General features: G+C 43.6%; 1 protein-coding gene across 6 annotated transcripts; it reads left to right on the top strand.

Moving 5' to 3' along the window:
- Window positions 1-37,314: 37,314 nt before the first annotated feature.
- Window positions 37,315-133,237, top strand: POMGNT2 (protein O-linked mannose N-acetylglucosaminyltransferase 2 (beta 1,4-)). Of its 6 annotated transcripts, XR_010922330.1 has the most exons (3): window positions 37,315-37,507; window positions 83,182-83,341; window positions 86,077-86,292. XR_010922330.1 is itself a non-coding variant. In XM_067561822.1 (2 exons), exon 2 carries the CDS (start codon window positions 131,001-131,003, stop codon window positions 132,735-132,737), a length of 1,737 nt encoding a protein of 578 aa, XP_067417923.1. In that variant the 5' UTR covers window positions 37,315-37,507; window positions 130,909-131,000; the 3' UTR covers window positions 132,738-133,237. The 6 variants fall into 6 exon arrangements, 3 of the variants coding, with proteins under 3 accessions (XP_067417923.1, XP_067417925.1, XP_067417924.1); XM_067561822.1 differs by lacking the exons at window positions 83,182-83,341; window positions 86,077-86,292 and adding an exon at window positions 130,909-133,237; XR_010922331.1 differs by lacking the exons at window positions 37,315-37,507; window positions 83,182-83,341; window positions 86,077-86,292 and adding exons at window positions 89,226-89,537; window positions 106,017-106,616.
- The last annotated feature ends 7,590 nt before the right edge of the window (window positions 133,238-140,827 follow it).

The raw sequence follows: 140,827 nt of genomic DNA, 5'->3' as shown, positions 1-140,827 counted from the left end.
CCTTCCACTGATCTCCTGGTAACCTGAACCTGCCTGCCTCCTGACACTTAACTCTCAGTTTGCCCTCTGGCCTGTCTTGGACTCTTACTTCCCAGTATCTGACCCAGCCTGACTCCTGCTTTAACCACTAGGTCAGACGGCCCACATCCCGGTAGTGAAACCAGGTGATTGTGACAGTTTCTTTTGGATGCAGACCTTGTTACTGCAATACATGCATTTTGTCACTTCAAGATTAGATTACTATAACATGCTCTACATTGGACTACACCTTAAATCATCGCAGAAACTGTAGCTAGTGCAAAATGCAGCAGCCCTCATTAAATTGTGTATCTTACCAGGAGTATATGACAGCCATGTTACATTGTTGGAACCTGCCTACACAAGAGATTACCTCTTTTCTCATATAGTGCCATACCGACAAACCATGGAGGTGCCTGGTCTAGAGCCCTCTTGGTACAAAATTGGCAGAGCATTTTCTGTGAGCAGCTCTCAACTTTGGAATTTGCCTACCTTTTGGTCTGAAGAGCACAAATTTGTTGACCTCAGGGTATGCTACAAAGCTCCTCTGTCTACACCCCCCATGCCCAGGCTCTGAGGGAGGATGGACTTTGGATCAGAAGCATACCCCAGGCCCTTGATGTTTGGAAAGGTGTAATGAGGCTCTCCCATCTCAATCACATATACATTTTAAAACCTTAAACTGTTAAAATATTTTCTTTTAGTGCCAGAAGAAGGTAAAACTACTCCCTTGTAAAAATACCAAAATACCTCATCACCAACTTAGTGAGGGGTTAAAAGTCTGATCAATGGAAAATTTTCTTTTGACCCACTGAAAAGATGGTCTGCTATTCCATGCACCAAACTGACTGTTACCTCTTTAACTTATTAAATTCCACATTGAGTTCTAGGAATTGCTTAAACACCCACTACTACTAGGTCTCATCAGAAATTTTCCCTCCAACTGCTTCTTGATAGAAAATTGGATTTGGACTAAGTGACATTTTTTTCATGAAAAAATGTCTGCTTTCCTTTGGACCCGCTTTTGTTGGTGAGAGAGACAAGCTTTTGAGCTTACACAGAGTTTTTCTTCTTGAGACCTGAAGAAGAGCTCTATGTACGCTTGAAAGCTTGTCTCTCTCACCAACAGAAGTTGATCCAATAAAAGATATTACCTCACCCATCTCGCCTATCTAATATCCTAGAATCAATATGGATACAAGAACACAGCTTTCCACTGAAAATTTTGAGTAGCTGTCAAAAACTTTGCAGCCAATTTTTTAGAATTTTCACCTGAAAATTTTCAGTTTTTCACTATAATGTCAACATTTTCCATGGTGGGAAAAAAACAATTTTCTGACCAGTTCTAAATACTACCTAACTGGACCAAGAGGAAATCTATTCCTCACTCAAATAAAATAACTAGCACGTATTTATTATGATTTTGTAGCATAAATTTCATACCCTTGGCACATTACAAAAATTAAAAATATTCAATACAACATTTTACCATTAATTTATTAGTTGAACTGCTACACAGATCCCACAATTCACATTCCTTCATCCCGTTATCCAGCCCATCAACCCACCTTCTCACCAGATGTCCACTAAAAAAAAGTGGGCTTTGCTCAGAGGGTTCACAAACTGGGCTCTGGTCAATCCAGGGAGAGGCAAGTTTCAAAGTCAAGGATTTTTTCCACAGATACTGTCCAACTAGGAGCCTCCTCCTTTTTAAACTGAGTGGAGACCAGACCAGGAACTTCTGCTGCTCACAATTGTGGAGGCAAATGAGGTTTCCTAAGTAATTAGCTCCCAAACCATTTAGGGTTTTATGTAGGGAAGCCAATGCTTATTTAAAGTACCTATAAGACCCCCATTAGCTGAGCATCTTACAATCTTAGTTTAGAGAATTTATCTTCACAACACCACTGTGAGTGAGGAAAGTACTGTTATTTCCATTTTACAGATGGGGAGGTGGGGCCTAGAGAAACCAAGTAACTTGCTGATAGTTACAAGGACATAGGTGGTAGAGCAGGGAATTGAACACCCAGTTCTTGTAAATGCCAAGCTATCCCCCCCTGCACCATGGGACTATACTTCCAACGTTAAGCCTTTCCCTGAACACCCAGTGCAGAGTATGGACTAATGGTGTAACATGCCATTTGTGTGATGCACTACTTAAGAAATGAGCAGCCCATTTCTTAACCTAAATCTATGTCCCCTAATTCAGGTCTGCCTAGTTGTCTCAAATAGATTATCAAGTTGAATTTTATAACCTTCAGCTAATTTAAATACGTCAGTCATTTCACCTCCTCCTTTTCTTCTCTGAAGACTAAATCTCAGTTTTGTTAGTCTCTTGTCATATATAAACCTTTCCATTACATTCATCTTACAGTACTTTATCCAATTTTATCTTTTTTTTTAAAAAAATATGGTGACCAAAACTGGACAAGTGCTTTACATCCTATTCGCTTTCTTTACTGCTGCTATAACTGAACACAAAATTAAATGTTAGATTTATCAATACCATCAGAGTCTTTTCATCTACCATAGTAAAAAATTTAGTGTCATTCGAACTTGCTTAGCTAATGCAATAATTCTACTCAAGTACATCACACATGCCTAAGAATTTTTACACATGCCTGAGAATTATTTTACACAATTACACATGCCTAAGAATTTTTTTTTTTTTGTGGGGGGTGGAGGTTGGTTGGTTGGTTGTTTAATTTATCAGTTCCTGACTTTACCTTATTTCTTTTGTGCTGTTTTAGGTGATTTGAAAGAAGTCATAAAACATGATGTATATTTCAATAATACTAACCTTGAGTACATTAGACTTTCAACAAAACAAAACAAAAAAGGGTAATAGCAAAATTAAAGAACTGGAGTGTCAGGTACTACTAAATCCCTCCAAGTTGATAAAGGTCTTATATTGACAATGAATTGTAAATAGTTTTAAAGTAAATTTTCCCATTTAATCTTAAATATGCACTGTTCTTCACAGATCCTGCAAGAAGTAGTAATTAGGCTGATTATACATTGTGCAAACAAATTTGCTATCAGTTTGTTTTGGTAAATGGGTTCCCCCGCCCACAGCCAGTTTATTTCAGGTGCAAAATTTAATGGACCAAAGAAAAGCTTTCAAATGGCAATAAAAGTGTATTTTAAACATTTCATTGTTACTGGTGTGCAACCAGATTGCCTAGGAATTTTTCTTTTGTAACTGTTATTACTGAACACTTGTTTTTAAAACCATTGTCCTTATTAGTCAGTAGCTGCAAGTAATTTCCATAATACAATTTTGGAATTGGCTCCAGCAGATAGCATTTTCAATTTAGAGAAAAAAAAAACTTCATCAACGCTATGCTAAGTAGTAAAAGTGCTAATTTGTGTATTCTGATTTTATTTTCCAAGTTAAGGTATTTTACCTCCTTTTGATTCAGGAAGAAGTATTGTAGAGAAGGCCGTGTCTTGATTTTTTATTGTTTGAAATTGTATAGGAACACTAACCTATAAATGAACATTGAAATCAATGGGGATTTTGTCTGAATAAAGACTTCAGGATTTGACCCAGACAAATTAGGCTTGAAATAATTTCATTCTCTCTCTCCCTAGAATTTTTGGTGCCAGGAACAGGGCTAATCATCTCCTTTGGGGAAACACCATTTTATAAAAAGGGAATATACTCACACAGGAAGAAGCTATGATATATCTTGGGATTAGTGAATGCCTCTTAATTGAGATTTAGTAAAAGGCAGCAGTTCTGGCATTATTTTTATTCAGCTAGTGGAAAATTATTGGAGCATATTTCATATAATTAGGATCAGGGATGGATTTGGCATCATGTACAGCAAATGCCCCTGAACATTAATCTGGTTTAGCTGGCAGGATTGCTAACACTTGTCTTGTGGGGAGTATAATGGCAACAATTACCCTGGCAAGACAGAACAGAAATAGGAGGTAACAAAACCGTGTTGTCTTGTATCCAAATACAGAGTGAGTAGTGACCTCATGCAATGATACAGTACAACTGCCTGAAAACTAATTCATTATATTTAGCTTTCCTGGGAGTTGGGTCTTTCCTTGATGGGCCCTAAATATTCCTCATTTTTTCCCACCACACTTGAAACCCCACATTTCTTCTGCTATCCAAGAAGGACTGAAGCTTTCTGTTTCCTTTATCCTTTGGTTATGGAATATGGCAATGGAAATATGTTAATGAGATATATAGGCTTGGCACAGTGAAGATTAATTCATCTGCACAGTCGGTGTCCTAAATCATTTGTAAATAATAGGAAAATAACTTCCTATAGTGTTTCCTTATATACAAACATTCATTTGCAAAGAAAGGATTAGGCCAAAAATTTCAAAAGTGGACACTAATTTGTGGTGCACAACTTCAGACTTTTAGGTAGGTGCTGAATGTCTGCAATTCCAGTTAAAGTCAACAGGAGCTTCATGTACTCAGCATGTCTGAAAATCAGGCCCAAGCTGTCTTAGGCTCGGCACTCAAGATCAATAACAACCCTTGAAAAATGTCAGCCCATATGAACACACATTGTATAATTTAGCTGAAAGCTTAGATCAAAGTTCCTGTTAGTTTTTTTAATGTTGATTACAATTTTTTAACCTGATGGAAACCAAACAAAAACAGAGGGATGCAGCTAGAATACAAGATAATATTGATAAATTGCATGGATGGACTCAGAAGTAGAATATGCCTACTGACTGGATAATATACTACTTTTGGATTTAAAGAAAATATATATACACACGCCTCTCTTACCACATATGCTGATTTCTAATTATACATAATATATATCCCATAATAATCTTCCCTCACATGCCTTTCAGAATGTGGCTAAGCAGATGACGTACGCTAGTTTGCACCCATTCAAGCTAACATGCTCAAACAAGCGACTGTTTTTCTTGGCAACACTCCAGAAATGATATTTGTTAGTGGTTATTTATCATGGGTATGAGCAGGAGCTTCTTGAGACTCAGCCTGGAGATCATTCCTTTAAATCTAACATCACCCATCCCTTATAACAATACTGTAGTATTCAAGGGGGTGCACAGGAATAAAAATTTGGCCACTTTTGGAGGGGCGCTTTTTGTGCCCCCTGTGGCCAGAGCAGGTGGTTCTTCCCCTCACTGCAGCCCTACAGCCAGAGGAGCTCGCTCTCTCCCCTGGCAGCCAAAGGAGCTGGCTCTCCCCATGTGGCACCTGGGCCAGAGGAACTGTCATCTCCTGCCCTGCTCTGGCCCCAGAGGAGTTCTGTGCCCCTGCTTTTCCCGCTTTGTGTACGCCCCGGTAGTATTTTTACAGTAATGATCAAACTTGCTACAGTATGTGATAGGTTATTAATGTTTTTTTTTTTACTTTTTCTGTTGAATAGAATTATCTATTTTGTTCCAGTAACAATCTAAACTCTGAGATAACACTACTACAATCTAAAAATCTTATTTTCTAATTTTGGCTGTAGTATATTTTACTGTTTGTCTGCACATGAAAATTAATCTGGAATATGGCAGGGTGTGAATTTAAAGTAGATTAAATATTCCTGATTAACTCCATGAATGGATGCTTATTCTGAAATAAGAGTGCTTTATTCTGAATTAGCTTAATCAGTGAACTAATTTGGAACAAGGCACTCATTGCAGAATAAGAGAGTCCACACATGGAATTAATAGCTATTTCAGATTAACTCTCCATGTAGACAAGCCCTCAGTGTAATGGATGGATTATAAAAACTTCCCCCAACCTCCATTAAAAATGTTTAATATTATAAGGAACTTCAGGTAAAAGTTCCTATCAAATCCTTCCCTCATTTACTACGAGACAATTCTATTAGGGTGCACAAGTGCACGGGAGCACAAGTTTTGGCCCCCCATCACCAAGAAAACAGATGAGAGCTGCCCCTTATAATTCAGGTGGAATCTGGATTTCAGTCCCATTGTTTACTTTCCCTTCCTATAAATGCATCTATTAGAGACGATCAAATCTGTTCAGTTTAAATCAACACTAACCTGAACATTCACCCACAACTTGAACCAAACTGAATTATTTTGAAGATTTATAAAAGTTTCCCGATGGAAATGGAAGAGCCAAAATACAGTGAAAGAGAATGTTCTCATGTTATTTCCAGCCTAATTTCCAGAACCAGGAGTACAAGCATCTGAACTTTTTTCTGCTCATCTGAATTGAATCTTTTGGACCGTTTTAAGTTCTCCTGGCCCTACATTTACAGTCTGGGCTCAATCTTGCACCCCTTGAAATCAATGGGAGATTTACTTTTGCCTTAATAAGAACAGTAAAAGGCCCTACATTTGTTTATTGAAATATGGACTCCATTGAAGTGCATGCATAGATTACATCAAAATATATGGAAAGCTCTGAAAAAGGCAAGAGCAAGAACTGCTTTTGGAAACAGGTTAGTTCCAGTCAAACAGCAAACTTCAGCAAGGATGTGTTCAGTGATAAGCATTTATCATGCGTTGAATCTTGCGCCCAGTCAACATTCCATTTATTGACTGAACAGCTATTACTGGGATTGCCAAAACACACACATAGTAAAAGGCAGTGTCAATAGACTGTGCAATGATAATGATAGAGGTGGCCAAGCAGCATTGTTTTGTGCACCCATGAATCGCAAGATATGGCTTGCCCACACTGACTATGTCTCCTGCAGGCTATGCTGGAATCAGAGCAGGAGAATTTATGCAGGAATGAACTGAAGTATTTGCAATAAACACACTTTCCATTTGCGTTAATGCACAAGATTAACAAAGCTCTAAAATTACCTGTAATCATGTGGGAGATCTTTGTGTTTCCAGTGCCAGACAGCAACATTTTTGTCACTGATAATGAGTGAATATGTCAATTAATTACCATCTTTCAATTAATTGTAACTGTGACTTACCTTTCCCTAAAGAAATTATTGTGCAATATAAACAGCAGTACAAGAGAACTAAATTTGTTACTTGCTTAGGGTTTTTGCTATCAAACAGATGTCCTACTTTTCTTCAGATAATGGACAGAAGCACCTAATAGGTAATTCAAGACAGAAATCTCTACTCTAGGATCTCATTGACTAACACTCAGAGTTGTTCTTATCTTGTCAAATTAGCTCAGTGTGATATTGATGATTATGTTAACTGATAGTCTCAATGGACATGGAAAGAACATATGTGTTTTCAAGAGGCTGCATATATTCAGTGCGATGGCAACTAACAGAGGATAACTTTTAAAAGGCTTCCTATTATAGTGTGCACTCACCATGACAGCACATGAACTCTTCCTCTAGTACCTTCTCATGTCCTGGTTCCACATTGGTCTGCCACCTCCATGGCCTCACTTTCCAGCTAGATCATCTCTCAGTCCAGACTTCTTCCAGGGTTAGCAGAAGACAAATTGAACCTCAACTCAAAATAGCCACCGGGGTGTTAAAGTCCATAATATAAACTCTAGCCCGTCATAGAAACCCAAGATCAATGTTATCAAGGTTAACATTGCCCTGCCTTGCCCTATCTTGGCTTCACCCAGAACTGGCTCCTAGTAAAAGCAGCCAGACCTTTTTATCTCACCTGTTGGGCTCTGATTGGCCTCTGCCTGCTCTTGGCCCTTCTATGTGCCAGAGGACCAACTCTCGCTAGTTCTGCGTGCAGCTGATCATGGGAGGCCTCTTTAGGCAACCCCTGGAGGTCTGAATTCATTGCTTTTCCCTTCCATCAGGGCACCTTTTTAGGGCATGCTGTGGCAAGGTGGTAGGGTCTCTGGCAGGGGGCAGACTATGGCTGGTCCATAGTCACTTGTCTTGGTTAAAACCAAGCTGATGACCAGCTATTTACAAAATATTCTTCCCTGCTCATTAGAGAATAGAACTGTCAAGAATTGCGCACTTTTGATAGCTTTATAACTGAAATGGCTAAAAGTGCATTGTAACTACTGAAGAATTCATTTTCATACCCAGAATGAAAGCCTTGGAAGCATCAGATCTGATGCTATATCCTGTAAGGCTTTTTTTGCAAACACACTTGTCCTATTATACCATTGGGCTTATCAATTTAATCTTCATTAACTTTATATTGTATAGGGCTCTGAGGTCCCAGAGGACTGTAGAGAGCAAACATTGCACCTATCTTTAAAAAGAGGAACAAAGAGGACCTGTGGAATTTGAGTCAGTCTAACCTCAACACCTGGAAAGATACTGGAACAAAGTATTAAACAATCAATTTGTAAACTGCTAGAGGATAATAGGGTTATAAATTATAGCCATTGGGGATTTATCAAGAACAAATCATCCCAAACCACTCTAATTTCCTTCTTTGACAGGGTTACTGGCCCAGTTTTGGGGGGAAGCAGCAGATATAACAGATCTTGATTTCAGTAAGGCTTTTGACACAATCCCACATGACATTGTCAGAAGCAAATTAGAGAAATGTGATCTAGAGGAAATTACTATAAGGTGGGTACACAATTGGTTGAAAGACTGTACTCAAAAAGTAGTTATCAATGGTTTGCTGTCAAACTGGGAAGACGTATCTAGTGGGGTCCCACAGGGGTCAGTCCAGGGTCCAGTACTATTCAATATTTTCATTTATGACCTGGTAATGGAGTGGAGAGTCTGATTATAAAATTTGTACATGACACGAGCCTGGGAAGAGATGCAGGCACTTTGGAGGACAAGATTAGAATTCAAAATGACCTGGACCAATTGGAGAATTGGTCTGAAATCAACAGGATGAAATTCAATAAAGATCAGGGCAAAGTACTACATTTAGGATGGAAAAATCAAATGCACAACTATAAAATAGGGAATAATTGTCTAGATGGTAGTACTGCTGAAAAACATGTGATGTTATAGTGGATCACAAACTGAACGTGAGTCTGCAATGTGATATAATTGTGGGAAGGGCCAATATTATTCTGAGGTGTATTAACTGGAGTATTGTATGTAAGAAATGGGAGGTAATTGTCCCATTCTACCTGGCACTGGGGAAGCCTCAGCTGGAGTACTATGTCCTTGCTTTAGAAAGATGTAAACAAATTGGAGGAAGTCCAGAGGATATCTACAAAATATGATGAACAGTTTAGAAAGCCTGACCTATGAGGATAGGTTAAAAAAACTGGGCATGTTTAGTCTTGAGAAAAGAAGACTGAGGGGGGACCTGATAACAGTCTTCAAATATGTTAAGGGCTGTTTCAGAGATGATGGTGATCAATTGTTCTCCATATCCACTGGAGGTAGGACAAGTGGTAGTGGGCTTAATATACAGCAAGACAGATCTAGGTTAGTTGTTAGGAAAAGCTTTCTAACTGTAAGGGGAGTTAAGCTCTGGAATAGGCTTCCAAGGGAGGTTGTAGCATCCCCATCATTGGAGGTTTTTAAGAAAAGGTTACACAAACACTTGTCAGGGATGGTCTAGGTTTATCTGGTCCACCTCAGCACAGGATGCTGGACTGGATCACTTTTTGAGGTCCCTTCCAGCCCTATATTTCTATGATTCTGTGAAAAGGGGTCTCCGCAGATTGTTTACCCAGATTTTCAAACATCATCTGTGAAATGTGAACATGAAATGTGGTGTGTGTGACTCATACAAACCCTGTAATTGTGCTTCCAACCACTCTATCAGGATGTGAAAATGGTCATTGCATAGGCAAGGTTTTGGAGGATAGTTAGAGAGTTTGGCACTTAAATGTTTCTAAATCAGAATGCATTCAGTAGGTCAAATTCTCCTCTCACCAATACACGTGCAGCCCCACTCATGCTAACACAATTTAGCTCCATAAACCTTACCCCACTTAGCCAGGCATCCTTCTAAACAGTGGGAGCTCAGGTTGAAACTCCCTGGTAGAAATAACGTTTCCCTCTACATTTCTTTCTAATAAGCAGTCAAACTTTGCTGGAAAGAAATTAAAGCCTGCACCATTCTGTGGTGATTGCCTTCTCAGTGCTTCATGTATTGACTTTTGATTTCAAGAGACTTTTATTTGTTACTTTTTTAAACTATTTTCAAATCTCTGCTAACTGTGAAAGACTTTTTAAAGGAAGGATTCTGTGAATAGGGACATCAATTTCACCTGAACAATTGAGGGAAAAGAAGGCAGGTAATTAGATGAAATATTTCCTTAGATCTAGGTTTTACAATCTGTGTCCCTGCCTGCAGCAGCAATTTCAGTAGCAACAGCATCTGTTATATACATCCTACAGCATATTTCCATAACAGAACAAAACAAGGGGGCAAAGTTAAATCTGAGGGGATAGTGTATGCGAGCAATGTATGACAGGGGTGACTGGATCTTTTAGCTCTTCATGGCCAGACATTCTAAGTTTTTTGTTTTTGTTTGTTTTTAAAGGTGTAAATTTTTTAGAGCAGGTGTAATTTGCTTTTGGGTATTAGATGGAGCACACTTTCAACCTTAACTCTTTTTTAACCAAGTTCGTTTGTTTGCAAGTCTGTCTTTATTGTGAAAACAGATCTGTAACCTTTCTGTCTCCATGGATTGGGAACTGTATAAGCAGATCTATTACCTGAATGCTAGTGTTCTAATTAATGTCACTGCACAACTGTGGATGAAATAAAAAGCCAGTATATAAAAAGAAAAGAATGAAGATGGAAGAGTGATTTGTTTGTCATCTCTTGCACTGCTTGGACCATGAGATGCCATAGTCTGATTTATTTTCTGTGCAACATACCATTAAACATTTTTTCTGAACCAAGAGAGAATCCTGAACTTCATGGTTCACAAAAAGGGCTAGCTGGGATCTTGTTTATTGTATGATATCGGGATCTCTTGAAATATTACTTAACACCAACATACTATATACATAAGGCTTGTAAAACGCAGGGTTGGGTGAATGGTTGGCCTTTTCAGTTGATGTAAGCACGTTCGACTAGTGTCTTACTTACTCTAAACATTATGGCAGGCTAATTTTTCCTTGGTATATACCAACCATTGTTTAAAAAATTAACATTGACATTTTTTAAAAAGTAGGGTATATAATAAATGTTCATGTGTATTTACTATGCACGTAAGCTTTGTTCCATTTTGTAGCTGTTTTCCAAAATGTATAGATTGATCAGTTAACAGACAGTGTCCAGTCTGTAAAAGACAAAATAGGGGGCAACTTCCCTATATCCATTTTTTCTTTGATCATTCCATGGGTATTGCCACCTATGTATTTCTTTTGTTTTGTCAAAGAACCTTGTTGAAGTTCTAGAAATCCAATATTATTAATTTTCTAGCAGGCAGGAACCACATTTAGGAGCACGTTTTCTATTTACATGGCTTCTTTGGTTTTCTTGGCCTGAGAATTGTTTTGTTTTTAAAAAAAAAAAAAAAAAAAAAAGTCTTTGCTCAAGGTTGCCACCACACTGTATAACATACCTAAGATTCACAGGTGGGATGAACTAATACTTTATAAACTCTTTATTTTCATTTCAGATCTAAAGAAAAATTGCCTAAAATGTATCTTACCTGAGCAGTAAGTTAATTGCTCTTAATCCAATATATATAGATTGAATTGTTTTTTACTGTAAAATGAATAAATTAATATATTTTAAGGCCAGAAAGGACCACTATAACCATTTAGTCTGATCTCTTGCTTAACACGGGCCACGGAATTTCACCCAATAATTCCTGCAGTGGAAATAAATTACTCTTTGCTATGTAATATTGTCTATCAAATCCAGAATTCTGTTTGGTCCATTTGTAGTCCTTATTTAATAAGGCCCCTGCCATTCCTTATTAGATAGATAAAGAACCAGTATGGAATTTCTTATCACTTAAATGAAACACCATGTTTAGCAAAGCTGTTAAATGATAGCTGAAAGCGGACATCTAGATGAATAAATCAATGTTCATGAATAAATAATATACATGAGTGATAAAATGGTAGTTTCGTTTTTATGTTATTTCCATCTTAGACCAACAAATGAGCCAGTTAGTGTCAATTGTAATTATGGTTATTGTGATGTGGACACTTTGGGTGAGATCCACAAAGTGATCGAGGCATTGTAACACTATCAGAGTGCCTAAGTTTTAGGCACATAGAAATTCACAGGAACAACACTGGGATCCACAAAGACTGAATGAGGAATCTAGGTGCCCTATGCTATGAATGGGGAGAGACAGGCACCTAAGAATGTGATCCACAAAAATCATTATGCTTGGAGGCTCCTCACCTAAGTTAGCCAATGGGAGGTGCTGAAAACAAGCCTCTCGTGGAGCTAGGTACCGAAGTCTGGGCTGCAGGGAGGCACCTAGCTGTGCTTAGTGATCCACAGACAGGCACTCACCACATGGAGTCAGGCGGCTTAGGGGCCTAAGCTGTTGTTTGAGGGAACGAGTTAGGTGCTTTCCTAGCTGCACACAAAATGGAGATGGGGGAGCCCAACTTACAACTTTTAGTTCAATTGTCAGAGCACTAGCCTGGGATGTGGAAGACTCTCATTCAATTCCCCTCACTGGCAGAGGGGGAAAAGGATTTGAACAACAGGTCTCCCAACTCTCAGGAGAGCTCACTAACTACTGGGCTAATCTGACATTGGGCTTCCTCTGTGGAAGCTGTTTCACTGTGGATAAATAATAAAAGGGTGATTGGAGCAGAGGGATTGGATTCGACTCAGGGTCTCCCACTTCCCAAGTGGGTGCCCTAAGCACTACAGAGTCCTTATCTCTCTCACTTTTTCTGGCCCAATGCCTATTTAAGTATTTATTCACATTAGAACAGTCATGGGGCAAGAGTGACAGACACTGTAGTCCAGTGGTTAGGGAACCCTCTGCCAGGTAGAAGACCCTGGGGCCAGTCCCTCTGCTCCAATGATTCTTTCATTAGTTAGCCAAAGTATAGCTGCAATAGGAGAGACTGAGGGATCCTCACAACAGACTATCCTATAGCTCAGTGATTAGAGCATGCTCCTGAGAGATAGGGAGACCCCTGTTCAAATCCGCACCCCAAATAGAAGGGGGGCCTGAATCCTAGTCTCCCAGACAAATGCTCTAACTGCTGGGCTAAAAGCTGTAAGTTGGGCACCACCACCTTCTCCTTGACCTGATTTGGTAGGGCAGCCTGTGAGTATACCTACCTGAGTAGCCCCTGAATGTGAATTAGGTGATCAAACACCTAGCTTTCCTTGGACGCCTAGAGTGGGACAGCAGTGCGCGTGCTCAGAAGCTCAAATGTAGGCATGTAGGGAACTTCTACTTCGAAAACTTGGGTGCCAAGTGAGTTTAGTCCCCTACAGTGTTCAGGAGGGATTTTGTGGATTGCAGTAGAGTCAATACTGGGACTTAGGTGGCGGTGCCTAAGTCTGGGGTGCCTTTGTGGACAGGGCCCAAGCATAAATTTTTCAAGCCCACTACAAACTTTTAACACGGGCCCCCTCCTGTAATGGGGATAATGAGGGTTGCAGCCTGGGCCAGGCCCCGGTAAAGTGTACCCTTTCTCCCCCTCCCCCATGTGGGGGCCCTGTTTGTGGATCTGGGCCTTAACCTAAAGATGCAGATAGGTGTCTAGTGGGATACAAATGGTTAGGTGCCTAACTTCCTTTGATATCAATGGCCTTTACCTTTTAGGACCTGGAATGAGCCCTAGTAACATGTTTCATATAGGACATCAGAGGGTGCCCTGCAATCAGTGCTGCTCTGGACCGTATTCAAACTGTGATCTAGAAGTGAAGGGCTCAGGGTTCTATTATCAATCCCTTAACGAGCCAATCCTCACACCTGTAGTTCTACCAGATACCAACTTTCATCAGCCAATCAATTCCTAGTGAAAATTATTTCTCACTTTACGTTAGGAACTTTAAATAAATGATCAATCTCATATATTTTCGCACAAAAGTAAATGAAGTTTATTGAAAACCATCAATATTCTTACAAAGTCTCAGCCATTCTGGGGGAAGAAGAAGTATTGATTTCTAATACTAATCTCTTACAAAATTATCCGTTGGGAAGAAATCTTTTGCTCTTGCCCTAAGGCTGCAAGGTGGTCATATGAGTTGCTCATGCATGCTATCTTATTTTCTTAAATATATAAATACTTGTGACTGTAGGAAAATGCCAGTTCTAAAATTGGCCAGTTTTCTTTAATAATGTAAGTGGTTTTCAGGTGCCTTGGTAAGGATAAGCAGCTGTTACAAGAGCCAAAAAGTAGTTATTCACTTATGTAAATATTTACTTACTTACTCTTAAGAAGTGTAGTTAGACACTAGGCTCAGACCCTCAGAGCTATTTAGCCGCCCAGCTCCTATTGATTTAAGTCAGTTAGATGCCTAAATTCCTTTGAGGATCTGTGCCTTACAGCCCACTTGTGGCTTACAGCTACAGCAAGTGGCAGAGTTTGGTGTCACAAATGACCCCAAGAATCAAACGATGCAATTTGCAGCTGTGCAAAGCTCTAGCACAAGGCCGATGTGCTACTCAAGGTCTCAAAATAAGGCTTACATGGGACTGATGTGGTGCTGAGGGTTTATTTTAGCTGGCTGTCCACACAGAGTGAAATTCACCCCTAAGGCCTTGTCTACACTAGAAAAATAAGTCAGCAGAAGATATGTCGACTTTCAGCCACCGCTATAATTACAGCAGTAGCTGATGTCCACACGACTCCCCTTGGGTCGGTGGAGTGCCTACTCTCCAGGAGCACTTCCACCGACCTAAGGGGCAGTATGGGAGGGAGCTCAGCTTCCTGCTGGGACTCCGCAGGCTCCCAGGCTCCGTGTAGGCTACCCCTCAACTTCCCGGTGCCAGCCAGAAGCACGGCTGCAGCTACCACGTCCCGCTGGTCTCGGCTCACCAGCACACCAGGTTTGTAGCAGCTGGTCGCCCTGCTCCCAGCCGGGAGTGGGAACCAGCCACCCTGCTTTAGCGGTGAAATTTACAAGAATGACTGCCCCTCCACTGCTCTAAGGGGACACAATGTCTACACTGACACTGTCGCCCTAGCTCTGCCAACAAAAGTCCGACACCTCTTGTCAAGGTGGTTTTATTTTGTCGAAAAAACAGTAGTCTTGTCGGCGGGAGGGGCAACTGTAGTGTGTACACCAGCACTGTTTTGTTGACAAAAGCTGACTTTTGTCGACAAAACTCTCCAGTGTAGACCAGGTCTTAGTTAGCTTAACTCGGTGCTTTGATTCACATAGGGTGAAATTCACCCTGTGCAAAGGGCCAGCACAAGGCCTAATGTGTCACTTTTTAAACCAGAATGTGAAGTTTGCAATTTTAAAAAATCATGAGAGAACCCACTGCCCTAATTATGATACCCTGGCAATTATAGTGTTTAGCCGTCCTCAGGAATTATTTTAGGGAAATTCTATGCCCTGTGTTACCCAGAAGGTCAGACTACATAATCACAGTGGACCTTTGTGGTCTTTGCATCTATGAATTTCACCTCCAGTGATGAGACTAATATTAACTGGAAAAAGGCACAGAAAATGTCAGATGTTGGGGTTAGTTGCTTTGAATTTACTGAGAGAAGAATTTGGCCTGGTGCCGTTCCCCTGAGTATGTGTGTAAGTGGAGCTCTTTGGTTCTGGAATGCATGAAAATGAATGTTTTAAAAATCAGTGTTTTATAAAGTTAGCATAGGGGAAAGGGTGAGATGGTGTCTTGTGAAAAGTCTTGTATGTGTCAGCTCTTGAGACACATGGGCTACATCCTGAGCTCATGTAAATCAGCATAGCTCCATTACAGTCTATGGACATAACCTGGCTCGTCCCAATTTCACAGGCTCAGCTGGCCATTGACTTCATGAGGTTACTAAAACTGTGACTAAATACTGAGTTTTGTAAAACCATCAAACATCTTAGGATAGACATTCCTGGAATTCAGAGGCACATGGTCTCCTTGAGCATCTGCTAAGTCAGACTTCCCATGTGTATAAAAATAGGGTGTAATACACCACCTTCCCCATCACATCATACATGTAAAAGTATAAACAAATCTCAGGGCTGTGGGGGAAGGAGGAGAAGATAGTTATGAGGGAACCTCTAAAAGTTCAGAGTGGCATCTAGAAGTCTGACTATTTATCAGAAGAATTATTCAGACCTATGGAAGCCCCCCCTCCAAACTCCATGGCCTTCTATTATCACACACTTCCTTTCTTCTCTGCAGCAGATCCTTCCCTGACAACTCCCTAATCCCGCACCACATGTTATTATCTTCTCTCAGATGGCCATCTTTGTCTTTGATAGACTGCAAACTTCCATCTTCCTCTGGCATGTTTTCTGGTCAGACATCCTTGTATGTGAAGTGAACAAGTCAAAACAGATCATAGCTCCTACTGCCCCTCATGAGTATAGGGGATAGTCTTAACTAATACATGATCTTCAAGAGATACTTTGGGCCAAAGTGGCCCATCAGTTGGAGAGGGGAGACCCAGGAGACTGGTTGGTGCAAAGGTAAATGGGTAATTGATATTAATTTCCTTTACTTCTAAGGGAAATATGAAAGTAGAAACTAATGGCAATGTATACTCTGCAGGGTTAGTTTTTCCTTTCCTCCATCCTGACAGGATTACCTTGGGTGAAGCTGTATAGGCAACAGTAGTCTCCTGAAGCTAAAGGAGACCAGAGTGTTTGCCACTAGCTGGGAGACTTCATTTTGAATCAAGTAGAGGTAGTTAAAATTGGTCAAAGCCTACTAAGGGATGGGCTAAGGCACTATAAAGCCTGCTCCAGGCTTGAAAGATTCAGTTAGCTTAGGAGGCTTGCTCCAGCTTTGGAAATCTTAGGGCTTGTCTACACTCACAGTTATACTGGCAAAACTTTGTCACTCAGGGGTGTAGAAGATATAAAACTATAAATATAGAATTCCAAGGATTTGACTGGAGTAAGTGACAGATGTATAGCTTGACTCTGAGATCTGTTGGGGTAGTGTTTTCCAAAAGTAAACCAAAACAAAAATCAGCTGTGTCAAAGTTATCAAATGCTTAGATATTTTTCAGTTTGTACAGCAAAAAATAGCTTAGCAGGAGATCAGTTTCAAATTAATCATAATAATTGTATATTAAGATTTTAAATCTGAGGTTGCTACCTTTGCAGTTATACAATTCCATCAGTCAGTTATACCTATTGTGCAAAGTACTATAGTAGTTTCACCGAGTGGAATAGAGGATCCATAGCCCCTATATCAAAATTGTGTTCTTATTTTCATGTGGCAAATCTTGTTTTGGATAATATGCTGTCCCTAAGGACCTGATCCAAAACCCATTGAAATCAATAGAAAGTCTCTCATTGACTTCAGTGGCTTTGAATCTGATCTTAAATGCATTGATTCATTCCATTGACATCAGGCAGTCAATTAGAGGCAAGATGTGCTGTGTGTTTCTGAAAGCAGTATTTGCCCTTGGGGATCGGTGGAGACTCATGTTTCAATCTGATTAATATTTTGAGGACAAAGTTATATTGGTTTTTCCCTGCATTCATCTTTACCATTGGTTTAGGGTGTTAGCTAGACTCCTCTGAAATACACTTTCAACTTTAACTCTTGGTTGACAAAGTCTTTTGTTTCTGATTACATCAGTGAGTAAGGAAATGTGTGTTCAGAGGGACGTTTTCTGCAACTCAAGCTCTACACAGTACAAGCCATGAGTCAAGAAGCACGATGCTGTTGTTTAATGATTATCAGTGGGAGTTGGAATAGAGTGGAATTGTTCATTTTTCACGTAAATGTTTTAATATAATGAACTGGGGAGGCAGTCAGTTTGGCAGACTGGCTTACACACAGGACTAGAAACTCATTCATTCAAATCCCAGCTCTGCAATGACTTGCGGGAAGGCCTTGGGTACATCATGTGGCCTTTCTTGCTCTCAGTTTTCCCGTCTCTCAAAAGGGCATAATAAAACTGGTACTCACCCCTAATGGATGCTGCAAGGTTTAATTGATTAGTTAATGGGCAAGATTCTTGACTACCTCTCTTCAAGCCCATTGATTTCAGCATAGCTGCATAGTTGTTAATAAGATTAGTCTTTGGGCCACTGAACGTAAACTGTTCTGGAGGTGAAAAGTGCTGTGTAAATGCCAAGCATTAACTGATTAAATTATGGTGGCTGACACAGCTTTGCAAACCTAGTTCTGAGTGTTTTTTGACAAACATTGTAAAGTGAATGCCTCCCTAAAGATACTGAGTCAAATTCTCTCCCCTGAACCAGCTCTTTTCTGCTACTCTAGAAGCACAAAGGAGCTGGAATCTGGCCAGCCGAGAATTATTCTGACAGCAGGGAGCTCTCAGCTGACAGCATTCTGGCAATTCAGAGCTGGAGGATGGTCCCTCAGGGGCTGTTGCCAGATGGCTTAGATTAGAGCAATGGTTTTCAACCTTTTTAATTTGAGAACCCCTAAACATTTTCAAATGGAGATATGGACCCCTTTGGAAATCTTAGGCATAGTCTGTGGACCCCCAAGGGTCCACAGATCAAGGGTTGAAAACCACTGTTCTATAATGATAACCTTTCACAGACCCCTTAGACATAGTCTGCAGACCCCCAGGGCTCTGTAGACTACAAATTGAAAACCACTGAATTAGAGCATCCCCGGGGCTGTTCTAATCTATGCTAAAGCTGGAGTTGAAGCTGAAGCCATGCACAGCAAAGTTAGTCCCTTATCTCTACTTAGCTAAGCAGATGTCAAGGCAGGAGAGAATCTGGTCCATTATACTTATTATTCATATGGTTGCAGGTCAGTGCTCCATTTGTGCCAAGGCTTGCCAGGGCTGTGCCCCAGCACCTCTAGACTTGGCAGTTCATAGTCCCAGCATCTCTGATTTGCTGCATCATTTACGAATGTAAGAAAACTGTCTGAGCCCCAGCACCTCTTTCATTACAAATTAAGCACTGCTCCAGGTTATGCTGATATAAAGACATTGTTGGTTGGTCACTTCACAGAGTAGATAGGGAATAGTTCAACTTTTTCTGTAAAAATGCTACTAAGTGAATTGTAAATTTGTACTATTTTGTGTGCAAATATTACTTTTGGCATAGATAAAATAATCAGTTCTGTAGCATACCACTGATTAAATAAACCTTTAAAATAATTGTAGTTGCATTTACTAACCCCCACCATAAATTTAGGGGTGAACAGCTGAAAAGATACACTGGAATATCTTCTCACCAATATGCCCTATACTGCTAACACCCCCAATTTTAAACACAATTTTAACAATATTCTTTAGAAAATGGTCAAAACACATGCTGGCCTCGTGCTTTGTCTGTAGAGAATGTTTGATGCATCTTTCTCTTGCTTCACTTCAAAAAGGATGTTAGAGAGACAAGGTGAGTGAAATAATATTTTTTATTGGACCAACTTCTGTTGGTGACAGAGATGAGCTTTTGAGCCACCTAGAGCTCTTCTTCAGCTCTGGGAAAGGAACTCTTAGCGTCACAGCTAAATACAAGGTGGAACAGATTGTTTAGCATAAGTAGTTATTACATATGGTAAGGGACTATTTCGAATGAACTCACCCAAGAAAATGATAAAAGACAAAAACACCCTCTTGCTTATGGGTGAACACTTTTCACAAAGTGATCACTCTATATTTGACCTTTCAGTCCTCATTCTTAAAGGAAACCTGCATAGCACTTTCAAAAGATGAGCCTGGGAGCATAAACTCATTACTCTGTTAGACACCAAAAGTCATGCACTGAACAGAGACACTGAATTTATGACTTATTATAACAATCTGTAACCTACTAGCCCCCTTTTTTTAATCCTATAACTGTAGAGCTATTAACGGGCCACTCTACTTAAATGGTCCCTTACGATACATGCTAACTATTTATACTAAACAATCTGTTCCACCTTGCATTTAGCTGTGATGCTGGGAATTCCTTTCTGTAGGCCGGTGATCCTTTCCGGCCTAGTCGTTGCGGCTCTTCCTTGGGCCCAGGCTCTGAGGAAGGCCACTGCACCTTCCTACAAGGGGAAGGTGGTAGCGTCTGTGTCCGAGCCTTAGCCCTGGCCCTCAGGCAGGGCACGGCAGATAAGCAGTCTAGGGGGCTCCAACCCTCAGGCAGGGTGAGGCAGATAAGCAATCTAGATCTCCAACCCCCAGGAGGGGTAAGACCAGTGTGCAGTGGATCCGCTGTCTGTAGCGGCAGGGAAGAGCACGTTCTCCCAGGGTGGCTAGGGAAAGGGGGAGGGGAGAGGGACGCAGGCCCACTCGTCTCCACTGCGTCCCAGCCCAGGGCCCCAGCAGTGGCAAGGACGTTTGCCACTGAGTCGGCGGGGCTCCCGCCGCAACACGCTGACAGGGTCTTGCCCCTGACTCAGCCACTAGCTATGGCTGTCCCTGGGCCACTTCCTCCCCTTGTTCCCAGGTATCTGTATCCTCTGTGTCCTCAGGGTCGCTGGGGTACACAGCACATGGCAAGCTCACCAGTCCCTCCTCATCCACCGGTGGCAAGGCAGGTAACTCCTCTGTGGAGGGCAGCTCCTCCTGGTCGGAGGGTTCCTGGGGTTCCTCGGCTGAGGGCAACTCCTCCAGGTCACAGGGCTCTGCGGGCTCAGTGTCTGGCAGCTCCTCTAGGTCAGGGCCAGCCTCCGAGGGTATCTCCCACCCCTGAGTTTCAGGGGGCTCGGTCCAGTCACTGGGGCCCGGAGGCCTTAGCCAATCCTTGGGGCTTGGTGGCCCGGTCCAGTCACTGGGGCCCAGAGGCCCTATCCAGTCCCTGGGGCCTGGTAGGTTGGACCATTCCCAGCGCCTCTGCTCTGGGAGGCGCCCCTTTGGGGCGGCTGTCTGGCTGGGGTCAGGCCTACGCTGTAGCCGGTGGGACGGCTTGTCTGCCTCTAGTGGCAGGCTGGGCCTCAGTGAGCTGCGGGGCCTGCCTTTTATAGCTCCCACCCTGGTGGCAGCTCCACCCCTCTGTTGCCAGATTGGCTGGTCGGCCGGACCTATCCCCATCCGACGTCCTGGTTGCCGGACAGACTGGGTGGCCGGCCCTATCACTGTCTGTCTTTGTGGTCGCGGCCCTTCCTCGGGCCCAGGCTCTGAGGAAGGCCACTGCACCTTCCTACACTTTCCCAGACCTGAAGAAGAGCTCTGTGTGGCTCAAAAGTTCATCTCTCTCACCAACAGAAGTTGGTCCAATAAAAGATATTACTTCACACACCTTGTCTCTCTAATATCCTGGGACCAACACGGCTACAACTCCACTGCATAATTCAAAAAGGGTGATATTTTCTTCTGTGCAGAAAGCCAGCACAAGGCTTTAGTGGCACTTCAGTGGTGTGTAGACCTTGTGATGTCCTTCTGCCCAGATGTGACTTTCTCCTTGAAGGTAAAATTTCATTGTCAGATTTGTACGATGAATCTCAGCTTTGAAGTTCTGCTCTCCCTATGTGCATAGATCTCCCATTGAGAGTGAAGAATATCTGAGCTAAAATCCACTGTTCAAAAGCGAGACCAAAATTTACTCCATTTACTATTTTTATTTATTTGATACTGACAGTGCATTGTACACAACATATAGCAAAAATGGTTCCTGTCACAAGATGCTTACAGTCTAACTAGCTAAACAATACAGTTCTGACACATGACACTTGGTGGGCAGAAGAGGAGGTCTGGTCTTGTGATTAAGGCACTGGATGGGAAATCAGATGTGGATCTCTGTCTTTCACAGACTTCCTGTCTGACCTTTAGCATTCTGCTTAATCTCTCTGGGCCTCAGTTCCCCATCTGTAAAATGGGTGTTGTAAGAATAAATTAATTAATGATTGTGAGGTGCTCAACTATTCTGTTGCTGGGGACTATTTAAGTATCTACACATAGAGGGATTTATCACAAAGCAGTGTGAGATTTTTTTCGCTGGCTTTTTGTAAATAATATTATTTAAAAGTTAAATAATTAAAGTTGCTTCACTGCGGAAGTGTGTTTAAGAAGAGATTTGGAAGAGGAGGTTATGGACACCTAGCACACCAAGGAAGGAAAAGGATTCCTGGCAGTATGAAGAAGGTACAAAAAGAAGAGTCTGAGGAATAAAATGAGATGGTTAGGCAAGAAACCTGAGTATGAGAGGTTGGGAGGAAGACCAGGAGGGTTTGTGTAATGTTGCTACAATTTATTAAACAGTGGACATGTTTAAACCCAGAGGTGGCTGTATTTCAATGGTGGGTTATGATGTTGTGTGTAGTTTGTACATCAGTTTATAAAGTCCTTTCAAATACTCAGGAAAAATAAGTGCTGTATAAATGTAAGATCATTACACATGCAGCATGTCACCTGCTTCCATTTCTTTGAAGACTGGATATATATTGCCATATCGTTATCCTACACCAAGTGCTGTTCATTTTTAATTATAGCTCACTGAAAATACAGAACTTCACAATGTGTCATCTCCACTGTTCAAACATAGACACATACATCTTACGGAGAAAAAATTAATGCCACTGCGTACTGTACTTATATAGCATTTGGAAAAATTGTGTGCACATATTCCTACATCCAGCAGAAAAGTAAAGCAAGGGGAAATAGAGAAATTTATTCTACAAATATATATATTAGCTGACATGAAGCCAATGAGAATTATCTTTGTATATCACTCATGCATCCATATATAAATTGACACTCTGAGGGTGGTGTTCATGAATAAAAGAAAGGATAGTATTAACCAGTTTATTTCCCCTTTCTCCCCAAATCAATATTTCTGAATTTGGAAAAGCCGTTTATAGATAATTGGGAGCCAGAAAAATGAAATAGTCATGAGTTCTCTCCATAAAGAGATTGACATCACCATGCTGCTTGCTGTGAGAACTCTGGAAATTGTAATGTTGTCATTGTAGGATTTGCAGGTAGCATTCTTCCGCTTGCCTGGGGGAAACAATCCTCTTGATTTAATTATTCATTTTTCAGTTATTTATTGTGGTACTCTGGGCTAATGGCAAAGCTTTTGGTTGGCTTTCAAATTACTGCCATCTCAGATAGTATAGTATTAGAATCTGGTTTCCAGAGACAGAGGGACCTATTGTCACTTAATCTGTGTTTTCATTATGAGAGATATTGAAGCTCCTTTCTGTGAGATATCCTTTGGGATATCTCCTTTTGTCTGCCATTTACCCTGAACAACCCACACATGTCCCATAACGTGGCAACCCTCTTTCTAGGGGCTTTATCCTATTTCCATTGAAGTCAATTGCTCCAGATCAGGAGAGGTAAATGTGGCATCATCTGGAGTCTGTCAGTGATCTTCTTTTTGTCAGTCAAAGGGGCTCATTACAGAGCAACACCTGGAGAAGGCTGCTTGTGCAATGCTTTAACCCTTTTCAGGCTGGGGATGGGATGAGGAAGCAAAGCCAGGTCCTACATGGCAGCATATATCACATTGTGCTGCTCTAGTTCACCAGACCAACCTTTGCTGCAATAGCTTCTAGAATTATTAGGGCCTTCCACTGAAAGTGATCTCCCCTTATGAGATGTATTATGGCTAATTCTTGATCAATTTTGGCTCTGCATTAGTGGGCAGTAACATAATTCCAACAGTGTTCTAAGATCATTGTGTACAATAAAAACATTCTTACACTACATATGAATTAAGGTATACGAGTTTGATTCTGCTTTCATTTTCATTGTTTTTTTTTTTTATTGGCCTAACTACGGTGACTGCAGTGGAGCTGCTCCTGATTTACACTGGTATAAGTGAAAGCAGAATCCAACCCTGACAGACATCTTCTTAATTTAGAATTAAAATGGTTTTTTATTTTAAAATTAAAAAATAAAACCCTTCTTTAATTTGCAGTGTGTTACTCAGCTATTTGTCATTGTATAATGAGCTACAAAAAAGAAACTGATGCTACAGTATAATTGTATTGCCTCTTACTACTCAATGTGGAAAACAAAAAACAAAAACAAACAAACAAACAAACAAACAAAGGGGATTTCTTGATAGTATGAGGACATAAACACAAGTGTCATGCTTTAAGCAGCAACTACACTGCTCCCTAAACAGGAACTTCCTACATTTACTCAGCTTTCTACTGCAACGCATTCAGGTCCTCTCAGAGAGCTGTGGAGACCATGAACTCTATAACCATACCACCTCTCCCTTCATTTATAATAAAAGCTTAAAACTTAAATTATAAACCAATGTATATACACACAATGATTCAAAATAAACTTCAAATTCCTTAAAGCTATTTACAATACTATGTCCCCTTATCAATTGCATTTAAATAGCCCTGAATAGCAGTCTTTTTTAGATCAAGTCTTGGAGGGGGTCTGATCAGTCTTCCAGACTGTATTCTCACTTCTGTTGCGTTTGTGTGTGTAGTTTTTTGTGAAGACTCACTTTCTGACAGAGTACCTGCAGGTCCCAGCTTCTTAGTGTTGGGAAATAGTGAATATGAACCCAATTCCTCCAGAGAAATCCTTTTGGAGTCTTCATTAAGTAGGATCTGGGAGCTTCTGCCAAGTTCCTAACAATTGCAAATATCTGGGAGTTTTTCAGCCAAACCTTGTTCCCAGGTCTCAGTTTGCATAGTGCTTTTGTGCTTTGATAAACAGTGAAGTTTTGTTGCTGCTGAATTTTTATTTCAGCATCCTGTTTCTGAAATTGCATCAGGCTGAACCATTTAGGATTAAGCTGTACCAGTGCCACAGATAAAAGTGTCCGTAGCTGTCTTTCATTCAGAAGTTCTGCTGGAGATAGTCCAGGTGCAAGCGGTGTTGACCAATATGACAGAAATGCTTTGTGTAGGTCCACTGATATTTACAAAAGTCTTTTAAAAGGCTGCTCTGCTCTCTCCACCTCCCTATTGCTCTCTGTCAACACAATTAGGCACAAACTAGTGCACCAAAATATATGCATTAGTGTCTTATTTCAGTCATTATGTATTAATATACATTTATATATTCAGTTTAGTGATGCCATTTTAAGGAGATTATGTTCTTTATTCAGTTTAAACAGCGATTGTTTCTTACAATAGTAAAAAAGAGAAAAATATAAAACAACATAAGGATACCTCATATGTAGAGACAGAGAGGAATTAGTACATTCTATGTATATCATAAGTGTACATAATTGTACCTCTACTGTATTGAATATGTAGCTTTTGCTGTATATTTTATATATTCTGTGACCTTTAGTTTATTTTTGTTAAAGTCATTTTTCTCTGGATTGGAGAACTGAGCGGAGAAGTTCAGGCCTCTCTCTCCGTGAAAAGGCATCCGCTATAACATTGGCACCCCCCGATCTGGTCCCATCCCTCTTTTAACCCAGTTCATGTCCCAACTGACTGTCCACGAACTCATCAGCCAGCTTGCCTGAACTCCGCAGATCCTTAGGCTTCTTGTCCATCAACCACAGCTTCAGGTCAGGGAGGCAGATACCGTACAGTTGTTCCAGACCCATCAGTTCAAATACATTCTCCCTGCTAACAGCCCCAGTTCCAATGCCCCATTTGCAGATGTAATCTCTCATCAGGGTGGTGGTTTCCAGGTAGGTCACCTCCGGGGTCTTTTGCACAGCCCAAAATCTCTTCTGCTATGCGTCGGGGGTCAGTTCAAACCTGAGCAGCAGAGCCTCCTTGAACTGCTCATAGTCCCTCGTCTTCATCCCATCTGTCTGTTTGAACACCCCTATGGCTTCTGGCCCCAGGAGGGTGTCAGATACCGCAGCTGATCCGTGGGGTCCACCTGGTGCAAGTTACAAATCTTCTCAAAGGCAGTGAAGTCAGCATCTATATCCCCTCCCTCCTTGAACGGGATCAGCATGTTAGTATCTAGATGTCCTGTGAAGAGGGTACCCCGGGGTCTGCCCCCACTCCTCACAGAGGGCTCCATCCTGCCCCTCCACTCAACCAACTCCAGTTCATGCCTGCTCTGTTTTTTTTTCTCCTTGCTGTCAAATTGCCTCTGTTTCTTCTTTTCCTCTCTCTCAGATTGTCTTTAAAGTGACAGAGCTGGTGCATATCAATTTATTTGATATATTGATAAACATAAGCTTGCAGAGTCCAGTGGGCAGCACTGAACTCTGTAAAACGGCAGTTCCTAGGGTTGCATCTGGGACTGGGGGTGTTTGCTGGGTCATTCTATTGCATAATCCCCTGAGTGGCTGGCCAGAAGTGCTCATTCACTAAGTCTGGGATGGATTGCTTGCTTGCAGGAGGCTATGAATGGGCTGACCCAGGAGTGGGGGGGTTCACATAGCGGGGGCAAGTGCAAGACGGTGCCCAGGAGTGAGGGATTGGGGTGACACAGCTATACACCAGTCCAGATTGCAGAGGGGAAAGTCACAGGTTGTACAGTGTTATATGGCAGAAAAACAGTTAGCAGGCACAGCACTTGTTCAGGTGGCACTTGCCCAACTACATCCAGTGGACATTGTACTGGGATATGGTCTGATCCTGCTCTCATTGAAGTCAGTAGCAAAACTTACATTAGCTTTGATTAGGACCATTGGTTCCAATTCATCCCTGTGACAGTGCAGAAATGAAAGGGAGTTGACTTGTTCCTGCCCAGTCTTGAGGCTTCCAGAGGCTGATTTGGCTCCCAGTGAAGGCTGGCACAGTTCTGAGCGGTTGTGCCCATGATTTTGCACCCCTCTTACAATGGACCTTATGGAATACTCCAGGGGATCAGAGTCAATGGAGCACAGGAAATCTGCTTCCCCTTTTCCTGGCCTACCTCTGCTCCAGAATGCCCCCTGTGCAGGGGTCAGTGCAGAGGTGGCACAGCTGTCGAAGTCAGTTCTGTGCCTGGTGGGGGCCTCTGCTATGACAGGGAAATTCATCTGGGGGCCACGTGGATGTGACATGAGGCTGAATTTCCCTCTAATCATTTTATCAGACTCTCCTCAAAACATTGGCAGTTTGGAATAAATCTAGTTATGAAACTCCCTTCGATTGAGCTGGCTTTTGTTTAGCCAAATGAAAATACTGCCTTGAGCCTTCTCTAGTAGATTCCACCAATCAAACATGTGACTCTAGTAGTTATATCATTATAAAGATTTAGAATTGCTTCCCAGTGTTTCCCTTGTCTTGTCATTCTGTCTAGCTGGGAATGAGTCTTTAATCACATCCCTACTGTCAACTGATTTCTGGGACCAAAATATAGAGTGGCCAAAAGTCACAACATGCCTATTGTAAGCTAAACTTCCTTATAAATCAGGCACATGTTCTTCATAAAAGTTCCTCAAAAGATGACAGTCCTACAGCATTGATTAACAAGGTATTAGTAAGACCTTTGTTTGACAACTTTTTTTTTCAATTTAATGTTCTTCCAGTAAAACAAGATATAATAAGAAAGCAATTTGGTAGAGAATATCTGACTACAGACTGTTGATGATCAATGGATAGGATTCATGCATTATTCAGCTTCAGGAATGGAAAACTGGTGCAGACTGCTGAAGTTTAATAATGAATCAAATGCTGCAGTCTTTACTCAGTTCTTACTCAGGGAAAATTCCCAAAGACGGCAATTGAGTTTTGCCTGAATAAGGACTGCAGGGTTTGTGGCCTAAGCTCCTAAAGAGTCTCCCCTCCACCCCTTTCTTTCAAAAATAGGTATCTTGTTTAAGCATATATTGCCTATCAACTATAAATTATATCTCAGTAAATCAGTGGTTCTTAAACTATGGTCTGTGACACCAGGCCCTTCCAGAACAACATATGCAAAGCTTGTAGACACATCTCCACTGCTAAGATGATCAACACACAACACACCTTTCAAGATCCATGGGTCCTACACATGCCTACCACAACATGTGGTGTACCTCATCCAGTGCAATAAATGCCCCAACAACAACTGTGAGGTGAAACAAGACAATCACTATGCTCTTGAATGAACTCTCAGAAAAATGACAAAAACACCCTATCACTCATGTGTGAATGCTTTTCAGAAAGTGATCAGCCCATATCTGACCTCTCAGTCCTCATCATCAAAGGAAACCTTAACTATACTTTCTGAAGACAAGCCTGGGAGCTTAAATTCATAACTTTGCTAGAGACTAGAAATCATGGACACAACAGAGACACTGGATTTATGGCTTATTACAACAGTCTATAACCCACTTAGCTGTGCTTTAGGAAAAAAAAAAAAAAAGTTTTTTTTCCTCTTTCCCCCATGTGACTAGAGGCGTGTTAACAGATCACTTCACCTTAAATGGTCCCTTGAAATGTGTTAACTACTTATGCTAAACAGCCTGTTCCACCTTGCATTTAGCTGTGACACTCTGAGTACATTTCCCAGATCTGAAGAACAGCTCTGTGTAAGCTTGGAAGCTTGTCTCTCACATCAGCAGAAGTTGGTCCAAAAAAAGATATTACCTCACCCATCTTGTCTCTCTAATATTCTGGGATCAACACAGCTACAACACCACTGCATATCACCTCTGTGAGGTAAGAAAGTATTATCCTCACTTTACAGAAGCAGAGCTGAGACCCAGAAATATTAAAATCAACAGTATCCACTAATTTTGGGTGCCAAAATTGAAATACTTAGGACCTGATTTTTCAAAATATGCAGCATTATGCAGCACTTTATATGTTCAAAACAGAGCTCCGACTGACTTCAATTGCCGCTGTATGTGCTCAGAATTTCTGCAAGACAGACCCCAGGATCTTAAGTCAGGCACCCTGAAAATGAGTAACCTACAATTACTGAGCACCTGTGAAAAGTTTATTTTAACTTGCCTGACATCACATGGGAACTGTGTGGCAGAAGCAGGGATAGAATCCAGTTCTCCAGGCAGCATTCAACTGCCTTTGTCATCCTCCCTCTTCCTGCAATCACCTGTCTCATTCACTACAACGCTTCAACTCTGCAACAAATGAAGCAGGAGTCTATACTCAACAGTCACCTTCTCTACACAGCTGTGATACGTCCCCAGAGCATGTCAATCCTGTGCACAGAATGAGACAGGAGGTCCTAGTTTTTTTTAAAAAAAGCAAACTGAAAAAACCAGAAATTCCATCCACGTGGTTGGTTCATCAGCAGGGTTGAAACCTTTAGCTCTACCACACAGACCTCTACCACTTGAGCTAATGGAGTAACTGATATCAGGAGTAAATTGCCATCCTCTGTGTCAGCGGTTCTCTAACTTTTTTTGCTGGGACCCCCTTTGAAAATATTTCAGGCTGTGACAACCCACCGCCCCAAAAAGTAACGACTCCCCATGCCATGCCACCCTCCCTCATGTCATGCCACCCTTACTTCTGCACTGCTGCTGTGGGTGGCACTGCCTTCAGAGCACCTGGCCAGCAACCGTTGTTCTCTGGCCATCAAGCTCTGAAGGGCTCTGGCTGTCTGCCATGCACAGGGCTGTCAGCCACAGCCCTGGCATGTGCAGGGCCTGACAGCTCGTGACCCACCCATAATAACCTCACGACTCTTGAGGGGTCCCAGTCCCCAGTTTGAGAACCCCTGCTATGTAGATCAGTATCAGAAGGGAATAAGACACACACTTTGACAGAGGGTTTCACAGATATTTGCTGACAGCAGAGGAATGATGAGACTCAGGGAGCTTGGGTTCCATTTCAGACTCTGATGGTGTATGCTCTAGTGGGCACAGACTGTTCTGTTTTTTTCCCCCTTCTACCCACTCCTCTCCAATCTGTCCCAGTCCCAATCCTATGTCTTCCTCACCCTTGTCTTTTCATTCCAGATGCAGTACCCTTGCCCAGCCAGTCCTACTTCTCTTCCCATACCTTGGCTCCTCAGCAGATCTGTCTCCACTCCTTCCACTGATTCCCAATCTCCTTACCCAGCCATTGCCAACATCACTCCCAGCTCCTCATCCAATCTCAGTCTCTCCCCTACCACTGGCTGTGAGCCCCCACCCCATGCTTGTTTCCCTCTATGGCTCCCGGTCCCAGTCTCCTTCTCCAACTAGTCCCGGTTTGCAAAAAATTTTAGCCTAAGACAGACACCCAGCTTGGAAACTTTCAGCCCAAACAATTACAATTTGTCTAAATTATAAGCAGCTGAAATCAGGTTGACAATGGGATGTGTGGTGCAGCCTTAATAACAAGCATTGTTACCAGCCCTGCCTATAATAAGAATAATAAATAACAATAATAATAAGAGCAATGCTGATTCTAAAAAGACACTTTCTGCTACATCTGTAAGCAAGCCAATTAAAGTGTGTTCCTGTAGATTCTCTGTAATATTGGTCAGGGGCTCACTCTTCCTAATATAACCTGAGGGGTATATTCTGTCTATATAGTGTGGCCTCAGAGGCTTCCCTAGAGATGGATGGGACAGGGGCTGGATGTGAGAAGGGTAAGGGTAAAGACTCCATTGTTATGTGGATCCTCCTGCCCGCCATTCCCCTTATGGAAGGAGCACATAACAGTCAGAAGGGTTACTGTAGCCTCAGGGCTGTTATAATTGCTACGGAGTAGCTTTACAAATGGGTTGAGAGAAGATTGCTCCAACTTGTCACCTCCACAATGGAGCTACCATTATTCTCAGGCTGTGCGTTGCATGGGTGGATTTGTGCTTAATAGAACACTTAATCTCTGGAACCTGAGGTTTTAGCTGTTTGTCATAATAAACAACATTTTAAAGAGTGATGGATGATATTTGAGCATCATCATTTGTCTGCAGCGATCACTACAAATATGGCGTGATTACTCTCTGTCACCTTAATGACCTACTGCATTTTTATGAGTCATATAACATTCAAAAAGACATAAAAGATGGCACAGGAGTACGCCACTATAAAACTGTAATGATTTATTTTGCAACATTTGAAGGTAGCATATTTTGTGCCTGAACCTGTGCTCTTTACACACCCCCAGCTTCTCCTTGAATACAGTGGGCAACTTGGGTGTGCAAAGACAGCAGGACCATGCTCTTTGATCCTATGGACAGAGTCAACTAGCTGGTCTCTAGCAGAAAGTCTGCTGGGGAAAAAGTACTGAATTAGAAAATGGCTGCAATCTTCTTTCTATGGGGTAAAACTCGGGAGTAATCAGCACAGCACAAAATGTGAGTGGCATTGGGTAGAGAGGCTACATAGCCCAGTTTTTAAACTGTCTGTAGAGTATAGGAACTGGGTAATATCCCTTTAAATAATTTATGAGCCCTCTAGTGGCCCTCACTATGTTTTCAGAAGCCACCAGAACCATGGCAGAGCTCCGGTGCCTGCATAGAAAGGTAGGCCTTGCATTTGTATGTTAAACATGCTTAGTAAACACGGTTATTGGATTCCACTGTTTCTGGGAGGTTCCTTCACATTACATATATTATGTAAAGAGCAAAAGACAACTGTTTCCAAAACTGTTTCCTAGCACAATGCTTCTGTAGTGTAGACAAAGTCATATGGAAACTCCTCAGTTTCTGTCCCCACTAATTTGAAAAAACAAATGCTGAATTCTTTAAGGTTCCTGTGATCATGTAACTGACCTCAATCTAAGAGAGGACTGAGTCATATATCTCTCCGTTTATTACTTTGAATCTTAATCTTATTCTACAATACCATACCTAAGTAGATAATTCCATAGTGGTGTCTCTTATTAACAGAACTGTGCAGGAAGTGGAATTTTCATTTAGTGGGTAATTTTGTGATTTCTAAATTTGTTTTGTTTCGAATTCTAAATTTACCTCTTCCACTGCAGAAGTGAACAGAGAATTCAGTCCCAGTAGCACTGCATTTGATTAGTGAAACGCTAACTACCTGTTCCTCTTGACAGTTTTACATTCAGCTTTTCTGTAAAGTTATGCTTCTTTATTTTGGGACTTGTCCTGAGAGGTGCTGAGCCCCTCAATTCCCATTGACCTTGAAGGGAATAGTGGTTGCTCAACACCTTTCAGAATCACATGCCTTGAATGTAGTGTAGTCTGCATTTTTTTTAGGGCTTCTGTGCTACTATTGCTGCTACAGCTCCTACAGCAGAGCAAAATATTCTATTTTAATACTTACTTTTTAAAGGTATTTATAGCACATCTCTCTATCTGGCAATGTATTTTGCAGCAGAATGCTAAGTCTACTGTCCTTATCATGAAAATTAGGACCTCCAGATAAGAAAATAAGCTATGTATGTTGTGAAACATTTCAGATTTCTTTTTCTTAAGAGATGCAGTGATTTAATAGAAGGTTTATCAAAATATCCGTTAGTCTGAATAATTTATCTCCTTTGACAACAGACAAGATCTAATATGGAATATCCCATTGTCACCACATGCAGGAGTCCCTCCTAGTAACTAGCAGTCTGTAGAGATTAGTCCAGATGAGGAGATCAGAAGGCTATCAGGACAACATCTGGCAAACTAGGGAAGCAACCCATAGGCACAACATCTCCACTCACACTGTCTGAATACATCTGAAAAATCTATGAACCAGAACAAAATTAAGTTTCCTGCTTTTCATCAATATAAAATTCATTGAAATGAAATAATTAATGTAGAGGATTAAAGAAAATGAAAGATTATACATTATACATAAGATAAGCAATTAATTTCTAACATTATTACATTTCAGACCTGAATATTAGTTCCAAAGGTGACTGAAAAGATGTTTGCTTTTCAAGATATATAAGTGATTACAATCTTTCACTCTGCTTTAATAATATACTTAATTGCTTCACGGCCACACCTCATGCTGGTCAAATTCGCTTCACAGGGAGAAAATTATTTTCTGTTCTCCTTTAGCAAATAAATTGTCTACCATCCTTAATCTGGGTAATAAAACAGGCTGCATCAGTCTGCTACTACTGCAGGTCTGCATATTTCATCGGCTCCAGTACAAAGTATTAATGACAGCTATTTTCTTTGTGCCATCAGGAGCAAATTGGGTGCATAATGTGAAATGTAAAGCCAATAGATTTGTTGAAGTTGTTTTCATTGTCTTCCATTACTGCTTTTGTGACAAAAACTAAATTATCTGCCTATGACATTTGTATTGCACACTAAATCTGGGAGGGATGCTATTTTATAATTTGCTATTCAGTATAGGAGATAATAAATACATAGCAGTCCTCCATGTCTCTCTCTCTCTCTCACTCACTCACTCACACACTGCTGTTTTAGGTCAGTAGGCTCCTCCAAAGATACAACTGAACATAAATTGGGCTGGAAAAATCATAGAATGCTTAAAAGAATAGAAAAGTCCAATGTTCAAATCAAATTTTCCATCTGAGAAAAATTTAGAACTATTTCCTAATGTGATATTTTTCTTTAGAGCAGAGGACTGGGAGGTAGGATTTATGGGGCCCAATAAAACCCTGCACTGTGGCCTATTTACACAGGCAGTGTTGCAGTAAAAGGGGCTACAGTCCTGTGGATCCAGTCATCGGGCACTATCAAGAGCATGGAGTGAACTTGGATACTCTAACCTGCATTGGGGGCTGACGCTGTCTCCCAGTCAGCCCTGCATAGGGAAGAGGTAAAGGTGGTGTAAAACACAGCTCTATTGCAGGGATTAATTTGGTTCATGGGTTCTGTTCCTGGTTTTTGTCAACAGCTTGCTGTGTTATCTGGAGGAAGTCATTTAGATTTATACAAGACCTATAACAATATCTACAACAAAGGCGATAGTGAGAGTTCTCATAGAGTCATAGACTTTAAGATCAGAAGGGATCATTATGATCATCTAGTCTGACCTCCTGCACAATGCAGGCCACAGAACCTCACCCACCCACTTGTGTAATAGACTCCTAACCTATGACTGAGTTACTGAAGTCCTCAAATAATGGTTTAAAGACTTCAAGAAACAGACAATCCATAAGAGAATCCACCAGCAAGTGATCCATAACCCATACAGCAGAGAAAGGCAAAAAAACCCCAGGGTCTCTGCCAATCTGCCTTGAGGGAAAATTCTTTCCCGACCCCAAATATTGCAGTCAGCTAAACCCTGACTCACCAGCCAAACACCCAGAAAGAATTCTCTGTAGTAACTCAGAACCCACCCCATCTAACATCTCATCAAAGGCCATTAGGCATATTTATCACTATTAGTCAAAGATCAGTTAATTTCTTAGAGTCTGAGGCTTTTACACAGTCCTTTCTTAGGCAATAGTCCCATTGACTTCAGTGGGAGTTTTACCTGAGTAAGGTCTGAGAAAGACCAGGGTATCTGACCCCTTCATATGTATGTAAAATCTCTTGAGATCCTCACATGAAAGGAGTAGTGTGAGGCCCTGATTCAGGAAAACATCCCTATTCAGGATAGCACTTAAGCATGTGCTTAAATGCCACTGAAGCCACTAATGTACATGAAACTTAAGCAGAAGTTTAAAATTAAGGATGTGCTCAACTGCCTTCCTGAATCAATACTCAGGACTGAGCATTCAGTATTATTGTAATTGGAAATTGCTGACACAAAATTTAAATCAACATGCATTTATGTTGTTTTAAAGACCTGGAAGAAGATTTTGTCAGTTACATGGGAACAACTTTTTGTGTTTTGTTTTTCTATTACAAGACAGCAAGCCAGTGAGCCTCCTTTAGGTTGGAGTGTAATCAGACCAACTGGCACCACAGAACAGTGAGATACACAACCAGAATTGGCTAATGCAGTGATACTGAGACTGTGGCTCTCAAGCCACAAGTGGCTCTTTAAGGAGTCTCCTGTGGCTCTTTGCAGCACAAGATATTAAAACACAGTGTGATTTAATTATTAACCAATCTATGTTATTAACCGATCAGCATGGGCACAGCGTGAGGGCTGCCTTTGGGCACACTGGTCGAGGAGGGCACCAGCCCTCCCCCTGTGGCCCTCACCAAGGCCCCGCCCATGCTCCACCCCTGGCCTCCACATGCTGCCGTGAGAGGAGTTGGTCAGGTCTGCCCTGGCAGTCGCTTCTGCTGCACGTGGCAGACCCAAGCTGGGATAATCCTGGCACCACAGCTACTATCCTCCAGCACGGCAGATAGCGCAGCGCAGTGTGGGACCCTGCCTCGTGGCATGGAGCCCAGCCAGCGCCTGCGGACCCCTCTTTGCCCTCTCCCCCGAGAGGTTAAAGTGGCAAGTGGGGGGAGGGGGCAAAGAGGCGCAAGTGGCAGGCAGGGGAGCAGGCCAAACAGGAACAGGACCTGCCTGGACCCCTCACGGTAGCTGGGTTCCATGCCAGCAGGCAGGGAGGGCAGGTGCCCTTTGCTTTCCCAGGGCGCCTGCAGCCTGCACAGGGCCCCACGTTACGTTCCCTGTGGCACTGGAGGACAGAGGCTGTAGCACCGGGCCATCCCGGCCTGGATCTGCCACGCGCAGAAGTGACTGCTGGGTGCCAGGCTAACTCTGCAGCAACTGACAGAGAGGAGAACACTGTGCGGCAGCACTGAGCTTTTATGCGCGCCATGCAGGTTCCCGGGTGGCTGAGGAGGCAGCATCTATTACTCAGCCTCCCGGGTTCATCAGTAATCTTCCTGGGGTGTCCAGGGGACCCAGGAAGCCGAGTAGCAGATACCGTCTCCTCAGCCACCGGGGAACCTTCATGGAGCATAAAATAAGCAAAACCTTCCACCCTCTCAAGAGGCAGGGCCACCACGGCCCAGGCATCCAGCAGTGGGGTGGCAGCGGCTCCACCAGGAAAGGCCTTCCCTGGCCTTTGATACCTGTTGCCTATGCCAGTCAGGGTGCTTTCACTATATTATTAACCAATTAACTTATCAACTCACTCTAAGTTAATTTATTTGCTGTGAGAATAATATATAAACTAAATATTTCCCCTGTCATTCACCCTGTTGTGGCTCTTTTTGGCAATGTTGATCACTAATTTGGCTCCTGAACCACTGAGGTCTGAGTATCACTGGTGAAGCAGGGTCTGAATGAGCACTTCCATGACATCTAGTAATGAGCTTTGGAAGAGACCTTCAGGAGATTACCTTGTTTGCAAGGACACACCCACCATGCTGGGTGCTTGGCATCATGGGGCTGTTTTACCCAAATGATCACTTTTGACTGGTGTTGGATCACAGGTCACTTGTTGTTGGGGGCAGGGCTACTAAAGGGTTGTTATCCTTGTTGCGTGAATCAAGGGCAACAGAACTGTGCTTGGCATACTCTGATTGAGGGACTCACCCTCAACTAAACTGCACTCGCTAGGCAGATATGGGTGCCAGAGGCCAGTGGAGTTGAGAGGGTAAAGACAGGTATTTGTACCTGTTGGTGTGTGCCCTGCCCAAGGATCCTAGACACCATTTGACCCTTCTTCTCTCCACTGTATACTCACAGAGCTGATTAAGACTCAATTGAAGGTCTTGTTACATACCACAGAGCTGAAATCTCTGATAACCAGATCTAAGCATTAGACCTGCTTGGGGACAGTGCCTCTGATGCAAGAGACTGTACAGTGTGCAATGGCAGTGAGGCTCCCCCACCAACACGTAAGCGGGGCAATGGTCCTGCTATTGTGGGGAACTTTCCTGGTTTATACACTACCCTGGTGGAATTGGTTAGTAACAGGATATGAGTCCTTGCTCCCACTCCCTTTACTCAGAGGCCTGGCTGACCTCACAGACTCCCCTTCCATTCTCCTGTGTGGTAAAGTCCTTGTAACCCTAACAAGGCTGGGCCCAGGATTCCCGAAGGCTCAACCCCCCCATCTTGTCATGGTGTCCCCCCTCTGGGATAATCTCTCTTCACTGGACACTTCTTTGACCCACTGATCATTGCATATAGTTCAAAGCGAATACAATTTATTAAAAAGTAATCAATTAAAAAAATAAGGAAAAAATGGAAAAGGTTAAAGGAAAACGCCTACCGCTGCCTTGTGGGCACTGGGACATCACACACAGCGTCTCTGGGGTGGAAAGGAAGTTCACAGTCTGTTTCTCATGTGTCCCAGACCTCATGCCCAGGCCCTGGCTGTGCTGCAGGTCAGACACTTGCTCTGGCAGTGGCCACACCCACAGGCGTTAGGTGGCAGGACCCTTCTTCCCAGCATCACCCCCCCAGCGAGGTCACAATCCCCCTCCAAGTCTGGCCTGCAAGACCTCCTGGCTGATGGCATCTCCCTGCGCTGGGCCCTCTGCCCAGGGTCCCCCTCGCTCTCTGCAGCTGCTCACCGCACTCAGCTCCAGCTCCTCTGCCTCAGTGCGGCCACTGCTCTGCCTCCAACTCAACTCAACTCAACTCAGCTCAGCTCAGCTCAGCTCAGCTCCCTGGGTTGCTCCTCTGGCTCCAGCTGCTGTGGCTGTAGGTGCAGCTCTCTCCTTAGCTGGGCCCTGCTCTACCCAGGCAGCTGCAGCTCACAGGGAGGACGGGACTTCTGGCCATCTGGCTCCCTCATTGGCCTGTCTGCCCTGTCAATCAGGCTGACCTGGAGCCTTGGCCTCTCTCCAGTGGCTCTAGAGAGTGTCCGTCACAGGGTCCTTATTTCACATTGACCTTTCCCTTTCCCTTTCGTACTGAGAGATGCCGACCAAAAAACCCCACTAAGTTTCAGTAAGGGGCCAACAGTCCCCTGACAAACAGCTGACATCACTGAGAGCTGTATTAAGTCTCAAGAAATCCTGGAGCAGTGAGTGGCCAGCAGAGCGGAACAGCCGGCGGGGCAGAGCGAGCAAGGTGCATTCCCTTCCCTGCCACACCAAGCTAGGGAAGGAGGAGAACTCTGCATTGACCCAGGACAACAACTGTGAGTGGGGTGCGGTGAAGGGAGGGGCACATGAGAGGAACTTTTGGTTGCTGGATTTAAGAACCTGAGGCAAAGGGACACTGCCCCATGTTTTGCTCATGGTTTTATGCCTGAGAAATCTGCTTGTGGCATTTTCCCAGGTTAATGCTGGGTTACTTTCCCCCTTTTATTAAAAGTCTCTTTTCTACACTTAGACTCTGTACTTGCAAGAGGGGACGTATTGCCTCTGGAGGTGTGGTGTTGTCCCAGATTACTGGGTGGGGGCTCAAGCTGGTTTTCTGTTGTATTGTTGAAAAGGAACCCCTAGATCAGCGGTTCCCAACCTGTGGTCCGCGGATACCTGGTGGTCCGCGAGGCTACTACAGGGGGTCTTGCAGAAAAGAAAAATACTAACATTGCAGGGAGGGACGATGGGGGGGGGGGGGCTGGGACTCACACATGTGCAAAGGGACAGGGGAGAGTCCCGCCGGCCGCGCCAGTTGAGTAGGCAGGAGAGTGAGGCAGTGGCTGGGAGGCGCCCAGGTGACGGGTCTGGGGGGTTGGGCGGGCACAGGGAGTGTCCCCAGTCCTGGGGTGGGACCAGGAGCGCAGCGGCGGGGCAGATGGGCTCAGGGGGTGGGCAGGGCATGGAGGTGCTTTATTGCCCCCTCCTGCAGGCTGGGGGGCGGTGGGCCCCATGGGCCTGAGGTGAAGACTGGGAAGCCAGAGCGGAGGCACCTCCTCGCTTCAGCCAGTGCTGTTGAGGTCCCATCCCCCCCTGCACCCGGTGCCAGACAAAGCCCACCCCAGCTGCTGCAGTGTGGCCCGGGCAGGGCAGAGACACACACACCCACACCCCGGTGTATATCTTGCTGCGCTGGCTGAATAGCCCCTCCACTCCCCAACACAGCCAGCTTCCCCCGGGAAGAGCTCCATGGCAGAGAAGCCGCAGCCACGCACTTTGGGGACCCCCACGCACTCCCCCACTTGCCCAGGTGGGGCAGCTGCCACAGCGCATGCTCAGCAGAGGGGATGCCAGTGTCCTCCTTCCACACTGCACCAGTAGCATGTGGTGGTCCGCAAAATGTTTGGGGGTTGAAAACACTCAAAAAGATTGGGAACCGCTGCCCTAGATATTGAATCTGGAACCTTGTTGCTGCCAACTCCAATGGGCAGAAGGGTTACATTTTTAGGCTAAAGTCACACAAAGAATGGGAAAATTTAGTAGTATTGCACACAAAATGCATATTCAAATTTTTAAAATAATCAAAAGAGGGGAAGTTGCTGAAGATGCCTTAATGTGTTCCTTTGATTGCGTGCTTCACATTTGTGCTTAAACTTGCTAAGGCATCTATTCTGTTATTCATGAACCTAAAGGAGTCAATGTAGAAATATAATGCACCTAAAGTTTCCAGGCACATTTGTTTGGGAAGGAGAAGGGGGAGGACATGACCTTTTTCTATAAACATCAGACACATTTTACATCTGAGTTATCAGGAAATAAGGATAATGCCAGAAAATGTCTGTGCAAATTTTGCTGTAGTCCCTGGGACAGACTGACTATCTTGTAATATCCTGAACAAACCTTACGTAATTAAGATAAGCTTTATTGATTTAAGTTAAATCCTATTGAATGAGGGTTAACACCTTTGGGATACATTGTATTAAAAATGCAATTGTGTATGAGTTATTGTATGTACATACAAGGCATTGTATGTACCTTCTCCAGTAGGAGATGATGTTAATGTACTTCCTCTATCATCAGCCTTTGAAACCATCCCCTGGAGATAAATGCATATACTAGTTCAACCTGGGTTCTTCAGAGACCAACAGACAAAGAAAATACTTTTGGATAAAAGCCTGGAATTTAACTTGACTCAGGGTTTTCTTCCTGATCCAGCAAACAAACAGGACCTCTGTCTAGGGAAGGCCCCAATCCTTTGGGAAGGGTTGAAAGGGTTTGGGCCTACTGAAGCCAGTTAAGACTGGATGATTGCTCTGAGCGGAAGCGCTAATCAACTTGTAACCAGAAAGAAACCCTGAGGGTGGGGTAATGCCTGGAAAGCTTATTATCATGGGTATAGGTTCTTTTATTGCTTTTAATATATTTTCTCTGTAGTGCTTTTTACCTTAAGAATAAAGTAGGCTTGCTTAGAAAACAGTGTGGTAACTTTATATCTGTAGCAATCACTCTATTATCAGTCTCTGAAGAGAAAGTAAGCAGGTCTGTTTAAGCAGACTGTCTTTGCTGGGAAATACACAGTGAAGGCAGGGAACTGTACAGCCTGGAAATACCCCGGTCAGAAGGGAGAGAGATGCGTGTCTCCACCCAAGGAAGATAACGCTGGGGAGCAAGAAGTCTGAGAATGGGTGTCCTTGTTGGACCACTGAGGGTATGTCTACACAGGGATAAAAGACCCACAGCACACTTCAGGTTGGCATGAGTCAGCTGAGTTGGCCTTGCAGGGTTAAAATCACTGAGTCGATGTTTGGGCTTGGGCAGGATCCCAGAGCTCAGACTGTAGCCCGAGCCCAAACATCGACACAGCGATTTTTCAATGCCAGAGCCCTGGGAACCTGAGTCAGCTGACCCAGACCAGCTGCAGATTTCTTATCCTTATTCTTATCCTTATTCTTAGATGTACCCTGAGGGGAAATACAGGTGCAGTTGCCCTGAACTGTGACAGACACTTTTTGTCAGTTTGGTGCAGCTCCTTGTCAATTTAATGCAAAGAAATGACATGAAATAACAAGAGGCAGGGAAAGTGTAGAGACTGGAATGCAGAAATGGTAAAAAGATTGATTCATGACATGAAAAAATTCAGAAGATTTTATGATGGGTGGGGGGGGGGGGAATTTTGACTGGAATACTGAAAGCCTTCAATGTTTCACTCTTGTTCACAGCTGGTCCACATTTTAAATCAGCAGGCATTAAAACATGTGGGATATGCTGGCCTGCCTGGTATAAAATTGGGTAATATCTCATTCCTAGCCCAAGCAGTGGGTGCTGGGATTTCCCCAGGGGCAGTGATGAAAGTAGATTGAAAAAGGATGGTGAGCTCTAACTGCAACAGCCAAGAAAGAGGAGGAGCTTCTGTGAGAGGAGTGGGGAGCTCTTCTGATTTCTCTTATTTTAACTCCTGGCTTAAGATTTCTTCTAGGCTACAGAATGACAGTGCCCTGGTCCACAGGACATGACGGCTGGTGGATCTATAAACACACCAGCCCCTCACCTGCTCTTGGTCTTGGTTTGTCCCTTTAGCCCTCTGCATAACAGCACACATTTTGGAAGCTGGAGACCATTCAGTACTGGGGCATGCACCTCCTTGACATTCTTCCCATCTCCGGCTCTTCCTTGCTCAATGAAATGGCATTGGTTCTGTTACAAGTGCGTCCACCACACCTTCAGACAAAAGGGGTCAAATTCTGCCCTTAATTGCAGCTTGATTACTGGAGTGCAAAAGGTGTACTGAAACTGTGTAGCAGTATGGGTAATAAACTGGGTAGCCTCAGCAGTGGTGGGAACTATTTGAATCTAACTTGAAAAAGAAATGTCAAAGTAATTTTTTTTTTGTTTTTGTTTTTTCTTTTTTTTTTTCCTGTTGAGCACCAGGCTTAGATTATTGCCTTTCTTTCTGTCAGAAAAACAGCCTTAAATGGTGCTGGCTTCTGAGAAACTTATGTCTCATTTTGCTTTCTGTTAGAGTTGGGCTCAAACCAAAATTCTGGATCTGAGCACAGCTGAGCCTGAAATATGAATCCAAATCCAAATTTCACAAATGACCCCTATCTTTGTCATGGGTGGAACCAAAATCCTGCATCCAGACATCAGTGAGCTTGGGAGTGTTTGAGGCTGGGAGCTTCATAAAAATTTTGCATCTCAGGCCTCTTCTACTAAATTTGTTTCTAATGAGAGCTGGAGTTTGTGTGTGTAGAGATCACTCTGATTGTTATGTTGTTGCTACAGCACCATACGTTTGTGTGGTGCGTTGTAGGTATAAAAATACTCTTTCCATAAGTGTTTGCATGTATATGTCAATGCTATATGTGAGCTTGATTCTGTAAGTACTCTGCACATGGAAATCCTGCTGAAGTCAACTAACCATGACTCCAGCCCTGGCCCTGGATGGCCCTGGCCACAGCTGCTGATGGTTCTGGCCACTGCCAGCTCCAGCTCCAGCCCCACTACTGACCGCTCCAGCCTTGGCTGCAGCTGAAGAAGTCACAGAATCCATGATCTATGTGACTAAATCATATCCTTACATACAGGCTGTAGTCAAGTCACTCCTTAACCTTCTCTCTGTTACACTGCAGGAGTTTACTCTATTTAGTGTAACACTATAAAACATGTTTTTTAATCCTTTTGTCATTCTCGTGAATCTTTCTAAACCTTCTCCAATTTATCGACATTCTTCTTGTCTGGGGGTATCAGAACTAGACACCGTATTCCAGCAGTGATCACACCAGTGCCAAACACAGAGGTGAAATAACCTCTCTGCTCCTATCTGAGATTCCCATTTATGCAAATTGAAATTCCAGATAAAGTGAGCATCTTCTACTATAGCCCAAGCCCAAACTCTTCCTGAGGCCAAACTCCCATTGCCTTCCATGAAACGGTTCTGTGACACTATGAGGTCTTGAGCACTTCTGGAAGTACTGAATATTTAGGATTTAGCCCTGAAAGCACATAGCAACCTATCTTGCTGCCACTGAAATAATTGATTTAAAGTGGTGGGGGAAGGCAAAATCAGTCCCATAATGAATTTTAGGACAGAGATAGAGAACACATTTGTAAAAATGTCTGCAACAGTCTATACTAGCACTTCACTATTGCTAATACCACTGGTGCTGTACCAGTGCTAGAACAATGCTGGGAGAACTGCCGAAAATGTCAGTACAGACAAAGCCAAAGAGTATTCCAAAGGGAGCAGTATTATAATCAGACCATTTGAAACAACTTCTGTTGCACAGAATATATCCTGGTCCCAGTGAAGCTCAAAGACACAGATATCATTTATTTAGAAGCTCCAAAGAGACTATGTGTGTAAAAACTCCTGGTCTCTATCTCCTGTTCCCAATTCTACAAAGTGCTGAGCACTTTCTACAGGGGGTAGAATGGCCTCCGCTCACACTGACTTGGGCACGGTCTACACTACAGACCTATGTTGGTGTAACTACATTACCCGGATGTGGACTTTTGAGCACTGTCGTTATACCAACCTTACTCCACCTTTGTAGACAGTGCTATATCAACAGGAGAGTTTCTTCCATTGACATAGCGACTACCTTTTGGGATGGGGAGGTGGATTAACTACGCCAACAGGAACTACACCAGTGCAGAGTTTTAAGTGCAGACCTGTCCTAAAAGGGGAGTGCAGAGGATTTAGCATCGTACAGGACTAGTCCCTAGTCCTTGAGCTGCAGTCCAAGAGTTCCCATGTAGCATAGAACAAAGGTACTCTTAGGGGTTGGGCATAACTGCCACCCGCCATTGAAGATCATTGTAAGAAGCAGTTAAGCTCCTTTATGGACCCAGGTAGCTGAAAAAACAATGGCCTCCATCTCGAGTACAGGTTCATGTCACAACCCAAAACAAAGGCATAAATGCAAGGCACACACCAGTGGAGGGGTTTTGCTGACTATTGTTCTGTCAAGTTTTGCATGTCTGTGAAAGAAAGGCAGAAAGACTAGAGAAACTGAGAAAGAAGATAGCCACAAAGCACTAGACACAGAAACACTGGTAGCTTGGACCTGGGAAAAGCCTAGAGAGAGAGAGTGTTTTTGGACAAAGCACTGGCTGAAAGGGGCATAGAACAGAGAGCAAAGAATCTATTTCCTGGTGTGTTCCGGGAAACAGGACTTTGTCCATTCTCTGTAAACAAACTGGACTGCATCAAAGACACCTTGTCCCGTCATCAGTTTCTCCTCCTAATTGAAACAACCTGCAGGACCCCAAATTTTGGCTAACACTCAAGTAAAAAATATGTATATATTTGGAAACAGTGGCCTATGGGCTATACATACTTGAATGCATAGGTAATGAATGATTAGTGTATCACTTGGTACAGAGTCGCTCCTTTTCTCTACAAGGAATATCTTCTTTTTCCTCTCCTGCTTGCTTATCGTGGTGGGCTGTGTCTTTTGTTTATTTACACTAAATGTGAATATCTGTTCACAATTTTTGTGACACAGCCTATTACTAGGGATCACATACCTTCCCAAAGCCCACCCTACATGCTGGCATGCAGTGGCATGCTATCCTGGCACTCTTTGTTGTCTTGCTATGCCAGCACACTTACCTTTCCAGCCCATTCAAGGTAGGTACTCTCCTGCATCTGTGACTCCTACATCCCTGTGAATACTTCCTGATTCCTGCTCTATGATCCATGTGGCCCCTTACCTATCTTTCCCCATTGTACTTGTGATGAGTTGTACAGGCCCCACACTGATGAGGATGGCAGCAGGACTAGCCCCAGCCCTCTGGCCTTGTCATTCATGTATAATACAGAGAAGGCCTTTAAAAGGGGGGAAACTGCAGTCAATGACGGGGGTGGGGGTAGGGTGACCAGATGTCCCAATTTTATAGGGCCAGTCCTGATATTCAGGGCTTTGTCTTATATAGACACCTATTACCCCCACCCCCTGTCCTGATTTTTCACAGTTGCTATCTGGTCATCCTAAGTGGGGATGGGACTAGGGTTGAGTTTGTGCTAAGAAGCAGACTGTAGGAACAGCTCTTGTAGCTGTGGAGGGCATTCCTAGGCAGAAAACCTTCATCCTGAGCCTGAGGAGAGTACAGTGGACTCCCAGGATAAGACAGACAGACTGGTTGAGCTGGTCCCAGAGACCCAGCTGGAGTGATTTTTGCAAACCCCAATATTGCACTGGGGCTGCAGTGTTGGCAGCACTATAGCCTTGCCCCTGTCCCCAGTCCCCACTGCAGAAGGGGAGTATCCCTGAATGTGTGGGGGTTTGTGACTTTCATTTTGAACCCCCAGCTGGAGAGACTAAAGGAGGCCTATAAAAGACAGAAACCCCCCTGCAAATAGTGGGAAAGTGGGGTCCCAGTCCAACACCTCCTAAGAGAGAAGCCACCAAGGACTCTGTTACAGTACCTTACTGAACAAGCCGCAGAAATGCCTGTTCTCTACTCTGTGCACCATTTGTCCCTTGGGCCCTCTGAAATCCTAGGGTCCTTGTGGTATGGTAGTCTGGGGTAGAAAACGAGATGGCAGTTGAATATGGAATGGTGGAGGGCAGTGCGTGGGACTAGGTGTAGGCACAGTTAGTCACATGAGATCTGCAATATGGTAAGGAAGGAGGCAGAAGAGATTGGAGTCCTTGTGGGAAGGGAGAAATGAGATTAGGGGGAGTTTGTGGTGTGTGGGGAAAAGAGATTGGGGTACTTGTGGGTCAGTTTCTCAGCAGGTGTAGTGCTGCTGACTTTGGTTATGCTGATATACACCAATGAAGACTCTAGCCTATATGTTCTGGGGAGAGAATGACATCCAAATAAACACACACAAGGCAGATGCCTTCCATTGCTAACTTAGCATATTTTATGGTAGGTAAATTTCAAAAATTGGACAAGCTGAGATAAATTCCCAACACAGTGAATGGGGAATTGCACATAGATCTCACTGTAATGATATAATGGGAAGTACTAATGCATCATAATAGCTGCTTTCATGGGAGTCCTTTTCACTGAATACCCTATTAAGCAAGCAGACCTACTTCCTAACAGAATACATTTTCTGCGCACCAAACCAAAACACAAGTATATAGAAATACACAAAGCCTTTTCCAGTGGATGCCTGGTAAATTAATTTCTTTATTGGCCAAATCTTGCTTGCAATGATGCTTCAATAAGACATATTAGCCTTTGATATCTACAAGACCACAAATGGAATTGTAGTTCACTGAACAGTAAAGTGCAATAGGTGCAGTAAAGTGCAGATAAAGATCTGTTAAATGGGCACTTTTTGTATATCATACATTTCAAAACCCATGGTAACACATTGATGCTCAAAAATTGAATTCAGTTTACATCAGACAGTTAGCTGGTTGCCATGTTTCTTCTATATTTTGCACACATTGAAGGGACACCATCAAGAGTTTAAGCCAAAAATGTAGGGTTTGTGAAACAAAGGTCTCATGATTTTTTTTATTTTAATGCAGAGTATTTTAATATATTTAAATGAAACAATCAATTTATACTGGAAACTGAAACAAATCTGCATTTTCTGATGCATAAGAACAAGAGAGTGGCATTGGCAAGTCTAGTTTAATTGTATGAGCTGAGCAAAATATAAACCAACTGTAAAAACAGTGAAAAATATATTGCATTTTAAAAATTCATTTAGTTTAAATACCATCAACGGTGTTGAAGGCATCTCAGGTAAGGACAATTTAAAAAGTAATATGGGACCAAATTTACTGATATCATGACAATATGAAACTAGAAACAGCATTGCAAAATATTTGTTATAGTACCTTGCATGTCTCAAAATAAAACCTCCTTGCTGAGGAAGTTGCAAGTTCTTTGGGTAATTTGGGGAGATCTTCTTTATCTAGAATTACAAATAAAACATCTGACAGCAGAACCCTTTTTATTTTTGCATTTTGTCATAGCGGGTGGGATCCATGAAGTGACTTAGGCATTGCGGCACTGAGCATCACGGCACATAAACTTTAGGTGCCTAGAAAAATCACAGAAACAACACTGAGATCCACAAAGTTGAATTAGACGTTTAGGCTCTCTGTACAGTGAATGGGGAGATATAGGCGCTTAAGAATGTGATCCACAAAAGCCAGTATGCCAGGCTAAGCTAACCAATAAGAAATGCCAGCAAGATGTATGCTAAAGCCTGCCCCTTTCTCAGAGATAGGCACCTAAGGCCCAGTGGCATATTGAGGGGAAGGGGGGAGCAGGCCCCCAGGTGCCAGCCTGTGGGGGGGCACTGGGCTGGCCCTTGACGATGCGAAGGAGGCGGGAGATGCAGGAGGTTCTGAGGGTCGACCCTGCGACCTTCCTGCGACCCCCCATCCCTTGTGAAGGGCTGTCCCACAGCACACTTACCCACCACTCCAGCCCGGCGCCGGCTCAGATGGGGTGGCTTCACCCTGTGGCCTGGGGGGAGGGGAATGGGCTGGCCCTTCATGATGTGCGGTGGGGGCATAGGAGCAAAAACGGGAGCAGCCGCCCCTCAGTCTCCTGCGTCCCCCACCCTCTGTCCGTCGTGAAGGGCCAACCCGGTGCCCCCCCCCAGGCTGGGGGTGAGTCTGCTCCAAGCCCCATCCGAGCCAGCTGGAGCAACGGGTAAATGTGGGGGGAGTGCACCAGGTCAGCCCTTCATGACGGGGGGGGAGGGCACAGGAAGTTCTGAGGGGCACCCCTCAGTGCCTCCCCCCGTGTGTCATGAAGGGCCGGCTCAGCCCCCCTCGCCAGGCCAGGGGGAGGAGGGTGAGGCCACTCCATTCAAGCTGGCATTCGGCTGCGGGGCAGCAGAGGCGGGTGTTGCACGTGGGGTAAGTGCAGGACAGCGGAGCCAAGCCTGCATTTGTGCCCCCCTCGCCTCCCGCAGGTACAGACCCCCCTCCCCAGGACAGCTGGGGGGCAGCACTGGGACCCCTCCTGTCCTGCGCAGGGGGGGTCGTGAGGCCTGGGGAGCGCAAATATAGGCTTGGCCCCTGGGTGCCGGAGACCCTCAGTACACTACTGCTAAGGCTAGGCTACAGGGAGGTGCCTATTTCAGTTTAGTGATCCACAAATGGGAACCGGCTGCTGCCTGGAGTCAGGTGGCGTAAGTGCCTAAGTGGCTCCTTGAGGGAATGAGTTAAGTGCCTGTCTTGCTCCAGGCAAAAGGACTCGAGGAGGAGGTGCTGCTCCTGCCGCTACCACTACCACCAACCTTGTAACTTTTAGTCCAGTGGTTAGAGCAATAGTCTGGGATGTGGGAGACCCAGTTTTAATTCCCCCCTCTCTGCCAGAGGTTGAGAGAGGCTTTGAACAGGGGTCTCTCACCTCTCAGGGGGAAGTTCTGAGATACTCTGATGAAGAGCTCCCTCAGTCTCTCCTGTTGAAGCTGTTGCATTCTGAATAATGAAATATCCCTGAAGGAATCATTGGAGCAGGGAGATTGGACCCAATGTCTCCTGGATGAGTGCCTCACCACTGGCCTACAGAGTCTTTCTCCCATGTGCTTGCTTTCCCTCGCTTTCATGCCCAGTGACTGTTCCACTGTGAATAAATAATAGTCATTGGCCTGAGAGTGCAAAAATGAATGACTCTGTCCAAGTCCCTATTCAGACCCAGTTTGATTGTGTCAAGTTTGCATATGAGTTCCAGCTTGGCAGTTTCTCGCTGAAATCTGTTTTTGAAGTTTTTTTGTAGAAGTTTGGCAACTTTCAAGTCAGCTACAGAGTGTCCTGGGAGATTGAAGTGCTCTCTGACTGGTTTATGGATGTTACCGTTTTTTATGTCTGATTTGTGTCCATTTATTCTTTTGCGTAGTGACAGTCTGGTTTGGCCAATGTACATGTAAGAGGGGCATTGCTAGCACATGATGGCATATATTACATTAGTAGATGTGCAGGTGAATGAGCTCCTGATGGTATGGCTGATGTGGTTAGGACCTGCGATGGTGTCACTAGATGAGTCGATGTGCGGGCAGAGTTGGCAATGGGGTTTGTTGCAGGGATAGGTTCCTGGGTTAGTGTTCTTGTTGTATGGTGTATGGTTGCTGGTGAGTATTTCCTTCAGGTTGGGGGGCTGTCTGTAAGCAAGGATACATCTGCCTCCCATGGCTTGAGCAAGTGAGGGATCATCTGCTGATATTGTAAGGGTACCTTTCCATTGGTTTAAAGTAGTTACTGGTGATATAACAGTTGTGTTAATGTACATTGGGCCTTCATTCTGTGATATACTCTGGTTAAAGTTTATATAACTCAAGCACAACTGAACGGGAGACCATTTTCTGTGCTATTTCAGGGTTACATTCAAACATGAATGAGGAAAAAAGACTGTTCAGCAGGCAGTCAGAATCACAGTGGGTGTTCCTTCAGTTGTATACAGAGGACTAGACTGTGGATCTCTGCCACCACCTGTTACCCATACACTCTAGGGCACCCCACCTTTACCTTTCCATGGGCTCAAGGCATAACCTGGTTAATTTAGGCACTCATACCCTTCCTAGGGCTCAGGGCATAATCTTCTGCAGGTTTGCAGGGCCTTTTACCAGTGAAAGAGTCTTACACAGTAATATCCTTAACCTCAATTTATTAACAGTTACCAAAACAGAATATACATGCTAAGCATACACTACTCACCACTCCCAATAAGGCAGATGAACTTTTCCTGATGGCCAGTCAGGATCAGGTCGTCCAGGACTCCAGCATCTGCATGATATAGTTGGCAGGATGTTGAGGTCTGGCAGCTCTGATCTTGGACTGTGTCGTAGAGTTAGGTTTCAAATAACTTTCTTTTGCAAGTTTATATATATAGTTAAACTTGAGTCCTGCTTAGCCATACCAGTCATTTTAAAACTTGAGTCTTGCTTAGCCATACCTTAACCAATCATTTTAAACTAAAGTAGTACAAAACAGTATGTTTCACCAATCCTAGCCCATTACGAAACAATTCTTTAATCAATTATACCCCACCACTTTAAATCTTCCAAAATTAGTCATGCAACAGACAGAAACAAAGAATCAGACAGAGACCATACAGATAAATAATAGAGAAGTAGGGACCATAAAGGCAAAACAGTAAAGAAGTATTAGATTTCACAATCACAACTGTTGATAAGTGATTCCTTGCCAGACAGAATGCTATCAAACAAAGTTTTCTTTAAACATTTTAAGATCTGTTTCTTTATCTGGTGATGGTGGGCACTATTAGGAGTGCCTTCTTAACAGCCCGATATTACATTGTTATGATGTAATTTAGATATAATGTGAGATTCTTCTTTTTAGCTCATGGCTGCTGCTGCTTACTGTCAAAAAAGGCTTCAGACCTTACATACCCACACTGGAAGGGTTGTGAAGATTGTGCTGTAGCAGAAACTCTCGTAGCTGACTCAGCCAGAATTTCTCCTGAGGCTTCAAAGAGGGCACTTGTTAGAATAGCAGCTCCATAACCCCTTGAAAAGAAGCAATAGTCACTTTCCTCCATGCTAGGACAGCTCTGCCAGCCTCTGTTAAGTGAGGATGGGGCCATGTCTCCATCCTCACTTCTTCCCTTTATCAGAGGCTAATGACACCAATGACACAAGCAATGCCTCTGTTCAGACTGCATTGGTCCTCTGTGTAGGGATGGGGTGGGAAGGAAGACTCCTTGTACCCTCTCCTAGTTATTGCATACTCACGTATGAAAAAGGCAGATGTCATTCTGGGGAGTATTAATAGAAGTGTCATGGGTAAGACATGAGAGATACTTGTCCTGTTCTACACAGCACTAGTGAGGCCTCAGCTGAAGTACTGTGTCCAGTTTTGTGTGCCACACTACAAGAAAGAGGTGAACAAATTAGAGAGAGTCCAGAAGAAAGCAACACAAATAAGAGATGTAGAAAACGTGACCTACAAGGAAAGATTAGAGAAGAGAAGACTGAGGCTTCATAAGTCTTCAAATATGTTGAGGGCTGTTATAAAGAGGACAGCGATCAATTGTTCTCCGTGTCCACTGAGAATAGGACAAGAATAATCAACTTAATTTGCAGCAAGGGATATTTAGGTTGAATATTAGGGAAAACATGCTAACTATAAGGACAGTTAGGTAGTTACCTAGAGACATTGTGGAATCCCTGACCTTGGAGGTTTTTAAGAACAGGTTAGACAAACACCTGTGAGGGTTGGCCAAGATATACTTAATCCTGCCTCAGCATGGGGGGAGGGACTAGATGACCTCTTGTGGTCTCTTCCAGCCCTGCATTTCTGTGATTCTATGTAGTGCTAAGCACAACCTAGGGCAAAGGATATAACACACCCTGAGGCTGTGTCTGGAACACGCTGCAGGGTTCAGAAACTGGAACATTCTACACATAAATAGGCTGCACAGGGATCTGAGGAAACGCTTAAGAAGCTGGGGATTTGAATAGTATGGGCTCTGCTTTAGCGTCAGGGAATTATGAGATGCTTTCTTGAGACTCAGAATGGAATTTTTGATTTTTGCATATGTGCCAAGTGGGGGACTTTATTCCGTCTGCTGGTACATTCCAAGGTAAAAATATCTTAAGCTGGAACTCAGTAGCTTTCATTGATTTATATACTTTCAGCTCCTTGTTAAGGTTCATTTTTAAGGTGCAGCATTCCTTGTGGGCACTTCCTTTTGTTAACAAAGGACGTGTGTGCATTGCCAGAAAAACTAATACTAGCAGTTTGCAGATTGGTGGCAATATCTTACATTTGTATGGAAAGGGGAGGAGTGGGGGAGGGAAGGTCAGTTTTCTATCACCTCTTCTTTTAACTGTGATAATTAATACCCTCCTGAAGGAGTTCTTTATCACTTGAAATTTTAAATCAAATTTGAATTAATGTGAACTAGATATTCACAGTTGCTGTGGTGGATCTCAGAAGGAGAGTTTATGTTTGAGACAGCGTGGGCCTACGTGTTTAAATCAGCACCAGAATCTGGAAGTGGTTCCATTAGTGAACAAGGAGCCAGTCAGTACAGATTGCTGATGCCTGGCATAGTATGTTCTCTGTGGCTCTTCCTACATAAGAAACACAGTTGCCAACTCTCTCAGTTTGATTTTGGCACAAATCTTGTGATATTTGGTGTTTGGTGGAAAAGGAGGTGAACAATGAGGTGGCAAACTTGCACATAGCACATATCTATGACTGGGACACAGTTTCCTGATTTATAGTAACTAGTTCCAAAATCCAGAACTTGAGGACTGTAGTACTGAATTTAGAGAAGATAGAACTGTGTCTGTTGTTGATTGATTAGGATTAGTGCCGTTTTAATACTGCCAAGGTGTGCTAGGGCAGTTCAGCCCTGAGACTGTGCCTTTCTTTTCATTTAGCCCTGAAATAAAGTTTACATGCAAAACTTTCAAAAGTGCCTAAGGGTAGGTCTACACTGCACACAAAAAACCCACACAAACCCACCTCATAGTAATGAGTCTCTGAGCCTGAGCCAACTGCCTTGGGCTCATGCTCCAGGGCTAAAAATAGCAGTGTAAATGTCTGGGCTCGGGCTGGAACCTGGGGTTTGACACCTGACGAGGGGGATGGGGCTCCGAGCCCAGGCTCCAGCCAGAGTTCAAACATCTACATTGCAATTTTTAGCCCCATAGCGTGAGCCCTGAGAACCTGAGTCAGTTGACCTGGAATCTAAGACATGCTGCTGCAGGTCTTTTTTTGGAGTGCAGACCTACCCCAATCCCACTTTCAAAAGAGACTTGGGAGCCTAGCTCTCTTCTTGTTGTCACTTCCGTGCTTTTGAAATTTTACCCTACAGCCTGTTCCATATGTATATTTTTAAACCTTTGAGTTAATGAAGAAAGCAATAAAGAATCAGTTTTAGATTTAAATTTCCACAGGGGAAATTGACTTGGCATCAATCCTGCAAACACTTATGTGCTACATTTTTGCAGGATTGGGGCCTCTGTTTGCAACTAGCAGTGGACTCAAATTGATACTCTTGCATCTAAATATCTTCAAAATGTGGTGGAGGAGTTTTGGATACTGCATCTAGATCTGGATCTGATTTTCCCAAAGCTGTCCCCTGTCCTTCTGGTGGAACAAACCTAACGCACAGACCCAACACCTCCGGCCTTTGGAGTGTTTAGAACCAGGTTTGAAATGTGCCCCTCAGAGCCATCTTTATTTGGAAAACAAGGCACAGATAAATCCAGCATATCCACTTTAATGTGACACACCCTGCGCCCCCTTTCCCCCCAAAGCAACTAAGAACGCTTAAAAAAGATAAGTCACGTTAGGCAAGGTCAACACTTTAAATCAGTAAAAGGACACCCCCTCCCCCCCCCAGCATAATACATCATATTGGCCAGTGCTCTTTCTCTGCTTTTAATCCCCATCCCCTTATGGTGAAAGTGTGCCAGAGGCTGGGTGGGATCATCTGCCCCCAGAGCCACACAAGAAGGGGATTCCCCACATACATTGCTCCCACCTGAGGGTTCATCTGCCTCCTGGCACTGATCTGTACTGTCTCCTCTGGAACCAGTGAAATCCTCTTTGGGGACCTTCACAGGGAGCAGGACATGGGGTCAGGGGGAATATGGTCTGAGAAGATAATACAGCTGTGGCCAAGGAGCCTGCTGAGGGCCAGAGTGGAGGAACATGGCAAACCCTGCCTATTGATGGGAGGGTAGAGGTGGAACTCTGTGAGTGGAACTTCATAGGAATTTCCTCCCCCAGACCCTTTCCTTGGGTGCAGAGGATGATCTAGGCCATTAGGATTATATTTGAGTTCCAAAAACTACTCTGAACAGCACTGTCAAGCAAGGTTCAGAATGTCCTTCATGTGCTGCCTGACCATTGATGGATTGGTTGCAGTGTGGAAAGATGACCAGTGATGCAAGAGTGGGCAAAGGAGATCCAGGAGGAGATGCTTATTATCAGTGTTTATTTCAAATCCACAAGATCATTGGTGCTTTTTCCTAGTAATCAATGACTCTCTCTACAGGGGTTGAACTAAAATAATTTGTTACATCACCCTGACTGAATTTGGGGATCTATGCATAGATTCCCTCAGGGCATGAAAGAAAATGCAGTGACCCATGAATGTGGATTGAATGAACAAAAATAAATGCAGCCTGGATCTTTCAAAACACAGGGCCCCAGTTGTGATGACTTATATTGATAATACAACATAGTATGTGCAGAGAGTGTAGATAGAGATATGCTGTGTGTGTGTAATATACATAGGAAACTATGTATAAATCCAACATATTTGTATTTTAATATGTATGCTTTTTTCAAAGCAGATTTCATTGACTTCAGTGGGAATGGGAGATGCTCCGTATCTCTGAAAATTGGGCCATGCTAACCTCTGTGCCTGAATTCCCCATGTATGAAGTGGAGATGGTACTTCCCTAAACGGCAGGGGTGATGATGTTCTCTAATGGCTATGAGGTGTGCAGGCCCCATGGTGATGGGAGCTGTATATTCAGATGGAGGAATGTCAGTGTGCCACCTTTCACAAACAATATGTTAACTGGAGAAAAAAATCTGAAGTTTGCTAGGAATTCAAATGACTAGAATGTGCTGCCTCATCTAGGAGGCCTATTCTAGAAGCATTACTGTCTGGTACAGCCACAATCCTGAAAACCCAATGACAACAGGGGAATGGTCATAATCCCCCGGCCTCGTGTTTAGGCTGATAGCATTTGACACTCCAAGTTGGTAAAACATACACATGCTATGCTTGAACTGTCACTTCATATATGCCTCATCAGGTATCATGGCTTTACTCTACCCACAGCTTTTAAAGATCTGAGGTCTCATCATCCAATTTCAGGTGCTGATTCACCACTCCATCCCTATTCACCAAAGCACTCAAGCACAGGTTTAAATCTCACTGAAGTCAATGGAATTAAGCATGTGCATACAATTAAGCATGTGCTTGAATGCTTTGCTGAATCAGAGTCTTAAAATGCATCTCCTAATTCTCCAGTCAGCATAACTATGCAGCATTATCTTGTATATGGATGGGAACTGTCATAACTTCACTTATCTCAAAAGAAAAATGTTTTATGGACTCAAAAACATGCCTTAGCTCAATATTTTCACATTAGAACAGTTTTGATAATGATAAAGTAGTGTTTGGAGGTAGCTCAGCAGGGCTTAATAAATCTTCATAAGTGACAGCCTGTAATAATAATAAATACATGAAGTTTATTTCTCTCTATGCAATTAGAAACTGACTACATGGGAATCTTTAACAGCTACTAGGATTCTTTTAAATGGTTACCAAGTCAATTAATTATGTGGCCTGTGCCAAGTTTGGTATCTTAATTATTAAAAGGTTCTACTTGTAGCTAATATTAAGGAAGATAAATGTTTCAGTATACTCCAGTTATATTGCCTTTATCCATATGGTTTCTGTGTTATCTTTCAGCTACACAGGAATGTATGTCCCCTTGTGTTTTACAGGCATATCCATGCACAATATTGCACAATTAGCCAGATGCATTAAGGATTTTTTTCACCTTTCTCTGAAGCATCACACATTGGCTGCTGCCAGAGGCAGGAGAGGAGGCTTGATGGACCAATGATGGACCAGTTCAGTGTGGCAAATCCCATGTGTCTATAGGGTGTGCACACTTCATTATGCATGGGTACATGCAATAAATGATAGGTTGTAACAGGGCCAGTCACGTCCTGAGCACCCCGTCATGGCCAGAAGTCACTGTCACGCTCTGCCTCTGTTTTCCCTTCTTTAGGACTTCATAATAACTTACTCAGTCCAGAGGTAATTAAATCACTCCACTGCTGAGCTGAGGGTCCAAAATGTTTAATCTTCTGGATACACACTGGCTCTCCAGGCCCCAACCCCAGTTGTATCTTTCCTTCCTTAAGCAGGGAACCCACAGCTTTTCTTTTCTGAGCTAAAACCTAATTCACAGTCACTTCCAGGCTTTACCTGGCTGAAGCTTAGCCTCAAGGCTCTGACTATTCAACTCTTCTCATATCAGGATCTTCTCTGCAGAAGCCTCTCTTACTTCTTGAGTTCCCCCTTCTCTGCCTCTTCTTGTTGCCCTTTATAGGGGGAATCATCTGCCCTCCATCAAGCCCCATACAGACTGTTAAGGAGGCACTGGTGGACTGGAGTAGTTCCTTCAGTAATCAGGGGTGGTTGGCCCCAAGCCGCCAGCTCTTAAGGGGCAAGCCGCCCTGTTACACAGATACACTTGTGAAAGCAAAGTATTTCTGATGCAGAAGGTGATCACTGGCTGACTAAGATTTCCTGAAATGAATAGCTGCATATTCTCAATGGATTGGTTTAATAGCTTAATACATTACCCCCAGGCACTAAGCTACCACAAGATATAGATGTCTAGATGAATAGAACCCAGAGCCAGGTACCCAGTTTGGACTACAAAGAAACCTTTAGTCCTTATTTACTGCTCCATGAAAGTGATGTAATGCACTGGAGTGGGATCTGGACTCTGTCTCAGTCATCATGAGACACAAGCCATTCAACTACTGTGTGCCTCAGTCTCTGTCTGTAAAAGAGAGAATAGGTTACCATTTGTACTTCACAGGTGGAGTGAGCCTTAATTTATTCAAGTTTGCCAAATGGTTTGGGATCCTTAGAGATAAAGTGCTACAGAACTGCAAAGTAGTAGTATCACAATTAAGCATATATTCCCTTAATACATAATCCAGTCCAGTGAATAGCTGATAATGATATTGCCCTAATGCAATATAGACTTTTTTTAACACTGTATTCTTTGCTCTACTGTATTGTCTTACATGCTTCTGTTGAGATCAGAGTTGTTATGGTATCTGGCCTGTCTAGATAGTCAGCACCACACAATATATTATTGTTATTCAATAATTCCAGGACTGAACATGCCAAAATCATCTTGAAGAAAGATGCATTTTTTTTAATGGCACCATGGACTTTTGTTCTTGTGGTTACTGGATGGTTAATCTGTAACAACCTCTCTGAATGTGATAAACGCTTCAGTCTGAACAACCCCATTGTTTTTAATGCTTTATTTGCACGGTGACACCGTATTGTTACTATTTATTTTATCCGCAGCTCATTTGAGTCAGTTATTAAAAATGAGTAACCTGGAATTTGACAGGTCTAACAATAGAATAGGTCAGAAGAACAGAAGAGGATGTTGGCAACAAAGTATCAAAATATTTGCTCACTTTAAAAGGATTCTTTAGGTGCAAATGTAAGATTTATGATACTGCAACACCCAGGACTTGCCCAGGGAATAGATGGACTCTCTCTCTCTTCTGATCTGTTAGTAAAGCACGCTCTGTCCTTGCCTGTGACGTAGCAGCATAGTGTTACCATTAAAATAGCTTCATGCCCTGTTGGGTCACCACTTTGTGGGTCTGATTGCCCCCTTCATGCACAGTGCACAAAGGATGGGAGAAAGGTTGAAGTGGCCTATCTGCTCTTCTTCTTGGGAAATGTGAACAGATGTGACTTTAAACCGTACAAAGTGTGTGTGGAATGCTAGGCACCATAAAAATCCCTCTAATAAAAGAAAAGATTGGTGGAAGTCAGTGTAGCTATGCTGATTTAACCCAGCTGAGGATCTCGTCCAAAGTGTGCAAGCCATTGGCAGTTACATCAGAAGTCCTGAGATGCTATCCTCTGCAAATACACACTGGATGCAGGGCACTGAGGGGAAGCATAGAACCTCGGGGGGAGGGGGAGGACTAAAGGAAAAGGAGGCATGGCCCTGTGGAAAAGTGTTGCGTTGTATCCTCTACCCAACAGCATATGTTTACCAAATGCACAAGCAGGGGGTAAAGTAGAGCAGGGAGCAGGTGTTTTAGCTTAAACAGAGGCTCAGTGTATGTGGTAATGAGGCAGACAGCAGGGCCCAGCACAGAATGGCGTGAGTAGCAGAGCGCAAGGGTTAACAGAATACATTAAGCAGGAATGTGTAGTGGAGATAGTGGGTGCTGGAAGAGAGGAATGAAACTGAGGAGCTAGCAGGATAATCCATTACTACTGTCCATAACTCACTGGGCCATCCTGTGGTCGATGTGGCTGCCTTTCAATGAACACTGTTCCTGTGACATTTTTGTGCCTGTTCCTCACATTGCTTTCCACCAGCCCTTCGCTTTTCTGGCTAATGTTTTCTCTGCTGCTTCCTTGCCTAGCCGCAGATCAAACATGTTTCCCAGAATGTGTCATCAATGAGCAATGTTGTGTCATGCCTGTAGTGTCACTCCATTGTGGCTCTTGCCTCACGTACCCGGTAGCTGTGGAATCTGCAAATCTGCCACTCCACCCATGCTTCCCACCAAACCATTGCCAGGCCAGCTCTCCTACATGACTGCTCCAGGACAATTTGTTGCTAATGTGTGGTCGCATTCAGGTTAAATGTCACCTATAAGAGCGGGTGCTGATTTGCTAGACCTGTCTGTCAGCCCTGGGTAACCATGGACACCCTCTTTTGCTTTGCCTGTTTGCTCTTCCTGATCATGTTAAATGTCCATTTTTGCAGCACAGCAACACACAACACTATGTTCTCCTATCAATAGATTGGGCACCCATTTACCCCTCTGTTGGCAAGCTGTGTGTGTGTGTGTGTGTGTGTGTGTGTGTGTGTGTGTGTGTGTGTGTGTGTGTGTGTGTGTGTGTGTGTGTGTGTGTGTGTGTGTGTGAACAATCAAGTGTGCGTTGCCTACTGTATTTGCCATGAAATTCTAGTCACTTACTTCTGTCCTGCAGTTGTCCCTGCATTATAAGGGATGACCAGGACCTGAGCTTTAGTAGGTGGGGCTAAAATGTTTCATTCAGTGTCCCTTACACTAATGAGTCTCCCTCTCTCTCCTAAATGCAGTGTTCATAGAAAACATGTTTAGGAAGCCTCAAAAAGACTTCTATTTCACACCTCAGGTAGAGTAGAAAAAGGAAAGGTTACTCTCCCATATCGTTACAGTAATAGTGTGAAGAGAAATTCATGAAATAAAATTACAAGATGGCTTAAGTAGCAGGAGAAATGTGATTAGCCAATGAAGTTCTGAGCCCTGTGGGTATGTTAGCCTGCAAGCGTTGCGATGCGTTGCCTACGTTCTAGCATCATGTGCAAAGAATGTGTGTGGTGGGGGGGACATCTTCAGGACGTGTGATATATTTCATCGTTGTTGGGGAAGGGGAGCCAACTTGTATCCTAAGGGCATGATTCACAGGTGCCCTGTAGGCACTTCATACCAGCTACACTGGTGTAGAGCGGCTGCAAAGCAGCAGTAAGTTTCCGCCAGGGAACATGCACACCACGGGGAGCTTCCCCAAAAGGTACAGAACCTGAGATGCTGACTCTAATCTGCCCCCACAGGAGCCCCAGGCCAGGGCCCACTCTGGAGTGTGTTCCCAGAGTGGGAGGGAGGGTAGCCAAGGTGGTGCTCCATGCACCCCAGCTACTCCCTGGCTGTTGCAAGGTCCATCACAGCCAGAGTACAACTGCTGCCCTAACTTACACTGGTGGGCTAACCTGGCTTCTGGCAGCCTGAGGACAGGGGAGAAACCCAAGCTGCATAGGGATGAATCAGGCCATTTCTGTATAATCATGCTTATTACAGTAGTGCTAAGGTACCAGCCAAGAGTGGGACTCCACTGTGCTAGGCACTGTGCAAACCAAAAGGAGTAGAAAGTCCCTGCCCTGAAGAGCTTACCGTCTCAATAGACAAGATAGGCATGGGGTGGGGTGGAAGGTGCAGAACATAGGGAGAAAAACGTGATGGCAGCAAATGGCATGCTAGTTCCTTTTTTATTTGGGTGGGGAGTTTCTCCTTGGGAGAGGAGAGAAAAGGAAAGGGGACAAAGGGGCAACAGCAGGGGAGGACAGGGTAATGGGCAGGTAGGGAATGAAATGGAAGGTGGAGGGAGGGAGAGGAAGAGTGTTGGAGCAAACAGCCAATTAGCACAGGGCAGAGAAAGTCCAGTCAAAACTGAATGCAGTTCCCATTGACATTAATAGAAGATGGGTGCATGGATCATGGGATGATGTGACCCTTAAAACTGACTTGTAAATAAAATTTCAAATACACTGGCATCCTTCATGAAGCAATGAGGCACGGTGATAGGAATATCTTCACTTCTCCTGGTTGGCTGGCTGAACACCCTGTTGTCCTTGAGTTTTACAATACCTATGTGACATCTTGAGTATATCCATCCAGGTCAGATGGTCGCAGTCTTCTGAATGTATTGCTTAGGGCTAGGGTAATATTTTCAGAAGCAACTGAGTGGTTTAGGAGCATAGAATCTCATTGAAAGTCAGTGGGATTTAGGCCTCTAAGTCCCTTTTGAAAATGGGACTTAGGCTCTTTTTGAAAATTTTACTTTATGTGACCAAAGGCCTTTAAAATATTTTTTAAGCAACTAGGGAGGAATATCAATAGTTCAGTACAGTCAGCCATGTTTTTAGACTAATAAAGCAACCTAAAATAACTTTCCAAGGTGCCAGTGATCAGTCTGGGATTGTTATCTTCTGTGAAATTGTCTGTTTTAGCTTCGCTTGTTTAATCAGCTTGATGTTTTGGTGGTTTTTATAAACTCTTCAGGTCCCTGAAGAGAAATAAGGTGTCAGAATTTATAGACAGTCTTCAAGATATTTTAATATTTTCAACTAGCTTGGTGATGTGCGCACTTACCATGTGCTTATCACCAAGAAAAGATTAAAGAATGATCTCCTTCCTCTATTATTGCATTGTCTATTTTAATTCATTCTTGTGCAGGGCGCAGCATTAAGCGCACTAGAGAATGAATGCATTTAAATGAGACAATGAAACAATGAATTAAGAAGCAATTCTTTTTTTTTAAATTTACTGATGAAAATGCTCACTGGGAACCGGGATCCATTGCAATTGATACACATGCATTTATGTCTTTTGGGGATTACTCAGATTACTGAAGCCCACATTCCTTTGAGCATTTGTTGCAAACAGAAGACCCCTGGATTGAAATACCCCCAAAACTTTAGGAAAATTGGAATCCAGATACTGATCTGAATTTTGTAGTTCAGGACAACCTCTATCTACAAAACACACCATTCAGTTATTAAAATAAATGATTCCTTGTGTTTCTAGCAACAAGACTGGGTCTTTAAGGAAGATAGACAGTCTAATCTCTAATAAAGAACCCAATCTATTTATATTCATTTGACAGAATGTACTGCTTTTATTAACTGTGAGCAAGCCAAGACCCGCCGTTGTTATGCTACTTTGTGATCCCTTTTTAAAACCTTCCTTTTATGTTGTCGATGTTCACAGGGCTCAAATCTCCTTCCCTCCCTCTCTCTCTCTGTCAGTAAACAAACAGCTACACAAAGGCAGCCTGGGGAACAGAGAACTAGCACTGAGCAATGGATTTTAGTAGCATTACAAAGGGTAAGGCAGACTCATAAATATGGATTGAGAACATTTTTGTTTTATTACTTTTAATAAACCCCCTAAATGAATTCAGTGGTCTTGAAAGAGAGCAATTCAAAGTTCTAGTGTAAATGGGGGGGAGGCGAGTGGGCTTTGCACAATGCAAGCTTAGCCACATGGGGGTCAATCCTGACTTGGCACAGCACTTTCATTCTTGCCCAGGGACTATCTGGAGAAAGACTGCTGAACTCGGCTAGCCCCCACTCCTCCAGCACAGTTATTTTGAGAGGCTCTTGGATCCAGCAGGATGTCCACACCCCCAGTTTGGCTTTTACTCTCCTGCTTATCCCGCTGGGTCATTGTGCTGCATCAATTTTTCCACTGCTGTGATTATGTAATGCTGGATACAGTAACCTCTAGAGCCCGTCAGTGACGTTCCTAAATGGCTAGGGAGAGCATCACTTATAGAGTGACACAAAGTGCTCTCTCGGGCCCTATAATCACCTGCTCTCTATAGCCTCCGACAGCCGGGGAACAAAGAAGTAAGTCTGAGTGTCAAATTCAGATTCTACTTGGGTAGGTCAGGTGGTAGGATCCACCACTTATCTCTTATCTCTTACTCCGAGTCCAGGAGCTGCTGGACGCCTTTTGTATAGAGCTGGTCAGAAAATGGTATTTTCTGTGGAATATTTTCAAAAGAAAGCAAAACATTCAATTTAAAAAAAATTCCACAGTAATTTTTCAGATGTTTTAAGAAAAATTGGAACTGTTCAGGTTTTGGTACTATTTTGTTTTTTGAAAAACTTTTGAGTTTTTCACTAGAAAACGTCTAATGAAATAAACATTTGCTGTGAAAACTTTCACTGTGGAAGGAAAAAAAGGCCATTTTGTTTGGAAAAAGTTTAGCTAGAGGAAGAGCTGGCTGAAGATTTTCTATGAAGTGCTGAGCATCCTTAACTCTGCTCAGCACCACACAGGAGGGATTCAACAACTCCCATGAGGAGTCCTGTGTCTGCACAGTGTCAATTTACAAGGCTGCCATGAATGGCTTGCTAAAAACACTGCTTGCACAAGATCAGAATGGATGGCTGAAGTGGTGAGACAATGTGCCCAGTATAGGGGATACTGGGTGCTGAGCAGTAAACATGGGTATGTGAATACTATGCACTTACTATTTGTAGTATGGTAGTGCAAGGCGTTGTGCAAGGCATTACTTATCATGTACGTTGAATACAAATGCAAATAGTGGGTAAGAGATAGCAAGCGGGAAGGAGGGTGGGGGAATCTGGAATTTGAGAGGGGTGGTGGGAGAGACCTGGGCAGTAGATGGGAACAGACAGGAGGAAGAATTGGGAGTGTGTGAGTAGAGGAATGTGAGAAGGAACTGGCTAGCAGATGGAAATGAACTAGCTACCCAGCTGGACTAAGAAGTGGGAAGGAGGAAGTCTGGAACCCATGGAACAGGGGGGGAGAGCTGTCTAGGAGAGTGGCTGAAGGGATCTGAAAGCAATGAGGGTTCATGGAGCCCTAGGTGGTAGGGTGCAGGGGATGGGAGTAGAGGATCTGGATGCAGAGGAAGGGATGGGAGGAAGCAGGCCTGGGAGGGAGGATGCTCTGATGTTCTCATCATCCAATTATCAGTTCCTTAGTCCAAGCCATTTTATTTTCATTGCATCTGCTGTAAGAGTATTGAAATTTTTCTAGTCTATCCCAAACAAGAAATAGAACAAACCACAGCAATCTGTAAGTAAGCTATGCTTAGTGTGGTTATGGACTGAAGAGCAACTTCTTAATATCAGGCAGCCGGCCAAGAACGAGATTTGTTATACAACGGGTGGTAGGGAGGCCGTGCAGGGGAACTGACAAAATTGAATCCAGAACTTTGACGTGCTTAGGATTCATTTTGCCAACATGCACAAAATTTCCTAAAATTTCAGTTTCAAGAGCCAACATTTCTGATGTCATCAATTTACAGTAATGCACAGTGAGCTAACGCCAGACTTGTGGGTTGGAGTAAACTTTGCTTCTAAAATGAGTGATGAAACATTTATTGCTTCATCTGTTGTCATGGCAGCACCACGACACAGCTCTGCCTGCTGCTGTCCTGGTGTCCTGCGTGTGTGCTGAGCTGCCTGTGGAAGCCACACTGCAACTACTCTCCTGGCTGGTACACACACCCTTATCTGTCTCTCTCACTCCTGAACATACACATGCCTAGCATTGGCCCCTCCAGTCTAGGATAGGGAACAGAGACGATAGCTTTAAATTGACTTAGGGATCAGTTTAATGAATTTCAAAATAAAACATAATCTGACTGACTGTTGATGTGTGCTTTACAACTGAATGGAGCTTGCATTCCTATAAATATGGGCCTGGTCCTGTAAGATCCAGAGTGCTTTCTGGGCTGCTCCAATACTCACTGAAGTCCATGGAAAGTCTCCCATTGACTTCAGTAGGCTTTAGATCTGGGCCTCTGTAAGGTGCTGTCATACTTCCCACTGGAGTCAACAGTAATTGAGACCACTCTGCACCACACAGGAGATGCTCAGTACCTTGCAGAATCAAACCTCATTTCAGCTCTGCAAAGCTGATGGTAGTAAAACAGCAACAGAATAATCCTTTGTTTATTCTATTAACTAAGAAGCTGTTACTTGGAGTACCATCTGGGCACTGATACATGAATTAATAAAGTGCTATTCTTCTAATATTGCTTTTTTGACCAGAATTACACTTTAAAGACCTCAGACACGATACTGTGCCTATTGAAGACCAAGGCAAAACTGTCACTAATTTTATTGGGAACACAAAGCACATTTTTACAGCTGTGTAACTAATTTCCGTTGAACAGAGTTTAGCATGGGAATACCCCTTTCTTCCCCCAGCCTTAATTACAGCAGCAGCCTAGCTTTATGCACCTAGAACATTGGAGGCACTACTGATAACAAATAACAGTAGAAATATAAATACTGCTTCTATCATGATTAAAATCCCTGTTTCAATTTTCATCCTGAAAGGCATAATCATTAAGAACTCAGAAATATTTTTGGCTGTGATAAAAGATTAAATACTGCCCTCTGTCAGAAATCTAGTAGTACTGTTCTTAAGTCATTTTTTCTAATATATAAACTATTTGCAGTCTCTTTATAAAATTACTGTATTTTTTTAACTGCTGAGCACTACTCATCACATATTCAAGCACATAAAAGCTATGGAGTATTATTTGGATACTTCCAACTTTCTCATTTGCTTGCATTGAACGTATAATGGATCTGGCTCTGATTAATAAAGTGCTTCAATTGCACAGCCATTTACAGTGAGCTTCTAAAAGTTTAGCAACTCTAAGAAAATATCACTGCCTAGGAAGAATATATGGTGCAATTATGTTGGTATTCCTTTCAAATTAATTGGGAAGAATGAATAAACATACACATTAGCTCCAGTTCTTAAATGAAATAACTGGCAATTTCATTTTCTTTATCGGAATTCAAACATTCAGGATAACTGCACTCTTATCTCACAAAGGCTAAATTCAGGCTGTCCCTCCTCAGTATGTGGGAAAAGAGACGAAACCCCATAGCTTCCCATAGCCCTGATGTCAATGTAGCATGCTGTTATCTGCGCAGAGAGCTGGGGCAAGGCCTGTGTACTGCTTAGGTCCCACTTGAATGAGTCTTGCTGGTAAGTGGAGCATAGCTTGTGTGCTCTCTGACCCTCTGCACACAGGAGAACTTAACACAACAAGAAAAGTTATTTCCTTTGGGGAAATAAACTATGGCTCTTAGCCCTGTATCCATGAAGTAAAGGGCTAAACCCTGGCCTCCTACAACCATCTAAAGAGAGTATTCCTGTGGGAGCACTGGCTGACTAATTCACCAGTCCACAGAACACATCCCCAGAGAGGCATGGTTTGCAGTTTAGAGGTTGTCCAGGCCCTGCTCAGTTTAACTTGCATATCGCTGTCTGCATCAAGCACCAGCTGGGTGAGCATTGTGCTCATGCTCTGAGGAGCAGCATAGTGAGCTCCTCTGAGCCTGCTGCCTTATATTCTGCCCTAGACAGCAGGATTCCTGTACTGCAGCCATGGGGGAAAAGTGCCCAATGTGTTTTGAGATGCTTTGAAACATATATGAATGTTTCCCTACCACTGAATGACTGCAGGCAAAATATCTAGGGAAAACCCCAATTCTTTCTTGATGATGATGCAAAAATCATTGAGGCAAGACTCTCTGAAAGGAAATGAGAATCTCCTCGGTGCAGCCAGAAGGGCTGCACCTGGCCCTCCATGCTAGCTCCCCCTTTAATGTGAGGCTTACAGTGAAGAGCTACTTTGAAAATGGACTGTATAATGGAACTCCTTGACTCAAAAGATCTGCCCCAAGATCTGCTAGCCCAAGACACTGCTTCTAGCCCATGGTAAGGGATGGCACCATTGGTCAACTGCCCAGGGAAGGAAATGTCACAGTTCCCTCACTGGCTGTCACAGTGCTCCAAGGGGTAGTAATCTGCCACTGGCCTACAGCAGTAGAAGATAACTTTGTCTGGCTCATAGGCAGGAGGAGTCAAGACTAGACTCATTCCCCACCTCTCTCTACCTGTTCCATGCCCAGATCTGAGGGCAAAGGGGAAAAGCAGCTCAGCAGAGCCTGTTTTGCCTTCATGCTCAGACCAGCAATGCAAGTAGCTTGCTTTGTGCCCCCTGGCTTATGCCCCCCACTATTAACCTGCACAGGCTGCCAAAACAAGTGACAGTTGTGCCTTGTGTGAACGGAGTCATATCTGATCATTTTAATGACAAAAATAAGTTTTTACTGCCTTTGATTCCCAGCTAATCTTGTGGAAACAACACAACTGAAAGAGTGAACTGGATTCTAGTCTTTGTGCATCATCAACAGAATTCTTTACTAACTTTGAATCAGTCACACTTCTACAATCCCATTAAAGGCTATAATGATTGCACAAGTGTTTCAGTGGGCATAACTGGAAGACAATGGTCAATTGGAAGCCAGTTGTCAATGAGGGCAGAATTTGGAATGGAGACTTTTTTGTGGGGGACGGAAAGGGCAATGCTTAAAGAGGAAAGACTCCTGATGGAGTTTGCAGGGCTGGCAATCAGATAAAAGAAAAATGTTATTTGTAAAGCAAGTACATTTGATCTGGAGTTATGAAGGGACAAGAAATATGAAGCCCTGTGAAGACATTTTTTGGAATATACCCTTCTTGAAGTGGTGCAGAGGGGTATGCTTGAACCTTCGGCTGGGGCAAATTCCACTGAATGAGAATAAAAGCCTAAAGAAGCAACTGATTTATCACTGGTTTCATAATGAGCTACTCAAGCTACAGAAAAGCATCTCACCAGGGAAATCAAGAAGAGTAATTAAGTGAACATGGTAATTAAAATGTATCCTAAGAGATCCCATACGTGACATCCCCACCAGACAGTGAAGTACACTTGGTGCTAGTTTTTATTTTATCCATCCCAGGTTAAATTAAGTCTCAGGCAAACTGCATCCATAAAGTTGCCATGGTTACAGATGCACAGAAAGGAGAGCTGTGACCTTACTGTGTGTCTTATAAGCACAACTATTTAGTTGATTTGGGATTAAGAGGAAAAGGAATTTTAAAATGAAAGTACAAAACTGTGTTAATATTTAACACAAAGGAGAACCTTATAATATATATATACATGTGTGTGTGATATATGTTATAGTATGGATTTGTAAATTAAAGTGTTCATTATGTAGTCTTCATCTCCTGTCCAAAAAATCCAAATAGATTTGCATACATCATCTTCTCCTCCAGATATGTCTGTGTTTAGTGAAGAGTGAAATATTACTTTTTGTGTGTGTGTGTGTGTGTGTGTGTGTGTGTGTGTGTGTGTGTGTGTGTGTGTGTGTGTACTGAGGTACAGAGTATTTATATAGATTAATAATATTATATACTAATGAGCAATATTTTAGTCTTCACTGAAATGCAGAGATCCCTGCCATGGGTGGTAGATACAAATCTAAACAGAATTGTGGATGAAAAATGAAGAAAACATAATGATCATTTTAATCTTTTAATCTCATCTGAAAACACAAATTCAACTACCATCTCAAGGCTGATGAGTCACAGACCTACCTCTTTACTTTGGACCCGCATCCATGTTCAGTCCAAACTAAAATCTTGGTCTGCCTCTCTGATATCTCCTTATGGATATCTAGCCATCAACTCCAGCTCAACATGGCTAAAACAGAGCTCTTAATCTTCCTCCTCAAGCCCTCCCCGCTACTTTCTTCCTCTATCACTGAGGACACTACCACTCTCCTGCCTGTCACTCTGGCCCATAACCTCAGTGTCATCTTTGACTCAGATCTTCAACTCGGACCTCTTTCTAGGTTCTCACATCCAGGCTACATCTAAATCTTGCAGATTCGTATGACACTACATCTCTTAAGATACAGACTTTCCAATCCATCCACACAGCTAAAACTCTTGTCCAAGCTCTCATAATCTTACATCTCAATTACTGCAACATCCTTCTCTCTGGCCTTGACAAATGCAATCTTGCCCCGTTCATATCCATTCAGAAGGTGGCTGAAAAAATTCACTCTTCAATGCTCTTCACAATCTATCCCCACTCTACCTGTCATCTCTCATTCACTATCGAGCTGTTGATATTTGCTTCTGATGAGCCCAGAAAGCCAGCTACAATCAACCACTTGTTAAACTTTCAAACAAGCATCTTTGTGCTTTCTTCGAGGCTGTGCCTCACACTTGGGAGGTGCTCCCTGTAAACATCTGCAACTCTACCTCATTATCCATCATCAAATTCCTCTTCAAAAGTCTTCTTTTCCCTGATGCCTGCAAAAACCTTGACAACAGTTAGGCCCCTGCTGTGCTGAGACTACAGCCTGTCAAGTGACCAATATCGTCTCATTGTTTCCTTGTATTCTGCAATCTGTTGTCTCTTGTCTTATACTTTTGTAAGCTGTTTGGGGCAGGAAATAACATTTTTTCCCTTTTCTGTGTTTTTATATAGCACCTAGCACAGTGAGTTCTGGTCCATGGCTGGGGCTTCTAGGTGCTGTGGTCATACTATTAATAAATACAGAAATAATCATTTACGTATCTATACCATTTCACTGACATAAATCCCAAAGATAAAATTATAAGAAACTATTGAATCTCTTAACATCCTGATGTTTAAAGCACATGTTAAGAGAAAGAGGATCTTGTCATTTACAAATTCCACCTTCTAAACACCATTTCCAAGGCACCGATAAATAAACATACCTTCCCAGTGGAATGGAATAAAATGAAACCTCTCTCTAAGGACATTCTGTTGGCTTTCCATGGGTTGACCTCACCTCAGCCTTGATGTTGGAGGGACTTTCCCTGAACTAACCCATTGATTGCTATTACTGTAAACCTGTAGGGTAGTGTGATGGCTCTGTGAGTGAGACCCTTACTCAAGAGGAGACAGAAATAGCTCTTCTTGTATGGGAGCCCCTGGAGACATTAAGGCCTCAGTTCAGCAATATTCTTAAGCATGTGCCTGACTTCAAGCTGGTAAGTAGTCTCACTGACTTCAATCTAATTCTTTAGGTGTTGACTGTTCTCCCCTTCCCTTGCTACAGTCAAAGGCCAGATGTCAAAGAGAGCAGGGTTGGGCCAGGCTCCCATTCAACCTTGACGCTCCCCCAGTTAGCGAGGCTTGGAGAGCTAGCAACTAAATGATGGATGCCTCCTGTGTGGGTAGGCCGGCAGGGGGAAAGCAGCCTCTTCCTCCTCTAGCACATACCACACAGGGGCAGGGCTCCATGACAAATTACATACCCAGCAAAACAGTTCCCTTGTATGGATGTAGCCTCTAGTCAAGATTTTGATGCACCCTGAAGTGCATATATACCTAGCTCCCATTGAAGAGATTTGGGTACCAACTTCTATTAAATTACCAGGTTATCTATATACTATCTCCTGCTACCTGCCAGGGTTATTCTCCAAGGTGAGGAGAGGTCTCCAGTGGATGCATCAGAAATGGATGATAGGCTGAGGGTTTTTGAATGACCCAAGCACATAGTGCCTATGGGGGGACTGGGTAACCTAATAACCATTTGCTGAGAAATCTGACTTCTATCTTCGAGTGATTGCTCATATCCATTCCCATATAGGTGTGTGTGCGCTCCGTGCACAGTTTCCCGGAACTTTTTTTCCCTTAGCAGTACCGGTAGGGTCGGCTCAGGCGCCCCCTGGAGTCCCGCGCCCATGTCGCGGTACATAGGGCACTGCTGACCCCACCGGCCCCCAGTTCCTTCTTTCCGCCCGTTGACGGTTGTTGGAACTTTGCTTCTTGCTTGCAAGTCGCAGACCCTTAGTAGTTGTGTCATCTATATTAGTACAAGTCAGTTAGTTAGTTTGAGAAACCCTTAGGGGTTTATTCTCCGTGTTGGGTCATGCCTGGCTCAACCGGTTTCAAGCCTTGCACCGAGTGTGCTAAGCCGGTCCCTGTGAGTGACCCTCACTCACGCTGCCTCCGATGCCTCGGGGAGCAGCACCGCAGGGACAAGTGCAAGATTTGTAGAGCCTTCAAGCCGTGGACCCAGAAGGAGAGAGAGGCGCGGCTGAAGGCTATCTTGATGGAGTCCGCTCTTCGTCCGGTCTCCGAACCAGCGAGGTCATCTGCGGCACCGAGCGTCTCCTCGGTGCGGAGCGCTCCACCAGCACCGACCAAGGGGCTGGCACCGAAGCGCCGCAGGGAGACAGCGCACCGGGACTCCTCCGCACCGCCGACCCGGCACCGGGGGAGTCAGGAGATGCCCCAGCCACGTGCCGTCGAGACTACTCTGGCACCGGCATCTCCGCGCAAGGAGCCCTCCCCAACTTCTCGGAGTGGGGCAGAGCCCTTGCAGGGACCGTCGACGCCAGAGGCGTTCGCCACGGCACGCGCCCTCATGGGTCTGCCCACGCCTCCGTCCCGCCCTCGGCCGAGGACAGGACCTGCGTCTCGGGGTAAGCCCGCAATGGGTGGACCCGGTGGGTGGAGGAGGCAGGAGTCGAAGTCTCCCCCCAGACGGTCGAGGAGGGTTGAGAGTGTGGGCTCCCCTCCCAGCTCCGGCACCGAGTCCAGCTCCTCGACGCCGCGGCACCGTGGAAGGTCGAGGAGCTCACGGGGGACAACGACTCCATCCTCCGTCGACAGCCTGGCTCGGCACCTCAGCCCTCGGCACCGGTCTCGATCCCCGGCACCCAGTCCGGCGCGGATCCCGGTCCCGTCCACGACGGCGCAGCCGCGTCATCGGCACTGCCACCGCCGCCAACTTCACCACCACCGTCCATGGCACCGCCAGCTGCACCTTTGCCCACCATGGCACCACTGCACCCGGCACCGGCGTCCTCGGCACCGCTGCATCCGGCACCGGAGTCCTCGGCACCGCTGCATCCGGCACCGGCGTCCTTGGCACCGCCGCACCGGGCACCGATGCGTAGTCCATCCCGCGGTCAGTCCTGCTCCTCGGGTCGGCACCGACCCCGGTCCCGATCCTCCTGACGGCACTGCTCCCGATCTCCAGGGGGCAAGTACCGTCGGAAATCGTCCCGGGGCAGGAGATGCTCGGGCTCGAGCAGCTCCTCTTCGCGCTGACACCACTCACGACGGCATCATCACTCACCGTCGTCATCGGCTTCTAGGAGCCGCTCCCCCAAGATGAGGGGCAAACGCCGCTCCAGCGGATCCGGCTCCAGGTCACGGCACCAGGTAGCCCACTCGGCACTGATGCCAGCCCCAGCATGGCCCCAGGGACCTTGGCAGTGGCCTTATTGGGGTCCCTGGGGTACGCAGGTGGGACAGGCGATGGCTTCACTACGGTCATCTGCGGCGCTGCCGCCACCACCTCCTCTAGCGTCCCAACTGGGGAAAGATCATCCCTCGGATGAGGGATCTGATCCGGAGGAAGGCCCCTCCACAGGGCCCATTCCTCAGTCTTCCTCCTCATCCCCAGACGATGTCACCTCCCGGGGTCACAAAGGTCCGTGGCCAGATTTCAGAGCTCACCAGGACATGCTCAGAAGAGTCGCAGGCAACCTGGGGTTAGATCTCAAGGAGCTCTCTGAGGAGGAGGATCCCCTATTCGGAGCCTCGGGGATGGTAGGCCCATCTAGGGTAGCCCTCCCTATCCATGAGAGGGCGCTCAAGGTGACCAAGTCCCTCTGGCAGACTCCGGCCTCGGTTCCTCCCACTGCCAAGGGAGCCGAGAAGAAGTACTCCATCCCTGTGGAGGGGGTGGAGTACTTATACATTCATCCTGCACCGTGCTCTCTGGTGGTGGACGTGATCAACCAGAGGGAGAGACAATGGGGTCAGGCCAACACCCCAAAGAATAAGGAGGCCAAGAAACTGGACCTCTTCGGCCAGAAGGTCTATACAATGGCGTCTCTGCAGCTGAGGGTCACCAACCATCAGGCGCTCCTAGGGAGGTACAACCTCAACCTATGGTCCTCGCTGCAGAGGCTCGCCGAGGTCCTTCCGCAGGTCCTGCCCCAGGACAAGGCCGCGGATTTCATGGCGGTGATAGAGGAAGGGACTGCAGTGGCAGGAGCAGCCCTCAATTCCTCCAGCGATGCGGCGGATGCTGCTAGTCGGGCCATTGCATCGGCCATCACCATGAGGAGGGCCTCGTGGCTCCAGTCTTCGGGTCTGTCCCAGGAAGCCCAGCGCACCATCCAGGATCTTCCCTTCGATAGAGCGGGACTTTTCTCGGACAGAACTGACGACAAGCTGCATGCCCTCAAAGATTCGAGGGTCACGCTGCGCTCCCTGGGGATCTACACCCCTCAGGCCTTGAGGCGACAGTCTCGGCCTCAAGCCCAGTGACAGCCTCAACCACCGAGGCAACCCCCCAGACCTGCTCAACCCAGGAGGGGTCGGGAGAGGTTCCGAGGCCCTAACCACCGTAACCGTTCGGGGTCTTCGGCGGGGACCCAAGGCTCGAATAAGGGCCAAAATAATAAAAAATCTTTTTGACGGTGCGCAAGGGGGTGGTACTCTTACTTGCCCCCTGCCTCTAGACCAACCCTTTGCCCACAGATTGCAGCCGTATTACGCCCACTGGCAAAGTGTCACTTCAGACCAATGGGTCCTTGGTATAGTCCGCAGGGGCTATGCCCTACAGCTCATGGTCTTCCCCCCGGACTCCCTTCCGGTCCAATCCCCCTCCAGGGACCCATTGCACGAGTGCCTCCTCACTCAGGAAGTCTGCTCCCTCCTCCAGCTGGGGGCGGTGGAGGAAGTTCCTCCAGGGGAAAGGGGACAAGGGTTTTACTCCCGATATTTCTTAATCCCCAAGGCCAAGGGGGGCCTGAGGCCCATTCTAGATCTCCGTTGTCTGAACAAGTTTATCAGACACCTCAAGTTTCGGATGGTCTCCCTAGCCTCTATCATTCCTACCCTAGACCCAGGAGACTGGTATGCGGCCCTCGATCTCAAGGACGCATATTTTCATATTTCTATCCTACCAGGACACAGAAGGTTCCTGAGGTTCATGGTAGCTGGTGTCCACTACCAATTTACAGCCCTGCCATTTGGTCTTTCGTCTGCCCCCAGGGTTTTTACGAAATGTATGGCGGTGGTGGCAGCGCATCTGCGCCGCAAGGGAGTCCAGATATTCCCATACCTGGACGATTGGCTGATCCGGGGCAAGTCCAGGGCCTATGTCAGGAACAGCCTGGAACTCACGTGCGCAGCATGCACCGACCTGGGTCTGCTCATCAACGAGCAGAAGTCCATTCTCACCCCGGTGCAGCGCATAGAGTTAATTGGGGCCACACTAGACGCCACCCAGGCCAGAGCCTACCTCCCAAGGCTCCGCTTCAAGGCAATGGCTGCCTTGATAGACGACCTTCACAGGTCCCCCACGACGACAGCCAGGCGATGCCTTCAGCTGTTGGGACACATGGCAGCCTGCACGTATGTGGTGCGGTTAGCTCGCCTCAGACTCAGGCCCTTTCAGATGTGGCTAGCCTCAGTGTATGCCCCAATCAGACAGCCTCTCAATAGGATAGTCACTTTACCTTCCCCAGTACTGGCTTCCCTACTTTGGTGGAAGGACCCGAGGGAGGTGTTGAAGGGAGTTCCCTTCAGGGAGGTGGTACCGTCGGTGACCTTGATCACCGACGCTTCCGACGTGGGGTGGGGAGCACACATCACTGGCAACCTCAGCACCCAAGGGCGCTGGTCACCAAGCGAGATGTCTTTGCATATCAATGTCAGGGAACTCAGAGCAGTCCGCCTCGCTTGCAAGGTCTTCCTCCGGTTCCTCTGGGGCAGAGTGGTACAGGTCCTAACGGACAATACGGCAGCCATGTTCTATATGAACAGGCAGGGGGGAGCACACTCCTCGGCCCCGTGCCAGGAGGCCACATTGCTCTGGGACCTGGCAGTGAGGCACAACTTCCACATAGCTGCCTCTCACCTCCCGGGGGTCAGGAACGACGAGGCGGACCGCCTCAGCAGATCGTTCCTCCCCTGGCACGATTGGTCACTACACCAGGAGGTGGTGAATTCCATCTTCCACAGATGGGGGGTTCCCCATCTGGACCTGTTCACATCAGCCTGGAACAAGAAATGCTTGAGGTTCTCCTCACTCCGAGGGCGCGAACCGGGCTCTGTTTCCGATGCGTTCCTGATAGAATGGACGGGGGCCCTCATGTATGCTTTCCCCACCGTCCCCTTGCTATCCAGAGTCCTCTTGAAAATCAAGAGAGACAAGGCAGACATTATACTGATGGCCCCAGCTTGGCCGAGACAGCACTGGTTCAGCGAATTGCTGGACCTGTCCATAGCCACGCCCCTGCCGCTTCTGAGGCGGCACGACCTGCTCTCCACCCGGACCTGGGCTCCCTCCACCTGACAGCGTGGAGACTATGTGGTTAACAGAGGGTGAGAGAACCTGCTCCATTCAGGTGCAGCAGGTCCTGCTTAGCAGCAGGAAACCTTCCGAGCCAAATGGAAGCGGTTTACATGTTGGGCTCAGTCCCGGGGTATCCTACCGAGCTCCTCGCCTATACAGGCGATTTTGGAGTACCTCCTACACCTGAAGCTGCAGGGCTTAGCACTGGCCTCTCTCAAAGTACACCTGGCGGCCATCTCGGCTTTTCACCAGCCGATGGAGGGCAGATCCCTGTTTTCACACCCCATGTCATCTAGGTTCCTTAAAGGGGTGGAGAGGCTATATCCCCAGGTCCGTGACCCGGTGCCTCCCTGGGACTTGAACCTGGTCCTCGCCATGCTGGCAGGACCCACTTCGAGCCCTTGGCGACATGCCCATTGCTCGTACTCTCCTGGAAGGTGTCCTTCCTAGTGGCCATTACATCGGCCAGAAGGGTCTCTGAGATAAGGGCCTTAACCTCAGAGCCTCCCTATATGGTTTTTTACAAAGATAAGGTCCGACTGAGACCGCACCCGGCCTTCCTGCCGAAGGTGGTGTCCCAGTTTCATTATAATCAAGATATCTTCCTCCCTGTGTTTTTTCCCAAACCACATGGCTCGGAGGAGGAGCGGAGATGGCACTCCCTGGATGTCAGGTGAGCCTTGGCCTTCTATCTTGAGAGGACCAAGCCCTTCCGGAAGTCGACGCAGCTGTTCGTGGCGGATCGGATGAAAGGCTCACCTGTCTCCACCCAGTGCAACTCCACCTGGATCACCGCCTGCATCAAAACCTGTTATGAGCAGGCAAAGGTACCGCTTCCAGGGGCTGTAACAGCACACTCGACCAGGGCCCAGGCCTCATCCGCGGCTTTCCTGGGAAGAGTGCCCCTGCAGGATATCTGCGGAGCAGCGACCTGGTCGTCGGTTCACACCTTTACGTCCCACTACGCCATCGTACAGCAGGTGAGAGAGGACACAGGGTTTGGCAGAGCCGTCCTGGCAAGGGCGGCGCAACACTAACTCCTACCCACGTCCAGGTATGGCTATTTAGTCACCTATATGGGAATGGATATGAGCAATCACTCGAAGATAGAAAACAGGGTTACTTATCAGTAACTGTTGTTCTTCGAGATGTGTTGCTCATATCCATTCCACACCCACCCTCCATCCCCACTGTCGGAGTCGGCAGAAAGAAGGGACTGGAGGCCGATGGGGTTGGCAGTGCCCTATGTACTGCGACATGGGTGCGGGACTCCAGGGGGCACCTGAGCCGACCCTACCGGTACTGCTAAGGGCAAAAAAGTTCCGGGAAACTGTGCACGGAGCACACACACACCTATATGGGAATGGATATGAGCAACACATCTCGAAGAACAACAGTTACTGGTAAGTAACCCTGTTTTTTCTTTGATAATCAAAGGGTTTTACAAATTTTGTATAGTGTGAATGAACAGCATAAAAGATTTATATATGTACATTGATTTTTTTCTGGGAAGCACTATGAACACCTATGATACCATATTAAATAATAATAAATCATAACAAATAATATCTAAGGGCAAACGGCTGTTTTACTGCAGGGAAAATCTATTGGAAATCAATGGGTTGCACCAGTGTGTATCCATGTGTAAGATTTGGCTGTAAATGATTAGCACCAGATTAGCACAGTGCTGGCAGTAGGTTTTAGATAATATACAACACAAACTAGAGAGTTTGTCTGCTTACCTATAAATGCCTGCAGGCATGTCACATAACCTCTTGCTTCAGTTTCCCTATATGTAAAGTGAGGGTACTAATATCTACCACAAAATGGTGGTATGAGGATTAGATTCTAGTTTGGGACTTCGATGTAAACTGTGCTACATGGCTCTGACCCAACTCCCATTTTAATCAACGCAAAGGCTCCCATTGACTTGAATGGCAGTTGAATCAGGTCCTACGATTGCAAAGTATTGTACTCTTCAATTACTAGTAATGCTTAACCATGCAGTCCTAGGAATCACACAACATGGCATTTCTCAAAATCATCTTTTACTTAAGAAATGATTTTTCTCTCAGTTACCGATTATTTAATTATGTAGCCCACTCTGCAATATTATCCTAGCAGGTGTTTCTTTAGTGCTGGTGGTGGCCTCCTTGCCTCTACAATCTATTTGAGACATTGTTTTTCCCTTGAATGGTTTGAATATCAGAAGGGGGAATTATTGTCTACGGCTGTCGTCTCAGGATGCTGTTTGTGCTATTTTGTCCTATGCTAATAAAAGGCGTGTCACTGAGATGCTTGTGTAGCGATTGTTAGGCTTACCCCTTAATCAAACGAGTAATTCCAACTGGATGCAATGGGATGCGACAGGATTATGGGTCGAGAGACTGTGTCCGTCCGGTCTACTGTCTATTTATGGGGGGAGGAGGGGAGGGGAGGGAGGAATGATATCTATAAAGAGAATATATCATCTGTAAAATTCCAGGCATCAGAATTTATTTATGGATAATGTTACTAGCAGATGAGTTGTGTGTGCACTTCTCACTATATAAGGTATTTATGCAACAGTCAAACAAAAATACCCCATGGGGAAAAAAAAAAAGAAAAAAAAGTATATATTAGTGGCAAGACTGAGACCATGTCCCAACTACACTGCATATCAGGGCCTCTAAGCAGATGAAAGGCATCTTGTAACATTATTTTTGTAACTTATAAATCTGGTTGTGTAAGAGCTCAGCTCCCATTTAGGCCTAGATGAAGGCCAGATTTTCAAAAGTGCTCAGTATTCACAGCTCCCATTGTGATACCTGTAGCCAGATTTTTTTTTTAAATCACTTTATTTTGGTGTCTAAATAGAAGTGGAGTTCTTCTGAAAAATGTGGTATTGTAAAGATATCCTGCACTAAGAGTGAAACTCACTCTTGTACAGAGGGACTAGCACAAGGGCTAGGCATTGCCTAAGTCCCAAAAATAGGATTTAAGTGGTGCATAGGCTAGGTGAGGGCTCTTTGAACAGGGGCAAATTTCACCCTATGATTTTAACTCTTTTGAGACGACACATGATTTTTGTGACTTAGTCTTAATTCCAAAACTAAGATTTCTACTACCAAGGCCATGAGAGCAAAAAGCCTGATTCTATACTTTGTTCCTTCTTTCTAGAGACTGAGACCAGATAGCATAGTTTCCCTAGTATTTGTTTGTTTGTTTCAGGTAGAAGGATGTGCTGTAAGAAAGATCAGACCAAACGCTAGTGTTTTATTATATAATAATACACTATACATCAGCACAAACTGCTCACAAAGGGCTAGACTGGTCTTTTATTATACTCAACTTTGCATAGGGGGCAGCACATAACTGCTGCTGTAGGAGAAGATCCAGCCAAGGAACTGCGACTCTCTGTCACTATTTCTTCTTTGATCCTCCCTGCTCTGGAAAGAAAATAAGTTAATTTCCCCCCTCTTCTGTTCTACTCTCTGGCGCATAGCTATGCTCCTAGTCTGGAGAAGGAGTGCCAGATGTGCACAATATGTAGTGAGATTCAGAGAGGATAATTTTACCCTTTAAGCTGGAAGGTAGCATGGGAAACACTAGGCTCACATTTGGGAACACAGGAATTGCCATACTGGAATAGACCAGTGGTCCATCTCATCCAGTGTCCTGTCTGTGACTGTGACAGGACCAAACGCTTCTGAGGATGGTTCAAAAAATCCTGAAGTGAACTATTACAGAATAACCTGCCTATAAGGAAGTTTATAAATAACCCTTGTCTGTTAGTGGTTGGCTTATGCACTGATGTTGGAGGAATTATACAGTGTCTCAACTTTTTTCTTAAAAAATATCTTGCTGAATGTACCTGTGGATGTTCTAATTATCCCTGTGACATTGACTAGGTTCAGCCTTGCCGAAAGGAAGGCCATCATTGAAGATCACATAATTTTACTGAGATGCAATAAATTCATATATTTAAACCACACTTACATCAAAGAAATTCTTGTAAAATAAACTGTTCATGAAGTTACTATATTGTTTGTGCCCCAAACAGCCATTTCTGACAGCATTACACCTTGGGAAGTACAATAACTGGAGTAACACTTTTTAAATAAGCCCAACGCTTAAACAATCGTAACACATTGTGCAAAACTCATCTGCAAGGAAGGATTTTTATTAAATATCTGGAATGCCAAAGAAACTGTCGAGTGTGGTTCCTTAGTTTCACTGGAAAGATCCTTTATGTGAGGCGTAATTTGTGCATATGGAAAAAAGATTAAAGTTGTTTCACCATAGGGTGCTACTGTATAGGTTAATTGCTACACTAATCTGTAGATGTTCTTTTGATATAACTGTTTTTGTACTGTGCACAGCAGGTTGTTTAGGTTGTCTGTGAAGAAAATGGAAAAAGGCCCAGTGGGGGCCGGAAGTACTGTATGTTTACTATCATCCACCTTGATCCTCATAACATTGTCTGCATAGATGTGCCTGTAATTTAAAAAAAAAAAAGTAGTAAGGCAGTCACAGGAGTTGCTGCTGCCGTGGTGCTGTCCCTTGAAAACAAAGGAATATAAGGAGAGATGTTTAAAAGCCTACACTTTAATCCGAAGTGTCAAAATGAAAGAGAACTTAAATTGCCTGCGAGATTTCAGGAGTGATGCAGAAGGGCTGTGTTAAAATAAGTGAACCCATGGAAACCATTATAATAATATGTCTGAGATAGGATCCATAGACCCTGAGTAGGGGACGAGGGGTCATTTTTGTTTGCTCTTGCTCCAGTTTGCAGTAGGACCTAGCTGTAAGGAAATGGGAGGAGGTTCAGCTGTGGATGATTTTCCTCTCGGAGGGAAGCATTGAAAGACAGCGTTTTTGGGGGGGGGGTTAACCTACAATAGGTAACAGAAGCTTCATGGGAGAAGAGAAGCTGATGCTGCCTGAAAGCTGCTCTGCATTTTGATGGGCTGCCTGCAAGGAGACAAATTCTGTACCCAAGAGATACCGTCTGACAAAAATGTTATCGGTTTTGGCTACAGAAAGCCAGAACCCATGCCCAGAAAACAACTGAGGCAGAAAGCTCTCATTTCAGTGCGTAAGATCTCTCATGAGTGGCCACATGCTGAACTCAGGCTTCAGCTTCAGGGAGCTGTTTTCTGTACAGAGGGAAGCCATGTTCCTCTTATTTATTCCAATCATGGGTTGTCCATGATTTCATTCTGCCCTTACAGTAAATAAAGCTGATGTCAAAGATCAAGTGGTTCTAGTAAGTTTCTATGCAAGTTCACATATTTTAAACACATTCATATAAAATCAATGTTATACTAGAACTACTTGATCTTTAACATCCTTACGGTATGCCTGAGACAAGTTAATGTCACTTTAATAATTAGAACACCCACACCTAAATGAATCATTATTATTGTTTAATGTGTTTAAAACATGAGGCAGAAGTGCAAAGCAAGTATGTATTTTGGAATGACATATATAGTATTTAATGTGCAGTGACAAAAGCAATGTCTGCAGTAATACCACCTTGTTCAGAGAGCCCACCATATCTCCCACGCTAAACTGGACGTTAGATGTAGAAAAATTAAAGTGCTGCAGAAGGTAATGTTGGTAATTTGACAGCTGGTATTCTTCTCTCTGAATTAGCACTGAGCCAAATCCTCAGGGGGAAGATTGCTGCCATAGGTGATCTCTTTTAAGTGAGACATAAACCACGGTTTTGACCACTTGAAGCAATTACAGATACAGTGGCACTTTCCTCAAGATTAGGGATGTTAGTTCCAGGGTCCTGCCTATTCTGAGGTCAGATGCCTTCAACGGATGGGATTGTTACGAAAGAGAAGGGTTCATCAAGATGTGTCCCCTTTCCACCACTTCAGCCTTGTTAAGGTTCAGTTTTGGCCATGGCCTCTTCATTTCATGTACTGAACACGGAAAAGCAGTCAAAGCTTGGAAAGAGTTTTGTTTTCGTTTGATGCAAAGAAGATATAGAGCTGGGTTTCTTTTACATACAATTGACACGTCAGATCCTGCTGTCTCTCTAGCTCTTCCAATGTCTTTATGGAGACATTGAAAAGGGGGGAGAAATAAAATGAGCCTTATAGAACCCTGCATGGGAGGGGTCCAGCATCAGAGGAGCAGTTCCCCATTATGTCTGTTAGATCAGTCTGAGAAGAAAGACCTGAGCTGCTGTAGGTCGTTCCATTCACACCACCACTTCTTGGGGTGGGAAGAGAAGCAGTATCAAATGGCAAAGAAAGAGCCAGCAGGTTTAGTATGGACATATTTGTAGCGCCCCTCTCCACCTTGTTACCTTCTTTAATGCTAATTTGCTTATAGATTTTGATGGACAGGCCTGGATTCTTATGGATCCTGCCACCCATCCAGCAGGGCATATCTGCTTCCCCCCCATGAATTTAATTGACAGTGCCTCCACCCCCCTCGCTCCTTCCTGGCAGCGTCACCAGGGCAGCTTGGGAAGAAAATTCTAACCACAGGATAACTCCTATTTACTAGCCGGATAGTTGGAGACTCTCAAGGCATAACGCAAACACATACAATATATGCTACACAGCCATTATATTAAACAGGAGACAAATATAACATAACAGGGTAAAACACTGTTCTTAGGATCACCAGTCACACGACCTGATGTAGCAATTGTAAAATTAGCATCCCGTTGGTACGCGTACTTTGTTGGGGCCCTTGATGACCTGTGACCACAATATCTCTGGGCAGTGGTTTAGCAGTGTTGCTGACTGGGTTCATCACAGCCCAAAAGGCTCACAAATAGGAGAAGGTGGTCTGTCCCTTTGCAGGTTTAATAGGCAGCAGATTATTAAAATCCCCAAAATCCTTACTCCCTGGCTTGAGGATGCCGTTCAGGGAGCAGGGGTTTCCCAAACAATGTCCCTGACTGACTAACTAAAAGAAGGTGCACTCACACGCTCTGGGAATGATCCTCAGGTTCAGAGATGACTCTGGACTCCTCAGTCACTGCAGAGGGGCTGGTCTCTGCTGGCAGGGATCCTCTTCACGCAGGCATCAGGCTGCTTCTGCTCCCAGGATTTCCCCTCACCACCAAGGGGTGCAGTGCTCCAGGTGCAGATTACAAAACTACACCACAAATCCAAACTTCAGTCTCCCCCCCCCCCCAGCGCTCCAGCACACTCACAGCAGACCACGGCCCTAGACTAGCTGCCAGAGCAGAGCTTGCCATATGCTGGTGACTCTCCCTTCTAGGGAGCTGGGGACTAACTCAGCCTGCTGGGGGATGTTTTCCCAACAATCCTCTACAAACTGGGAGACACCTTGGAGTGGGAAGGGCTCAAGCTGAGGGATCTTGCTTCCCAGTCCCCAGGGACCAGTTCTCAGGGGGAGCCCTGAATGCAGGCCTGGGTTCACCAGCTCCCCACACAGCCAGTCCTGCCCCGTTCCCCCTTGGCTCCAGCCTGCCCCAAAGTGGGCTCTCCCCTCTTCTGAGCTCTGCAGGAGGGGCATCTTCATCCCTATTGGTTGTGGGCAGACTCTGAGTCTGCCTTGACACCCCCTCCCTCAGCTAGCAGCACACAGAGTCCCAGGATTCTAGGTGATCTCCTTGGGGGTTACATACTGATACTTCCCTCTTTTATGGATTGGAGAGGGTCATCCACCAGTGCAATCAGCCGTGTTTTGTTCCTCTGACCAGATCTGGCAACTGGATTAGGAAAGATCCGGGATGTTGGCAACAGAGAGGTGACATTGAAGAGAATGCTTCTCTGTTAGCTTGCTTAGAAATGGAGGGTTGGAAAGAAGGAGGTAGTTTTGCAAGGCTGCTACCATCAAGTGAAGGCTTCTCTAGAACTGGAAAGATATTGCATGAATTCCTTCTTAAAATGAAATACTGACAATAACTGTCAGCATTGGCCCTAGATGTTCCCCACTCTCTTTCACAAGCCAAGAAGGAAACAGATCAGCCATGGCTGCACGGTAGCTGCTTCTATCACTTTTTCTGGAGTGAGTGTGTGTTATAAACTGGAGTGGACAAGAATATGGCTGTTTTGCACATTGGCACACCACCCCTATTATGAGCATATATGTGCAAGAAGCTGTAGGTTGGGTTCCCATGACAGCACCGCTGTTAGGGGAATTGGGAGAGCTCATGTTCACTTGGGTTTGTAATGGTGGCCTGGGGCAGGTGGAGTGCATTTCTTCTTTCTAAAATGACTTCCTGAGGCCATCCCTCTTAACGTACTCCACTCACTCAGTGGAACAATCAACTGGGAGACCTTGAAATTGAAATTTGCAGAGTTTTCAGGCCCCTCACTTTCTCCATCTGTGGGAATAATTTGGGCTAGTAGTGGCGTTACATTTACATAACTCCTTTAACACTGAAGAACCCCAAAATGCTTCATAAGTGTATATAATAGTACTGTATATAACTAATTTCTACTGCCACTGAAAGGCAGGCCTGTCTGGCTAGAATGAAGCAGCAGTTTAACAATGCACAGCAAAATTAGACATGAGTGAAGGCTATCATAGTCAGCTGGAATTGCAGGAGGAATTCAGAGAGAGAGAATGTGCTGCAGCAGAAATACTTTTAATAGAATAAAAATGAAATTCTCTCTAATGTTTTGGCTCTGTCATTTTCATTGATCATGCAGAATTACAAGTGTGTGATATTAAAGTGATGGTTGGAAATAATGAGTTTTGCATCCATCTATACTGAAGAGTCTAGCTAAAAGTGGTAAATGCATGTGGTATATTTCTTCTGTGGTTATTTTACTATTAGTCTGCATTTAAAGCATAGGCAGCTTATTATATCTTTAAAAGTAAAATATAGTGAAAATAAACAAGGTATTCATTCTATAATATCACTGAGATCTCTACATCTTGTATCCCCCAAACTGTCTTGTTATGAGTGAATTATCTATATTTAATGGTATACTTTCCAAAACCTTTTGTGTCTTGATGTGCTGCAAATATTTTAACTCATGCAGCGGCAGTCAGCTGCAGAAGGTTCTAAGCTATTCTTGTTAGAATTCGCACAGAAGCTCAAAAAACAAAATCAAAATCACCTATTAAAATTAGGTTTCCATAAATATACTCCCCAAGCTATACAGAATTTTATTAAGGGATTCAGCTGGGTAGTTAGAAGCTACAATACAATCATGAGAAATTTTTGAAGGAAAATATTTTTCCAATCACAAGACAGCTGAAAATATGTGTTAAAATCCTATGCATGGATCTCACGGATAAACGTAAGAACCTCTTACTTAGAAAGAAGACAAAGGTGGAATGTGTGAAAGCAGGATTGCATCAGATCTCTTTTCCTTGTTATAACTATGCAGAAGAACCACCACCCCTTTTCTTTTGTTAGAAGTAGTGAGATTTAGAAAAGAGAAATTTATTTGTTTTCTCCATGAAGATCTCAAACTATTTTATATTTTTAAAAAACCCCAAACCCTAAAAAAGTGCTGTTTCAGGTTTCTTGACTATCACCTATCAATGTTGTTACTCCTGTTGCTCAAGTAGCAGCAGCCTCTGAGGCGGTACTGAATGCTGAGTGTTCAAAGCCTGCTGATGTTTTGTGATGGGAAGGGGATTTTTACAGTTGTGAATAACAGAAGTTGTTTTTACCCTTTTCCTTTTAAAAAACCTGGAAAATTATTCACAACAAAATTGTTAAAAGAACATTATTTAGGTTGCAAAGTCAAGAAAGTGAGGAAATGATATATTTATGGTTGCTGTGCAACCTTAATTCATCCCTTGTACATATGCAGTCTATAATTAATTTTTTCCTCCCAGGACCTCATTCAGTGCACAAGATGGACAGCACACAGTGGATGGCTGACTTTTTTTTCCTGATGTAAACATAACTAAACAACTTGCAATATATGATGGAGAGAATGGAAGGGATGTATTTTACAAAAGGAAACTGGGCTGTTCCTTGGTTTTACCTGCATCTGTAAGTTGTTATTGTTAATATACTCATGAGTCATAATGACACAGAGTACAGGTGGCAGTGAAGTTCTGCAGTTTGTCCTGGGGGCTTATGGAGAGTTTATTCATTGTTAAAAGGGAACCAGGATTTTTTCAATGCATTCCAGTGCAGTGGGAGGAGTGCATCTCTTCCAGGTTCAAGCAAATAATTTTTTGGGCTGCAAGAATCAAGTGAATATATACATAAATTACATATTTAATAAATTCCACTGCCCCCCAGCAATCCTGACTAAAGGACTGGTGCTGTATCCTGCAAAGGGCTCAGCAGTGCCAATTCAATCACATCCAGGGCCCCCTGCAGACCACTTGGTTGGCTTCACATATAATCATTCCCTCACATGAGAGGGGGAGCTTATGATTAAAACAGACTATGTGTGAGGGAAGGCTCGAAGGAGAGGAGATCCAGGGACAGACAGGCTTGGGCGTGGGGGAGAATAATGGTGAATAAAAGCAGAAAGGCTTAGTGGGACAGTGAGAGAGTAGGACAGACAGGCTGGGACAGTAGCAGATTTGGGAAGGGGGAGCAGGAGAAAGCCTTCACAGGACACAACAACTGCAAATGGCTGAGGGATGGATTGGCCCAGAGTAAGCTCCTGCTAGGGAGATCAGGAGATTGAGAGGTATGGTGTCCCTGAATGAAGCCCTTGATTCTGGAGAGCAGGAGGTGTGGGGAGGTGGGACAGGACACAAAAGGGCTGAAGAATCCGACAGTAAGGTAGATGGGCACCATGGGATAGGATGTCAGAGCTGGAACTCAGAAATAAGAGAGACCTGCACCCATGAATATCCCATTCGCCCGTCTCACTAAGGAGTGTTCACAGTGATGGGGGACTAGTTCAACCCTAGAATGCTTTGGCATGACAAGGCAGGTGGAGAAGGCAGCTCATATCATTCCTAATGTGGTGTGTGGAGTGGAGGAAGGAGCAGCTGAGCATGTGCAGAACTTTTGTTCACTCTTCCTGCCTTGATGGGAGAGCACCCTGGCTGCTGTTTTGGCAGACAATAAGAACTGATCCTGGGAGTTGAGGATGTTCAGCACATTACAGACAGGCCTTGAAAGGCTGTGTTTTCATGGAATTTAGTATAAAGCTGCCCACTGCGTCCTGAGTCAACATATCCCTATTTTTGTGGTATCACAGATTCTGCTGGACTGTTCCCCTCCTCTGTTACTATATCTATCATTATGTCACCTTTTTACACAAACACAAAAAATAGCAAAGCGTCATCAATTAAATAATGGAATGACGTAACCTGCTAAGAGTAGATGAGAAATGATTGATTGGTGTGATTGCCTGAGAATATTCACATGACCCTAAAACATAATTATTGTCATGATCACCAGTGTCTGCTCCTTACAGCAAGTCTATAATTGACATGAATGTCTCAGATAATTTATGTAGCAACAAGACTTTCACACTTTCCAACTTCTGATATTTCATTTACAACTTGCTAATATTTCATAAGATAGTCACTGCATCACACAGGGAAGCTTTTTCTAATATTATCACAAAGTTACTGAACATCTGTTGATGCAGACTGTCATTGAGTCCCTCAGTTTTGCTGTCTTTTTAACTTATCGTCATTACCATCGTCCTACACATTCTTTTAGACCATGGAAATTTTTACTTAGTCATGGTATTAGATGGATGTAAGCTTCTTTCTGCATCCAAAAAGGGCATCTACTTAGGGTTCAGCATATAAATCTCTAAGCAGTTCTGTGGCAGGGGATTATTTTTTTCCTATGTCTCCTTATTACTTGCATATGTAATACCGTTTTAATGCACTTACTTTGTGCTTTTTATTTTGGATGCCGTTGTGACCCTTCCGTGCCTAGGGTAGCCACCTGAAAATGCCAAGATCAGGGCAGGCTGCAAAAGGAGAGCAGATTCTCCCAGCACTGGTGGGTGACACTGAAGTCAGACTTCTCAACCAGCCACAAACAATGCTTCTGACTCCCCACACTAGTTATCAAGAAGCCAAAATAAAGATGTACACAGCCCCCTTTACTGCATTTCAGTCTCCGGCTCCCAATCAGCCACTCGGTCCAGTAAACTCTATGCTCTTTACCAAAAAGGTTTCTCCTGACCCCAAAGGGTCAGCCACAGTCCAGATCAATATAAGTTTAGATTTTACCCAAAATACCATGCTGCCAGCCAATCTGTTAGTAAATAAAACTAAAGGTTTATAATAAAAAGAAGCTGATTAGAAATTTGGTATATGAGACCTCTTTCAATCAGTCAGTTCACAAGCCAATATCTCATTAAATTATTTTAGTCCTTCTGACGGCTTTTGTACTAATTCTAGGGTGAGATTTTTCAAAAGTGCTCAGCGTTGTTTACCTGTTCCCAGGGAAATCAGTGGTAAAATTCATGTGGATTTCAACTGGAGTAGATTTAGACCCACAGTGCATGCTCTTGAAAAATCCCACCCTTAGTGTTTTTTACAGAAGATAGCTCTTTGTTACATAATCTGCATCAAAACACAGATTGGGGGAGGGAGTGTTCAGCTATTAAAACGATAGTCATTTGGGGAAAATCAAATTTAGCAGGGGCAAATGTTTCGACAGTTAAAGCCTTACATTAATTTACTGAAAGCATGTTTAACAATTTTGTTGCTCTGGGAGTATTTAATTATGCATGCAAACATGAGTGAACATGAGAATTACTGCGATGCCATTAATTGTTGTTCTCATTCATTCAGAGTATTGCATGGGTGTGGAAATAGGAAGTTCCCCTGACAGAGGGCCTGAATGAATTCAATGGCAAAACACCTGTTGACTTCAGCAGACGCAGGATCAGGCACAGTTTTTGTAAGCTTGTATGCTCACTGAGCACTGGCTCCATCCTTCAGAGGTGCCATCTCTCTATGTAATCAACATTAGTCTCGTGATTTTAGTGTGTTGTTTTAAAGGCTGATGATGATCTCAGAAGAAGCTGGGGCTGTCTTTTGAATTCTGTCTGTTTAAAATCACCACGTCCCCATCACTACCCTCACCCAGATGGCCATCACTTCCTTAGATCCTGCCTCTAAAAAAGATGGCTACTATCTTCCATTGTCTCCAATGGGTTTGAAGCCAGGCTCTCTCTAATGGAAGTTCCTGCTCCTATGTATATAATATATAATATACTTCCATGTATAGTCCAGGCAGGAGACACTGAGGGGATAGTGGAATGTGGAGGACAGGTAGGGACTGTGGGGGCAGATAGACTGAGGAGCAAGGGAATGTCAGGGTAAAGAAACTGGTGGGGGGACAAGAAATTGAAGAAAAAAGGAGAATGGGGAAAGAGATCGAAACTATGGGAGGTAGAAGAATGAAGGTGAGCAAAAGACTGGAAGGAAGAGAGATGTTGGGGCAGATGAATGATTGGGAGGGGGATGAGAATGAAATGGTAGGGAGAAGGAGTGATAGGAAGAAAGCTATGAAGGGAAGTGACTATAAGGTTGTGAAGAGAGGCAGGGATGGGGCAGGGCAGGGGGGTGGTAGTGGTAGAAAGGATAGAATGGCAAATCCACCCACTTAGTGGCAGGGAAAGGGTAACTGGAGTCCCTTTGGACACAGTTGGGGTGAGGCCTTGATTTTTCAACTTTAAATGATCTCACACACACTGTGTTGGAGCTTCTCCTTAAAGGTTAAAAAATCAGGAGACTGGCCCAAAACCATTTAAAAAAAATCTCATGAGCAGTGACCATAGCGTGAACCCCAAAAGTTAAAAAATTGAGTCAGACTCCAAAAATCATGAATTATTTTTTTATAAAACATGTTTTGGTCTTTTTTCTTTTTTTAAATTTCTGAACTCCCCTTGCCCATCCTGTGTGTGTGTGACAATTTGTGTTGCCAACTTTCCCAGAGTAAAGGGATCTTGGCCCCTGCTGCAGCCTGATAGTGTGGAGCTTCCAGTTTCTTTCCAAACACAGTGTAATGGATTGATTTAATTATGTGTCCTCCCTCCACCACATCAGCCCACCCTTCAGCACAGCAATTAAATACACAACCCCCACATTTGCTTGTCCCTCCAGCTTCACCCATGCTCCTGGGGTTCTTCACACACATACAGCCCAGGCATGGGAGGAGGCAACTGCAGCTAGGTCACCTCTTCTGCTTCGGTAGAGACCAGTTCCAAGGGTTATTCACCCCTTCTCTCCCTTCCTTGTTGCAGTAGGATGACCAGATAGCACGTGTGAAAAATCGGGATGGGGTGGGAGGGTAATAGATTCCTATATAAGCAAAAGCCCCAAATATTAGGACATGTCCTATGTTGCCAGGATAGACAGGAGAAGCAGAGAGCCAAGTGACCCACTATTCCCACAAGAAGATGGGGGAATAGGGCTTTGTTGAGCTCATTTGCTCCCTGCTCCTCTCATGTGAGAAAGCTTTTGGCTAGGCTATTTCTTCTCCCCTATCCCAGTGCCCTAAGGGGAGGAGGGAAGAGGTCTGTCTACTTCCTGTAGCAGCCCTGATTGCTGGCACTTCTTGGGAAGTGGGAAATACAGCAAATCAAAGGGGGTTTCCTCAGGCAGGCAGGGATGAAATTCAGGAAAGGTCTGGAGTTTCTGGCTTCATAGGGAGTCTAGCCTTTGCCTCCAGTACCAACCAAATTCATGTAAATCGCCAATAAATCCTGAGAGTTGGCAAGTAAGAATAATCTTCAGCTTCCAGTTACTTCTTTTTAAACATAGTATGGTATACTTGTGCATAGGGAAACTGAAAGATGTGAGTGCTTTTGTTTATGTTTAAAATGCAGCCTCTGGTCTCCTTTACCTTACGCTGTGGGTTCTTGAAATTAGTGAATCTCCTGAGCCCTGTGGTTTGCTTTAGGAAATCTGCAGATGCCAGGGCCCATCTGCACAGCTCTCAACTAAATGGCTTTTGCAAGGTTAGTGGAAAAATCAGAGCTGGTGTTTCCCACTTCTATGCCCTTTCACTCCAGAACCACCCTTTTTTGTTTCCATCTATTTGTAAAAATGTAATTAGCACTTAAGCAGTGCCATTATTAAGCACTTAAGCAGTGCCACAATTAGTTGCGGTTTTGTGTTTAAGGAAACAGAAGTGAATGCTAATTTTTGTTTGGTAATAAGTCAGTCAACCCAAAGCACATTCATCCCTGCATGTTGCTTCCATCTAATCTATCTTTGTAAGGTTTTATAAGGTCACCCTTCACCCTGGCATCTGAGTTTATGTTTGTTTACCATGGCCTTAAAGCTAGCTCTGCATTTTTCATCCTGACAATAAGCAGGTAAATCCAAAGTAGGTTTACAGGACCCATTTCACATCTGTTGATTGTGCACTCACACACACTTACATCTGCTGTGTGAGTCATAAAAAATTGTGGTTCATCCATTTAAAAAGAAAAATATTCCCCAGTAGAATGAGTAGGGGGAAACCCATGTGGCCTGACTAAAAATAATTACTGGAGACACAAAGTGAGTAAGGTAGTATCTTTTATTGGACCAGTTGCTGTGAGTGAGAGAGGAGCTGAGCTCATACAGGGCGGTTCTCTAGGGTCTATGGAAGATCTGGCCTGGGTCCTGAAGTAGAGCTCTGTAAGCTCTAAAGCTTGTCTCTTTCTTACCAACAGAAGTTGGTCCAATAAAAGATATTAACACCCCCCCCCTCCGCAACAAGCTGCGCCCAAGAATCAGTAAAATAACTATAGTGTAATTAGTGTTCAAGAAACAAGTTTTTTCCTCCTCCCCACACACACACTGCCCGGAATACCTGAAGTAAAGTAGGACTATATTACAAAACTACAATTCCCACAATGCATTTTGGTGGTTGAGGCGCTGGTACAAAAAAGGGAGTGACCCTGCATGGTCACTGAGCATGAGCAAGTGCCCGTCCTGCTTGAGACCAGCAGTGCTGGGCACAGGGACTGCACGAAAACTAGAGAGCACGTGCAGGCGGGGGGGAGGGGAGCACGCGCTTGCGGCTGCCGGGTTAAAGGCAGCTTGCGAGGACTGCTGGCTGGGCCGGAGGAGCTGCTGCTGTGCGTGAGAGAGACTGGGGTGAAGTTGTGACTGAGGTGCCACTGGTGGGCGGAGACAGAACGCGGAGACTCTGCTGGCGGCGGGCCGCGGCGGCACGAGGAGGAGGAGCCTGGGCAGCTGTTGCGGCAGCTGCAGCGTCCTCCTAGAACCAGCAGCCGCAGCCCCGGCGGTGGCAGGTGAGGGGCTCGGCCTGAGACTTGGCCGGCGGGATGCGCTGCGCTGCGCTGCGCGGCGCTGCAGGGCCCGGAACAACGGGCGGCGCTTGTTTTCCAGGGGGTGTAGCGAGGCCCCGGTGTTCTCTCTTGCGGGGACGCTGAGGCAGCATGCTCCGTGTGCTGAGCAGGGACTGTGAAACCGTGATCTCAGATACCAGCTAGGCGAGGGGGGTCAGGTCAGGGTGCCATTTCTTGCACCTGCAGCCTGAAAGGAGCTTGTGAAGTAGAGGCTGAATATATAATTTGAGAGGGTAAATGGAAAGAAATTCGAAGGGGGGAGAGGAACTGGAAACTTCCTGGGATATGGAGCTTGGACATGGGAGACTTTTCCCCACCTGTAAAATGGGAATGATACTAGTCATCTTTTAGACGTCAAAGTGCTTTACAAAGAAGCTAAGTGCTATATAGGAGCTAGGAATTGTTGTTCCTTTCTTTTTTATCACTGTCACATGTGTGTTTTTGTTTTTTTTAATTCGATTTAGCATTTTCTCTCCTGAAAGCACTGGGAAAAATTGTCGGAATTCAAGCACTGATCCTGAACTTGTCGTGGGGCAGGGGAAGTTGATTAAATTATGATACCAAAGACTATTCCGTAGCTCTATATTGAATGTTTATCTTTCTAAAATTTTAAGTCCCTTCCTTACCCTCGCCCACTTCTCCTTTCTAGAATGCCAAGCCTGTAAGCTGATCCACCTAGGCAGCCCCCTGTGTCTGTTCAGAGACCCATCAACTTTGAGATTTAAAAAAAAAAAAAATTGGGGTGCTGCAGTAGGGGGAAGAAACCTCAGTATGGGACACTAGTGTCTCTATAAACCTTTCTCCTTTGATTCACTGGGTCAAAGGTTGGTAATAACAAAAATGACATTGAGGGTTATTTGTAAAGATGGTTAGGATTGGGAATATTTCAGTGAAACTTTTTCCCCATTGAAATGGGTCACTTTCAATGAAGTGTTTGTTGGGAAGATTTCTCAGGTCTGGGATGGAATTTCTAGGGTGTGGGTAAGAGACCTGATCAGCCCACAGCATTATGGTTACAGCACTCACAGGTGAGGTGGGGGGCTCCAAATTCAAGTTCCTGCTCTGCCTGATTCAGAGCAGGGACTTAAACCTGAGTTTTCCACATCCCAGGCAAGTTCCCTAACCATTGGGTTGTGCAGTTAATCTCTCATTAGAGTAGTTCCACTTTTGTATAAGTAACTATATAGGTAGGGGGTTAGAAAGAATGACTCTGTGAGCTGGTGGTTAGGCCACTTGCCTGGGATTTCAGAGACCCAGGTTGAAGTCCCTGCTTTACCTGAATTGGAGTTAAGCATCTAAGAGCTTTTGAAAATCTCATTAGGTGCCTATCTGTGTTTTTAGGTGTCTAAATATCTTTGTAAATCAGGCCCTTAGTGGATCTGGAGGCTGAATTATCCCATCGCTTTAGTGTGGTAGCTTTCCAAATCAAAGGTAATGTATGATGACTAAACACTGTGGTGAAGTTCATATTGTTGCTGCCTCTTTTGTACCTGTTTGATGGATAAATCCTGGATTTGATTCTCCAGGATTATTCATCCGGTACCTTTCATGAACACTAAATTCACTACGTTCTCCCACCTCTTCAGTTACCCACATTATTCCACTAGAATTTACATTGTGTTATATTAATATATAATGGCTGCCATTAAAAAGGCAGCATTAGCCAAAAGACATAATGTACATTTATTATCTAGTTTCATACACTGGTGTCTATAACTGCAGTATCTGAGCACCTGAAAATGCAAGGAATAATGTTAGTATATTAAGTACCACTGTGGGATTACTATTGACAATATAATGTACAGCAGTCATCATTTATCTGTTAGTAAAGTGCTGGGAGAGAACATTTAGATATGTGCTCTAACTTTAAGATTTCAGGATGCTAGTTTACATTTCTACCCGATCTTCATGTGTTTTGAGAATTGGGGTTTCAACCTGTGCCTACTGAAGTTAGTGATAAATCTTCCATTGACTTCAGTGGCTCAAGTGCAATACCCCCCCCCGCACCCCACACACACACACCTTCTAACCAACACACTGGCAATTGACCTGGGGGCTTGCAGAGCTCAAAGCATAAACTGTTACATTTGCACTGTAGAGCAAAGACTCTCTAGCTGGGGCTGTAACAACTCAGTTTCTCTACGGATTAGGCACTGTGTAACATGCACTCACCAGTAGGTTACACAAGATTAGCCCCAAACTATCAACACTTGTGTACATGCCTAGGTGGCATGAGTAGTGCCATTGACTTCAATGGGGCCACTGTCATGCTTCATGTTGAACACATTGTTTGCAGGCTTAGGATCTTATTTTGCAAAATCCTCCCCATCATTTTCATGGGGGCATACAAAACATACTGCTATTGTATCTTGGAAACCAGCCTTCTCATTTATTTCTGCACAAGCAGATCTAATGGGTGTATGCCTCCAAGGAGGCAGTTTTACTTGGATCCCCCCAGTGCTTGCTTTAACTAGCTATCATTAGGGCCAGAGTTCAACCTCCACCACTTGTGAAGTGTTCCATGGACATACAATCTCGTTCCCTGTTTAATGTTTCGGGACTAATTATCTACAGCCTTCTCTATTAAATAACAGTACTAAATGGGTTGGGTAAACTAAAGCAAAATGTTTTTTCCAATTAAATTGCCTGCACTGTAAGCTCACTTTAACCTTGAGTTTCTTGTGATTCTGTTGGTTCAACTGCAAATTGGATCCTACAGACCCCCTAATTTGCAACTCTCCACCAATATGAAACTATTATTAGGTTGTTTTTTTTTTGGTTTTTTTTTAAGATTTCTGAAACACAGTTATGCTGGTTTGGATAGCCAGGAGATCCATTTCTTTAAACAGTTCTCAGTGGCAGCAACCTAGACTCAAAGGTTTTCACAAATGTTCATAACAAAGTTATGCCCTATCCACACAAACAATATAAGTTTTTGCAGAAACTGCTTTTAAAATCCATGGGGCAGATCCTCAGCAGCTGTAAACTGTCGTAGCTCCATTGACTTCAATGGCCATATCTAAAATGGCTTCCTAACATGAGGCATGTGAGTGTATCTGGAGTTTAAATTTATTTCAAAATCGGGTGCTACAGGGGAGTTGAACTTTCCTAGAAAAAGTAAAAATGATTCATCAGAGAGAGTGGATACCATTGAGTGGATAAACCATGCTGATATCAAAGTGCTGATGGTCACCTAAAGTTTTCAAAGCCAGTTACTGGACGGTGCACCAATCCTGTGTCAGACTGGCTTCACTTCTATAATTACTCTCTGAGTAGTACTTAATAGCACACTTCACTGCTGCAGACATCAGGGTCTGTTCTGTGATGTTTTTGGAGGATTTATTTAATAATTTCTCCATCAACCCTATTTAAATGACCCTTTCTACTGGGATAGTGATACCTGCTGGTGGTTCTCTAGCTCAAAATCTTGTCACTTTTTCAACTGTAATACACACAATTTCTGCCAAACATCGCTCTAACAAAAAGAGGCCCCGAAATAATCATCAGAATCTTGTCGAAGCCCCGATCCCACCAAAACATATGCACATGCTTAACTTTTAGCACGAGTAATCCTGTTGAATTCGTGGCACTGCTCACATGCATTAAGCACATGTTCAGTATGTTTTTACAGGATCAGGACCTTAATTGGGAATATCATGAAATGAAAAGTGGAAGGTATAACTCTGTCCTTGCACTTGTGTATTGTAGGAATCTCATTAGTAGCTACTGTTACATAACAAAAGGTGCAATATCACTTACAGGCCATAGGTAGGCTAACGATACGTTTTTATCCTAATTCTTAGTTCAAAAACTTTTAACAATTTAGGTCAAACTCTTAATATTTGAAGAGTTTCTTGTATTTTATGGTCTTTCTACAGGGAAAAAGAGCAAGCAGGCAAATTGGTTTTATATTGTTTTGCTAATCTAAATATTTTCAGTTGGTAGATTAATATGTTGTAATGTGTATACATAAGGAATATCAGGGCAAACTGTCCAAATGCTTGTCAGGCACAGTAACTCATTTTATAATTGTGTATGGGACAGCAATGATTTCATTTACTCATTTATGTGATATTTTGTGAGCAGAGGGGATCCTAGAAAAGATGCATTAATTCTGTGCAGATTTGATAATAGCTAATTGCCTGGGGGATCAGAATGAAGTTGCAGAGGGTAATGGTGAAAGCAAGGTTTCTGAATTTTCTGATCTTGAAAGGGATTTTATCAAGGATGGGGCATATTTGCAGATACATCCCTATTCTGTCTTTTAAAAAACTTGTTAAATAATATTGTCTAATAGTGCTTTTTTGTCAGTAGATCTCAAAGCACTTTACAAAGGAGGTTGGTATCATTATTCCCATTTTATAGAGGGGGAAACTGAGGCATAGAAAGAGGAAGTGACAGGCTGGTGACGGTGCTGAAAATGGAACACAGGTCTTGAGTCCCAGACGACACTGCCTCCTCAAAATATAAATCATAAATCCACTGTGAAGTATTGATTGGTTAAACTATAGGCCTTGAATCGGTTCTGAGAGAAGCTACTGGACACTACCATACCATAAAAGTCCCATTAGGATCACATTTTATTGGAGGCCCACAGCTCAGAGACTAGTGGGTTTTCACTTGGCATACCCTCTTACTCTGCCTCATTCTCCTCTCTTACCCTTTACTTTTTGTTTCTCATTTTTAATTTCTGCCTTATTCACCCCATCTTTGACTTTGACAAGACTATTCAAGTACCTGCATAAGTGTTTGTTGGAGCAGGGCTAAAGTGGATATTCATATCATAACAGACTCCTCTGGTGTAAAAGGGTTGTGTTTCAAAATTGAGTTTCGCTTTTTTTTAAAAAAAAAAAAAGGGGGGAGGGAATCTCAGATACTATAGTGATAGGTACTATACAGTACAATCTCATTTTTGAACTTAATTAGTGGTACTTTCCTTGTTTCACCGATAAGATACAATTAAAAGCCAAAAAAAAATTGAAGCAGGTGACGTTTTACCAGTGAGCATGAAAGATATACTGTTGTGCTTGTGGTTTCTCTCTTGCAGTATTTTTACTGAGAGAGGTTAAATATCAAGCTTTACAAAATCCTGAAACCTGGAGATTCTGAAAAATTTTGGTTTATTTAGCTGGAGAACACAGTGCAAGGTTCCCCAATGGTAATGCAAAGTTTCCCATTGTGCCTCATTAATAAGACTGTAAGTTTTAAATTTGACCTAGGATTTAATTTATGGGCCAAACCTAGATTTTCTAACCTCAAAGCCACAATTTTTATTTTTAAAATTCCAATGAAAACAGTTGCTCTTAAACATATTAACATTTACCTGCATTGCTTGAAACCCGATAAATGCAACAAAAAGCATTCCAAAGTGAATGGATTTCACTGATTTGTTTTGTAAGAGAAATGAAGACAATGAAGAGAGCAAAAACGAATAAGCAAATTGGATTTAAAAATTCTTTCACTTTTAATAATCTGAGGTGCTGTTAGTTACAAAGGTAAATAATTCTATTGGTTTACAACACATAATTTTCAAGTTGATAGTGTCCCTTTAATATGCATCTTCCCTGATCTGGAGGGACCACTGGGTATTTTAGCCTTTGGCCAAATTCTCCTTGATCTACAGTAGTTGCAAGAAGAGAGTTTGGGGGCAAAAGCAGCTTTAAACCACCTTTTGATCTTTTACATTCTCATTTCCCTAGTGTAAATTAGAACAGTCTCAGAGCTGCTCTAATATATGCTCTGCCATAGCACCCCCCCTACAGTCCACTTCACAGCTGAGAATAGCCCACGAACATTCTAGCCACACCCCACTATCTACATCAGATTGAGTAAAGCGGAGGGAGTAGAAGGAGGGCACCGAGCTATTTATTATTCTGGCTCTGTGCTATCCAGGGAATCCCCCTAAAATTAAGGCTCCCAGAAGCTGTTTCTGCTGAGTTTACAACCCCTTTATGTTGCCAGAGTGGCATAAATGGACCACATGGAAAACAGAATTTAGGCCCGTTCAGTCCTCGGTCTCTGAGCCTGCTGCTAAGGGTGCTAATTATCATAGGGCACTCTGGGGATTGGCCTTAATAGTCAGTTCATTTCACATACTAAAAGGCTTTTTCCATTACTAATCTCTGGGGTCATCCCCATCCGTTCTCTCTTTCCTCTTAAAGTACAACTGACACCCTGTTTTCTTCACATGAGACCTTTTTACTTCCCTCTTTACTTGTGAAATGGGTGCACTTTACTTAACAGCAATAACAGCTTTTACAATGGAGGGAACACTTCTCAAAAAAAGAGGAAAATGGCTATCTGTTTATGATGTATAGAAGTGCTCAAGCCAGATGCTGTGGAAGTCCATGGGAGATTTGCTATTGACCTGCATGGTTCAGGTTCTAAGTTTTAGGAGTGCAACTTGTACGTTTGTATGTAGGTGATAAACCTACCACCACCTTCAAACAGTGTATTTATTTCATATTCACTGGTGCTTTCAGAAGGCTTCTTAGAACTTTAAAGTGCAGTTCTGTTCTGAAAAAGTGATTGTTAAAATGGCACCACCTTATTCGTCAGTTCTGCTCCCTGTGTGTAGTCAGTGGTACTGTTTTCTTTAGTGAATAAAATACTGTTTACTTCTATTAAGCCTTGCAGAGCCAACACGACTAGAGTGGGAGCTGGATTCTGTTCCTTCCTTCACACCATCAACAGAATTGTTTACTAAGTTCCAGGCAGTTTTAACTCTGTGTAGCCCTGGCAGACAATAGAGTTACATTAATCTTGCTTTTTTTTTTATGTGAAATTTTGGCACTGCTAAGGCTATGATTTTTGGCATATATTTTTTTTTTTAGTAAATGGTGCAAGGGAAGAAAATAGTTACGGACAGTTGGGGGAGGGGGTCGCACAGTGAGATCAAGCCACAGCAGCAGCTCCAGTTTGCACAGGACTGGGCCCAGCTCCCCATTCCGGGCATTACAACCTGGCACACACGGTTGCATGCCACTGAGGTTTGACAAGTCTGCCTCACATCTCCATCTATGAAGGGGCGGATGGGCCAAACCTCAGTGGCACTGCAACTATGTATGCCAGGTCACAGTGCCTGGGGCAGGGAGCTGGGACCAACCTCGCGGAAGAAATGCCGCTAATTTAGGTTGAGTGCAGGGTGGGTTCATCATGGACTTTATTCAGATTCATGAGTAAATGATTACCATGAATGCCTTGACATCTGTGCCAAAATCGTAGCTTTGACATGTTACAGAAGCCTGCATTGCTGTTCACACAGCAGTGTGTTGCTGTCCTTCTGAATTGCTGTTAGGAGCCATGCTGGTAACATTCATATGAAAAATAATGGCAGCTTTATGTATATGAACAAATCCAAAACTGCAGAGCTATCTTTTTGAACCTGATGTCTTAGGCCTGAACACATTGCAATGAGTTCTGTGTGGGCATCCCCTAGCACATTCGTGGAGCTCTATTGATTGTCACGAATGAGGCTCCATGTAGGTGCAGGAGTCTGGCTGTCCAGAGCTGGCTGTAGGGCTTGGATCAGGAGTAATAAGAAACCTGTGGCTCAGTTTGATAAAGCTAACGTTACTTCTAACATTGCACTAATTACTAATGACTAGCATCTGTTAAATCATGTAGCGATTTCTTCTGTAGTTGCCTTTTCTTGGGATAGGAGAATGAAATAAACCGTCACTAATAAGTACAGAATGTGTTGGTGGGGGGGGGAGTAAGGGTTAGTATGTGTCTCTTTTATTCTATCGTGGATCAGGTAAAGCGGAAAACAAAGTGATTCTGAATTTATTTGTTTTCCCTCTGCAAAAGCTTTGAAAATAGATGGACACGACCCAGTGCCCTCTGGCAGAATTTGCAGATGTCACTTTCACTTTTTGATTTATTGTCTGTCAGGCTACCTTGTATGTTCAAATAATTTTTTTTCATCTGTAACCTCTTCTGACAACTCTAAACTGATCCTGATCTGAGATCAGGCAGTCAGCCTTAAAAACATACTTTTATTTACAGGATTTTATTTGTGATGCCTGAAATTGGGAGCTCATAGTAGCCTTTTTCTTTTTTAAGATGGTGAGCAGGAGTGGTGTTTTTGTATACAGCAGGTAGAATTGCTAAAACTTAAGAATAAGAAAGCCCTTGTGGTTAATGTACTTGAGTGATGCTTAGAAGATCTGGGTTCAATTCCTGGTTCTGTCACAAACATACTTTTTGACCTTGGGCAAGTCACTTTATATTTTTGTACCTTAGTTCTCCATCTGAAAAATGATTAGGATAATACTCTCTTTTGTCTATTAAGATTGTAAAGCTAGCACACACAAAAAAAAGACCTTGCAGAATGGGAACCTTGAAGTGCTATTGTAATACAAATTATAAAGAATAGTAATAATACTAATTCATAAAATAGGATTATATGTACCAAAGTGATTGGCACTTGAGACATTCTTCTTTCTGGCTTAATAGCCAAATAATTAAAGCAAGTTTTCTAGCTATGCAGAAATGTATAATACAATTCTTATTGCATTTACAAAGCTAATCCTGTGCTTTGTAAACGTGAAGAAGCCAAACAAGCTGCAGACAAGTTAATTTTTTTTAGTCTGGACACTTTCTGTGCCATAAATTGAAGTTTTATGTGGCAATTAGAGCACAATAACTAGATAAATTCCAAAACCTATTACCATTCTTTGTCTTTTATTAATGAGGTAAGCAAGGAAGTAATTGTGTTTAAACTTTAATGCTTTTTGCTTTATATAACTCTCGGAGGAGAGCATAATAAGCTCATGTGTTGAGGTGGCCGGGGGGATGGACACATTAAACAGAGGTGGGCCTGAGTTGCAAATTCAGTTCCCCATTCAAGTCCAGATTTTAAATTCTTTCATGCTGAACCTCTAACATTTGGTTGTGCAGATCAAGTTTGGGCCTATTGCTTGTTAGATCTTAAACAGTTTTTATGAAGAAGTTAGAGGCAGGAGGGTCAAAATCTGACTTATAATGCAAAGCTGGTAACAACCTTAATTATGAATTCACTGCCATCACTCCAGACTATATAGATAAATATCTTTATTTGTATTAAAGAAGCTACAGTCTGTGTTCTGGTGATTTCAGATGATGTACTTTGTGAATGATTGTGAGCTGCCTGCATCTTTTGGAAGCAAACTGTTTCTTTCTTTGATGAACAAAAAGACCTTCTCTGTGGTTCCTTGGGTGTTGAATACTGTCAGTCAAGATACTAGACCTGATGGATCATTGTTCCAAGGAAAATACTCCGAGTCATATACTTCCCTCTACTCCCAAACTCATGTGAGCAGTGATGGCACAGGCACAATGACTCCACAGCAAGGTTCTTGCTGGTCCCAAAGACTGGGGAAGCCCTTCTGTGTGGGAAATGTGCTGCTGATGCTCTGCAGATGCAAAAAGGGGGTATCTAGAGGCAGTCACTGTTCTGGGAATTGCTCCTCTAGAAATTCATAGGGATTATGGGTGTAAAATAGTGGGGGGGGGGAGGAGTGGGTGCCATTCAGGAATAGGCTTGGTAGCCCCGCTCCAGGACCATACGACTGTTGTGGTTGGGGAAGGCAAGAACTATTGTGAAGGCACAATGTTTCTAGGTAGATGGTGGTGGCCTGTGCTGGACTGAGAGCGTGACCCCTTTTCTTGTTCAGGTTGGGTGCAAAAACTAGCACCTTCATGGAGCGTCCTTCAAATCATTTATTGAATGCGACCTTTCCATGTTTCCTGTCTCCTACATGTGTGCTTTTCCTGGATGGAGGTCAGTTCATAAATCGATCAATAAATTAGACTTAGCCAGAGTTAGCAACTCAGAGCAAGAATGTGGGGCAAGATCACACATTGCCAGTCCAGGCACAGGAGGAGATGCTATTTGGGAGTAGAGAATCCCGTAAGCAGAAGGCCAGCAAAAGAATGATGATAAAGATGTAATGACATCTGGAAAGGGCAAGTTCTGGCATGAACTCCTCCACATGCTGCTGCCTGATAGGTGTTGTCTGAGTTTGCTGCAACTGAGATGATTTTAAACCTCTAATGGTAGAGAGTGATCACTACCTTGATACATTCCTTTACTTATTGGAGGTAGTGGCATGTGCTGGAGGAATCTGTACTGTGATTGATGCTGTGTGGTGCTTCCTCTTTGTTTATTTACTTCATACAGGAGAGGAGGTGAGTGGGTGGAGGTTATTTGAGATGTCTGGTTGGAGGCAAAATGTGATTTATTAATGTTCATTTGGCTGGATGGATACACAGCATATACATTATTTAGAAAGTTGCAAAATAGGGTACTGTTGTATTTTAAAGGCAACTAGCAACCACCTCTGCCGGCAGAAAATCTTGGCACGCTAGTACATATTGTTTATAATGTCTTTGTCCTATTTATCGTGCATGTACTATATAGCCAGCATGTCTAGTACACGTTTAGTAAGACAATGTATATAAATAGTATTGACATCTAAAGGATAAGTATAAAGTTAATGCAGGATTTAACTCTGGACACCATGCATTCTGTAGACATACTGACTGGATGGACTCTCACAGGGATTTAATCTAGTCTGGTCTTTCTAGATCACATTTAATACAGAATATCTATAACTCAAAATTTTCTTTTGCACAAGTACAGTATTTCCAGGGTTTATTTTACTTGGGTCTTCCTTTTTGTGTTCCCCAGAATTGATGATGATTTTTGCAGGTAGACAGTTAAAAAAAGAAAGTGAATGCTGATTCCTTCAGACCTGATGCTGTGAAACCTACTTTTTGATTGCTCCACAGTGTAGCAACAAAGGGAGCCAGTGTGGCAGTGCTATACTGCATCACATTAAGGATGAAGAATTGTGTCCTAGACAGTTTACAGATGTGTAAGAACAGGTCCATGTCCTGAAGAATTTACAGTCCAAGGCTCTGATACAGCAAAGCACTTAAACTTGAGCTTAATGTTAACTATGAGAGTCCCATTCAATGTCAGTGGGGCTAACTTGGCTTTTTTAATAATTAAGCCCGAGTTCAAGTGCTTTGCTGGATCAGGCAGGGATTAGTCTATATATTCTTCAGGAAACAACCTGTATTCTTACACCTCTAAGTGCTTTGCTGGATTGGGCCAAAGGGGTCAAAGGGAAGATGGGAGGCATGCAAACTGGTACTTTTGCAACAGGCTAGAAATAGCATCTGCAGAGAGGTGCTGTGTCAGGAGTAAGGATGGGCAGCTAGCTTGCTTACCTGCTGGTTTCACTCAGTGGCAGTCTAAACAAGCACAGCTGGGTTCCATTGAACTGCCTGATGAGTTGAGGGAATTAGCAGATGTGCTCAGCTGGGTACTGGCTGTTCAAAGCATTTGCCCCCATCTGTGATAGCACCTGCTTATTCCCAGCATTGGACCCAGCCCTGCTCCTGCCTTGGTCCCAGGCCCGCTCCTGCCTTGCCTCACCCCAGGTGACCCTGTTCTGAACCTCAGCTCTGATTCCTGACTTTGGCTCCGGCATCGGACTCTGGTTCTGACCCTGGGCTCTGATGGCTAGACATGACCACCCACACCCCAGACAGTCCCTAACAGTGTGAGCAGCCTGCAAAAAGGAAACCATCAGGAGAAAAGGGGCCCTGTTCTCTGCTGGCAGCGATCCTACCAAAACAAACATCTCCCTCTTGGAGATAGCGTGCACTGTGCAGAACTTGCAGGCTTGTGTTGCTGCCCAGCCCCCCAACCGAAGATTCCACTGTCCAATAAGTTCAGTGGTGACCGCGGCGAATTCCCTGGATTCCTGAATCTGTGTTCGCTTCTGTTCCTCTTGAAACCGTGAGCGTTCACCATCAACCAAGCCCTGGTAGGACTACCATCAGCTTGCTGACTGAGGAGGCCTGATTTGGACTCCCTTGCTCCTGGAGAAATTGAGCCCGCTCCTGGGCCTGTTTGAAAACTTTGGGTGAGTTATGGCAGTAATCTTTGATGACCTGAACCGCACAAGCACAGAAAAAGGCTGTGCTCTAAGCATCGTGCCAGGGGCATGCCTATCTGTTGCCAAATTCACTGCAGAATTTCAACGCCTGGTAGCAGACTTGGAGTGGAAGGAGGCTGTGCAGCATTACGACTTCCGGCTCAGCCTCAGCAAAAAAATCAAAGACTAGTTGGCACAGGTGGCGTCCCCACCAGGCCTGGTTGATTCTAATTGAACTCTGTCCGAGAGTGAAGCTCAGCCTCTTGTGTTTTGCTGGTTTTCCAGAGCCCCAACTCGCCAGTCGCTGGCCGAGCCCATGTAAATCAGCTGAGCCCAGCCCTGGTTTTCTGATGCTGAGAAAAATTGATACCAAAGGGTGGGTTTATGCCTGTACTGGGAAGAACCTGGACACTTTGCATTGAGCTGTCCTGCAAAGGCCTGACCTGCGTCCCGGCTGGGAAAACATCAAGTCCCAGGCCCATTAGAGGGGATTGGGCTGGGCTGGTATTCTTCCCCTCCTTCCAGTATCCAATTTTGAGATTTGTCTGCTGGTACTCTGGTGATGGCTACCCAGAATCCAACACATCTCCACCCAACAAAGCCCCTTCTTCACCAACTGTGGGTTTCATCCTCAGTTTCACTCTCACATCCCTGTCAAGTCTCTGGTACCTGCTGCTGCAGATTTAACTTCCCATCTCTGCCATGCACCAAGAATTGAATGAACAGCTGACCTCTGCTAAGGAGGCTTATGAGCACCATGGTGACCAGTGCTACCAGGCTGTCCCCAACCTTGATGCAGGGGACAAGGTTTGGTTGTCCACTCCGAATTTTAGGTCATTGTGCCTGTCAGTTAAGTTAGGCCACCAGTATCTGGGTCCATTTAAGATTCTGGCCTGGGTCAGTCCAATGGCATTCAGATTCCAGTTGCCCGAGTCCCTCAGGATTTACCCACTTGAAGCCTCACATTGTGAATCCTTTTCGGACCCAGTCCACCATGCCGTCCTTGCCAGTCACCATCCAGGATCAAGAGGAATATTTGTTTTGGCAAATTCTTGATTGTCAACAATCAAGTTAGGGGAAAACTCCAGCACTTAATGGATTTGGGAGCGTTACGGTCTGGACAAATGATCCTGAGAACCAGTGGAAAATATTCATGCCGGGACCTGCTGCATGAGTTTCACTAACTAAACTTACCCTGATAAGTTCAATACGGGGGCCTGTAGGAGGTTCTCTTGGAGGAGGGAGTACTGTGTTTATCTGCTAGCTTAACCCCCAGGCAGTCTAATTAGAGCAGCTGGGCCCCATTTCAGTTGCCTGATAGGCCAAGCCACCCAATTGACTGATGGGATTAGCAGACCTGCTCTTAAAATCAGCAGCAGGGTGCTGGGTGCTCAGTGCATTTGTCCATGGCTGCAATAGCTGCTGCTCCTTTCTTGGACCCAGCCTTGCCTCACTCCGGCTAACCTGGTCTAACACTGGGCTCTGATTCCTGACTCTGGCTCTGTTCCTTGGCTTTGACATCTAGCCTCCGAGTCTGGGGTCCCACTCCTGGTTCCTTTTGTGTACCACTCAGTGTACACATGCTCCAGTAGTCATCTGCCATCGCCTTGCTTGTCCTCTGGCTCTAAAGGTGGCTAGGTGATCTGCTTTGTGGAAGTACATCAGGAGTCAGAGTATCTTTTTCCTAAAGGGGTTGAAGTACACTGTTACCACAATTTGTTTGAGCTCTGCTAGCCTGAGTGAGACTGCCAAAGAGCACACGTGATCCCAGGTTTTTCTGCTGCTTATTAGTAACCTACCATGACAAAACAGTACACCAGCCCTGGGCATCTTCTTTCTCTGGGTCTTGACTCTTGATAGTTTTTCAGCTGCTGAATTGTGGACTCCTTGTTTACCTTGTGTTTTGCTTTTTTGTCTCTGTCTTGGTTCATTTCCCTGCTGGGTCTTTTGATTTTTGGAGTTGCCTGGCATAGTGTCTCAGAAAGAAGACAGTGTAATCTTTGCTTTCTGATGCTGATAGTCAATGACTAGTTACCTTTCACTGTAATCTGGCTGGTGTGAAGTTGTACTTCTTGGTTCTGTTTGCTGTAGACTTGCATCCTAATTTGGAGAAAAATGTCTGTGCATAAAGAGAGACTCTTTCACATTGTAGAAGGGAGATTGTGATCTCATGGTGTAAATTGGAAGCAATTCAACTGAAATGAATGTGGTTACTTTTTTGTAAAACTTGTGTGACAGGAAGAATCTGATCCACAATTGAGCCCTTTATTTCTACATTTTTCAGCTACTGTATCAATATCCCATCTCAAATTTAAGCAATTTTCTCTATTCTCTGTTTCTTTCTGTTTTTGGATAGTGTATGTTCCCCTTGCCTCAACACACTGGTGTTTGGATGTGGGTTGTACTTCTTTTGCTTTCTCCTCTCTTCCTGTGCTTCCGTTGTTTATTTCAGTCTCCTTTCACGTCTTTTTTATGCTTGAAATCCCAACTGCCCCTCAGAGCAGAAAATAAAGTTGACAAACTGTCTCAACCACAAGATCTTCTTCAGAAACTGTTTTATAAGAGGAATAGGAAAGTGCCCTGCAATTTACATACTTCGTTCTCCCTGATCACCAGCTAGTAGCTGAAATGTTCGTGCTAACTTTAAAGCTACAAGCAGGGCAGAAAATAATTACTATTTGACTCTGGCCTGGCCTACATGACAATGTAGGTTGACATAATGCGGCTTACGTCAACCACCTAAAGTATGCCTTTCCACTGGCATGTCAGTTCTGCCAACCTAAATCACGGTAAAATTCGACTTAATAAAACCACCTCCGGAAGTGCCGTAGTGCTGAAGTCAAATTCTGTGGGTCAAATGAGTGTCAGTGTAGGCAGAGCGCAACGTAATTCAATGTCATTGGCCTTCGGGAGATATCCCATAATGCTCTGTTGTGACCACTCTACACATTTGCATTCTGCTGCACTGTGGCCATGTAAACAAGAAATAGGTCCTACCTGCAATCCCTGGGAAATGTTGAATTCCCATTTCCCGTTTGGTCAGCATGGAGAGAGCTTGCCAGCACAACTGATCATGGCGATTGCACGCCCCAAATGTGCTCCAGTCTGGAGCTTGGATCAGCTGGTCTTGGATTTCATTGGTCTGTGGGGCAAAGAGTCTATACTGGCTCAGCTCCAAGCAAGCAAAAGAAATTTGGATATCTACGAGAAGATATCTCTCGGCATGTTGGAGAAGGGGCACAACAGGGACGCACAGCAGTGCTACGTTAAGCCTGCCTCAGCTCTTTGATCTTATCAGAAAACTAGCCATTCTGGCTCCTCACCCAAAACATGCTGCTTTTACGAGGAGCTGCATGCAATTCTCAGTAGGGACCCCACCATTATGCCACCATGCAGCATTAATATCTTGGGGGGAATCCGAGGCCAGGATGAATGAGGACGAGTCAGTGGATGGGGAGGATGATCAGGAAAACGGGGCAGGCGAGTGGGGTATCCCTTCTCCCTGAAAGCCAGGAGCTGTTTGCAACACAGGAACAGCCCACCTGGATGCAGGAAACTGACTGACCGGGGTGCCGGGGAAGGAACATCTGGTGTGTATGTGCTGCATGTTGCATGTCTTTGGTTATATCCCCAGTCCAGACTCTTGTACCAGTGGGGAAAAAGTGGTGTGTGTGGCGGTGGGGCTATGCTTCCTTGCACTTGGTGTGCCTAAGCATTGGGTTCACCCCAGAAAAGATTTATGTGCACAGGGATGCTCCGAGAATCCTCCATGCATATCTCCTGAAAGCTTCATGTAGGTACTCTGCAATCATTTGCAAGTTTCTTGGGAGAGCAGCCTTATTTCTTCCACTGTGATAGGACACTTTCCCCTGTCGCTCTTATTAATTGTGCAGGCATCATTGTGGAACACAGCATAGCAGCATAAGGGCCAGGCTTGTAGCCAGGTGCTTGCAGCAAATCCTCCCCTTTTGCCTGTGTGACCCTCAGCAGGCTGATATCACTCATGGTTACCTATGGAAGATGGCACACATTTACAGTACCCACCCAAGAAAGTTTTTTAAAGTGAGCATTAATGCACAGCTGGGGATGGTTTCTTGGTTCAGCACACCGCAAGTCCCTAAGCAGGACGTTGTTTCTATGGGCCTTAAGCATCCGCAAACAGGTTCCCATTTTTTTCCTCCTGAGACGGTTAACCCTCACCTTTTCTTCCACTTGTTAAAAGCCTGATCAATTGGGAGCCCAACATCCATGCTGCTCTAGGGAGCATGGAGTTGTGCAGCATGGGCACTGGGGATTTCTCTAACACAGATGCACTAGCCCCTTACTTACCATGGCTGGAACGGCACTCTGACCCCTGCAATAGTCAGACATTGGTATGCAGTTGTAGCCTTCCCTTGCGAATGTTCAGGGGACTTATTTTTACATTGTAACACTGCTTTTCATCCATGGGATGAGTTAACAATGGGTGCCTTGTGCTTTGCTTCCCTCACAGTGGACAACGTGGCCTTCAACACACCATTGTCTCATACTCCTGCACAGTGCCTGTCGCAGATGATAAGGCAAAAAAATCCCCGGGATGACATGTTTAATGAGCTAATGAACACCTCTATGGCTGCTGACGCAGAGCTAAGAGCGTGGAGGATTTCATTATCTGACAAACTGGACATGGACAACAGGAAGGCAGAACAGGAGAATGCGCGTTCAACACAAGAAGAGATGCTGCGTATAATGCGTGATCAGTCAGACATGTTGAGGCATCTGGTTGAGCTTCAGGAAGCTCAGCAGCAAGATGGACTCCCTCTGCAGCTCCTGCAAAACTTTGAGCTAATGCATTCTTTCCTAGCCCCCACCCCAAAGCGATCTAGGAGGAGGTTGAGCAGGGTCCAGTACGTGCTGTACTCCTCACCAGTTGAGGGGAGCTGAGAAAGGGGACGGCCCCTTTAAGGAGTGGGAATGTGTGATTCTTTTGTGTGTGCACAGCCAAAATGGGCTCTGTATCCCTGGCCCCACACAATGCATGTGGAACATTCCATTATCTTCCATTTCCCCCCCTCTGCAAAGGATCACAATAAAAAAGTACTGCTTTACAATTCATTACTGTTTGTTTATTGATAACAAGGGAATAAAGGAAGAGGGATGTCGGCAGGAGGGAGGGGGATGGGGAATGGATCAGAGGGGGATAATAGGGGTGGGGGGAGAGAGCATACTGCCTCGCAATTCATTTCTGTTTGTTTATTCATAAGAAGGGAATAAAGGGAGGGGGAAGGAGGAGGGATTGGAACCAGGGGGAAGGGGGGAAATTGGCTCAGTGCGGGATGGATTGGGGATGTGAAGTGAAAGCACAGCACGGATAAGCAACAGACATTACTGTTGTCTCTTTGCAAAAGCGGTTTTTCAATACTTCCCTGAAGCACAGTGCTCTGCAATTGGCTCTCAGCATTGCAGTGGCATCTGGCTGCTCAGAATTTACGGCCAGCCTATCTGCCTCCACAACCCAACCCAAGGGGAACTTCTCCCCCTTTGTCTCACAGACATTATGGAGCGCATAGCAGGCAGAGATAACCACTGGGATGTATTTTTTTCACTGAGGTCTAACCTAGTAAGCAGACTGCGCAAGTGCGCCTTTAAATGTCCAAATGCATATTCCACCACCATTCTGCACTTGCTAAGCCTATTAAAACACTCCTCGCTGTCCAGGTGCTCAGTGCAGGACTTAGCCAGAGGAGCAAGGGGTAGACAGGATCCCCCAAGATCACTATTGGCATTTCAACATCCCCAATATTTATTTTTTGTTAGGGAAGAAAGTGCCCACCTGCATCTTTTTTTAACAGACCTGAGTTCTTAAAGATGCCCGCGTCGTGCACCTTTCCAGATCACCCCATATTAATGTCAGTGAAGCGTCCCCTGTGATCCACAAGGGCTTGCAACACCATAGAAGTATCCCTTTCGATTGATGCACTCTGTGGCAAGGTGGTCCAGGGCTAAGATAGGGATGTGCGTGCCAGGGCTTAGAGTGGCCTGGCCTGGCCTGGCCACTTGGCTTTAACCCTTGTGCCTCCTGCGGCAAGGCTTTTCCGCTTAGTTACCCTCACGATCACTGCCTCAAGTGCCTGGGAGAGCAGCTCCGGAGGGAAAAATGTAAAATTCATAAGGCTTTCAAGCCAAGGACCCAAAAAGACTGGGACATTCCCAACAGTTTGGGAACCCCATTGCAGAAAAGCCTTCCGCTATGTCCTCCACGTTTCCCAAAGTCACTACTCTTCTTAGCAGAAGTCTGTTAATGGCCGGGCACACTTGTATCTCAGCTGCTCCCATGGTGGATTTACCGACTCTGAATTGATTCCCAACTGACCCATAGCAGTCTGGTATTGCTAGCTTCCACAGAACGATGGCCACTCTCTTCTCCACTGTCTGAGCAGGTCTCAAGCGAGTATTCATGCGTTTCAGGGCTGGGGAGAGCTCTCTGCAATGTTCCAAGAAAGTGGCCTTTCGCATTCAAATGTTCTGCAACCACTGCTTATCATACCCCACTTTCATAATGATGCGATCCCACCAGTCACTGTTTGTTTCCCGGGACCAGAGGTGGTGCTCCACCAACTGCAGATGGTGTATGACAGCCTGCAGCAAATGGGAATTGTTTTGTTCTATGGCTTGTTGCAGAGGCTGCCTCGCTACATCACAATTTTCAGCAGTGCGGCTCCTGGCTTGCCCGTGAAAATACTGCAGAATAAGTCATGAGGTGTTTGTGATGCTCACAATAACAGTGCAGAGCTGAGCGGGCTCCACTCCTCTCAGGCAATGGCGTGCATGCAGCAGAGAGTGAAGGGTTTGAAAAAATGGTTTGTTTGGACTGGGACAAGAAGGGGGAGGGAGAGTACATTGCACCATGGGAAGACAACAACCTTCACAAAAGCCTTTGCGGCTAGTTGCACTGTGGGATAGCTACCCACAGTGCACTGCTTTGATTGTTGACCCAAGCATGGCTAGTTGGGACGCAACTCCCGACACAATGAGCACGGAGTGATCACGCTCCTCTGACTTCTAAAATTCGGCGAGTGAAAGTCGACTTAAAATAAATAGACTTCACTCCGCAGGGAAGACATACCCTCTCTCACACACATTCAGAACCCACATTTGCTTGTACTCACACGGAGCTATGTGTAATCTTGATATCATAACCAGTTGATGTTCTTGGTTCTGTCGTACAATATTTTGACTCACCCTTTCAAAACACACTTGGAAGCGTCTTCCTCTCCCCCAGCCCTTGGCTGTGTCATGTGAAATTTAAACAGAGATATAGATTGTCAGTGGCAGCTGAACTCCTCCTCACAGTCAACTCTGAAAGCCTCCTCTTTAGTTGTTAGATGTCTTTTTTTTAAAAGAGAAAGTGTGTTCAAAGAGGCTGAGGGGCATTTTGATGTTAAACAAGGTTTGCTTGGTTCTTTGCATGGACTCCGCATTTATGGAAATGGAGATTAAAGACCTGGAGGAATAAAAGTTTATTTGACATTTTTTTTATTATTTTGAGAGGAGAAAAATTTGCTTGATCAAATTTTTTCAGCAAATCTCGTTTGAGAAAACTTAGCCCATGGTAAAGCGCTTTTTGTGACATTGTCGGATTTCCTTTCCAGCAAGTTGTTTTCTTTCCACCATGTTAGCAGAATATTTTCAGAGGTGAGATCTCATGTAATTGGCGTTCCATGCTTAGGAGCAATTTAAAATGTATTGACTTCATTATTTCTGCTCTTGTGAGGAGAGGTTAAGGAAATCTCTCTTTAAATTATTCTTATGGCAGTTGCACTGAAAACATGAGGCCAGATTCTCCAGTATGATCTGGCTACTTTGCATGGTTCTGGAAATGTAGAGTGGCTGGATTCATAGGGGATGTGTTGAGGGTGGCTGCGGGGAGCTTGACTACACCAATCCTCCACTTACATAAGCTGAAGCAGCCCCTAGGCTGCTCTAACTGAGACCAGGGCCATGCTGGCACAGGATCAGGAAGCTCCATGATTGATTGAACCCTCTCCACCCGTTGCACTGAGAGGAGCTTGGGCATAGTAGCATTGAACCCATGATCTCTTTTTTTTAACATAGATATATCTAGTCTTGCTTATTCCTCACCTGGTCATCTCCTCTGACATCATAATCCTTTACTGACATTTTTAAAGAGGCTCCTTTGTGAAGTGACATACATGCAGAATTTGGCACTTAAGCCCTGATTCATTTAAGCCCTTAAACCCAGGGTTTATTTTGATCTTCATATGGGTTTTGTATGGCTACCCATCACTTGAAACATCGGAGCACCTTCTGTGTAGAACAGCTATTGCAAAGTTTCTTGTGGACTTCATGGATTCTCTGGCTCTTCTCCCTTTTGGGGCTCTAGAAAGCTCTGCTTAGTTTTGGTGGAAAGGGAGTTGTTGTTTTTTTTGGCAAGAGAATGGTTGATGGTATGAATGACTTTCTGGATGTGGTGGAAAAGCTTTATCCAAAAGGAAGGCTGGCAGCATTTCCTACAGGTGTCAGCCTCTGGATTCCAGTCTCCGTTCCATTTTAACTGCAAATCATTCTACAGAACAGTCATGGTTGAGGCTTTCCATGTACAGGAAAATGTGTTGGCTGTGGACTGTTTGTCGCTCCATCTGTGTGTTGCTGGTTTCTTCTCTCCTGCCAAATCTTGTTTTGACACTCGTCCCTAAGCCCATCCCTGCAATGTCTGTGTGCTATCCACCATTGTGATGTCCCAGAATAATAGTAAGAGGCCGCAAAAAGGCCCATGGTGGAATAGCCCTTGTGTCTGATTTACCTTGTCTCTGGGTAAGTGTATTGATACTTGCCATCATTGCCAATGACAATTAAAAACTGATTGTAAACTGGTTGTCAGTTGTAGTGGCAACAAATAGGAGTTCAGAGTCTGCACAGAGTGCAAACTGAGCAGGAATGTCATGACTTAAAAACCAGGCACTAAACTACAATGACTATTTTAGATTTCTCCAGCATGCACCCAAGGGTCTCCATACTAGTCAAATGAGCATCAACCCTGGGTCTCCTCTGAACCTGGTTCTTCCACAAAACGGCCTGTGTCACAGATTGCATTCTGCAGCATTGCCAGGGCAGAAAGATGTCCACTTAAAAAAATACATTTATTTGTTTATTTGAGGTAAATCAGATTCAGCCCAGAAATCTTGCTGTTGTGACCAGCAGTGCAGGGAGGGAGAATGGAGAACTAAAACCTAAATAAAATAAAAACTGCAGTAGGATCAATTTTCTTCATAATTTCCTTTGTGCTCTACTGAGAAGTTGGAAAGGAACACCTGAGGAAAAGATCTGAACCTACAGCATATATCTTCAATGCACCTCCACATAACTGCCCTTCATTACAAATAGACACCAGCTGTCATTTCTGAGTGGTTAGTCAGTCATTTATTCAGCAATAGTGTTGCATGACCAACTTCGTATTGAGGAAGAGTGAGAATTTTTTGTTTTTAATTTTAAGGATCCTGGTGCTGATTACTTTTTTCATGCTTGTCCCTGCTCCTGGCACCTGGCTGTGTGTGTTCTTTGCTTCTTAGGCTATTTCTCATGTTCATGCAGAGAGCTGAGTGTTAATAGGAGATGAAGATTTCAACTATTCTCCCATTGTCTCTCCTGTAAATTTATCTGGCATGACCTACATTTATATATATCTGAGGCTTCACGATACCTTGGCTCCCAAGCCTATTAACAGACCTCCATATACCAATATAGTTCTGTGCCATGATGTCTACAACTAAAACTAGAGAGCAGGTTGTTTAACATATTTTATTTCTTTGGACTTATAAAAGGCACTAATTAATCATCTCTCAGTGCACAAAACTTAAGAACCATCTTTTCCTTTCTTAATTACAAAATCTGGCATGAGAACTAACAAAGTTGGGCCTCTATTGAGGAAAGCACTCGAGCACCTTCGTAACTTTGGGCATGTGCCAATGTCCCAGTGACATCAATGAGACTTAAACACGTATTTCATACTTCGCACTTAAGCATGCGCTTAACTTTTTCCTGAATTGGGGCTGTAGTGATGAGGGTTTTTATTTTAGTATATTTCTCATATATCGGTACCTGGATGCAATGATAATGAGCATAGTATAGAAGCTTTGATATTTCAGTATATCCTGTATTACTTTGTAAAATACATTTGCTTTATTCTGTGCCCAGCCTCTAACTTTTGGATTTTTTTCTTTGTAGATGCTTGTCCTGTTAATGTAGGGCCAGATTGCGCCCACTGAGAGAGGTGCATGGAGAAGTCCTCCACTTGTGCTGCCAATACCTCTTCATGGAAAGGGGGTTGGCTACCACCACAATCCATTCTTTCCACCCTCCAGGATCCTGCACAGGGCACATTGTGATGTTCAGGGCCAGCTAGGGGAAAGGGTAATGTTTAGGTGAGCCAGGGCAGGATGGAGCTGGTTAGGGAAGACACACATTGTTCCCTCCCTGATCCCCTGGAAGTTGTCCAGCTTAGGTCTGTATTAACTTTTTTGCGTCTCTGCCGCAGGCGCAGCCAGGGAAAGGTAAGGACAGAGGGATCCCTGCTTGTGTGGCTCCACTGGAGAAGAGGAGTCGGGAGGGCACTGGGAATTGGAGCTGCTGTGGAGGTACAGGGTCTCAGCACAGGTGCGCTTGGCCTCTTGTGAATCCCTGGGATTTGCCAAGTTTGGGTATGGATCTTCCACAGGGAACAACTCTATTCCTCTCCTGCAAGAATGATGCCAGGGAATCCCCATGAGAAGAGCCTCATGGAGTTTCACTTGTGAAAGGTCCTCTCCTGCAGATTTTACTGCATGCTGGGACAGTCTGAGCCATACACTTTTTTTAAAAATGTCCTTTTTGTAAGATCACAAGTAATCTGTTTCTCCCCTTAAAGAATTTTTTTTTTTTTTTTTAATATGGTGCATTTATTTTAACTTGGCCCACTGTAGAAATTCTTTGTGTGTGACAGCCGACCCTGCTGCATCCCGCTCCAGGTGGAACACTCTGATCATTCTGCCAGGCTTTAATAATGGGTCAGCAGTCTGACATGTGAAGCCGCTGTGTTAAATGTAATACATTGTAGGGCTGGCTTGCCTCAGCATTAGTAACATAGTCATTCTCGTAGGACTATCGTGTGCATTGGTATACCAGGAGAACGGCTCTCAACCTTTCCAGACTGCAGTACTCCTTTCAGGAGTCTGATTTGTTTTGTGTACCCCCTGGTTTCACCTCAATTAAAAACTGCTTGCTTACAAAATCAGACATAAAATTACAAAAGTGTCACAGCACACTATTATTGAAAAAATTGCTTACTTTCTCATTTTCACCATAGAATTATAAAATAAATCAATTGGAACATAAATATTGTACTTGCATTTCAGTGTAGAGAATATAGAGCAGTATAAAGAAGTCGTTGTCTGCCTGTATGAAATTTTAATTTGTACTGACTTTGCTAGTATTTTTTATGTAGCCTCTTGTAAAACTAGTCAAATATCTGGATGAGCTGATGTATCCCCGGAAGACCTCTGTGTACCCCCAGGTTGAGAACCACTGCACTAGGACACCTACTATAATACTACTGATATTCTGACATGGTCTTTAAACTGCTTAAGGTAATATTTGTCCATGGCTTTGTGATTTCTTTTGTGCTGTGATCCACAGCCTTTAATTACAAATCGAATAAGTAAAACAAGAAACCTTTAAAAACTGTTTCCCTTATTGCTCTGGTCTTGATGAATAAGCATAGGTCTGATCGCCATTTCTTGCAATTTTCTGGCTATCAATGCATGAAAGGGTTCTTGCTGGCTATTGAACTGTAAATTGTTGCATATGAGGCCTAGTGCACTCAGAATGGCATTGTACAAGTAGTTCTGTGTATTCATTATGCTTCTCACCGTTGTGTAGAGCGGTTCACATTGAAGTTGAGAAATATGATTGATATTGCTTTCTTCTTTTCCCCTGTCAATGGCAGCAGGAGCCCTCAGAGGAGCAACATTTGAAACAGAAAATGCCTGGCCTGCAGCCATGTGGTGGTGTTGCTCTGCTGGGCCCTCTGATGTTTCTATAATTAGATGAGATCCAGGATAGGAATTGTTCTTTTCCGTGTGGAACATCAGACCACGGGTAGTTTATGTGCTGAGCAGAGTATTTTAAGGAACTGTCTGAAACATTTCCTATAGCCTATTTGGTCCTGTGACCCATACCCTGAGTTAATTCTTTTTAACTGTAGAGGTATTTTGTGGTCAAATATAAGGGCCCAAATTCTGCGCTGCTTTCCACCTTGCATAGTCATTTACAACTGTGCAAAATGGGTAAAATGCCACCAAACTAGAATAGTATTTTTGCACTCATGTTGCGCAAGTGTCAATGGACACGGAAGGCTGTCAGACCCATATTTTAGTAAATGGTGTAGTAATACCATATGGATAGCAGTTTATGATGACTGCATCTCTATAAAGAGAGTGGCTAGCAAGGAGAGCGGTTAGTAATATATGGCCAGTGGCCCCTTTCCAGTTCATAGAGGAATTGAAATACATCTCTGATTCAGTCAGTCTTTGCTGTTACATGGCCTGAATTGACAGTGTCTGTTATGATGCCGTGCTAGTCACCTGCAAGTATTTTTTATGAAGCAACATTAACAGAAGCATAGTCCTGGTTTGGTTGGCAATACTATTTTTGATTGGCTTTTTCATATATCGGTACTGCCACCACTGCCTCCTTCTGAAAGCTATTTCCATACTTTAAAAAAATTTCTGAAGTACCTAGGACTTTGTTTTGTGGGTTTTAGTTGTTTAGGGGGAGTGGGATAGTATGTAGCCTCTGAACATAACAGAAAACAGAAGCTTAGTGAGAAGCCAGATGCTAAAAACAATCCAGGTATAATCTTGCTGATAAACATAGAGGCATGTTATAATTACTACTAAGAGTATTATGGTCCATTTATAAATGAAGGCATAATCCAGTGAAGACAGTAGAATGCCCCCCTCCTTCCACCTAAGATAGTCACGTTATAGGAGAGTCTTCATTTTTTCGCTTGAACTGCCTCATTTTCATGATCCTATGCTAGATTTCATCTTTGCACTTGCTGTGATATCCTTTCCATACAATGTTTTTAATATCCTGAGCGTGACTCTTGATGAGGCTTTACCTTTCCCAGAGACCTCCCCTGCTAGTTCAGACTTCTTCTGTACTACTTCCCTGGTGATGCTGTAGGGATCTCATTTTTTCCTTCCTCCAGTTGCAAAGTATTTTGGGGCATGTGTTGCACAGAGTTTGTGTTTCTCAACATTTACCAGGTTGTGACAGGTGCTTAATCCTCCCTGTCACTTCAATCTTTGGCACATTTAACCTGTATACTCTATCTGCTGGCTCCAGCATCTTGGTTGGTCCATGGGGTCTAATTCAACCTTGGTGTATGCAGTGACTTCATGAAAGTTATCTGGGGGAATTCCTTTGTAAGTATTGCTTGGTGGATAGGGCACTGGACTTGATTTAGGAGATGCAGGTTCTGGTCCTGGCTTGGCGTGGCCTGGGCAGATTTACTTCACTTCTCTGTGCTTCAGTATTCTCATCTGCAAAATGGGAACATGTCCCTTTTGTGATGTCACACAAATGAAGGCCTGACAGTGGAGCCGAGGTCTGAGAATTGACCAAGTGAACATTTTTCTAACCCTATGTGTCTGTTATGTCTGCTTCCTTTACTGACATACCAGTTTTTATTACCATTAGCAGTGCCTGGTCCATGTAGCCATGGAAGAGTGAGCTGGATCCTGTTTTGCCTTGTGTGTCAACCAAATGATCTGTTAATTACTTGCTGCAAAATTGTTACTACTGGTGATGAAATGTGAAGCAGAATGAACACAGCCTGACTTTCTGATCCCAGGTTCAGTTAGAAGCACAGATGCAAAAACCACCTCTCAACTTGTAAAATGAGCAAACATGATTTGGAAGCTACTGAGAGAATAAATATGAAACCTTTCTGTGTTACTCCTCTCACCATGGCCTTACTCCTGGAATATGTTGTAGGTGGGTGGACTGCTTCATCTGTACAGAGCCTCACTGAAATCTGGCACTCTTCATGGGTGCAGTAGTTCTTCTGCATACAACTAGTAGTAGAACCAATATCAGCATCACACTTCAGTACACTTAGTGCAACTCCTGGCAGGGTGGGGAGAGATACTTAAAAGGTAGAAAATTCAGATAACCAGTATATTTCTCCTCCTCAGGAGGTATGTGTTATGTAATATGGATGGATAACACAAAGTATGCGCATACCTGAGTGTGTGTGTGGTTGTGTGTGAATAAACACAGATTTATGAATCTAAAATAAATATGTATAAGTGTGCACACTGTTTTAGCCAGGGTACTCCCTTACCACGCACTCATCTGAGGCCCACTTGGAGATGATCAAAGTAGAATTTTTCATTTGAAGTCTCTTATTAGAAAATATTATTCCCCCTGTCAAAATACTTTCTCCTTTGGAATTTTTAGTTTGTGGTTGAAAGCCTGGACCTGTTGAAGTCAATGGGAATTTTGCTGTTAATTTGTATGAAATTAGGGTTTTCATCCTATATGTCTGGGGCCTTGGTTTCAGTAACACCCAGTATGACGACTCCTCCACTTCCTTCATTGTCATCCTGTCTGAAACCTGGCATTTGTCCATAAGCTTCTAGAGAGACAAGGTGGGTGAAGTAATATCTCTTATTGGACCAACTTCTATTAGTGAGAGAGACAAGCTTTTGAGCTTACACAGAGATCTTCTTGGTCCAGTAAAAGATATTACTTCACCCACCTTACCTCTCTAATATCCTGGGACCGACATGGCTACAACAACAGTGCATACAATGAAGCTTCTGGTAGTTTCAGATGTGTTTTTGTGTGTGTTGCCTTTTTAAACTGAGGAGTTGCTTTTCATTTTAAAACACTGCAGGAAGAACAGTGTCTTATGGTGTGCACTTCTAGGTCTATAAATAATAAATGTTGTAATTGGGAATGACGTAGGTTCTCCTGCAATATATATGTACAAGGCAAAGATTCCATAAACAACGCTGTTTCCTTGCTGCTTGCTATCCCTTAGCCTAGAGAGGGCTATTCAAACCTCTCTACCACTCTGACTGTTTTATTTACATGGTAGTGCTTTTGGGGGGATTCCAAAATGTTAACTGTTTCCTTTACGTGGTGCTGTGTTTGGAGGTTGAAACTTTACAATGTCAATTAAATATTTATCAATCTCTTAATGAGGTTTAGTAGCCTTCTCGTGGCTCGGGGCTGGTGTGCAGCAGGCTGAGAGCGTGGATTATTTGGTTGCAGTCTGGGACTGCAACAGTTTGTGTTTTATATCGCACTAATAACAGACAAATAGTTATTATTACAGGAGCTTTAAAATCCAATGATGTTGAATTCAGTCACCAAGGCCTCAATCCTGGGTGGACACCCTGTGTCCATGGTGAATCCCGTTCACGTCAGTGGGACTCTACCAATCTGTTTACACCGCTGCTGGGAGGTGTGATCCCTAGTGCATGTGGACAGACTTGCACTAGCTCAGCTGAAGCCAGCATGCTAAAGAGTAACGTGGACACTGTAGCATGGGGTAGTCGCATGAGTCCAAGCCTGCCTGACCTTCTTGGTCCAAGCTCTGGTGGCTAGCCCAAGCGGCTGCCAGTGCCGCAGCATCCACGCTGCTGTTTTTAACACACTAGCTTGAGCTGAGGTAGCATGAGTCTGCTTACCCCTCCTGGGAATCACACCTCCCCTGCTGCAGTGCAGACATATCCTACATCAGCACAGCGGTCTGTCTACATGCAGCTCATGGCAGGATGAGGGTCAAACTGTCTTACTGTTTCTGACTCTGATCTGGCGAAGTCCTTTAGTGCGTGCTTCATTTTAAGCGCATGAGTTGACTTCAGTGGTTCTGTGTGCTGAAAGTTAAGCTTGTGCTGAAGTGCTTTACTGGATTGGGGCTTCCCATTTTAAGCCTTTAACTTTGGGGTTACATTTTAAAGGTACATTGAGTTTGACAAATGCCAAAATTCCATTAAATTGTGGGTTTCCCCCACCCCCATGTTGGTAGGACATTGAAAATCTAGATACTGTAATAATATTTAAGTATCTTTTTTGGAGGCACAACAATCTTGATGGTTCTCCTGTGAGTCAGTATTTTTGCTATGCAAGCACCTTATAGTAAATGCATTACTTTACAGTGTGCCATATAAACCAAACTCCTCTTGGCATGATACTTCTTTAAATCCCTAGAACTCCCTCCATAGTTGTAAAAGGATGTTTTTATTGGTAAATAAAGACCAGTTAGTTTTTTCCAACCAGTCAATTATCCTAAAAAGCAAACATTAGCGAAGGTGAAGGGCCTAGTCTTTGTGAAACTAGAACTCCCATTGAAATAATTAAGGGGTTGAAAAGACTTTGGTTGACTTCAGTGGGGTTCAGATCTTTGAGTCTTGCAGGTGCAAGGAATGTGGAATTGTGGGCCATGTTGACTCCAGTAGAGGTAGACCTGATATATACAGCGGTTTCCATGTGTGGTTAAAACTTCAAAGCTCAGTATGTGCAGACTAAAAGCTTCTATCGTGTCCCACTGCCCTACTACCTTTGGCCCCTGCAGTGCCATGGTATAGTGAGGTGAGTTAAAGGCAGAAAAGTGACTCTCTGGGCAGTCTCAGTCTACTGGGTTTGTCAGATTCTTTCTGCTTGTTCTCAATGGGAATGCTAAGGCAGAAATGCAGCGCTCTAGAACAGAGCGTCAGAAACCATATATTTTAATTCTGTGCCTCTCTAATGGAAACAACATTCCTTTCTAGTCATCAGACTTATTTTGATGGTCTTGCTTTGCTGAAATACTTTGTCAGTTTTACAGAATATTTAGGTTGGTTGGTTTTTTGTTTTTGTTTTTTTTTCCTTGCAAATTTGGTTTTTATTTGGCTTTTAATATTACAAAAATTCACCCACAGATCCCCCTAGGTTAGAAACAAACTCAGGTTTTAATGCTGAAAATACTTTCACATGTAACTTTACATAGACAAGTAGTCCCTTTAAGTTCGATTGGAGTGCATAGCAGTATTCTGTACATACATAAGGATTTACAGGATCAGGATCCAAATCAGTACAGGTGGTGTTCCTGGTGACAATTACGCTAGAATTGGCCAAATCGCTAATAGGTCTCATTGGTATAAATCCAAAATCTGAGATTACAATATGATGATCCAGTGTGTATGCACCATAAATCCATTTATCCTTCTCCCTAATGACTTATAGTGTGAGTAAAAAAGAATGACAGAGATGACAGCTTAGCAGCTGTGGGCTGCTCTTCCTTCACATTTAAAGGAGGATTCCAGGTCGCATACAACTACCATTCATGGCTGACAGTTTTTCTATCTAACACAATGCCCCAGACCTTAATTATTCATTTTTTGTGCATGAGGATGGGGCTTTTTACTTTCTCCATTGAGCAGCTAGGCTAATTCTTGCCAGGAGCAAGAGGAAACCCTGCATCTCATCTGAGGGTCACCATTTTTATCATGTGCATGCATGTTATCGTAAAATTGGGGCCTTACTGCTGGGAGTAATCTCAGCAATCCCGTTGGCTGCTGTGGGACTACTGCAAGTCATAAGCATTTTGTTCAGTGTTTGGAGAATTGCTCTTGGGTCCTGATCCTGCCTTTGGATCTGACTGCAGGATCAGGGACTTTATTTGTGCCCAGTTTTGGTTTTTCTTTTTAACTAGTCTGCTGGACCTCATCCGGGGGAGGTCAGAGAGGGGGAGGGAGGAGAGGGATTGAGTTGTGCAGATAGAGGCTGCTAAAATCACTCTTGAATTTGCACCCACCCAATGGACTGAGAAACAATTGCTCCTATCTAACTTGGACCCAGTTCATTATTTCCATATTTAAATAGTTTAATGTGACTTTTATAGCCACAAAAAACGTTTTCACGGTAAGAAATAGTTTGTTTTAAAAATACGATCCCCTGTATTCTGAAGCTGTACTCTTGCAGTATTGTTCTGTACTGAGCCATTCGCTGACCATCATTGCTAAGAAAGCTCTTACAAGTTGCTGAGGGAATTGCCAGAAGGCATTTACAGTAGCTTTCTCCTTTTCTGGTGATTGGCATTTCCTCCCCCTTTTTTCTCTTGTTCCTTTGTGTGGAGCTTTTTATTTATTTATTTATTTACCTACCTACCTACCTAAAAGCAAGCTCTCTAAAGAACAGCTTTCTGTCTGTCTCCTAGACATGCTCAGCTTTGTAAAACAGCACCATTCTATTTGTTTCAGTGGGCTGCCCTTTGGGGAATTTGCAGGAATACTGCAGCAAATCAGCCTGCATGCAACGCTGACCTCTGGGAGGCTAACAAATTGAGGTGAGCCAGCTGGAGCGATAGGACACTGCTGATAGAGCATGCTCAGGGCTGGGAGAAAAAGGTAGCTCAGTCTGCAGATGGTGCACTGGTTACTGCTCTGGAAGATATTTTTTTGTTTGTGGGGGAGATTGGGAGGGGGGAGATTGGAGAGAGGGTTTGTCTGCAAGAAGTAGATTTTTCTTTTTTTTGCGAAAGAGAGAAGCAGTGGGTATTGTTTCCTTTTATTTAGCAAGTCAGGTATGCATGCATGTGCTGAAATCCTTATCTGTTAGGGATAGTTTTTCCAAGGATTAAGGAGGTTGCAGATGCTCTGAATTAATGTGCTGCTTTGGTGAGTGTTAACTGTAATCATTCTCTGTTAGCTGTTTCAGTTCACATACGGCTCTGACTTCAGTTTTGCAGGTTGCTCTCTTTGCCCTCCCTTTTTATAGTGCATTTCTTGGTATTTTTAATGTGTGTATCAGACCACTGTTCCAATTAATTTATCTGATTTTTTCCTCAGTGGTTGCGTGGATGGTCATTATTTAATCTCTAATCCCATACTTCATGCATTTTTTTGGTTTTGTTTTGTTTCAATATTTTTGAACAAATGATTGTGGGAAGGAAATCCTGTTTATGATAGACTGAATTCTATGGATTCTTAAAAAAAAGTCTGCACTGGACAGTTTTACTGTCTGTACAGAACGTGTCACTGTATGCCTGTGTCAACCTAGGTGGCTTTTTAATGGTCTGATTGGCTGTGTTGGGCTGCTAACATTTTAGGCTCCTGCTTAGCATTTCTAGCACATAGAAACTGTTCCAGACACCATGCTAAATGGGAAATCTGAATTGCTCATGCTAATGGTTATAAAGACAATTTTGTACTAGTCCTTTAAATTTTTATCCAGACTGTATCAAAGCTGTTCTTTTATGAGGAGGAGTAAAAGGAAGAATATATAAATAAATGGCTACAAAAACCCAGAAACACTGAGATCCATGTTGCTTGACTGCATTTTGGGATCAACACTTTCTGGACATTCATATTAGTTTTGCAGGATTAATAAATTATTTTTTTCCTTGGTGAGTCTTCAAGTGCTACAGGTCCAAGGCATATACACAGAGAGGTATTGTCAACTCTCCTGACAGTGGTTTTACATAAAGCCCCAGCTACTGAAGTCATGTGCTTACATGACAATCTCAACTTTGTGTTGTTTAATGAAAGTTTCCAGCCTTTGTGGTTGTGGAGAAAAGCTTTAAAATATGACCCGAATAAACTCTATAACCAGAACATAAATAAAAAGACTCAGAATTAATTATTTCTTAAAAATGTCATAATTTTTAATTCCGTCTCCTGATATATAATATATATTTTTAAAGCCTGACATTTTAATGCTTGGGGTTGGCATTACTGCATTTTTGACCCTTTTGGAGGTCAGGCATTTTGGTAGAGAACAGTATGAATAAATATTATTTCAGTGGAACACAGTAGCTTGAAAGTTACTATCCAGATCTGAATGACTGAAATAAATTGATTACACAAGGGAAAGATTTTTTTCCCCCCCCAAAGGCACGACTGGCAGTTAGGTGCATTAGGCACCTAACTGCTGGGTGTGCCTTTGAAAAAATCTTTTCCCCTTACAGCGTACTTTATTTTCCTTTTCATAGTGAAGCTATGTTTGAAACAGAGAGCATTTAACAAACAGAAATGTTATATGGAGAAACCTGCCTTCTTGTTTGCCATCTCCTATAGAGCAAGGTTTTTGATTTCGGTGAAGCCTTAGAATAAAGATAAATCTGTTTTGATTATGTCAGTAGATACTGAGGCTTCTATACAATATTTTAAACATTTTGTATAATATACTTTAATTTTTCTGATACAACCCTATTGTTTTTAAAATCCCATTTGAGAATTGAAATTTCAGGTGTTATGCTTTATAAATTTCTCTTTTGAGGAAGACTTGATAAATAGTATTTGCTACTTTAATCCCATGGCTTAGTCCCTTCATGATTTGTAGTTATTTTATAAAGCTGCTTTTTCCTTTTTAAAAATCATATCTGTAGTTTCCTGCTTTTTAGAAAGAAATATAGTTACAAAATATGTAAATTACTTAATATACAGCACTCTCATTGGTTGACTCACTGGTTTATGAACATTACTTATTTAAATTTCATTATAATCAATTATGTACAATGCATAAGATGATGAAACTGAGGCACCGAGAGGTTCTGACTTGTGCGTTGTCACACAGGAAGTCACTGGCAGGGCTAGGAATAAAACACAGAACTCTTGAATCTGTCCTGTGTACTCACCAGCCCTTCCAGATATTTCCTGTGTGGCCATAAAGGAAGCAGGAATTTACATGGGTGGTGTGTGTAATGTCATCCCAAACAGAAACTCTTCTACCAGAGAGAGGAGAGAGATTAGACAATTTATGAACTCCACTAGGGACTTTGCTATGCAGATTGAATATACCTGGGAAGTACTTAGATAGCACAGTGATGACAGCTATCGAAGACCCTTAGGTGCAAACAGTAACTTGCCTTTACTCATATCCTAGAATAAATAACCCTTAGAAACTTCATTCCCTACTGGTAAATATCATTTCCCCCTAGTCAGTTTCTCATAGAAATTATCTTGTTATCTGTAGATCCTGCAACAGTGGTTTTTTTTGGATGGGGTTCTGCTTGTTTTTTGTTGACATGTTCATTTTGAGGTTTTCCCTTTAACTTCCTTCCTAGACTAAAATAAAAAAAAAACACTGTCAATTACATTAGTAATTTTGAACCAATGTAGCTGACAACCTGTGAGAGGGCAATTTAATTTTCTATTAAACTGTAGAAGCTGAGTTTGTGTTGAAGAGGATAATAAAACTTTAGTAGTTACCTAGTGTTTCATCTGAAGCAGTGGGTAGGTATCACTATTCCCACAGTTAACACTTGCATAACTGGAGCTCCTGATGCCCAGTCCTGGGCCTTGTCACTGGGCCAAACTGCCTTCCTGCCATACATTTCTGGCAGGCCAAGGGGAGAAAGTCTTCCCCTCTTGTCTGGTGCTAAGGATAAGGTGGTGTATATGTATACAACGGCCCTGATTTTAGTCTCTTGTGCTCTTGCTTTGTTCCATGTGCTTAAGTAACCCAACTGAAAGCAAACTGTTCTTGGGCCCAGCTCTGGCTTGGAAGTCTCAGTGCTACCTTTCCCTTCTGTTGAATTTAAAGAGCTGGACACAGATCTCCCCGTCAGCATGCAGACTAGTGGTTACTGACCTTTTACGTACAGCAAAGCATTCAGACCCATCTGCAAACAGATATGCATATGATTAACTTCTCTGATGTGAGTAGGCCTATTGACTAAGGCCCTGATCCTGCAAAGGGACCCATATGAAACCTTATTTCCATGTGGTATCCCATTAGCTGTAATGGGACTGTGTGCAGGTTGGTCCCTTTACAGGAGTCTGTCTTAAGGGTCATGATCCTGCCAGCCCCCTGCATGCAGAATTCCTACTCTGTGTCTCCATGAGGAATGTTCATGTGGAAGGCTTATAAGAGAATCTAGCCGTAAACCCGATTCCTAATCCCTTCTTATTCGACTAAATAAAACCCTCCAAGAAAAGTAAGAGTCAGATATTGCAGAAACAATCTAACATGAGTGTTTACAAAGCTGAATCACAAGGTAGATGTTTGTTTCCCAAACTTTTCAAGTGAAATTTTTTTTTTAAATCACCATCGTCTGCTGCAAACCTAGAGTCTCTTCTCACTATATTTCACACGTCTCTCCAGAGTGTGGGGGTAGTTGATCACAATTTTAAAATATCAACTTTTAAATAAACCCAGATCATTCTCTTTGGCCTGACTAGAAATGGATCCATCATTCCTTTCCTACCAGCCTGATCTTCGTCAGACTTTTTTTCTCTCTTTCCTCTACCCCATCTGCACATGAGGTCCTGAGAAAAATCTTCTGTCTCCTTCTTTTGCCTCTGTCTGTTCCACACCCCTTAGCAGAACTTCCTGACTCTTCCCTTGACTTTCCCAAAATTGATCCTGTCTGAGGATGGTTGGAGGGCCAGGCTGCTGCCTCCACCACTTGGCACTGCAGTCTCCTGGCCACTGTTCCTCCTCATTTCCCGTCCACCCCCTTTGCTCTGCAGTGAGAAGTGGAAAACAGGATGATGTCAAAAGTTTGGGGAGAGGTGTCTCAGATGCCACCGTGATGTGCATGGCATAAGAAGCTGAATACTACTGGTAGTGCATCCTGCTACTAGTCCATCTCTGCTAATAGGCAAAGGTGAAGACTTTTCTTCTCTCCTGGGGGCCTGCTACGGTCATGGGAAAAGGAGGCTAGGGAGCTGGGAAAAAAGGCCCCGATTGCAATGGGAATTAAGCATCTAAATAACTAGAGAATCTGGTGCAAAGAGGCAGACATGTTTCTCTCCATTGTTTGCATCCAAACATCTGAGCATGCTGTTAATGTCTGAGAAGCAGAGTGTGAAACTGATCAGTGACTGACTTGTAAACTATGGTGACGCTGATGAGTTTATTTCTTTTTATTGTCCAAGCTGAGTGAAATGCAAGAAATAATAAAAATATGACAGAAAAAAACTGATATCTAAAATTCTTTCAGTTGTAATAATCTGATCTTTTAAAAAAAATGTGAATTTTTACAAGAGGGATGTCCCTTAATAACTAGTTTCAACTACCTCTCTTATTGAAGCAGACATCAAAGTGTTCCTGAACAAGCCAGCACCTACTGTAAGCAGGCAGGCTTTGAACATGAATATACGACATTCTGAAATAAGCACCAATTAACAGTGAGAAACTTAGTTACTGTATCAAATCTTACATAATGGTAATGAAAATCCTGCAAGACACTCTGGATATGTCTACATTGCAATGAAACACCTGCAGCTGGCCTGCATCAGGTGACTCGGGCTACGGAACTGTTTAATTGGTGTAGACATTTGGGCTCGGTAGGGTGACTGTATTTCCCAAAGGGAAAATGGGACATTGCACGGGGCTGGCCTGAGCTCCCTACCACATGGCACTGGCCCAAACTCCTCACCCAAGTGCCACGCCCCCGCCCCCCACCACATGGGACTGGCCTAAGTTCCTCCCCCGAGCGCTTGGCACCCCCCCCCCCCCCACTGCCACCTGTGGGGCTGTCCCAAGCCGCCTGGTGTCACTGCTCACCTGGGCCCTGCTGTGCAGGGCTAGCATTGGTGCTTGCCCCCTGAATGTTCCTCCGCGCCCCACTTTTTTGGCAAAACTGGGCATTCAGGCATGTTGGGAGGATAGTTTAATATCTGCAAAGCACTTTGAACATGAAAAGTGCATATAGACAGGCTAGACAGATTACTTAATTCCTTAAAACAAAGTCAAATTCTATAAACACCACTCATCCCCTCAGTTCTTCAAACAGCTCTTTAATTTCGGGGGGTGGGAGGGGTAAACCGGCAAGAGCAAACAGGACAAATGTTGGGAATTCCAGGACAGGCTTAAAAAAGGGACTGTCCCAGCCAAAAGGGGACATATGGTCACCCTAGGTCTTGGGCTAGAATCCGGGCTCTGGAACCCTGTGAGGGGGGAGGGTACCAGAGCCCGGACTCCAGCTTGAACCTGAATGTCTACACCACAATTAAACAGCCGTGTAGCCTGAGCTCTGCGATCCCAAGTCATCTGACACTGGCCAGCTGTGGGTGTTCAATTGCAGTGTAGACAGAGCCTCTATGTCTGTGAAACATGCTCTGTCTGAGCAGAGAGATGAGCTTCTGAAAGGTTTGCTTGCTTATCAATAATAAATATCAACTAAAAATGGTAGTTGAACTGAGCCTTTTTGAGGATGGGAAGCCCTGAAGCTTTGTTACCTGACCATTAGTTAGCCTGCTTCCTGGAGGATGGGAAGATGAGGCTGCTGGCAGCCCGCCTTCCCTTGGGTGCTTCTTATTTGGCAATTTTAATTAAAATAAATGTAACCAAAACAAGCTGGTCCTTCCTCAAATCTGTACTCTTCTTTTTCCAGTCTCTTCTCCTCTTCTTCAACCCTCCCCGCCATCCTCCCTCCCCCCCAGTTTCTTACCAGAAACTAGAGAGGCCTCTCCAACTTTCTAATTCTCTTGGTGCTGAGTCTGCTGTATCTCTCGGCTCCACACATACCTCAAGACTTTTGTGTGTGTGTGTGTGTGTGTGTGTGTGTGTGTGTGTGTGTGTGTGTGTGTGTGTGTGTAAAGGTCTCTCCTTTCACTTCCTTTGCACCCAGACCTCCCCCTCTCAGCTGTCACACTGCCAGTTGTCAGCTGCCATCAGCGATCATCAAGATTCCTGCTAGGGGAGTCTCCTGCTTGTGATTCTCTTTCTCTCCCACTGCTCCCCAACAACCTGTCTATGTCAGGAATCGTCAAAGGAGCCTCCCTTGGGGTACCATTACCCTTTACCAGCTTGGCAGCAAGAAGGCTGTGTGCTGCTTTTGAGTGTTCCTTCTGGCTAGGCTCTAGTCTATGTGCTGTCATTTCTTCCATTGTTGCTGAATGATGCTCCTCTAACATTTCAAAGCATTGTATAAACATCGGTCAATCTTTGCAGCATCCTTGGTGACCAGGACGCATGTTTATATGGAGTGAGGGCATAGCACTGAAAGATGTCACAGGGGCTAGGCGGGAAGCGGTTCTGGACCACTATACTCCAACTTACCCCCAGAGATTGAAGAGCTGTTTGAAGAACTGAGGGGATGAGTGGTGTTTGAAGAACCTGACTTTGTTTTATGGAATGCAGTAATCTCTCTGGCCTGCCTCTATAGCACTTTTCACATTCAAAGTGCTTTGCAGATATTAAAGTATCCTCTCAACATGCCTGTGATGGAGAGATGCAGAATTACCCTCATGTTGCAGGAAGAGAAATGGAGGCAGAGAGGTTAAGTAACTACAGTTATTTCCATTGTGAAGGCCGTATCTTACATGGATGCTTTTATCACTTACAAAGTTATCTACTTCTTGTGGGCAGATATCAACATCAGAAAGCCCCCATGACAACTGGCACCCTTGTTATCCATCTCAGCTGAGAGGCTGAGGATCCAGTGGATTTGGAGACTGACTGGCTGGTTGGTCCTCTTTCTTCCTGGATCTGGACCATCCTTGTTAGGTAGAGAGGCACAAAAGTGAAACAGTGTGAAACAGTACCACTGCACTACCACTGTTTGCACTGTACCTTTCTGTGAATGAGCAAAGGACTTGAGTCATTAGGGCTGTCCACCAGTATCTCCTCTAGTGCTGTGTAAGATGTAAGAGAAGAGAACATGAAAGCTGCAGTATTGCAGAAAATGAGCAAACATTCCAGAAAAATCCTAAAATTGCAGAATCCACAATTCAATTGTGCCCAGTGACTTTTCTCTTTCCTCCTTAAATCCTGCTCCTGCCCAATTTTCTTTGTTCACCTCCAGCAAAAGCAGCCTTCAGCCAAACAACATGAACCAGGATTTGTGCAACTCTAGGCAACTGGGAACAAGTATGATGATGGATTCCTTCAGCAATGCTGGCTTTAGCCATCCGAGTTTCAGGGATGGACGTGAAAAGAAAACACACTTGCCTCAACTAAGTGCAGAGACCTGAAAGATCTGCTGTAGGGAGGAGAGGATGGGGAAGGAAATCAGTTTACAGAGGATGTTAAAAAGCTGAGTTATTCACTATAGTAGTTTGTACAGGCACTAATGCAACAATGTGTAAAATGACAGATATTAACCTGTGTATTTGTAAGAGACATCCATCAGGGCCACTTTGCAGAAATGAAGTTAGAAACCAATCTAAAGTAGTTCTTACGCTGTCCCTTGGGGCAGGTAGGGTAAAGAAAGAGAAAAATCAGTCAGAAGTAAAATATTAGAATTGACTTTTTCTAAGGAGGACTGGATAGCTCCAAGGGTTTTTAGTGAGCAACAGAGCCTTCAACCTCTGGGTTTCTAGTTGAGATCAAGATGAGGTTGGGAGTGTTTGAAGATTGATACCTCTGATGACTCTTTGAAATTTTTTTCATGTTAGAGTAAAATAAGTTAAAGGCCTGATTTGTTTTTCAGAGGTGGTGAGATCTTGCAGCTCCTGTTGACTTCAGGAGGAGTTTTGGACACGCAGTGCTTTTGAAAAACAGACGATAAGTTTTGTGCTGCCCTCAGATTGACCCTTATTTTAAGCATTTAAAATTCTTCAGAGCTAAAGGCTTTCTCCCACATCTTCCTTTTTATATACTGAGTAGCATGCTTTGAAGGTGGTCACTTGGACTCTGTCCTCTTCTTTGTTGGATTGATATTGCTACTTAAAACAATTTCCACCATGTAGTGGAGTTACAGCTAAAAAGACAGGTTATTTACAGAGTCTAGTACTTTTGTTAGATTATTTAAAAGAATAGCACAGTAGAAAAAAGAAAAGTGAAACATGCTTTGGAAACAATTAAAATACCCAGCACTGAAGTAGAAATGTAGGATCAACAAAATAAATTTTGATTGTCCTGCAAGTGTCAGATCTTAACCCTTGGATTATTCCCTCCCCCGAGAACATTGTAGCCTTTTCTACACTTACAGGTGAGCACTAGTGCAGTTGATGGTTATTAATAGTGGAGTCTGGGCTGTTCTAAGCATAAACAAGGCCTTGGTTTAGAGTTTCAAAGGTGTCACTATCCGTAGCTCATGAAATCAAACATGTACCTTTTATTTGCCTTTTGTTGTCTAGGACTTTCTGAGCTAGATACTCATTCAGTTTATTTGCCAGAGGAGCTGGACTTCATTTCTGTTCCCATCAAAGACTGATCCCAAACTGAAACTGCTGTTCTGATTCCCAAAGATCACCTCTGGAATCTGTCTCCTTAATAATGAAATGCAACTAGCATACAATTCTACGGCATGAATTTAGACTATCAAAAACTTCCAAATTCCTCTCTGGGAAGTGCATGGGCTTGTGTCTGCCTGTGTGTGCACATGTGTGTAAACATATATATATAAAGTCTGCCTATTATAGTATTCTGAGTATGTTGTCAACCTGCCATGCAGTTCTTTCCACAGTTCAGCAATATAGAAATAACAAAGCCAATGTACATCTGGTTTAGAAGGCTAATACATAATAAATACTAATTCATTGGACATACTTAAGAGTGTATGAGTTTAAACTACTCCCTACGAATAAAATTAGAAATGGTTTGATCAGACATAGACCAATCAGAAACTTCCCTTCCAATAATTCCCCTTGGGTCTTGGCTACAATTATTTACAGTCTGATTAACAGTGAATTTGACACACACTGCGGATCGGAGCTCAGGAATGCTGCAGATGAATTGGTGCATAAATTGAACTCCTAAAGAATAATGTAATTGATGTTCAAACGTAAACCAATAACAAACCTAAATGAAAGAAGGATAGTGCCCTCTTAAATGGAAATTGCCGAGTCCTCTGCCATTGCAAGAAGGGAACACTGAGTCCCTGCACCACCACATAGAGATGAATCTAGGGTCAGATTTTCAAAAGTGCTCCAATTTCACAGCTACTCCAGTACTGAATGCCTTTGAAAATGTCACCCTTAAAAAAAAAAACCAAACAAAAACACCCTGGAATGTTTCTTTTAGACTTGTCAAAAGTTGGCTGTATTGGTGCAAGTCAGCTGCACCCTTGCTGGATAAGGGTGTGTTCATTTTAATATAGCTCTGACCTCTCAAACAAAGAGCCAAACTCTCCCCTATGCAGATATTTCCTATGTATGGAATAGACAGCTCATACCCATCGATCCTGGGCTTCAGCCAAGAAACACAATGTAATTTGGAAGTGTGGAGCCCCATCCTTGGTCCTGGGCTGACTGTGCACTGGGCCACTGTCACCCTGCCATGAGGTAGAGCCAGCCTCAAGGATGCACCTAATTACGCTGACTGTCAGTGGCCTCAAGCCCTGGCCACAACTCCTATGCCAGAAACTAGGAAGGGAACAGAGTGGGATCCACTCCTTTATGTTGCTGGAGACTCTCCTGGCAATTGACGTCTGATTGGGTACATTACTGTTTATGACTGCTCTGTGTTGGTGGCCTGGCACAATGGGGGCACACTTATTCTGTTTTCTGCTTATTTGTCCGGATGAAGTTGGCCCACTCCATTGTTAACCAATGGATCCAAGAGCTGTGTGACTCTCCAGGAGTTCTTTGCTTCTGCATGTCCACTCTGCTAGCCTCTCTCTTTCAGTGTCAGCATGATCCTTGCATCATCCGCTGTTATTGCACCTTCCTTTCCACCCTGTTCATGACCATGCAGTAGCAGTCATGTAGGAGGGTTTACAGATAATGATGTTACAAGTTATAATAAGGGCAGGGGACTGGACTAGATGACCTCTCGAGGTCCCTTCCAGTCCTGTGACTGTTTGAGGCAACACGAATATCTGGCTAGATAGCCTCATGTGAGCATGCTGTAGAGGGAGGTCAGCTTCATCCTCTGCCCAGACCTGTGGCGCTCAAGCCATGAGAAGCACTGCTGGAGTTGCTTCTCAGTGCAGTTGTGGAGTTTGCTGTGAAATCAGCCCCCTACACCTAAATACCTGTTAAAAATCTGGGCCAAAGTGACTTGCCCAAGATCACACAGGAAGGCTATGGCAAAGCCACGAATTGAACCCAGGACTCCCAAACCCCAGGCTGTTATCCTAAGCACTGGGCCATTTGTCCTCTCTACTGAGCTGCTCTATGTAGTTTGAGAAAGTTAGGCTTGAAGCGCATTCCTGGTGAAAATAACTGCTTAAATTGTCTCATGCATTTGCACAAAATTCATCTGGACATTACTTTTATTTAAAAAGCAGAAACTACAAATAGAAGGGAAGCTGCTTTTTGTAGCTTCACCCAATGTGTTTTTTCACCCCTCTGTGTTCAGTTTTGGACAGTATCTTATCCTTCACCTCTCTCTCATTTCCTGAAAAAGAAAAGAAAAGACTGAGAAAGCAAAACTTTTTTGAATACTTAATAAAACATGATTTATAGCAGGGATGTAAAAATGAGATTCCAATGGCTTCTTTCTTGTTTTGTTTTCCCCAGGGTTTTGCTTTCACCATGTCAAAGAGGATTAACGATGCCATCTCTTTCCATTGTGTTCCCCACCTGTCGTCTTGGTAGGATCTAGCTACAGAATGAACATAGCAGCGGTGTTTAATGCCCTACTAGTGTCTGTCCTTGCAGCTGTGCTGTGGAAATACATCAAACTGCGAGAGCACGTCTTTGTGATTGAAGAAGAGCTGGTCCTCACTCGCCAGTCTCAGGAACTCTCTCAGGTCCAGATTGACTACCATGCAGCTCTTCAGGCCCTGGTGGAGGACGGTACCAGGATGGTGTGCACTGGCAGGATGCACACTGATCGCATCTGCCGCTTTGAGTCCCTCTGTTATGCCACTGAGGCAGAGGAGTTTGTCTTCTTTCACAGCAACGCTTCGGTCATGCTTCCCAACCTGGGCTCCAGGAGATTCCAGCCTGCCTTGCTTGATCTATCCTCGGTGGAGGACCACAACACCCAGTATTTTAACTTTGTGGAACTACCAGCTGCTGCGTTGAAATTCATGCCAAAGCCGGTCTTCGTGCCTGATGTGGCGCTCATCACCAACCGATTCAACCCGGACAACTTGATGCATGTCTTCCACGATGACCTCCTCCCCATCTTCTACACCATGCAGCAGTTCCCAGACTTGGATCTGGAGTCACGACTCTTTTTCATGGAGGGGTGGAGTGAAGGCCTGCACTTCGATCTCTACAAGTTACTGAGTAACAAGCAGCCACTTCTGAGAGAGCAGCTTAAAACCCTGGGCAGGCTCCTTTGTTTTACCAAATCTTATGTGGGGCTGTCCAAAATCACCACATGGTACCAATATGGATTTGTTCAGCCACAAGGACCAAAGGCAAACATCTTGGTTTCCGGCAATGAGATCAGACAGTTTACCAAGTTCATGATGGAGAAGCTGAATGTCAGCTTGGAAGAAAGCTCCAGTGAGGAGTATATTGTAGTATTCAGTCGAACAATCAACAGATTAATCCTAAATGAGGCAGAACTAATCCTGGCACTTGCCCAGGAGTTTCAGATGAAAACCATTACCGTCTCCATAGAGGACCATTCATTTTCTCATATTGTACGTCTGATCAGCAACGCATCCATGCTGGTCAGCATGCACGGAGCCCAGTTAGTGATGTCTCTCTTCCTGCCAAGAGGAACCACTGTCGTGGAGCTCTTTCCTTATGCGATAAACCCTGAACACTACACCCCTTACAAAACACTGGCAACGCTCCCTGGCATGGATCTCCAGTACATTTCCTGGCAGAACACTGATAGCGAAAACACTGTAACCTATCCTGACAGGCCATGGGACCAGGGAGGAATTGCTCACTTAGACAAGGCAGAGCAGGAACGCATAATAAAGAGCAAAGAGGTTCCACGGCATCTCTGCTGTCGGAACCCAGAATGGCTTTTCCGGGTCTACCAGGATACAAAAGTAGACATCCCTTCTCTTATCCAAGTGATCAGGCAAACTGTGAAATCAAAGCCTGGACCCAAGAAGCAGAAGTGGACTAGCGGTCTGTACCCTGGTAAAGTCAGGGATGCTAAATGTCAAGCCTCTGTCCAAGGTACTAGCGAAGCGAAGCTCTCTGTATCTTGGCAGATCCCCTGGAATCTTAAGTATCTGAAGGTCAGGGAGGTGAAATATGAAGTGTGGATACAGGAGCAAGGTGAAAACACTTACATGCCTTATATTTTGTCACACCAGAATCACACCTTTTCAGAAAACATTAAGCCATTCACGATATATCTGGTGTGGATCCGCTGCATCTTCAACAAAAATCTCCTTGGACCTTTTGCAGATGTGCTCTTGTGTAGTACGTAACCCATTCTCTCATGTGTAGAGTCCTGCCATGGACCCCCCCCTCCCACCCCATTACTGATTTAAAAAACCCATTGTCCAGCCGTGGTGGTTGGTTTTTTTTGTTGGTTTTTTGTTTTAAGAGGGCTGAAGAGGACTAGATCATGCTAATGCCTAGGTGCCCATTTTATTGCATTTCATGTGTGTGTTCTCTTGGGGGCATTTATTTCCATTTAGTGTAAGAACTCTGTTCCTGAAAGTAACCTCCAGAAATGAAATGTAAAAGTTGAATACCTGTAATTGAAAAATGGAATGGAAGTGAATTGTGTGTACTATGGTAGTGATTTGAATCTTTCTATCGTGTAGTGAGTATTTCGGTGCAGCATTAAAGTACAATTACTTATGTGATTAGATGGACAGTTGTCATTGTCTTTCTCCATTGTAACTTATTTTTTAAAAGCTGTATCTGTGCCCCAAGTACAGGATTTGGTACAAGAGTATTCATTAAATTTGTTGTAAACCTCTTCAAGAAGTCTGTCTTTTTAGTATCTGTCAAAATGATTATTGTTGTGTAAGAATTAGCCAAGATAATGGTGAAATGAATGTGTGGGTAGCTTTTTTTTTTTTTTTTTTAATTTTTCATATTTTGGCTAAGAGGAATAGGACTACAGCATCAATTCTGTTTAAAATCAGGTTTTACTGTACCCCAGTAGCAACACACAAAGCTGTTCAAAAGCTGGAGCAACAGATGGAAGATGAAAAGGGATGTGATGGGTAAAAACAGCTGTGTGTGGGTGGGTAGTGTAAGCAGTAATTACTGTTTTAAGGTCTGTGCATTTTGTAAGCTGTAGACTAGTATATGGTTCTGAAGGATGGGAGGGGAATGGTGGAGAGAGGGTGGTGGGGACTTAAAATTTTACATGAACCTTTTGTTTCTTGAAATGTAGTATAACCTGTTCCGAACAGCCACTAAGTGACTAGTAATTCTCTGGGCATTTTAACAGCTAGCTGCTTAATTCTTTGATTAATAGGTGAGCTCTCTTCTGGGATAAGAGATTTTGCTGGTTGTTAGGAGACATGACTACAGTTAGCAGATAATCACAACGCACGTGTCACTCTATTACACTGAAGAGAAATTGTGTGCTATGGGCCAGATTCTGATCTTGGTTGCACCATTGCAAAGTCAGAAGAACTTAACTGAAGTCGGTGGCGAGGTCACTGAAATGGTAGAAATGGAGGGGAGGACAAGGCCAAAGTGGATTCCTGTGCCCCTTCTCCCCTAATCCCTGCACTCCCTCATGGCCCTAGCTCCCTGCACCTCTTCTCCATATGGTGCCCCTTGTCCCCCAAGCACTTGCTGCAGCTGGTCTTCTACCTCTAGTGGCTGCACATGGCTCGCTGGGAGCCAGCCACGCAGCCCATCCTCCTGCCCTTCCCCCAACTGCTGTCCGGTGCCTGCTGCACAGTTATCAGCTGAAGCACAGCCCCTGCTGGTGCCGCTCTGCACCTGCCTGAGGCTTGCTATTTGGAGGGGGCAATGCCCCCCACCCCTCCTAAACTACGTTCATGTGAAAAAGTAGGGGGCATGGCCTCCTGTCCCCTTCTCTCCCCCTGATTCAGATACTAGTGGTCAGTGGAGTTATTTCAGATTTATGCTGTGGTTCAGTAAGACCAGGATCTGGGTCTGTGGTTTTATGCTCTTAATTTGGTGTGTTTGTGGGGCTCTGGAAAGGGTCAGCTAAGGTCCTATCTTGCAGTAATCTAAATGAATATTTGCAGGATTGGATCCTTAATTATGTTGCTTTTGAGAGAGAGAGGTCTGTCTGATTGGGCTGTATTTATTAAGTGAAACCATCTAGGGTCAGACCTCTAGGTGTGTAAATTAGCATGCTGCACAGAAATCAAGGGGATTTGGCCTATGCTGTACTTTGTCTTATTGGGTAAGATACCTGAAGAATTTAATTTATAACTTAAGGTTAAAGAAACTGGGAAGTGCTTCTCTCCAGTTCCACCTTAGCAGCTGTGTAGTGGAATGGACTGAGATCCCTTAATGGGATACAACCTGAGAAATAAAAGTATCAAGGCAAAATTGTGATATGGGTTTTAAAGTGCAAAAAATGTCTTCATGAATAAAAGGAGGGCTGAAAAATAAATAAAATGATATACAAAAGTAAGCCTTGAGATTGGCACTTGTTCTGTGAATGCATTTCCATTCAGTTTTGTTTTGTTTTCAAGCATGTGGTTCAGTTCTTTATTGTTAAAGAAGTCTCATTTGCTTCACAGTTCTATCATCACTGATGAATGATGATATAGTTTAAAAGGGACTGTTAATATTTCTATTGTCTTCTATGTTCCTAGGACTAGATAAATTACTTGATGAATAAAGTACTACCCATCATATGGGTGACTGTTTCTGGCCCCTAGATCTGCAAGGTTTGCATCTGAAATGGGCCTTCAAAGGGCTGAACTTTGAATTTTCTTCTTACAAGTATTTAGAAAAAAATCTTTTTGGATATTAAACTGTTTGTGTTCTGATAACCACCTTTGCTGGTGTGACGTGTGGAGGTGGGGGGGGGGCGCCCCTTAGGTGCACTTTTTTTAACAGAGTCATTTTTAAAATGCCATTTTGCCGGCCCTTTTACCCATAATGTGGACTAACCCTTTTTATTTAATTAGTTTTGTATTGTAGCTAAACTTCCTAATGTTTGCCAATTGGTTACAGCACATTAACTTATTTTCTTCACACATCCATAGTGGCATCGTAATGTCTCTAAACATAATTGGCTGTAAAAAACCAAGACTGCTTACGGTAGATATGGACCTACATTTTTTTTGAGCCATTACATTTTATTGACTTAACACTTAGTATAAATTATTGCTTTACATTTGTGTAGCATCTTTTTCCAGAAAAAAGATCAAAGATGTCTGTTTAAGTTGGTGCGTCCTGCGTGATGGCGGCGGCCTGTGATATGCAGGAGGTCAGACTAGGTGACCTGGTAGTCATTTCTGGTCTTGAGTTCTATTTCTGTGCTTTGCAAAAATGTGTATGTTCAGGTGTTCCTTCCCCCACCTGTGTGGTGCATATTTATATAAGACAGTAATGAAAAAAGGGTACATTTTTTTCTTTCCATATTAAAGTACTAAAGAAGGGAAGCTAAACTACAGACATCTTGATTGTAACTGTAGAGACCTTACTAGTAACACTCACACACAATACAAGAACGTCAGCAATAGGGGTTCATTACCTCATCCTGAACTCAACTTGTGTCTGCCACACTGCAATGAATATATTCAATATCTAGGCCCAAGGCCTGATCCATAGCTCTTGCAATTTGGCAAAGCTACATTGACTGCAATGATGCTGTGCTGATTTACAGTAGCTGAAGATCTGGCCTGGAGTTTTAGCCTTGCCTCTGTAGTTGATTGATTTTTTTCTATCTCTACCAAAGCTCTTAGGTTCCACTCCATTTTCTCTTGTCACCCATAATCCATCTGTTTTACTTCTCACTGTCCTTGATAGCTTATGATGATTGCAGCCTCCATCTTTCAGGTTGAAGAGAACTTGATGAGGCTTGGTTCTGTCAATGCTGCTTTTTAATTAAGCCAAAAGGATTACTTTGCGTTTAATAGCAATGCCTTGTAATGAATTTGTGTGCTCCAGACAGTTACTCCATAAGTATCTGTCTAACACAGGAAGCTGGGACTAGAACTCTGGTGCTTTAGTTCCAAAACATAGTCTTCTAACAATTAAGCTAAAGGGGAGTGAAGTACCTTTTAAAAAGTAGTAGTAGGAGCAAATCTCTAGTGGGCTGCCACTTAATTGCATCGTTCACTCATGCACACAAAGCAAATACAATATAACCGCTATGGCATTCTCAGACACTGCTGTCCTGGGACATGAGAAATGGTAGGAGTTTAAATCCAGGATGCTGTCCTGGCTGTACAAAATACTGATCGCAGGTCCCCAGACCAGCTGAGTAAGGGCTCTTAGCTAGTTTCAAAATATTTACAATGCCTGATTGTCTAGGATATGCAGTCACAGTGAGAAGAAATGTTAGGGGCACAGCACTCTCTTATCTTACAACATCCCAGGAAAAATTTGGTGGAGGAAAAGAAGGAACGGAATGGATATGTACCAGGTTGCATGTGAAAGGCATTGAAGTGGTTGCTGTTGATTAAAAGGCAATATTGTTATTTATGAGTGGGATTTTTCAAGAGTGTGTAAGTGACATAGGAGCACAAGTCCCCCTGACTTTTTTTCTTTTAATGGGGCTTGTATGCTTTTGAAAATTCCACCCTATAATGAAATTATGTATACATGTCCTACATTTTCTGTAATCTGACATGGAGTGTGTTTCCTGGGAAGGGTTTATTACCCAAACTATAAATGGTTGCAGGGAGATGGAGACTTGTGAATGAAGCATGTCTAGTGGGCCCTTTCCATGAAGAAGAGCAGCTCTGTCGTCTTTTGCTCAACCCTTGGAAAAACCGTTGGTGTAGTGGAGAGTTCTCTGAAGAGCCTGAGAGGAGTTGAAGCAGACTGAAGTTGCACAAGGTGAGGAATAAAAAGAAACTGGGTCATACAAGCTGTCTCGAGGAGCTGGAATTGTTTATGAAGGGAGGGTCCAGCCCCAGGGCAACTGAGCTGAATGCTTTTGGGCTGGTTGGCAGCTGGAACCTGTTTGGTTTTTTTGAGGAAATTCCAAGAATTCTATTTGTGTGATACTGATTAACATAACAGCTTTCCAGGGACCTAGTAAATTGGAAAGTATTAACATTTAAAGTTTCATATTTTATATTGTTTCATTGATTATATTTATTGAATGAAGTTATTTGAGCTGCTCTTAACCCTACCACATGGTTAGTTGTGTTCACTGAATGGCTTTTGAAATCATTGCTCTGTGAAAGAGACGGGTAGGCTGCCAGTGTAAAATTGTCCCTTACATACTGGAAAGTGATTTAGAGTTACATAAGTTAGATTGCTCCCACAGCAGAATATGGGATGAAGGCAGATTGTCAGGCTAAATCAAGTTTAGGGGCACTTGTGATACTGGTTTCGGGTGAATGATACTTTTATATTGATGAAATTCAGATTCCACTAAGAGGCCAAAACTCATATTTTCTGCTGAGGGCAAGCCTGCTGTGTTCTTTGGAGGGATGCCATGCTGGGAGAGTGAGTTGGTGGCCAGCCAACTGCTATTCAGTTGTACCAGCGACTAGCTGTATTGCACTATCAACGAAACTCTGTTGTAGCTTACCCAGTGCCATTACTTGTTGAGTTGCAAATATAGAATGGTAAATCTAACCTGAACAGGCCTGCACCTACCATCAGATATGAGTTGCTATATTTATTTTGTACCAAATTTATTGTGCTCTTTTTATTGGGCCAATGAACCTATTCATTCTTTTGGCTTCTCTATTTATGTATGTATATCTTAAAAATAATAATGCTGGGTAGCATCCCCTTGGTAAAACTTGAATCATGGACTAGCAATCGCTGGGAAATTTCATGACTTGAAAATAACTAGAGAAAAAAAATTGTGGTGATATCCAAGTTTTCATTTTGCAGATTTAAAAATAGATCTGTATTTCTCTTTTCTTTCAAAGTTGATTTTGATTTTTTTTTTTTTTTAAAGTTGAAAGGTAAATCCTTATTGCAAGATTAAGCACATGTTGATTAGTATAACTCTAGTAGTTACTGGGTTAAAGTATCTATGATTTTAGTGAATTGAACTAGAATATCTCACTTCAGTAGGAAATATTCAAGTTCACATTTTTGTTACTTCCATTTACATATTCTGACACTTTGAAATGCTCTTATTACAGTGTTACCAGACATAAATGATGAATGTCAAAGAGAAACTACACAAATACTGTAAAAATGAATGAAGAGGAACTGTTTTAAGGATCTCCAAAGCAGGAACTGATTAGATGAAAAGAGTTGAAAGGGACCTTATGTCAGTAGATAATTGGCATAATTGAGGCACGCTCTATCTCCCAAGCATGCCCACCTCCCTACTCTAGCACACCCTCTATACCAAGGTGGGAATGCAGTGACTGAGTACAGAAGCCAGCTTCATCACCTACAACAGCTTTATGCTAGCAGGGAACTCACTTCCACAAGCAGAATTGTGCAAAATGGCCAGAACAGATTGGAGAATCCGGCTCTGTCACTCTGGAGGCAATGATGTCTGGTTGGAACTGAATACTTGGAATTGGGACCCCAGATTCTGTCCTTGACACTCTCACTCGCTGACTTTTGTGATCTTGAACAAACCACTTAGGCATACATTTTTCAGAAGTTTTCGCCAATTTCTTTGTTGGCACCCAATTTGACCCACCTGTGGCCTGATTTTTGAAAGTGCTCAACACCCCAACTCCAGGGGTGAAGTCATCGGGAACAGCTGGTGCTCAGCACTCTTAAAATTGGGCCTTGGGGTCTCAAGCTGGGCAAGCAAACGCAGAGGCACTTTAAAAAGAAAAAAAAAGTGTATGTGTTTTTGTTTGTTTAATATAATAGGGCCAAAACCTGCTACCTGTGTTTCATGAATAGACCCTTGCCTGTGCCTGTGCACAGTCCTGTTGACTTCAGTTGAGATCTCCAGAGAAGAAGGGTCAACCTGTTTGCCTGAATTTATTCCACTTGTAAAATGTGGAGAATAAGTTCCCAGCTTTATAAAGCCTTTTGATATCTCCAGATGAGAGACTCTATAAGCACAAAATTATTTAATTTATAATAAACAACATGATGATTTTGAAAGGTTTTGTTAAATTAATGTTAACACTCAGCTGCTGAGCTATATAAATAGCAGATTTATTTCTAAAATATTTTTGCTTCTAGTAGGTTTGTGCATTGTGAGAGATTGTAGGTTTATGGGATAAAAGAAAAGAACATTTAATTTTTCTCTGGTAGATTTGGGGTAGAAACACTCTGGGAAATACTTTCAGTATAATGACTGATAATCCATCTGTGCTGTGGGTGGTTTGAAAAGCATTGCCAGCTGTATGTGTATGAGCCATCGTTATGTCAGTGAGATAAGTCACCGCCTCCAAAATATGTCTTATAATGGACTTTGGGCTAGATTCTCATCAGGGGCAAATTAGTGTGGCTCCATTCAAGTCAATTAATCTATGCAAATTTATACCAGCTGAGCATCTGGCTCTTTGTCTTTACCATCTCAAATTGTCTCCACCAGAAGTGCTTACTACTAAATTAATTATTGCACATTCAATAGCCAGATAAATTGAGTGGCCTCCTGTTTTCTGTCATTTTTAAATGTGGTGCCTTTTAATTGAATTAAATGTCCCCTTGTCTTTGCATTATATGAATGAAAAACCAGAAGTGCTGGATTTACCTTCTCTAGAATATTCATTATTGTATCCCTTCTTCTTCTCCTTTCTGAAGGACAATCTCTTCATATGAAAGGCTTCCTGTGCCTCTGATAATTTGTCACATTTCTCTAAACCCCCTCTTATTTTTGCTGTATCATTTTTGAGCTAGGGTGAACAGAATGGTATTCCAGATGAGGACATTCCACTGACTCATATAATGGCAATGTGATATTGTGAGGAGTATTTCCTATCCTATCCTGTCCCATATGCTTCCCAATATTTGTTTGCTTTTTTCAATTGCTGCCTCAGATTGAGCCAGAGATTTCCACAATGGTCTTCTTCCTGAGTTTATGGTTAATTCAGCAAAGTGTATGAGTGGTTCAAACTATTCAGATGTGTTGCTTTTCACATACCATTGAATTTCATCTGAAGTCGCTCAGTTTTCTGTAATCTTGACTAAACTGAGTAAATATATTAAACTGTGCTGGTTTAAATATATAATATCACTTGTGTGTGTGCGCGCCTGTGCATGTGTGCGCACATACACATCACTGGTTTTAATATAAATCTATTAAACAAAACTGGTCCTAGCAGGGAACCTTGAGGCGAGCCTTATTCACCTTAAGCCATGCTGATCATTTGACCATTTATTTTCTTAGTTTCCCTGATAGCTGCTTGTGCTGGACTTTGACAAAGGCTTTTTGATAATCCAAATCAATGTATATCTGATATTTCTCCTTTGTCAGCTATTTAGGCGTCTTTTTCAAAGAATGTCAGGAGAT

Source organism: Emydura macquarii, unplaced genomic scaffold (assembly GCF_026122565.2).
Source record: "Emydura macquarii macquarii isolate MOO-44397 ecotype Brisbane River unplaced genomic scaffold, CSIRO-AGI_Emac_v2 contig_2422, whole genome shotgun sequence".
Lineage (NCBI taxonomy): Eukaryota > Metazoa > Chordata > Testudines > Chelidae > Emydura > Emydura macquarii.
Note: the sequence above shows the minus strand (reverse complement) of the source record. Positions and strands in the feature narration are given on the sequence as shown.

Coding starts and splice junctions, on each gene's coding strand:
- POMGNT2 (XM_067561822.1), top strand. CDS start 131,001: ATGAACATAGCAGCGGTGTTTAATGCCCTACTAGTGTCTGTCCTTGCA.